Source organism: Podarcis liolepis, assembly GCF_965112155.1.
Source record: "Podarcis liolepis genome assembly, chromosome: 14".
Lineage (NCBI taxonomy): Eukaryota > Metazoa > Chordata > Lepidosauria > Squamata > Lacertidae > Podarcis > Podarcis liolepis.
This window is the reverse complement of record NC_139569.1, coordinates 11,855,314-11,999,492: the sequence shown is the minus strand read 5'-3', so window position 1 is coordinate 11,999,492 and position 144,179 is coordinate 11,855,314. Positions and strand designations below refer to the sequence as shown.

The 144,179-nt window shown below is 44.0% G+C and overlaps 2 protein-coding genes across 4 annotated transcripts; one reads left to right on the top strand and one right to left on the bottom strand.

Moving 5' to 3' along the window:
- Positions 1 to 58,728: 58,728 nt before the first annotated feature.
- Positions 58,729 to 127,342, top strand: BAIAP2L1 (BAR/IMD domain containing adaptor protein 2 like 1). Of its 3 annotated transcripts, XM_083474363.1 has the most exons (17): positions 58,729 to 59,702; positions 77,978 to 78,053; positions 83,961 to 84,047; positions 99,562 to 99,623; positions 99,748 to 99,819; positions 102,937 to 103,074; positions 103,734 to 103,886; positions 104,350 to 104,517; positions 106,771 to 106,921; positions 107,265 to 107,472; positions 108,284 to 108,361; positions 109,100 to 109,277; positions 115,677 to 115,717; positions 117,765 to 119,022; positions 119,794 to 121,316; positions 121,479 to 121,708; positions 127,185 to 127,342. In XM_083474363.1, the coding sequence occupies exons 1-14, from the start codon at positions 59,652 to 59,654 to the stop codon at positions 117,838 to 117,840; spliced, it is 1,539 nt and encodes a 512-aa protein (XP_083330489.1). In that variant the 5' UTR covers positions 58,729 to 59,651; the 3' UTR covers positions 117,841 to 119,022; positions 119,794 to 121,316; positions 121,479 to 121,708; positions 127,185 to 127,342. The 3 variants fall into 3 exon arrangements, with proteins under 3 accessions (XP_083330489.1, XP_083330488.1, XP_083330490.1); XM_083474362.1 differs by having other exon boundaries at positions 117,765 to 121,316; XM_083474364.1 differs by lacking the exon at positions 77,978 to 78,053 and having other exon boundaries at positions 59,275 to 59,702; positions 117,765 to 121,316.
- A 137-nt stretch (positions 127,343 to 127,479) lies between these two features.
- On the bottom strand, positions 127,480 to 143,364 carry BRI3 (brain protein I3). The gene is made up of 3 exons (XM_083474591.1): positions 142,594 to 143,364; positions 134,375 to 134,489; positions 127,480 to 127,885 (listed from the first exon to the last, which is right to left on the bottom strand). The coding sequence occupies exons 1-3, from the start codon at positions 142,757 to 142,759 to the stop codon at positions 127,753 to 127,755; spliced, it is 414 nt and encodes a 137-aa protein (XP_083330717.1). The 5' UTR covers positions 142,760 to 143,364; the 3' UTR covers positions 127,480 to 127,752.
- Positions 143,365 to 144,179: the final 815 nt, after the last annotated feature.

Here is a 144,179-nt window from a genome sequence, read left to right as displayed (position 1 = left end):
GAACACTCAGATGTGGGTTTTTTGTATGAGGGGGGCAGGACTGGGAAATAGACTCTGCCTACACTATGCATTGGCCTGGGTACACAGTTTCAGCAGCAATAGATTCTGATTATATCAACTATGAGCAGTGGCAAAGGTTTTTCCCTACGAGTCAGTCACTTTCTAAACTGCTAAATAGCTCAGTCAGTAGAGCACAAGGCTCTTAATATCAGGGTTGTGGAGTTGAGTCCCACATTGGGCAAAAGGTTCCTGCATTGCAGGGGGTTGGACTAGATGACCGTGGGTGTCCCTTCCAACTCTGCAATTCTATGATTCTATTATTCCATTGTCAGGGTATACTAGTGTGTCCCAAAGAAGTGGGGGGGGGGATACTTGTGGAGGATACTTGTGGTTAGAGAGATTTCCACCTTCCTTTCTCATAATAGAAGAGCTGTCTCACTGAAATGAGCAGACATATCCTCCAAAATGTCTCTGATGGATCCTATTCCAGAATAATAAGTTTATGATTTACACCCTGTCCATCTCACTGAGTTGACCCAGTCACTCTGGGTGGCTTCCAACATATATAAAACATTAAACATTACAAACAAACAAACACCCTTCCCTATACAGCCTTCAGATGGCTCGGGGGTCAGATAACTCTATACCCTCGCAACATTTCTCCAGTGAAAATAGGAACATCCTACCATACCTTCCAACATTTCTCCAGCGAAAATAGGGATGTCCTAAGGAAAAGCGGGACATTCCAGGATGAAATCAGAAACCAGGACAGCTTCTGTAAATCCAGGACTGTCCCTGGAAAATAGGGACACTCGGAGGGTCTAGGCAGACAGTAGGTTCGTGACAGGAAATGGTTGTGGCTCGTGGATAGAGTAGATGTTTTGCACGCAGGAGGTCCTGAGTTCAGTTCCTGCCATCTCTGGGCAGGGTTAGGGAATCTGAGACCCTGGAGAGCCACGGTTGGGCACTGCAGATCTGAGGTGGGGAGCCCTTTCTCAGCTCAAGGGCCACACTCCCATGCGACCACCCTTGGGAGGCGGGCACATGTCTGTGGTGGGTGGAGCCAAAGGCAAAAGTGGGCGGGGCAACGGATGTGACTCTTTCAGTAGACCACATTCCAGCAACACAAATACCAGAGGTTTCTTTCTGCACAGACACCTCTACCCTCCCAAGCAAGAGGCACTATTACAGTTCAAAGACCTCAGAGAGGATATTGTGGAGCTGAAAAGGGTTCAGAAAAGGCAATCAAAAGGTGATCATTGAGAAAGTGGTTAGAGGAAAGTGGTTTTCTCCCTCTCTCAGAACACTAGGACTCATGGACATCCAAGGAGGCTGAATGTTGTAGTGATGGCCACCAACTTGGATGGCTTTAAAAGAGGATTAGACAAATTCATGGGAGATAAAGCTATCAATGGCTACTGTTGTTGTTGTTGTTTAGTTGTTTAGTCGTGTCCGACTCTTCATGACCCCATGGACCAGAGAACACCAGGCACTCCTGTCTTCCACTGCCTCCCGCAGTTTGGTCAAACTCAAGTTCGTACCTTCGGGAACACTGTCCAACCATCTCGTCCTCTGTCATCCCCTTCTCCTTGTGCCCTCAATTATTCCCAACATCAGGGTCTTTTCCATGGAGTCTTCTCTTCTCATGAGGTGGCCACAGTATTGGAGTCTCAGCTTCAGGATCTGTCCTTCCAGGGAGCACTCAGGGCTGATTTCCTTAAGAATGGATAGGTTTGATCTTCTTGCAGTCCATGGGACTTTCAAGAGTCTCCTTCAGCACCATAACTCAAAAGCATCAATTCTTTGGTGATCAGCCTTCTTTATGGTCCAGCTCTCACTTCCATACATCACTACTGGGGAAACCATAGCTTTAACTTCAATGGCTACTAGCCATAATGGTTATGCTCTACTTCCACGGTTAGAGGCAGTCACGCTGCAAACCATGAGCAGGAACAGCACTCTTGTGTTCAGATCCTGCTTCCGGGCTTACTGTAAGCATCTGGTTGGTCAATATGAGAACATGATGCTGGGCAAGATAGGCCATGGGCCTGATCCAGCACCACTCTTCTTAAGTTCCCACCACTTCCAACATTTTTCCACTGCAAATTGCACACTCTTCCTTAAGCTGCTTTTATCCATCACTGCAGAGGCGGGGGATATAGAAACACAAGATCTAAAAATTATAAACCCTTTCCCCATATGGGGGGGGAGCAGGGGGGACTTTGGGTGGAAAAACAGCACGTGGTTGAAAGGATTAAGAGGCCCCTCCCCAGCATTAACCGTCATCTTTTCAAAGCTGCAGCCTTGGCATCCACATTGTGTAAAAACACAAAAGTACTTAAGAAGTAAGAAGTACAGAACTATAAATACTCTGCTGTTCTGCCCTCAAGGTAATCCATTGTAACCCAGAAAAACAGGGTTTGTAAACTATATTTTAAAGAGCTGTCTGTAAGTGAATACAAGTATTCTTCCTAACAACCCATGGGTGAGAGCCAGTGCTACTCAGAGCAGGGCAAATGAAATTAATGGGCACAAGGAACTTAGGTCCATTAATTCCAATGGGTGGGTTTACTCTGAGTAGGAGTTAGTTGGCTACAACTGTCTTCCTGTCAAGGACTGGCAGGACGCTGACAATTGTGCCCTGGGGGAAGGGGGCTGGAGTCTGACTTGGAATGGGGGTGGTCAATGCTTTGTGGGGAACTGTACCAGCCAGGAGGCAAGAGGTAGAGGCAGAGGAAGCTTCAGAGCTTGAGGGTGGAGCACAGGATGGGTCAGAAGAAGAGGAGGAAGAGGCAGGCCAGGCAAGTGAAGGTCCTGGTGCTTCCCCACCCTCTCCTGCATCACTATCTCCCAGAACCAGGAGGGGACTGAAAAGGGATGAGCACAGGGAATTGCCACGCAGGCACAGTCTCCGTCTGTGTGCACACAGCCCATCGGAGAAGCTACATAAACTGGTGGAGGGAGAGTTGGGCCCCTGTTGCTGCAACTGCTCCTTAGAGCATAGACCTAAGAATAGCTGCCTAGAGGCTAGATTGGTGTGCATAGGTATCCAGAGCTGTAGAAGCGACTGTAAATGTTATCTTTGACAAAAAAGAGTTAGCTACCTGCCATGTGCATTCCTTTGGGCTGGGCAGCATCCTTGACACTTCCCCAATTGTGCCTATACCACGTAAAGCAGGGGTGCAGGCAAGGGGTGCAGAACCCTTCCACCTGCCTTTGTTCTCTTCTTCTGCTGGGTGTTTTTTAAGCAGAAACCAAAATAAGGCAGGCTCACTTTCCATTATCAGAGTTGCAGTGACAAAGGCTTCTGGAGGCACACTACAGAGCTGTGACCCTTCATGTCGTGTTAGGGGACTTCAGCTTCCAGCCAGCACAGTCTTTGGGCACGAGTTCTTATTCTTATTCTTACATTTATTTATATCCCGCATATCTCCCTGACAGGGACTCATGATGGGAGCTGCAATGTCTGGAGGGCCGCCGGTTCCCTCTCCTTGCTATAGGGGATCAGCAAAGCCAGGGCAGTCAAAGTGGCTGGCAATTACGCCTTGTTCCATTTTGGCAGGGTTGGGCTAAGTAGTGAGAAAGGAGCTTAATGAACTGAAAAGCCAAGCAGTTTTTTTAAAAAAATGCACCAAGGAAAATATACTCAGTCCTCCTTCATCACCACCACTGCAAAGGTTTGCATATAAAGCAGTGTTTATTGAAATTAGTTGGGTGTTTTCTTTCAAGGCAAAATTTAGCATTCATATTATGTAGGTTTGTTTGTACTGATTGGAACAAGCTGCAATTAAGAATATGCCTCCACTCGCCAATTTTTCACATGAGCTCTCTGTTGCCTGCTACTAATAGTTTTATTGGGGGGTCAGCTCTAGGGGGCAGGGGAAGATAGTGGGAGCCCCCTCCCCCAAAAATAAAACACACCAAGGAGTTCAGGGGGAAATGGAAGAAATGCTCCTCAGGATGAAAACTCTTTCTAGCCAACAGGAGGCACTTGAAGTTTGCCTTACAGCAGATTCAGACAGCAGTTCAGATGACCACCACCATCCAAAATTGACATTATGTCTAAGGATGTCAGAGAATTCCAATGAAGGCAGAAACGGGAGCAGAAATTGGCAATCTTCACTTTTTCTCCTTATGTCCCCAGGCTACAGGCTGGCCACTAAGGGAACAAGATGGTGGACTAGATGAGCCATTGGCTTGATAGGGCTCTTCCTATCATCATCTGTTCCTACAAGGAAAGGCCATAGCTCAGTGGTTGAACATCTGCTTTGCATGCAGACAATCCCAGGTTCAGTTCCCAACAATTCCCACATAGGGCTGTGGGAGACCCCAGTGCTGACAATCCAGGTATAAGGAACCTTTGGCTCTGCCCAGGTGGGGGAACCACAACTCTCCATCATCCCTGGCCATTGTCCATGCTTGCCAGTGTGGTGTAGTGGTTAAGAGCGGTGGACTCATAATCTGGGGAACCGGGTTCGCGTCTCCGCTCCTCCACATGCAGCTGCTGGGTGACCTTGGGCCAGTCATACTTCTTTGAAGTCTCTCAGCCCCACTCACCTCACAGAGTGTTTGTTGTGGGGGAGGAAGGGAAAGGAGAATGTTAGCCGCTTTGAGACTCCTTAAAGGGAGTCAAAGGCAGGATGTCAAATCCAAACCCTTCTTTTTCTGCTGCTGCTAGGGCTGAGGAGAGTTCCCCATCAATACGGAGCTTGGTGGATCCATGGTCTGACTCAGCAATAGATGGCTTCCTATGTTCTTAAGTAAATCAGTTATAGTTCTAAGTCTGAAACCAGTCATAGTTCTGTGTCTGGAACTTTTCCCAAAAGGCAAAGGGAGTTAACCTGCCTGTCCTGGAATAAACAATGAATGCTGTCATCAGAAGGAAATTCTTATTTGTGAATTTACTTGAAATAAAGCCAGCGCAGTTGCAAATGTATCAGGGACCTTCTGCATGCAAAGTGTGTGCCCTAGCATTATGCTATGGCCCTTCACCCAAGTAAAATGGTGTGTAAAAAAAGGTAAAGGTAAAGGACCCCTGACAGTTAAGTCCAGCCGCAAACGACTCTGGGGTTGCGGCACTCATCTTGCTTTACAGACCTAGGGAGCTGGTGTTTGTCTGCAGACAGTTTTTCCAGGTCATGTGGCCAGCATGACTAAGCCACTTTTGGCGAAACCAGACCAGCGCAAGAAGACACCGTTTACCTTCCCGCTGGAGTGCTACCTATTTATCTACTTGTTTTGTTTTTTTTATAAAATATTTATTAGGAATTTTAAACAACATAACACCATACACATACACAGTCCAAAAACAATAAGGAACACCATCACCAAAAAGAAAAAATACACACAAAACAAAAAGAAAAAATCATATAAAAGACATACAACATAATTAAATTTCATAAACCATATTTCCATAGTCTTCCTTTCGGACTCCCTCACATCTCCCTTTCCTGTGTTCCCGATTAAAAAATCATGTTCAGCAGTACTTCATCCTCTCTTTAAATTTGTTTTAATTTGTACCCTTCAATTATTATGTCTCCAATTTACCCCTTTGTTATCAGATATTTAAATATTTAAACTTGACATAATATTATTCAAATTTCATTTTCATTCTTGTAATTCAGTTATTTTCATACTCCTTTCACTATGTTACTAATGCCATATTATCTTTATATCCTGCATCATTCTAACATTCATACAGTTTACAATACTTTTGCAGATAGTCCTTAAATTTTTTCCAGTCCTCTTCCACACTACCTATTTATCTACTTGCACTTGACATGCTTTCGAACTGCTAGGTGGACAGGAGCTGGGACTGAGCAAAGGGAGCAGCTCACTCCATTGTGGGGATTTGAACCACCAACCTTCTTGATCAGCAAGCCCAAGGCTCAGTGGTTTAGACCACAGCACCACCCGCGTCCCTAAAATGGGGCGTAGTGCACACACAAAAAAGTCTGAGGAAAGAAAGCCATTAGGCAAAAGTCAGGCTGCATACACAACAACATTTTCTTCTATAATCAATGGAGACTAAGCCCTTACTCCCCCCCCCCCCGCATAGCCCACACAATCTAGATCTAATGCATTAAAAAGAAAAAGGCCCTGAAAAGTGCTTCTCGGGAAACTGGTTTCATTCCAGAAATAATAGCTCATTGCAGATTGATTCTGCATTAGTCTGTAGTGTGTCCATTTGAAAACCTGTGTAAAGAGATGTAGGTAGTCCTGGAATTGTAGGGGGCGTGAATTCATCCCCACTGGCCCAATGACATGGTGGGTAGGCATACACCAAGATCACAGTCATCACTTCCTTCTTCATTCACCTAGGGAATGTGCAGGGGCGAAAGGGCATGGATAGCCTACTTAAGGAGAGGATTTTCAAATGTGTATCCAATAACCACCCCTGCCCTTGTGGGTGCAAGATCAAAAGCAGCATGTTGAGGATGAGCATGGATGATTTTGGATTGGGAAAAGCAACATTTTTGTGCTACGAAAGGGACAGTGTGTACACAACCTCAGTATTTAAGGACCTGCAGATGTTGCAGGTTAACCGGGTCCCACTGTGGATATTGTTGTGAGTTTGGGGCATTAGTCTGGGTAATATCCTGGTACCCTCTAGGCCTGCTTAGAATCAAGGAAAAGAGGCTGTGTTACCAGTGGAACCAGTTCCTTTGTTACGATAATTGTTTTGGCTGGGTTATTAAGTACGGTGCTTTAACATATCCAAAGAGGTTGCTCTGTTGCCATAGAGACAAATGGGTAGGCCTTTTCCCACCTCACCTGGCTGGATGCCACATCAGCCTATGAACAAGAACAGTAGGTCAAGGGGGGCTGTGCACAGAAAGTGTGTGAGAGAGAGCTTTGGCAGATGCTGGAAGCTGGATACACAGAGGCAGGCCTTGCTCTGTGCTGAACCTAAGCTGTGACTTGGGGGCGGGGGGCAAGATCTGTTGAAGTATTGATTCTGAGAGCCACTCCATGCTATGCTCAGATTGCATAAATGTGTAAATAAAACCATATATCCTAAAGACATCACAGTCTCTGCTGAACTTCATTCTGAGGAAACTGAACCCTGGGTAAACACAGGCACCCCTGGAGCCACAAAGGCGAACAAATGGCAGTCAATGCAGATGGGTAAGGAAGAGAATGGGCTGATAGCTGAGGAGGGAGACATGATTGGTGCAACCCAAGATTCAGTGCCGAAAGGAAGCTTGCTGGCATTCCAGTTTGGTTTAGTGCATCCTGCAGCTAGCACATGATTAGAAAGCTTCTGCTTGTATCTGAAGGTTTAAAATGTAAATGCAACCTTTTTGTTATCTCTCTTCCAAGGCCAGTTGTCTCTCTATCTCTCTTCCAAGGACACTCATTCTTGAGTCAACAGAAGCAGTGAGTTCTCAAAAGTCAGGGCAGGAGGGGAGGGAATATCCTGACAATGGCTGTTCCATTAATTCACCAAAGAGCAGAAACTCCATCTGCAGAGGGTGGGGCGGGGGGAAACACTAAAGAGCTGTAGCTGTAATAAAAATGTTTTTGAAGCATATATATATAATGCTTAGAATCTGAATCAGAGCCTTATCCAGGAGAGTGCTTCCTTTTACCTTATCCTTGATCAGGTTTGTAAGGATCTTCCCAGAATATAAAATATGCACACCACAAATACACACACACACATCCCACACATGCCCCTCCCCAATACACACAAACAGTATTAACTCCAAATTTAGGAACATTGGATGCTGCTTTATACTGAGTCAGACCATCAGTCAATCTAGCTCAGTACTGTCTACACTGACTGGCAGCATCTCTCCAGGGTTACAGGCAGGGAGTCTCTCCCAGCCCTACCTGGAGATGCTAGGGATTGAACCTGGGACTTTCTGCATGCAAGGCAGGAACTCTGCTACTAAGCTGCAGCCATTCTCTAAAGATTTTGAAGGGCATCTTGGACAAGACACCTTGCCCCAGACGCTCTGGGTGGTTTACAACAGAATAAAAACACAGCAAAACATCACACATTAAAAAATTCCCCAAACAGGGCTGCCTTCAGATGTCATTGGGAAATTGTGTAGTTGTTTATCCGTTTGACATCTGACAGGAGGGCAGGCGCCACTACTGAGAAGGCCCTCTGCCTGGTTCCCTGCAGCTTCACAGTTCTCAACAAGGGAACTGCCAGAAGGCCCTTGGAACTGGACCTCAGTGTCCAGGCTGAACGATGAGGGTGGAGACGCTCTTTCAGGTATACAGAGCTGAGACTGTTTAGAGCTTTAAAGGTCACCACCAACACTTTGAATTGTGCTTGGAAATGGGAGTTGGTGTATATACTTTAGGACCAGTGTTATATTTTCCTGGTGGCTGCTCCCAGCCACCCACCTGGCATCCGCATTCTGGATTAGTTGTAGTTTCTGAGTCACGTTCAAAGGTAGTCCCACATAGAGCGCATTGCAGTAATCCAAGCAGAAGATAAACAGTGCATATACCATTCTGGCAAGACACCTGCTTGCATGTCAGGCAGAGCCAATGAGCAAGCAGCCAGAGGTTTCTCCTGTTCCTCCTCCTCACTGGGTGGGTCACCATTGTGGTCTGGACCAGAACAAGAGGCAAGTGAACAAGCAAGAAGGTGACCTATACCCTCCTGTACTACTCCTTCTGTGACTTGAGTAAAACCTTTACTGAACCCTTCTAATTAAATCTGCCAGGATGCTCAGATGTATTTTATATCCATCAACTCCTTTTGGATCAACCTACATCTGTCACTCTCAGTGTGGCCAAGGAGAGCCAGCATGATGTACAGTGGTACCTTGGTTTGCAACCGTTTTGGATTACAACCATGTCAAACCCAGAAGTGCATGTCCCTTTTTTTGGATTTCAACCCATTTTTTTGGATTACAACCAATTTTTTGGGGGGGGAGGCCCCACTGGCGAAAGCGCGCCTTGGGTTACAACCTGTTTTGGTTTACAACTGGACCTCCGGAACGGATTATGGTTGTAAACCAAGGTACCACTGTAGTGGTTAAAGTGTTGGACTAAGAACTTGGAGTCTAGAGTTCAAATCCCCTCTTGGCTATGAAGTTCACTGGGTGACCTTGAGCCAGTCCCTTCCTCCCTCTCTCTCTTTTCTCTTTCTCTCTCTCCCCTACCTCGCAAGGTTGTTGTGAAATATAAACTATGAGGACCACATCTGCCACCTTGAGCTCTGCGGAAGAAAGGATTGATACAAATGAAATAAATAAATAAATAAAACATGCCCCCAGTAATGTGTCGATACACTCATATAATATTCAACTGACATTCTCACTGTTACCATCAGCGTGGGCCTATCTGACAATCAACTGAGTATAATGCTCCATGCATCTGATTGCTTTGGGGGATTTATGCCCCAACACTGCCCTTGAAAATTCATTCCCAGGGTAGCTTATGCAACATGATAAAAAGCAGCAATACGCTAATAAATGCAGTGTAAAAACAGAATCTGAAACCTATGCAGTAATTAAATAACAGCTAAGGCAGCCAAAAAGTATCAGAAATAAAATACACATGATGTTTGTATTAGGCATGCTAATAGAACAAAACACAGGTTCAACTCTCCCTCCACACATGGAATATTATGGAAGGATGATTTAGACTAAACAGCATAATTTCAACAATGACGTCATGATCGACTTGGATTTAATGCTATGTTTTGGGTCTTTGCTTCTCATGGTGTTCTTGATTCAGGAAGGGGTTCACATCAGATTCCTTTCTAAAACATCGGGGGAAACCTTCATGTTAACAGTGCCTTGCAAGGCACTTTGAAGCCCTGACTTTGGGACTTCAAAGCACATTGCACCTAATGTCATTGTGATGTCAGACAACGGGCAGTTGGGTGGCCCATTACCCATCAAATTTGGCCCACAAGGTCCATCCAGAAAATGATCTGACCTGTGAAACCAAAGAGCCCACCCCTGCAATAAGCTATTGTTTGCCATACTTTAAGGTGTAAACTGGCCCAGTGTGTTGTATTTGTGGGTTCCCCCCCCAAAAAAAAGGTAAAAATTAGAGGGTATCAGTCAGTGTCTTTTAGTTTTGCATTTTGTTTCAGGGCAGTAGGGAGACAGAATCTGCCAGAACGTCTTTTGAAAGTTGTCTGAAGCTATTTTATCCCCTTAAATTAAAACAGGTTGCCTTCCCCCCCCCCCCGTTAAGTGAGTGTTAACGCTTTCTGCATCTCAAACCTCCTACATTCATCTGTTTCTCTTGATCGTTACATTTATGACAGAAGTTGTTTCACTCTCTAATTTGTGGGCTGCTGTTTATTAAGGCTGGTGAGTTCGTCAGATCCGTTTTTACTGTAAATCTCTCCCCATAAGGTGCTGCTCCTCTCTGTCATTTTATTGCCGCAGCTATTTCTAGCTGTGAACCCTGGGCTAGAACAATAATCTCATTTAATTGTTAAAATAAATCAATTAAAATCTATTAAAGCCGCAAATCTTCTGCAGACTTAACCCTGGACCTGAAAGACTGCCAAGAGAAACAGACTTCATGCTGCTTCCAAAAGATGCTCAAGGTTGGACCTGAACGTGTTTCCAAAGCGCTGCACCATTGAATTACAGTCATAGGACACCCACCCCATAAGTAATTTTAAAATCAATTCTTCCCAGGAAACTCTGGGCGTTGTAGCTCTGTGTGGGGAATAGGAAGTCTCCTCTAACAACTCACAGCAGCCTTAACAAACTGCAGATCCCAAGAATCTTTGGGGGAAGCCACGACTGTTTAGAGTGGTATGATACTGCTTTAAGTGGAGAATGCAGACAGGACCTTAAACACACTTGAATAGGAAGCAAGAATAATACAGCGGAAATATGTACAGGTTTGCATTTTTTCCATTCTATAATGGATATGTGCCAAATATATTTTGCCCCATACCAAAAAGTCCGCATTCCTATATGCTGTTATCAAAGAAAGATAAAAGAGTAATCTCTTCTTCGGTTTCATTCTACAGTGATCATCATGTCTGTCAGACTTTGCAGTCTGGACGGAGGCAGTCATGGGCCAATCTGGGGAAACCACTTTTGCCACTTTTGCACGAGGTTGGATTAAAATTAAATCCATTCACTTATTCCTACCTGTTGCTAAATTTTCTGTTCTGGATGGTATTACAAAGCTCATGCATATCTTCCTCAACCAGTTTTTCAGCTTTCTGACTTTGTGCCTCATTCAAAAGACTCCACCCACGTCTCCCCCCCCCTTTTTTTTTTTTTGCACAGTCAAGGAATTTATAATCCTTTCCTGGAGCAATTGTTAGAGGGTGCGGAGATGCACTGAATGTGACCTACCACTTGCTACTGGTTCCACCCAAGCAACGAGTCAAAATGATGTTGAACGTGATGGTTATGTCGATTACAAGGCAGCATTTCTCAAAACTTTTTGAGAACAGATTTGTTTCCCCTCCGTACATCAAATAACAGTTTGTGGGACAGAGGTACTGGGAATAGTGCAAAGGAAAGGTTGCTTTTACTGTCTACCACAGTACAGTGGTACCTCGGGTTAAGAACTTAATTCGTTCCAGAGGTCCGTTCTTAACCTGAAACTGTTCTTAACCTGAAGCACCACTGTAGCTAATGGGGCCTCCTGCTGCCGCTGCGCTGCTGCTGCACGATTTCTGTTCTCATCCTGAAGCAAAGCTCTTAACCCGAGGTAATATTTCTGTGTTAGCAGAGTCTGTAACCTGAAGCGTATGTAACCCGAGGTACCACTATACAGTAGTTCAGCCATATTTGCGTAATCTCCCTTTCTCTCTCACACACACACACATACACACCAAACAGAAAACTGCAACTGAACTTTTTAAAAGGACATGAAATTGAATGGTGCCCTAAGAGCTAGGCCTTGGCAAGAAAGCTTCTTGTCTTCACATACATAGCAATCCCTATGAGTCTTATAGATATCTCACACAACTAGGCTGCAATCCTGGACCTACTTACCAATAAGTGAGCCACATTGAACTCAGTGGGAGAGTTGTAGTCCAGCAGCATTGCACTGGGGTGGGGGGGTATCACAGGTTCCCTAATCATGCTCTACTGCAGTGTTTCCCCACCACTGTTCCGCGGCACACTAGTGTGCCGCGAGATGTTGCCTGGTGTGCCGCGGGGAAAATTAAAAAAATTGAAAGATTTTTTTTTAAAAGTCAAATTTTTGATTGGGGCGCCGTCACTAGATGACCCCTGGGGTTCCCTTCCTCCCTCCCGCTCTGCGCCTCCCTCCTCCTCTGGGGAGGCCCTTCCTGGCTCTCGGCCAAGGCTTGGTGGCTGCCACTCACTCACTCGCTCGCCCACCCGTCCCTCCATCCCTACACCCGGCCTCTCCCCCTCCGTCCCCGGCGCGGGGGCTGCCGGGATCCGTAGTCCCCTCGCCCTTGGGCTCCGCGCCCGCGCGGGGTGCGCGAACTACGTTTCCCAGCGTGGCCTGGCGGGCCGGGCGTTTTGTTTGAAGCGCTCTTCTCCCGGCCATGGAATGAGCGCAGCGGCGGCGGCCGGGCGGGCAGGGGCTCTTCCGCGCAGACCCCGCGCAGCCTGCCTGCGCCCCCGCGGAGATCGGGCGGCAGGATGGAGCCCGGGGATCCCCGCGGAGGCGGAGCGGCGGAGGCAGAGGCTGCCCCCCAGGTAGGGCTGCGTCGGGGGGGTTATTTTTGCAATGCTGCATCCGCGCCGGAGGGGACGCATCGGACCGCGGGGAGACCCCTTGGCGGGCGTGCAAGGCAATGCATGCGTGCAGGCGTTGCATGGAGTGCAGTGCAATGCAATGGCAACGCGGCGCCCTGCATGCATGCATGCAACTTCCACCGGCGCTCCGGACTTGGCAGGTGAGGGGGGTCCCCAATGGACGGCAGAGAGAGCCGGGAGGGCGAAGGGGAGCCGGGGGGGAGCAGCGCTGCTCCCCAAGCCAAGCCCGGGGGGAAACTTCGGCGTCGTTGCGCCGGGTGTTGGAAGCGGAGGCTGGCGGGGGCCCCTCACCTGCAAAACCTGGTTGCCTCTCATATATTTCGTGCATTGCATTCATCGCCCGCTTTCTCCTCCAAGGAGCTCCCGGGGGCGCGCGTGGTTCTCCCCGTGTTATCCTCGCAACAACAGCCCTGCGAGGTGGGTCAGGCGAGTGGCCCAAGGGAGCACCCAGGGATTCTCCTGGCCAGGTGGGGTGATTTGAACCCTACTCTCTGCCCGGTCTTCGTCCTCATTTAGCCCCCACATGTGCATGACTGTGCATGACTGAGGTTTTCCCCCCTCGTCTTGGCTATGGTGTGAGTCTGTGCTGTTAATTAATGGGGTTCTGCCTTCGGAGAAGATGAGCCAGCCCTCAAGGAGGTGATTATGTAATTTGCTAGCAATTCATGTCCCTCCCGGCGTGACGCTGCGCGCTGACGTCACGGGGCTGTAATGGTGGTGTGCCTCGAGATTTTTTTCATGAAACAAGTGTGCCTTTGCCCAAAAAAGGTTGGGAAACACTGCTCTACTGGGACTGGAAGTTGGTTAGGGTGTGAAGTAGAGATGTTAAGAAGTCAGCAATTTCTGTTCTGATCAGTATTCACCACGATCAGTATGGTTTCCGTTCCTCTGCAGCTCAGTCTCCACCAAACAGAAGATTGTTCATCTCACTGTCTGCTATTTAAGTTACACAACTATTTATGCAACTTACTTTCATTTCATAACATTTGAAGACTTTATTTAAAAGAAAACACCAATGTGAATGGTGATCACATTCAATTCACTGATTTCCATTCCTTATCACAAACATGTAAAGGGTAAAGGAGACCCCTGACCACTAGGTCCAGTTGCAGACGACTCTGGGGTTGTGGCGCTCATCTCGCTTTATTGGCCAAGGGAGCCGGCGTACAGCTTCAGGGTCATGTGGCCAGCATGACTAAACCGCTTCTGGCGAATCAGAGCAGCGCCGTTTACCTTCCCATTTAGCTTCCTGCCGGAGTGGTACCTATTTATCTACTTGCATTTTGACGTACTTTAGAACTGCTAGGTTGGCAAGAGGAGGGACCGAGCAACAGGAGCTCACCCCGCCGCGGGGATTCGAACCACAGACCTTCTGATCAGCAAGTCCTAGGCTCTGTGGTTTAACCCACAGCGCCACCCATGTCATGTAAACTGCAGCAATTCCCTTTCCCTTTTTCATTTTCGTCAGAACTTTCTGACATCCCTAGGGGTAAGGATTCTTGGATTCTTGGCAAGCAGTTAGGAAGGAAGAGAGATTAGACTACCGGTGGTGGATCCTTGGTTTAGAGGAAGGTTTTCATCCACCTTTCCTCAGAACCATGCCCTCAAATGCTTTAGGTTCCAACTCCCATCAGTTCCAGCCAACATGACATGTGGTTAGATTTGATGGAAGTCTTGGTCCAAATCATCTGGAGGACATTTGGAGGATGAAGAAGGGCTGCTCTGAATGTAATATCAGCAGAGAATGGGGAGTCAGTACCCCTGAGATCTAAGGTAGCCTCCTTCTGACTCCCCACAGAAATCTCATTTGCACGAGCTATTGCATAAGTTAAGGCCAGAATGCACCTCAGCCATTTAACTTTTTATTCATTTGCTCCAATACCTGCTGTTTTGCACTACCACTCTCTATAGCAAATCCCCCCTCCCTTCACTTTCCCCTTTTGGTACTCTACTGTCACACTTTAATTTGTCTTGGTCCTGCTGTCACTTTCCCTTGTCTTTCCCCTGCAGACCCATGTCATCCGCTGATAAATCAGGTCAGCAAGACAGGAAATGAATTTGCCATAGGCAACGATGGCGTGAATCTCAGCGCAGATGCCATCTTCCTATTCTGCTTATAAGCGGAAAATGTGTTTCTCCAGTGGCATTTGCGGGGGAACTGCTTGACAATAAGGCATCAGTGTTTGGACACTGGGCCCATTTCACTACTTCAAAAGCATAGGAAGGTAGAACAAAATGAACCCAAGTTGGCAAGAAACCAAATTGGGTAGCAAGAAACCAAGTTAGAGGCTATGACGTGAAGCCAGATGGAAGAAGATTTTCCTGCGCACTTTGTTGGTGATTTAAGGATGCATTTAACATAATGGATCTCTTGCTGTTCTCTGGCCCATTGACTCTATTTTTTCTGATTTTGTTACACTTGTGAAGCTATAACTCTACTGCAGTTACTTGCTCTCCACTACCCCGTGGTAGCTGGCAGTGGTGTAGTGTGTGGGGTTGGGGGGCCATTACCCTAGGCACATTTTTTGAGAGGGCACAACCAGGCGCCCCAACTACAGTTCCCTCGTCGGGGGAAGTCACGGCTTTTGGGCTGGGGGGTTGGTGACAGTGGCTCCTTCTCCTTAAGGCAGCCCCTGGGCTGACCAAGAGGGAGGGGGAGGGCACAACCGCCAGCCGGGCGCAGGCAGCCCAGTGTGTGGCAACATTTTAAGTCAACATGCAAGCTGCATGCATACAGACATGTATTTCACAGCATCATAGAACTGTAGAGTTGTAAGGGGTCACAAGGGTCATCTAGTCCAACCCCCTGCAATCTAGGAATCTTTTGCCCAGCATGGGGCTCAAACCCATGGTGTTGAGATTAAGAGTCTCATGCTCTACCAACTGAGCTATCCCAACTATTTCATGCAGATGTTGCTAACAACAGTTGTTGCCATCCACATAAGCTAAGCTTGGCCACCCAAATATAAGGGAGGAGAATCTCAGGCATGGGGGCCCTCCAGACCTTTCTATCTGGCCCTTGACATTCTCCCCAGGCTACTCCCCATCTCTCCATGCCTCACTCTTCCTTGGCCCTGCTTCACGCCACAAGTGTTTTTGCCTGGCTGGAATGGCTCCTTGCTTGCTAGAGAGGGTGTGCATAGAAACTAGCCTCCCATACAAAGCAAAATTTACATTCATTGCTCCTCCCACTTTTGCCTCTGTCCCCGTCCATCACTGTCATGCAGCCCTCAGAAGGTTGCCCAGAAGAGACAGCAGCCCTCAGGCTTGGCAAGGTTCCCCTCCCCTGAAATAGCAAAAACTAGTATTTTTAAAGAGACTCGGGAAACGAAATGAATGAAATACCAGGATAATGCCGACAGTGAGTTAGTGTAATCATTGCAGAGCTAAAAAGAAAAGAAAAGCATTACTCCCTTCTAATGCACGCTGCCTCGCATGTGACAGTTATATAAACTCAATCTTGTAATGGCTGTGGTAGGCAATTCATCCTGACGGTATTTATATTTCAAATTAGGTGCATTTTATGGAATGTAAAAGTAGAGGCAAGGAGCAAGCTTTGAGCATTTACATTTCCCATCAACAGCCGTCAAGTGAATAAATGGCTGGCAAGGAACAACCTAGAGAAACCCAGGGCCCCTTCTCGCAACAGCAAACGAGAAATCAAAGGGAATGTGTGAGCAACTGCTTGCTATTTTTATTTATTTATTTTAATGAGCTGGCCCGGCTTCATTATTCATGCTTGCCCATGGTAGATGTTCAGGTTTATCAGCTCCTTCATGGGCATATAAAATACTGAAGGGGAAGTGCGATAGAAAGAATGCTTACAGAGCTGCACAAACATGGAGCGATCCGGGAGCTCCTTATGCTATGATGCACAAACTGCTGCCAGGATCCCCACGAAGGATCCTCATGGGCAGAGGCAAGGATCTAAGTTAGCAAGATGCCAGGGACTGTGTGTGGTCAGCTCTCTGTTCCTTCTCTGGGCACAGAAGTGGGAAAGGGGTGTGCTACTGAGCCTAGGGCTTGCCAATCAGAAGGTCAGCGGTTCGAATCCCTGCGACGGGGTGAGCTCCCGTTGTTCGGTCCCAGCTCCTGCCCACCTAGCAGTTTGAAAGCACATCAAAGTGCAAGTAGATAAGTAGGTACTGCTCCAGTGGGAAGGTAAACAGCATTTCCGTGTACTGCTCTGGTTTTGCTAGAAGCGGCTTGCTGGCCACATGACCCAGAAGCTGTCTGTGGACGAACGCTGGCTCCCTCGGCCTATAGAGCGAGATGAGCACGCAACCCCAGATTCGTCTGCAACTGGACCTAATGGTCAGGGGTACCTTTACCGTTATATCAACCCCAGCTGTGATTGACAGGCAGTGTGATGTTGCAAGTTGCCAGAAAAGGGCAACCAAAATGATCAAGGGGGTGGAGCAAATTCCCCTATGAGGAAAGGTTGCAGAGTTTGGGACTTTTTAGTTTAGCAGGGGAAAGGCAAGTAGCCTATTAATAAACAGAGAATGCTCAGCATGCAGGTAGGTGCATTGCTTTTTAAAAGATGCATATTTTCACAGGCAAAACAACATCGGTTGGGTACAGAACCGAGTGTGTAATTTGTAGTGCTACTGTAGTAAATAAGCAGAAAGGGAGTTGTTATAATCTTCAAGAACATGATTACAATACAGTTCCCCTGTATAATAATTCAATCTAACAACCAATTCGGTTTCTGTGAGTACAGCTGAATTACTTGTATGTCGCCATCGATTTATTTATTTTTTAAATGGAATTTGTTTGACACTGTCGGGGACTGGGTAGATGAGGAAGAATGGTGGAGACCGCCGCTCCAAGCATCACCTAGAGAGGAGGAAGGGGCAGATAGCATAGACCTCCAGAAGTGGTTTGGCACAGGGTATACCGCAGAGGGAGATGAGGGCAAAAGTTGGCAAATAATGGGAGAGGATGGGGAGGAGGAGCAGGAGGAGCAGGAGGGGGAGGAGCAGAGAGAACCAGGCAGAGGGCCTTCTCAGTAGTGGTGCCTGCCCTATGGAACGCCCTCCCATCAGGCATCAAGGAAATAAAGAACTATCTGACTTTCAGAAGACATCTGAAGGCAGCCCTGTTTAGGAAAGCTTTTAATGTTTGATGTTTTATCGTGGATTTTAATATTCTGTTGGGAGCCACCCAAAGCGGCTGGGGAAACTCAGCCAGATGGGCGGGGTAGTAGTAGTAGTAGTAGTATAGCAGTCAGCAGACAGAGCCTCAGCAGCGGCTGAATGAGATGTCGCCACTGGAGAGTAACCCAGAACCCATATCCTCCCCCCAAACCAGGTGTTCGCTGAGAATAGCAGAACAGAGAGCTCAGAGGCAACTGTCATGTACCAGCAACTGTTGGAGGCAGGAGGAAGAGTCAGGTGAATAGGAAAGTAATGGAGAAGGGGGGTGGAGCTTCACTCAAGGCGACGTTAGGCATTACGGTGCATCTTGAATTCATCTCTGTAAATTGTATTAATAAGCAGAACTGGAAAAGCTGGCTGTTTTTCTATCTCACTGCCTTCCTGGGAATCGGCCGCAGCTGCCGACAGCACCCTGACAGACACCTTTGGTGCCTTCCGTCTTCTGGGATGCTTTCCGGTATCCCAGCTGTCACATGGCGCTTGAATAGTTTGTGCGTCTGTGCCTTTATTACAGCAATACGTTAAGTGCCAGCTCCCACATTTATTTGGGCTAATTTAGAACATGCAAAAATGAAGCTGGCTTTGCTTGTGGCAAACTCAGTTGTGCAACTGTTTCCAAGTTGTGAGTCAGTACATCCGCCTGCATCTTCCAAAAGTCTTCTGTGTGATGGCCCACAAGCTTGCAAGTTAGCTGTGCTGAACAAATCCTATCACTAGTAAAGGGCTGTTTAGAACGACCATCTTCAAGGATTGAGCCCTAGCCCAGATCTTTGTGCAGTCACTAGCCATGCTCCATTGGTGTCAGGTGGGTGTCAGGAGCAGGTAGCAATAAATCACACTGCATCAGTGAAGTTAACTCTTTATTCAAGGAAAGCAGGTCGACACAGCAGGCTATGGCTAGTGAGCACAGCAACTCACCCTGGTAGATCTTGTCCCTATGGGGCACTTGTGGGGACTGAAGGTCCCCACCTTCCCACAGTTGCCTGAGTTTCCTTCTCCTCCAGCTCCTTACCAAGCAATCTGAGACTCTGCCACCATGCCTGTATTTGCTTCTCTTTCTTCATATCTCTTCTGGTTCTGGGAGACCTGGGAAGGGGAACTGGTCACAGCAGGAGGGGGAGGCACCCTGGCTTCTTCACCAGCCTGACTCATATCTGCTTCTTGGCCTCCCTCCTCTCCTGCTTCTGGACTTCTCTCTGCCACAGCCTCTCCCAGCTCACTAAACCCTGTTACCTCTTCAGCTTCAGATACTTCCTCCTCCCAATCTTCTCCATCTTCTCCCTCTGACTCCTCATCATTGTCCCACCGCCCATCCCCAGGCTCTGTGCCTTCTTCCCTTGGGGGTTCCCCAGCTAGTTCCTCCCACTTCTTCCAGCCACTTATGACATCTGACAGCTGTGCATTTGGGATTCATGTGGAAGTGTGAACCAGTGTGGAGCAGGGGTTAGGTCAGGAGTAGGGCAACCTTTTCAGCCCGAAGGCCACATTTCATGCTGGGTGACTTTCCAGGGGCCACATGCCGGTTGGGCCAGAGGCAAAAGCGCCCAGAGCAATGAATTTGGCTTTCTACTGTAGGCTGGTTCCAACACAAACCCACACAGCTCTTTCTATGTTCCATCCATGGGAGCAAGAGGCATTATCAGAGTCCAAAATGCAGTCCACTCAAGCAAAAACACTACCGGGGTGGAGAATCTCCAGCCAAGGGGCCAAATGTAGCAATCCAAGCATCTGTATCTGGCCTTCAGGACTTTTCCCAGGTCACAGCCTCTCTCTCCAGGTTACATCCCTGCCTGTCCTTGTCTCACACTCAGCCATGAAGGGTCACTGGTTGAACCTGGGCCAGTCACTGTCTCAGGCTAACCTACTTCACAGGGTTATTGTGCGGGTGAAATAAGAGAAGAACCATGTACACCATCTTGACCTTTCCCTGGAGGGAAGGTAGGCTACTCATATAGTAATTAACTAACTAACTAATTAATTAATTAATTAATGGTGAATATGGTGTCGCGAGTCAGTCCATTGGCATTTAGGGGCACAGCCAGCAGGCAGCCATGACTCTGCTTATCCACACCCCGTGTGTGGGGAAACATCTGAACAGCTCCTATGTGCTAATGTCAACTTGAGTAAGTTTGGCATTTTTTTTAAAAAAAAAATGTGCTAAAGCTAGCAACAGGAAACACCCACAGTCTGTAAGTCTCCATATCAGGATAATTGCTTGGGGCAACGAGTTCTGCTGACACAACAACCAATCTAGTAGATGATTCATGTGCAGCGCTGTGGATTTGCGGAGTTCCTGCTTCTGTCACTAGCAACATCCCCGGATTGCTGAAGATATTGCAAGCATCGAGATTTTTCACACATCCTCAGGCTGTGGTCTAAATCGGACCACCTGTTCACTTGCTTTTCCATTTCAAAGTGCTGGTGCTAACCTTTAAAGCCCTAAACGGCCTCGGTCCTGTATACCTGAAGGAGCATCTCCACCCCCATTGTTCAGCCCGTACACTGAGGTCCAGCTCCAAGGGCCTTCTGGCAGTTCCCTCATTGCAAAAATTGAGGTGACATGGAACCAGGCAGAGGGCCTTCTCGGTAGTGGCACCCACCCTGTGGAACGCCTTCCCATCATATTTCAAGGAGATAAATAATTATATGACTTTCTGTAGACATCTGAAGGCAGCCCTGTACCAGGAAGCTTTTAATGTGCGATGTTCTGTGGGGTTTTTGTATATTCTGCTGGAAGCCGCCCAGAGCAGCTGCGGCAGTCCAGTCAGATGGGTGAGGTACAAAAATAAATTATTATTATTATTATTATTATTATTATTATTATTATTATTATTATTTTCAGGAATATGTTATGTGGTGGAACAAAGCACAGTCATAAGTTTCATTTCTATTCCTCATGCAGAATGTCAGCAGTGACATAGTGGCATTTTCTTCCTCCAAATGATCATGAGGCTCAGAAACAGGCAGGTTGTGGGCTGCCAATTTCACTTTCAATAAATTTAATCAGGACCAGCTGGCTGCGGAGCTGACATTTTATGGGCTCCCCTGCATAGCTCAGGCTATAATGAAACCCCTACTGGATCCCAAGTGGCCGAGGGAGCCCTTTGTGGGAGAAACTTTATGAGGGGGGGGGTGGATCAAAATGTGTCATCCAATCCTCTTTTCTTTCTCATCCAATTAAACTTCAAAAACAAATCTGAAGGTTGAAAGGGCATGAGTTTATTCTACCCTCGTTCCTTTTATTATCCTTATAGGAGCCTTCAGAGGCACCCTTAATGAGTTCCTCAAATCCTTTCTAAAGTGTATAGAAGTAAGAATTGTGAGGCTTCAGCTTTGAACATGGCTGTGACTATTATCCTTTTCCAACAATGACTATAAAGTTGCCTCCCCCCCCCCTTCAGTCTTCTCCCATTATTAACATTGCCGAATGGCAAACGTCGTGATTGCCAGCCCCGGGGGCTCTGCTCGTATTTCTATAGACCATCTCACTCCAGCCTAACCCAGGCAAATGCCATATGATTATGTGGATTATTGCCAGTTGAAATCAACATCTCAAGCACGCCAGCAGCTCTGTTTGATTCAGGCCTTAAATCTTTTGTGAATTGTGGACTTCTCACTCTTCCTCCCTCACTTACGGAATGAACCACATGCCTCTTCTCCAGATATTTGTTCTTTAATCTTCAGCCCAACCCTCCTAATATCTTTTCAGCACTTTACTGAGCGGGATCTAGACGTCATGGTCTTAGAATCCCATGGGGGTGGGTGGTGAGATACACACAAACACACTTTCTCCCTCCTGAATAAATCTTCAAGCCCTGCTATTTAACATAATTTTTTGATAGATTCACCTTGAGTAGACCTTTGACTTTTGCAAGTTCAACAACATGAAAGAGTTCTTTTTGGCCTTATGTAACTTCTGCCTTAAGCTTGGTACTTTAACCTGAATCTAGCTGTTCTTTGAGCAGGAGTGGGGAGCCATTTTTTTCCATTGAGGGGTGCATGGAGGGGAGAGGAATCTGTCAAGGGGTGTGTGCAAGCAGAGATCATGTCAAGAGCCAAAAGCTTCCTTTTCTCTGTGTGTTTCCTCTCCCTTTCTTTCTCCACCTTCCACCTGTTCTCTCTCTCTCTCTCTCTCTCTCTCTCTCTCTCTCTCTCTCGTCTGCCACCTCTTTCCCCCACCTCCCTCTCTTTGCCACCTGTTTTCTCTGTGTGCCTGACACCCCTTTCCCCCCTGCTTTTTTTACCTCTTTTCCACCTGCCTGAAATTAGACCAAGATCTGCATGAAATTACCTATGAATCTGTCTCTTCCACCACTAAGGATGGGTGTTAATCTCAGTTTCCTTCAATTTCTCATTTTTCTAATCTCAAATTCAGTTTTCCAAATTTTCCACAACACTCCATATATATATATATATATAGAGAGAGAGAGAGAGAGAGAGAGTCCTCATGAAAATTCATCAGTGTATACACATTTTTGCAAGCAATTTCCCTAATGCCATGTGTACTGTCACTATATGTTTGCATATAGTTCTGGGAAGTGCAAATTAAGTTGGGTCACCTTAAAATTTGAACCAAGCCAAATTTCTCTTCCCGGCATCAGTATCAGCCATCGCGCAGTTCACTGCTTGCAGGCCTGACCCTGGGCTTTTTCTTATTAATAGTAACTCAGAGCAGGGCTTTTGGTGTGGTTGCCCCCATTCTGTGGAATGGTATTCCTGTTGAGATATGAGAGGCACCCACTATCTGCACTTTCCAGAAACAACTTAACACTTTCCCAGATGGAGAAATGGGACTTTGCCATTCAGGTCTGTTCTGTATGTTTTAATTTTGTTTTAAATGTATCTTCTGGGGGTTTGGTTTTTTTTTAAACAAACAAACCTGTTTGTAGGTGTTTTGATTGTACATCATTTTGATATGGTGCTATAGAAGGGTACTTTTTTAGTGCTGGCAATGATGGAGGAGGTGATGATGATGATGATAAACCTGATTTAGACCAGGGATAAATCTTACCCCAAAGCTTACTGTGCAGTACATTAGGCAGATTTCAGCCTACTCTACCCTGCAGGTAGGATAAAGTTTTCTCCCCATGTTGATCATGTGATATCCCCCATCCCACGCTGCCCGTTACAGTCTGAAGTGAGGATCAGGAACAAGTTTGCTGTGAGCTCTCAGTCTAGAACAGCCGCCTCCCAACTTGGGGCCTTCCAAATACTGTTCAGCTCCAACTGCCATCAGTGGAAAACATGGCGGGAGTCCAAAATATCTGTAGGACCTCAGCTTGGGGGAGGCTGGTCTAAAGAACCTACTTGCCTTGGGGGGGATGCCACGGCCTCTGGGACCATCTTTACTCTTAGCTAGCAAGGTATGAAATTAGCCATCATTTCCTTCGGCACTTCCAAATATTCTACCTCTAGATAACAAGCTGTGCTGTCTTTATGAAAGCACATTAATGAGCCTTCTCATCAGCACTGCAGTTGCAAAGATTATTGGTAAACACTTCAGGTTGGAGGAGCCCCAAGGAGTGCTGCCGCCAGCGAAAATCAGCTATTCATTTGCAGAGCCGTTGAGACCATAAACAAATTACATCCAAGAGGTCGGATACAGTATCTCATCTAAAGGCTCTCAACGTTGGCAGAACTCAAGTATTGGCAAATCAGAGGAGAGTTCTGAGTCACATTATATATGTGTGTGTGTGTGTGTGTGTGTAGGGCCGGCACAACCATGTTGAAGGTGAGGTAACCGCCTCAGGCGGCAGGATCTGCAGGGGCAGCAGACCAGGCCTCCAAAGAATGCATTGCCCAATGCTGCCATGGTGGCAGCAACAGCTGCGGCATGCTCTGTGGGGGCTGGATCTGCTGCTTCCTCAGCAGCAGCACCCCCACCCCATGCTGCCTCTACAGCAGCATCTCAGTGAATAGTCTCCTCCTACCCTGATTGGTTCAAAATTGGGAAAGCAGTACGACAAGGCTGTATATTGTCTCCCTGCTTATTTAACTTACCGTATTTTTCGCTCTATAACACGCACCCGACCATAACAAGCACATAGTTTTTAGGGGAGGAAAATCCGTAGGCATGCCACCCGTAGGCATTTCCTCCATAACATGCACAGACATTTCCCCTTACTTTCTAGGAGGAAAAAAGTGAGTATTATGGTGCAAAAAATACGGTATATGCAGAATTCATCGTGCAAAAGGCTGGATTGGATGAATATAGCCCGAATTAAGATTGCCGGAATAAATATCAACAACCTCAGATATGCAGATGACACAACTTTGATGGCAGAAAGTGAGGAGGAATTAAAGAACCTTTTAATGAGGGTGAAAGAGGAGAGCGCAAAATATGGTCTGAAGCTCAACATCAAAAAAACGAAGATCATGGCCACTGGTCCCATCACCTCCTGGCAAACAGAAGGGGAAGAAATGGAGGCAGTGAGAGATTTTACTTTCTTGGGCTCCATGATCACTGCAGATGGTGACAGCAGTCACGAAATTAAAAGATGCCTGCTTCTTGGGAGAAAAGCAATGACAAACCTAGACAGCATCTTAAAAAGCTATTATTTTCCCACTAGTGATGTATGGAAGTGAGAGCTGGACCATAAAGAAGGCTGATCGCTGAAGAATTGATGCTTTTGAATTATGGTGTTGGAGGAGACTCTTGAGAGTCCCATGGACTGCAAGAAGATCAAACCTACCCATTCTGAAGGAAATCAGCCCTGAGTGCTCACTGGAAGGACAAATCCTGAAGCTGAGGCTCCAATACTTTGGCCACCTCATGAGAAGAGAAGACTCCCTGGAAAAGACCCTGATGTTGGGAAAGATTGAGGGCACAAGGAGAAGGGGGCAACAGAGAACAAGATGGTTGGACAGTGTTCTCGAAGCTACCAACATGAGTTTGACCCAACTGCGGGAGGCAGTGGAAGACAGGAGTGCCTGGCGTGCTCTGGTCCATGGGGTCATGAAGAGTCGGACACAACTAAATCACTAAACAACAACACCCCTAGCAGTGGTCTCCCATCCCTAGGGAGGAAATGGTGAGGGCTGTCAACCAGGGTCGCCTGGGCTCTGCACCTTCCCAGCCTGATTCAGAGCAGGCCCCTCTGTAACAGCCTTTGATTCCCACTTCAACTGTCAAGTATGGTTGATTAGATTTCCTCCACCCTGTTCGCAATGGAGATCTTCACTTTCTCCTTGTTCCTGATACAGGTCTTTATTCCTCCCTTGTCCCAGATGTAGATCTTCACTCACCCCTCCTTTCCAGCAGGTGGAGGCGCTGAGCGCCATTTTGTGGTTTTCCTCAGGTTCCCAAATGTATTTGGCTGACCATGTGTGTGTGTGTGTATGGCTTGTTTCGGTGGCAAACAATTGACAACTTGGGGGGGGGGGTGGAATGGAAAGCTGGAGCTCAAGATAACACAGAAATTAATCCACAGATGAAGGCATTAGTAATCACAGTACATCCTCTTTAACTATGAATTAAAATACTGGGCAATTCTGTTGCTAAGGAAGATTTTACATTCTATATGAACATATAGAAAATTCTCTTAGGCTTAGCCTATAAGGCTGGTTCTTAGGATGTAAGTTTGGAATTTTATGCACATGGTATCTGACTCCAGAATAAGGTTGCCATGTAGTGTGTGAGAGAGAAGGTGGGCAGATACTGGGGTTAGTCACATTTAAAATGGCTTATGTGTGAGATACTGTGGTTAGTCATCTTTAAAATGGCTTATGTGTGACTGGGATCTAGTCACCATTCAATCTTTTTGGAGGCCTTTCTCCAGGTCCCCCCTCTCCAGGAAGTTCAGAGGGTGGTGACAAGGGTGAAGGCCTCTTCAGTTGTGGCTCCCTGTCTGTGGGGTGTTCTCCCCAGTGGGGTCTGTCTGGCACCTTGACGGCCATCTTTTCAGTGTCATATCAATACTTGCCTTTCCCCCAAGGGCTTTGGATAGACTGAGATGATGCTGTTTTGTTACTAGTGTTCTGCCAAAGCTTCCTCTGGCTGTTGGGGAGCTGTTTTATTATTCTGTTATTATTTATTATTTTGGTCACAGACCAGTTCCAGCTCACATACAATATCAGGGAAGTTGTAAAACATGATAGGGATACATTTGAATTTGCAATTGGGTATAACAGGGACAATACAGATATAGCAGCAGTTAAAAATATATGTTAAATCTTAATCACTAAAACATAACCTAAAATTGAGCTGTTTTGTTTTTAATGGTATAATGTATTTATATTGTTTTTAAATATGTTGTAAGTCACTTAGAGACCTTCAGGTGAGAAGCAACTAATAAGTCTAATGAATAATATTATTACTAATAGTAATGATGATCTCAGGCCTTAGTTAGCAGCCATTCCTGCAAGATCAGCCTAAAGGATGATGGGCAGCCCTTTGAAGCACCAAATATGTCCTGTGTTAAAAGCTAACCACACACTCCCCTTGCCTCTGGGTTGGGCATTGAGGGGCAGAGGGTGTCTCCCAGGAAGTTGGATTTGAGCTGATTCATCATCTAAGGACTTGCCAGAACAGACTTCATTAAAATCAAAGAAATAAGGGGCAAGGAATGACTTTATTTTTTTAAGAAAGGGAAAGGTACAATCAGTGCAGTCAGTTCAATTATCTTCCAGTATTTCTGGTCTCACTACCACAAGGCTTTGCAATGGGATGTAAATTTACTCTTATCAATTAGCAATTTACTCTTTGTCCTAAGCACAGGGATGGCCAATGTGGTGCTCGGTGTTGTTGGACTACATATCTCATCATCCTTGGTCATTAGAAATGCTTGCTGGGGCTGATGGGAACTGAAGTCCTACAATATCTGGAGGACAACACAATGGCTATCCCTGTCTCTGCAAGTTAACATGACAGAAATCTCTAAACAAACCTAATTTGGGGGGGGGCGGTCCTCCTAACCTGCGCCATCAGTGGAAACCCTAAGCAAGGACATCTGCTTGGACAATGGGGCTTTCCCCCTCTCCTCCCCCCCCCCAAGTGCCCACCATGTCTCCCAAAATTGGCTCTGGGGCAGTCAGGAGATCCCCCAGAACAGCACATGGGGGGGCATGAGGCTAACCTGGGATGCTTGTGCAGACAGAACAATTGGAAGAGTTTGGTGTTCAATTCCACCCAAAGATCAGGGACACTTCCGGTTGCCATCTTGAAGATCTGTCTTTGATATCACTTCCGAATACCGTAACACCATTTAAGTTGCCTTTTGAATGTGTCAGAAAGGGTCGTGCGTTGTAGCTTTCCATACCACCAAAGGATTTCCCTTGTCTATAGAAAAGTGTATCCTTTTAATAGGCCTTTGCTATCTTATTTTAAAACCTTGCCGTGCTCGTTTGCTTCAATGGGACGGTTACATTCGCACCTCTCTCCGTTTTCAGAAATGCTAATTAACATCAGATTTCTCTAACCCAGAACCCACTGACTGTGTCAAGGTGAGAAATTTGGGGAACGGGGAATGGACAGAATGACGCAGGAGAGGCTTTAAAGACGAACAAAGCTTATTAGTTTCTCACACTTTGTCCTGATCTGCTAAATTGATTCTAGCTGTGAAACTGAAGGAGGGGAGGATCTGTTCAAAATCTCTATTAGACGGAGACGTGCTGCAGAGGGAAGTGTGAATCAACAGTCTGCTGAGACTTAAATCTATTTATCATTTCCTTTTGTGAACGAAGGCGTAAAAATCCAGCTTGTCTGAATGAACATACATAATATTTTATCTCTGCGACATTTGGGGGGGGGGGTTCTGCTACAACCTAACCAGTGGCGGCGCATCCCATTTCGTCACCTCAGGCAAAACGGGACGGTGCTCCTGCCACCCACACCAAAGCCTTGCTTACTGGGGTCATGAAGTGGCAGCTTCCAGTAAGCTCTCGTGAGATCTCATGAAGCTTTTGCAGGATCTCTCAAGAGTTCTGCGAGGTCTCTCAAGATCTTGCCAGAAGCTGCTGCAGCAGCAGCTGCTCAACTCCAGCTGCAGGGGCAGACAGGACGCCAGTGGCGTGTCCTGTCCCATGGGATTCTGCTGCCTTAAGTGGCTGCTTCAGTCTGCCTCATGGGCGGATTGGCCCTGAGCCTATCACACGGTTCCCTATACTTAAGGGCCACCTCCCAGCCCGCCTATCACACCAAGTTCTGATCTGGTGCCAAACATTGACTTTGTGCTTGACTTTGGCTTGCTGAGACCAGGCTGCACCTGGAACCCTGTTCTCTTGGGTACGCGTTTCAGTAAAAAGCCTTTATTCTCCTTTGGCAGAGACCAAAGATGGGGGAATAATAATATTAATTTATATTAGTCAAATGTACCTAGAAACCCATCTATTAAGAGAAATTCACATATAAATTTTCATGAGGACTTAAAAAAAAATCTGGCATAGAGAACTAAATTTAAAATTGGGGGGTGGGAAAGAAGCTGAGAGAAACTGGACTGGGCAAGTCTGTCTATTTCTCCCCCAGAGATTCAGATCTATATCCTGTAACACCATTTTCAGCTCAAGGATGTGACTAAGCCAATTCTGCAGGACTGGGAGTTTTGATCCCCAAAGCACTGAACTCACCAGGATGCTTCAGCCCAGTTTTGAATAGCTTTGCTAGGAGCAAACAGAAAGTAGATTGGGAAGCTACTGGTAATCTCTGCAAATCTGTCAACTTCAGTTTCTCATATTTCTAATCTTAAATTTTATTCTCCCCATTTTCACAACAGTTTGCAAATTATTTAAGTCCTCCTGAAAATTCATCAGCATTTACAATGCAAATATACCAGGTTTGTATGTAGTTGTGTCTAATCTAGGGTTACCAGATGTCCCCGGTTCCCGGGGATAGTCCCCGGATTTGCAAATCTGTCCCCGGACAAATTCCATCCCCAGAATGTCCCCAGATTTTCAAATCTGTCCCCGGGAAACGTGGCAGCGGCAGCCTCAGCAGCCTGGTAGCGCAGTTGACTCTGGCTGGCTTCAGGAGCTGCTTGCTGCTTGCTACCATGGCGCCCGCCATTTTTCCTCACCGGAAGTCCCCATATGATGTGTTGCGCACAAGACACATCATATGGGGACTTTCAGGAGGCAAAGTGGCAGGTGCCACGGCAGCGAGCAGCAAACAGTTCCTGAAGCCAGCCAGAGCCAACTGCCCTACCAGGCTGGCTCTGGGCTGCTGACTGCCGCTGCTGCTGCCACTGCTGAAGGGGAACCGGGAACGTTTGGCGGTACAGATCTCCTGCCCCCTTCCCCCTTCGTTTTGACTAATCGGGGGGGGGCTCAGGAGTTGTGGGCGGGCAACTGTTGCCCAGTTTTTTAAAAAAATTCTGCGCATTTATGTTTCACAGGGTGAAAAAGAAGGGCTTTGCACTTTTATACAATATGCATGTGTGCTTGGGCCCAGAATCTTTTGCCTCACCATCCCCACTACTGATTCCCTGTTGCTACTCAGCTTAAAAAAAAAAAAGTGTCTCTGAATTCATTGAAAAAAATGTGGTAACCATAGACTAATCTACACATTTTCAGAAAATAATTTCCCCTAATGCATTTTTGTATGTTGGGTTTACTAATATGTGCGTTTTTATGCACACATTACTGTGTGAGCACTTTTGTATGCGTTACTTGGCCAGGCAACTCAACTGCAAAATTCAGAGAAGTGCAAAATTTGAAAGATGGCTGTTTTGGTTCTCATATTGCTTCGGAAAGTGTGCATTTGGGTAGATTTGCCTTTAAATGCGAACTAAATTGGATTTCTCCTCCGTACCGATGTATGATAGATTGGCAAGAGTTTTTGTCTGCTGACCAAAGTTCTTCTACATTGGACTTTGGAAATAAAGAAAACTGGGAGAGGTAGGCCAGGAGTTGGTTTTTGTGGGGAAGGACTATGAACTCAGTTCTTGTCCTGAAAACTAAATCCTAGGCTATGCATGTGCTTAGAGCAGGTCTGGAGAAACTTTGGCCTTCCAGATGTTGCTGAACAACTCCCTTCCCTGGCTATTGGCTGTGTTTGCTTAGGCTGCTGGGAGTTGTCATTCAGCAATATCTGCAAGGCCAAAGTTTCCCTGCACTAGAGGAACCCCTTCCTCAAGTTTATGTTTTGCCCCCACAAATCACCATTTTGCACCTGGCTCTAGTCGGTAGCCCTTGGCCTCTTGTTAAAAACAAGGCAGACCTGGTAAAAAGCACTCTGAAGTCTGCCCAGCCCCAATTACAATTTACGCTGCATGGCTAAACTCGCTTTCCCCCAATCTGAACCTAAATCACATAATGTGCTTTACAGGGAAAATATTCAAATACAGGGCCAGGTGGCTAGGCAGTAAATTGTTGCTCTTTATATATTGCAATTGGTTGTAACTGTACTTTTAATAATTGCTGTTTTTTATGATGTAATTCGTTATTTTTATTGTCTATGCCATCCAATTGGGTCATATTTATAGGAAAGGCTGCCTTTAAACAATGCAAGCTAGCAAGATGGAACTGGCTCCTTCGTCACTTGAACATCTCTTAGTCATTCTGATTATCTCACATTACCTAGTCTGGTTCCATTTTCCTTCAGGAATAGGCCATTTGCCCAAACTATAAATGGCAGGGATAACATCAACACTGTATCTAAATCACAGGCGGGGGGCCCTAAATCTAAGGCTCAGTTTCATGCAGCCATTGATGTAATTGCATGTGCATGGCAAGAAGGAGGTAGCAGAAAAGGAGAGGGGGAAAGGGTGGCAGAAAGAGAAAAGGGGTGGCTTCCTCCACTTTTGTTTCTGAGACCTGCCAACTGTGACTCCTGCCCTGCCCATCATCACTATGAAGGCCCTGACAGATTAGCCCCAAGGGAATCAGACCCTTGATGGGGAAAAAGGTTGCCCATCCCTGCTCTAAACATTTTTTACAGTGGTGGAGAACTTCTAGTACTCTTTCCCCAAGTGGTGCCCACCTACCTGATGTCATATGAGATATCAGGTGCAGGACAGGTAAATACATTGCTGCAAAGAAACCATTAGGAACTCTGCAGTGCAGCTGATCACAGCCCAAAGTAGACCCTGGTAAGCACTTAACAAGAAACTCCACTGTGAAAATAATAATAATAATAATAATAATAATAATAATAATAATAATAATAATAATAGATTTATTATTTATACCCTACCCATCTGGCTGGGTTTCCCCAGCCACTTTGGGTGGCTCCCAACAGATTAAAGGTAAAGGGACCCCTGACCATTAGGTAAAGTCGTGACCGACTCTGGGGTTGGGGCGCTCATCTCGCTTTATTGGGCGAGGGAGCCGGCATACAGCTTTTGGGTCATGTGGCCAGCATGAGTAAGCCACTTCTGGCAAACCAGAACAGCGCATGGAAATGCCATTTACCTTCCCGCCGGAGCAGTACCTATTTATCTACTTGCACTTTTGACGTGCTTTCGAACTGCTAGGTTGGCAGGAGCAGGGACCGAGCAATGGGAACTCACCCCATCGTGGGGATTTGAACCGCCGACCTTCTGATCGGCAAGTCCTAGGCTCTGTGGTTTAACCCACAGCACCACCCGTGTCCCCCTCCCAAAAGATTAAAAACAGAATAAAGCATCAAACATTAAAAACTTCCCTAAACAGGGCTGCCTTCAGATGTCTTCTAAAAGTCAGATAGTTGTTTATTTTCTTGACATTTGATGAGAGGGCGTTCCACAGGGCAGGCGCCACTGCCAAGAAGGCCTTTTGCCTGGTTCCCTGTAACCTCACATCTCACAGTGAGGGAACCACCAGAAGGCCATTCGGAGCTGGACCTCAGTGTCCGGGCTGAACAATGGGGGTGGAGGCGTTCCTTCAGGTCTCCACTTTGGAATGGGCCAGTGCAATCCCCACCATCTCTAGTAAGGGCTGGGAGAGACCTCTGTCTGGAATCCTGGTGAGCCATGCCAAAGTAGACAATACTGGACTGGATGGAGCCAATGGTCTGACAATGTAAGGCAGCTTCTAAGTCCCTAACACTTCCTTTCCCAGTGTGACTTGATTTCAAACCCCTCAGGCAAAGGAAGTGTAAAGGGGGAAAGCTCCATGGGTTTTCAAAGATAATACAGGGTTGCTGGAGGGCTGGATGTGGCTGACCAGAGCCAGTTCCCCACCTTTGGTTTATAAGGTGAGGCTTCCTGTTCTTTCCTTTTGCAGTCATTCCTCAGGAAAGTATCCCAGAGCCATCCAGCTGTGAGCTCTAGAAGACCAGACTCTACTACAGTAACTGCACTGCTTTTTTAATATTTGATTTTTTATTATGTTTTCATGTTTGTTGGAAGCTGCCCAGAGTGGCTGGGGCAACACAGCCAGATGGGTAGGGTATAAATATAAATATAAATATAAATATAAATATAAATATAAATATAAATATAAATATAAATATAAATATAAATATAAATATAAATATAAATATAAATATAAATATAAATAATATAAATATAAATAATTCACATGGCACTTTATTCCATTTTCACTGTGTTTTCCTAACTTTTATTTTCCACATTATATTTTAAACTTTACACAATGTAAAAGCCACTTCCAGAATGATAAAATTATTGTTATTGTTACTGTTACTGCTACTGTTAAATATAGTTCATGTTCAGCTCTCCTTTCCATATTATCTGGAAACCACTTTTTTCCCCTGGAAGCAAATAACATGGAAATGAGTACTAAATTTGCACTGTATTTTGTTACAGTTCCAGGCTTTTACATCATGGGAGAGCTCAGCTATAATGTAGAACTTAACCGTTGGGGGAAAGCTGTGAATATAGAATAAACTGCCATGTGAATGCAGCCAGTGTTACTACATGGACAAGTGCTACATCTCATTGCATGATATTAGTAACTTAAGGGAACCTACAGCTTCTCAAATCAAAGCATTAATATTAAACAGAGTCTCTTTGTGAGTTGGAATTCATGCTAATAATGAAATATCCTCAATCTGCATTGCATTGTTGGCTTCCTCTTCTTCTTCTTCTTCTCCCTCTCTGTCACTCACATAGGATCATAGAATCACATGCTGATCTCAATTCCATTGCATCAAGTGGGACTTCTAAATCATTTTAAGACAAACATTTCTTGCAGCGGCTCATTTGATTATTTTCTCCAGAGAACAAGCAAGGCTAAGCCTCACACCTCTGCATGCAGAATTGTAAGAGCGAATGGCTGCCCTCGAAGAAGATGGCTCCGAAAGCAGTGCTCCAGATTTAATTATTGGTAGCAAAAGTAAGTTGGCGGGAAGAGCCTTCGATGCCCCCCTCTCCTCCATTGTGTTTACCGTGGCCACAGATGACTCTGCGCCTCTTATGTTGTTAGCAGGACAAGTTGCAACTCGATTTTCACATGCCTCAAAGAAAAAGACCAGATAATGACAAGCTCTCATTTTAAAGTGGAATGAGTCTATTCTCACATTGCTGTTATTGTCCTCAACTGAGCCTGGACTTCCTGAGGCCCCATTACATTTCTACAAGATCGACGCAGTCCAAGTGGAAAGGTGAGGATGAATCACTCACCCAGGTGGCAATGGCACCCGCTAAAAACTTCACTGAGAATCTTTTTGGTGTAACCATATGAATGTGTCACTGCTTCTGCGCTCAGAACAATGTCCAGCCCCCTCAACCTTAGTATGACTATGGCCCCTATACATTTCAAGGAGTAGCATGCCATTTTAAATAGCCGTGGCTTTCCCCCAGGCCTGTGCAGAGCTTTGTCTGAGGTCTAGGGCAGGAGTCCCTGGTCAGCTGGGAGGCACAAGGCATTATTGACATGACAGTGTAAGTCTGGCAAGTCCCTGGCCAGCTTGAGCCCCGGGGCAAGTACATGCCCACAAGCGTTCCGGAAGAAGAAGAGTCTGGATTTGATATCCTGCTTTATCACTACTCTAAGGAGTCTCAAAGCAGCTAACAATCTCCTTTCCCTTCCTCCCCCACAACAAACACCCTGTGAGGTGAGTGGGGCTGAGAGACTTCAGAGAAGTGTGACTGGCCCAAGGTCACCCAGCAGCTGCATGTGGAGGAGCAGGGATGCGAACCCGGTTCACCAGCTTACGAGTCCACCGCTCTTAACCACTACACCACGCTGGCTCATCTGGGACATCCCTTTTTTTCTCCTCTGAGAGCACAGCGGCCATTTGGGGTGTGCGAACTAACGCGATTTCAGCTGATATCTTGCCCCACACAACAGTGTTTTTTTGATGGGCTGCAATCTCACGCAGTGCCCCAAAACACATGCATTTGGACACTGTGCTGTCGTGCGAGGGCACAGCCCTAAAAATAGCACATCTTTTGGGCTCTGCGATCTCACATGGTCCCGGTTTTGGGACTCTACAAGTTGGAAGGTATGCAATTGTGACCAGCTGCCTTCCCCTCTGCATGTTCCTGCTTCCTGCAAAGAATCCTGCAAATTTTTAAATTTGTTAAGAGCGCTGAGAGTTGTTTGGAGACACCAATTCCCCTCACAGGGCTACAGATCACAGAGTTTCCCGGGAAGAAGAGGGATTGACTGTTATACCCAAAGTAGTTTCCTGGCTCTGTGAGAGAAGATAGGGGACTCCTAGCAACTCTCAGCACCCTTAACAGCCTACAGTTCCTGTGATTCTAATTTCAGTAGTCTTGTTTTAGGGTGGGAGCCTATATATATATATATATATATGCTTTCGTAGATTTTCACGGGTACAGGAATGCAGGTTTTGGTGTCTTCGGGTGTCTTCCCGTGTAAGAGTTGGGGTGTCTAGGCGACGTTTCGACGAGGTCTCACTCGTCATCTTCAGGCTGGTGCTTTCGGCTTCTTGTTACTGGAACAGAGCAGGATCTCAGTGTTTGAGTTCCTATAAATACTGTTGAGGGGGTGTGGTGTATAGCCTCCAACGTTCTGGGCAGAGGGGAAGTTCCCAGGTTAGTGTGCCTTTTCTTCTTTTGTTCCTTAATTACTTGAGGGATATCTTGAGTGATTTCTTGAGTGATATTCTGAGTACCACTTAGGTGGGTCATTAAGTGTGGATTAGTTGCTAAAGCTTTCGTGTCTTGACCTCTTGAGCTTGTGAAGAGCTTTTCTGAGAAGATGGCTGTACTGCACTTAGTTGTGCTCTGGCTTGGCTTCGTGTATAGGGGCGAGCTGTGGTTTTGTGCCCTGTGCCAGCCAGATCTGTGTAGGGATTGCAGGGGGGTGCAGCATCCGGAGGTGCCACTATGGTTTGGCTACTGGATGGTGTCTGTAATTTATCTGTGGAGAGGGTCTGGGTTTGGGTCTGGTGTGGTTGATTGGTGATGGCGTTCTGTGTGCCTCTGGTTCTGGTGTCGGTTTTTGTGGGGAGGGCTAATTTCCAGATGTCTGGCAGGCGGGACGTGTCGTCACGCTTGTTCATGTTGTGAGGGTGTTTCTCTATCTCGATGGCTTCCATGATTATTCTCTTGTGGTGATGTTCCATGTTAAAGAGCAATTTGGAATCTGCAAAATTAATTTCGTGTCCTGTTTCTTTCATGTGTTGGAAAAGAGAGGAAGTTTTTTCTTCTTTTTTGACGGCATTCTTGTGTTCTGCGATACGTGCATTTATTCGTCTGTTTGTTTGTCCAATGTACGTGGCTGGGCAGACTTTGCAGGGTATTTCATAGACCCCTTGGTTTTCCAACTGGATTTTATCTTTGGGGTTTCTGAGGATATTGGCTATTTTTTGGTTGGTGCAAAAGGCTGTTTTGATATTGTGTTTATGGAGGATTTTGCTAATTTTATCTGTAGTGCCCTTGATATAAGGAAGGAGGGCCATGCCATTGTTTTCTTCTGTGTCTTGGTTTTTGGGGGGTGTTTCTTTTTGGATTAGCTTCGTAACCCTGTTTTGCTGGTATCCATTGGCGATTAACACATTTGAGAGATTCTGTAACTCAGTTGTCAAGTGGTACATTGGACAAACAAACAGACGAATAAATGCACGTATCGCAGAACACAAGAATGCCGTCAAAAAAGAAGAAAAAACTTCCTCTCTTTTCCAACACATGAAAGAAACAGGACACGAAATTAATTTTGCAGATTCCAAATTGCTCTTTAACATGGAACATCACCACAAGAGAATAATCATGGAAGCCATCGAGATAGAGAAACACCCTCACAACATGAACAAGCGTGACGACACGTCCCGCCTGCCAGACATCTGGAAATTAGCCCTCCCCACAAAAACCGACACCAGAACCAGAGGCACACAGAACGCCATCACCAATCAACCACACCAGACCCAAACCCAGACCCTCTCCACAGATAAATTACAGACACCATCCAGTAGCCAAACCATAGTGGCACCTCCGGATGCTGCACCCCCCTGCAATCCCTACACAGATCTGGCTGGCACAGGGCACAAAACCACAGCTCGCCCCTATACACGAAGCCAAGCCAGAGCACAACTAAGTGCAGTACAGCCATCTTCTCAGAAAAACTCTTCACAAGCTCAAGAGGTCAAGACACGAAAGCTTTAGCAACTAATCCACACTTAATGACCCACCTAAGTGGTACTCAGAATATCACTCAAGAAATCACTCAAGATATCCCTCAAGTAATTAAGGAACAAAAGAAGAAAAGGCACACTAACCTGGGAACTTCCCCTCTGCCCAGAACGTTGGAGGCTATACACCACACCCCTCAACAGTATTTATAGGAACTCAAACACTGAGATCCTGCTCTGTTCCAGTAACAAGAAGCCGAAAGCACCAGCCTGAAGATGACGAGTGAGACCTCGTCGAAACGTCGCCTAGACACCCCAACTCTTACACGGGAAGACACCCGAAGACACCAAAACCTGCATATATATATATATATATATATATATATATATATATATATATATAGTGTGTGTGTGTGTGCGCGCGCGCGCGCACGTGCGTTGCAAGTTTACTACCACCCAGTCCTATACTAAACACGCTTCCCAGGAAAAAAACAAGGGTCTCAAGTTCTTCGTATCAGAGCTGCTTTGCAAATGGTAGCTTTCCAGATGGAGCGTTCCTCTAATCTATGGCCAGCTGCCCATCACCTTCATGGTTCATCTGCCGCATCTGGAATTGGCCAGAAATCAAAGACTGCAGCTGAGCTGAGGCTCCGCCAAGGAACAGCCTGTATGTTAGAAGCTGTGGAACATGAAACTTGGGTTTGCATGAAGCTGGCAGTCGATCACAAGAAGGCCCTTAAAAAAGATTAATTCAGAATCAGGCACAGCAAGCTGATCTTCCAGTTGTTGTTGTTGTTTTCATGTACTGCTGGAATAAGGGGTCAGAATTTGCCCCAAGGTAGGAAACTGAGCAAGCAAACAGAGTAATAGGCTGCTCAGAGCCTCTCTGCTGGCAAAGTCTAGTTAGCTAAAAGTTTTAGGGGGGAGTTAAGATGCTGGATTATTGCCAAAATATGAGAGAGTGTATTGGGAGGAGGATATTTCCTAAAGGCAAGGCCAGTAGTGGCCAATTTCAATTCTTGGCAAGCCATTCCTCAGTCGTTGCTCTCTTGGCAGTAGCCAGGAGCCATTGATCTTGAGATAGAAAAAGGAAATGCTCTTGCTGTGCTCTCTCTTAACCTGCATTTATTGTTCTCTCTCTTCTCTTCATCTGCTACTCTTTGTACTTGGATTCCACATGACTGTAACTGTTGGGAACCCAAGGTGACATACTCACGTAGTGGAAATTGCCCACAGTTCCAGTCACCACACAGAGACCAAAACAGTGTCCAAAATAGTTCTGCTGCTGCTGCAGAAGATAGGACTTCAGTAATAAAGTATATATGTACAGCTTGTAGGCTTTTCAGATACAGATATATACACATAGAAAGTACTTCTGTTGCTTCGGCAATTCAAGACATCATAAAGACTCCGACTTACTTTCCAAGACTGACCCTAACAGCACAAGATACTGAACTGATGAGCGGCATGCCTTAATCACTTGTATAGTCAGCACTGGGCTGTTGCCATAGCAACTGGCTGAACTTGCACCTGTTGTCTTATCCCAAACTATGGGGTAATTTGCATTTATGAAGGAAATTAACCCCTTCCTCCATGTCCAGTTCCACCAACAATAGCTGCTCCTTGTTCAACTGCCCGCTTTCCTTTCTCCCTCCCACCTTTCATTGTCTCACTTATAAATCTAGTCTGCCTCCACACCATAAAGCACATGGCTTCCCCCAAAGAATCCTGGGAACTGTAGTTTACCCCCTCATGGTGCTACAGTTTCCAGGAGCCTTAAATTACACTGGGCAACAATTTTTTACTTTTTGAATGTTGTCTAGATTACTACAACTGATTTAGGGTATTTTTGCACTGCTGAATCAGGAAATGGCATCCGTTTCTCTCCATCAGGTCAGGTTTTCTGTAAACTGAATGGTGGGCATTGATAAAGGTAAGTACACATAAATTGCATGTTGCTTCACCATTTTTCAAACTTCAGGGCTTGAACTTCTGTTTCTTGGAACTCCTGGAATGCTCAGCAGCACGGAGGTCTCTCTTCAGAGTCCAACAGTAGTCAGCCATCATGACTGCGTCCCAGCGACCCTGATACCTGGTCTCCATCTCTTTCATGTCCTGATGGAATCTCTCCCCCTGCTCGTCACTCATTGAACCCAGGTTCTCAGGAAACCGGTCCATATGTGAAAATAGGTAGTGCATCTTGACGCTCATGTTGCAGCCCATGTTTCTGAAAGCAGTCAGCATGTTGTTGACAAGTTCTGCGTAGTTTCTGGCCTTATTGTTGCCAAGAAAGTTCTTCACTACCAGAACAAATTCCTTCCACACTTCCAGTTCCACTTGAGTTTCCGAACTCTGGATCTCTGATGAGCTGACAGATCTGAGGACCGTCAAAGATGCCAGTTTTCAACTTCTCCATGGTCAATCCTGGAAAAGCCTGGCACAAGTAAATGAAGCAGTCACCATCCTTATCCAGAGCCTTAGTGAACTGCTTGATTAAGCTGAGCTTGATGTGCAGCGGTGGGAAGAGTATTCTGTCTCTGTCCACCAGACGGTCATTGATGACGTTCCTTTCTTTGCAAGGCACCAATTCCTCCCGCACAGGCCAGTCCTTCTTCGTGTAATGCTGAGCACGGTCCCTACTATCCCACATGCACAGAAAAATGGGTACGTGGTGAAGCCAGACTGTTGTCCCAACAAAAAGTTCACCATCTTCAGGTCAACACAAATAAACCACTTATGCTGATCATAACCAATTTTCTCCAGCACATACTTCACCGCTTCATAGTTCTCCTTCAGTGTACTCAAGTGAGCCAGGGGTATAGAGGCAAACTGGTTGCCGTTGTGTAGCAGAGCACATTTCAGTGATCGCTTGCTGCTGTCAATGAAGAGTCTCCAATCTTTGGGTTCGTACTGTGGCACTCCAAGCTTGAGCAGAAGCTGCACAATATCTGCACAGTACACCAAGTCCTTCTCTTCCGAGAAAAAACGGAGGTACTCTTGATGCCTGTTGTGCAAGAAGCTGATGCGAGCACTGTCAGAGAGGAGGTTTTTTTCCCTTCAATCTGGATGCCAACACTTCGGCAGAGTCCTTTGACAAGCTGAGGTCACGAACTAGATCATTCAACTCCTTTTGGGAAAATGGATGTGGAGCATCATCTTCAAGAACCACTTCTTCATGTCCTTCAACACTGGAGGCATCTTCATCACTAATGTCAGGAAGTTTTCCGAAGATAGGCACTGGAATTTCATCACAATGAGCTACAGGACGACGTGCTGATTGAAGATCAGGATACTTCGTGCGGCGGCTGCCCCATTAACTTAGTTTTGATCCCCCAGCTTTATGCTTTGCTGGACCAATTTATGGAAGATTTCGAGGTTTTATGACTTCAAACTGATCCCTTTTCGACATAATCACCCAGAACTATCGGACCTGAATACTTCTTGTCATTAAAATAATCATTTCCAATCAAAACAATTATTTGACAAGGCATTTTACCCCCACCAACTTCTTCTAAAATGCTCCACACAAGCGTACATGTGAACAAAAACGTAAAAAAGACATGTGGCCATAGCTCAAAAACTTGACCTGGTTGAGCAAAACCAATGTGATTTTTGGATTCAGCGCATCAGATTCATCCTAAATCAGCTGAAAAAACGCAAACAACAAATTTGTTGTTGACCAGTGTTATCAACCCCAGATTTATTTGGGGGAAGTCACATGCTTTAAATGTATGATGTGTTTACAGCTCGAATAGGAGACGAAACACATTTTGAGAATTAAGGAACATTAAATAGATTAAATGCACTCCCAAATCACCTTGTGCCCATCTGCTGCCATTACTGTAAAGTTTTCCAGGTGGTAAAGGGCCATATGTAAGGGGTGGAAGTCCTTAAACTAGAGATATGTGTGTCCTAAGCCAGTTCTCAGAGTTATGAGCTGCTGTGTCGTGCCTAGCCCTGACCTTGTACCAGGCACAGAGTCCTCAGAGGACAAACCTGATACCCCACAGGTCAAGGACCTTAAGGAGCAGACAGAGTCTCTTGAAACCGGTGTTGAGAATCCTCTTGAAGGGCTTTCCAGGCTGAGACCTACTGAAGAACCTCTGGAACTGTAAGGAGGAGGAGATGCCATCACCACCACCCAGTCACCAAGAACACTAGCACCAAAAGGTTCAGGCTGCAGGGTGAAGACCAAAGATGGACAAGCTACCCCAGAAGGAGTACAACGTGTCCCCCATCAGAGGTACTACCCCTCCCCTAACATCCCACACACCCCTTTGAAAGACTTCTCCTCCATGAATTCATTGTATCCCCCATTTAAATCAGTGGCCCTCTCAAGGACTGTGAGTTCCCTAAGTTAACTGTGGTGGACGTGCACATCTGTACCCGTCTCAACTTCTACGAAATTGGGTGATGAGAAATCAAACAATATTTTATTTATGTGCATGCATGTATGAGGCTGCCTACCCCAAATGCACTTTTTAAAATTGTGTTTGCAAGTTATTTTATTGTGTTTGCAAGTATTCCTTTATAACATGAATCCTGCGCAGACACTCTCGAGTATTGTTATTTATTCCCTTTGTAAGAGCACATGAAAGTGGACCAAAATAAATATTGGATTCCAAGAGCCCTGAACTCTCTTTAAAAAACAAAATAAAAAGAACAAAAAAGTTCAGGTCCGGGTTGAAATTTACATTTCAGGGCCATCCATCTTTGTTTTGTGGGAATTAAAAATAAAACCCTTTTAGTTGCTAGGAAACATTATAGCAGCAATGATGCAGGCAGAGAACAATTCCTGTGCCTCTACATGATCTAAGCTGGGTGGGGGGAAATATGTACCATGTTCTACACTAATGGGAAATGACTTTTTGAAGGCATTCCATCTAAAAAGGAATAATCAAGCTATTGCTGTTCAATAGCTGATGGAAACACAGAGTGCCTGCCCACTACCTGCCTGTTGACATTTCAGAGAAGGAGGGGTGGGTGGGAAATACACAATTAATGTCCCCTGTACAGTTTTTCCATTAGTGTACCAGAGAGCTTTTTTCGAAGATGTTTCCTGTTAATGTAGCTGCCAAGGCAACTTTAAGGCTGAAGCAGACTACGATAATCTGAAGGGCTCGTCCCCTAGTTCCATGCCTAGAAAACATGGGTTCAGATCAACCCATAAACTTTATTTAGAGGGGAATCAATAGGCATATCACATAATTTTTAGTGGATGTAACAAGATGTAACAACCCATTTTTACTTACAATCTAATTTTTATCCCATCCTTCCTCCAAGGAGTTCAGCGGAGTGTACATGATTCTTCCCTCCCCGTATTCACAACAGAAGCCTGGCATGTTCATACCACACATTTAAAGCACTGCAATGCCACGCAAAACAGCCACGGTTTGCTCCACAGAATCAAGGAAACACTGGTTTGTTAAGCGTGCTGAGAGTTGTTAGGAAGCTCCTAGGGCCAGAGCTCCAGTTCCCAGAGTGGTTTGACAATCTATCCCTCTCCACAGGTACCGTAACTCTGCGAATTGGAGATCTGTGAGGAGGTTAGAGGTCTCCTAACAACTCTAAGCACCCTTAACAAGCTACAGAACTCTTTGGGGAAGACATCTGTTTAAAGGAGTATCATGGTACTTTAAATGTATGGTGTGGATGTCGCTAATGTTCATAGGCGCCGACTCCATGGGGCTTGAGGGGGCCCGAGCCCCCTCAAAAATTTGTTTGGGGGGGCTCCGCCCCCCCAATAATCTCCGGCGCCCCTCCAGCAGAGCGCCGGAGATTATTGAAGGCTTGTAAACTCTTCAATAGAGTCCCGAAACCCCTCAATGAAACATCAGGATTTCTCAAAGAACCATCGCTGACCAATGGGCATCGTCCAAGGTGAGAGGCAGCCAATCCGAAGTCAGGAAGCAGCAGCCCCGTGTCTGGAGCGCGCGATCCGCCAGGAGAGCGCAAGAAACCGAGAGCAGAAAGCGGGGAAGAAGCGCGCTACAAAATGTAGCAACAGCGGATACAATGTTTCCTCCTGTTTCCTTGTTTCTTGCAAGACAGAAACAGAGGGCGATCCAGGGCTCCCCTCCCTCCCTCCCTACCTCCCTAGCAGAAGGTCCTTGGAGCTGATTAATAGGCGCAGCACGCTCTCCCCTATTCGCTCACGAGGAGGAGGCGCCACTTTATTTGCATATTCATGAGCTTATTTATTATTCATGAGCTTTCCCGGGCCCCCCCAATATTTTTTATAAGTCCGCGTCCCTGCTAATGTTACACTAAGAGACAATGCAAGCATACCCCGAAACAGTCCTGTTTAAGTGGGACATCACAGACGCCAATCCTGTTTTCTGCTTGGATCCTGAAAAGTTCCTTTCTTTGCTCCTCGGACCAGAGTGCCGGACCAAAAGACGCCCATTCTGGCTTGAGTCAGCTGACTTGCGCCAGAGCACCAGAATGATAGCCGCTCATTTTTTGGTCTTGCTATAACAAAAAATAGGATGTATTTTGGTATCCTTGGGACCCCAAATGGAGGTGCTGAAAATGTTGGAGGGTATGTGAAAGGCCCATGGTCATCCAATGAGCATTGTAGCTTAGTGCGGCTTTGAACCAGATCTCCCATTCCCTAGTCAAACGCTCTTAAGCACTACGCTCATATACAAGGGTTCCGAATATGAGGAGAGAGCCTTCTATACATGAGTACATGGGAGCTTTTTCAGACCTTACAATGAATGTCCATGAGATGGAGCCTGCCCCACCCAGCATACTTTGCACATCTTCATGCACACATTGTGTGTGCTATCATGTCTAAGAAGGGATGTGGAATGAAGATGGAAGAGAGGCTTTTGTGAATTAGCCCTCTCACTAATATAGATCTGACATCTGCAATACAAACCTATTGATGCAAGAAATGATTGAAGCTCTTGAGTGTAACAATCCCCACCCCACCCCGCTTTCTGTAAACGATTCCCCTGATTACCGTTTTTTAAAAGGCAAGTGTCAAAATTTCACTTCCAGTGAACAGAGTTCTTACATGGGGATGCTGGTTTCCCACTTTTTACATACAAAAAGAGAAAAGATGTCTGTTTGTTAATACATTCGCTGATTAGCATAATGGCTGTTTTTAATTAAAAAAATAAATAAAACAAAATTCTTCCTTACTATAGCAAGACATTCTGTTCAGCCACTTCCGAAGGAGCCATCTGCTATTTAAAAGAGTTTGGTTTATACTGAAATATATGTCTAAATCACATGCACACACATATTCCATGGTGTGGGAGCTTTTTGTGGGGGAGGGCGTTCCCACATTGCCAATGAGTGTGTATGAATTAAATAGCCCTATGGGCAGGACAACTGCAAAGATCTTTCTCACTGTGTTCCGTGTTTGTTCCACACACATTCCCCAGCAGTACTAACATTCCCAGGTCAGCATTCTGAACTGTATGCAGGGCCAAACTAGACATGCTACCAGAGATGGGCAAATTGGTCCATTTTGGTTTCTCCTATTTCCCGATCAGATTCAGTTCTCCACATTTCCACCTCAGTTTGTGCTTTTGTTATCTTAAACTCATGAAAATTCATCAGCATTTTAGTGCAAATTTATCCCAGTATACACATATTTGTATGCTGTTGTATGTCTAACACAGTGTTTCCCAACCTTTTTTGGGCAAAGGCACACTTGTTTCATGAAAAAAATCTCGAGGCACACCACCATTAGAGCCCCGTGACGTCAGCGCGCAGCGTCACGCCGGGAGGGACATGAATTGCTAGCAAATTACATAATCACCTCCTTGAGGGCTGGCTCATCTTCTCCGAAGGCAGAACCCCATTAATTAACAGCACAGACTCACACCATAGCCAAGATGAGGGGGGAAAGCCTCAGTCATGCACAGTCATGCACATGTGGGGGCTAAATGAGGACGAAGACCGGGCAGAGAGCAGGGTTCAAATCACCCCACCTGGCCAGGACAATCCCTGGGTGCTCCCTTGGGCCACTCGCCTGACCCACCTCGCAGGGCTGTTGTTGCGAGGATAACACGGGGAGAACCACGCGCGCCCCTGGGAGCTCCTTGGAGGAGAAAGCGGGCGATGAATGCAATGCACGAAATATATGAGAGGCGACCAGGTTTTGCAGGTGAGGGGCCCCCGCCAGCCTCCGCTTCCAACACCCGGCGCAACGACGCCGAAGTTTCCCCCCGGGCTCGGCTCGGGGAGCAGCACTGCTCCCCCCCCAGCTCCCCTTTGCCCTCCCGGCTCTCTCTGCCGCCCACTGGGGACCCCCCCCTCACCTGCCAAGTCCGGAGCGCCGGTGGAAGTTGCATGCATGCATGCATGCAGGGCGTCGCGTTGCCATTGCATTGCACTGCACTCCATGCAACGCCTGCACGCATGCATTGCCTTGCACGCCCGCCAAGGGGTCTCCCCGCGGTCCAATGCGTCCCCTCCGGCGCGGATGCAGCATTGCAAAAATAAAAAAACCCCGATGCAGCCCTACCTGGGGGGCAGCCTCCGCCTCCCCGCCTCCGCGGGGATCCCCGGGCTCCATCCTGCCGCCCGATCTCCGTGGGGGCACAGGCAGGCTGCGCGGGGTCTGCGCGGAAGAGCCCCTGCCCGCCCAGCCGCCGCCGCCGCGCTCATTCCATGGCCGGGAGAAGAGCGCTTCAAACAAAACGCCCGGCCCGCCAGGCCACGCTGGGAAACGTAGTTCGCGCACCCCGCGCGGGTGCGGAGCCCAAGGGCGAGGGGACTACGGATCCCGGCAGCCCCCGCGCCGGGGACAGAGGGGGAGAGGCCGGGTGCAGGGATGGAGGGACGGGTGGGCGAGCGAGTGAGTGGCAGCCGCCAAGCCTTGGCCGAGAGCCAGGAAGGGCCTCCCCGGAGGAGGAGGAGGAGGAGGAGGAGGGAGGCGCAGAGCGGGAGGGAGGGAGGGAACCCCAGGGGTCATCTAGTGACGGCGCCCCAATCGAAAATTTGACTTTTTAAAAAAAAATCTTTCGAATTTTTTAATTTTTCCCGCGGCACACCAGGCAACATCTCGCGGCACACTAGTGTGCCACGGAACAGTGGTTGGGAAACACTGGTCTAACATACACAACTTTTCCAGAGCCGTTTTCTCTAACGCAATGCATTGGAAAGGGCAAGTTGCCTTTACATGCAAATGGAAATGGAATTCTCCCCCAGGTGATAAGCTTTTGTTTTATTTACACCCATTCTCCAGCAATGCTAACATTCCCAAGTTCCCTTTTAAAATTACAGTGGTACCTTGGGTTAAGTACTTAATTCATTCTGGAGATCCATTCTTAACCTGAAACTGTTCTTAACCTGAAGCACCACTTTAGCTAATGGGGCCTCCTGCTGCTGCCGCACCGCCGGAGCACAATTTCTGTTCTCATCCTGAAGCAAAGTTCTTAACCCGAGGTACTATTTCTGGGTTAGCGGGGTCTGTAACCTGAAGCGTCTGTAACCTGAAGCATCTGTAACCCGAGGTACCACTGTATAACTAAGACAGTGCTGAGGAATCCTCATAATCCTTTTACTTCCTGAAAATCTCAGATTTGGATGTAGTGGCAGAACCGGATCTCCTCATTATGTTTGACCCCAATTCCTAACAACTCCCCACCCCCTTAACAAACTACAGTTCCCAAGATTTGTTGGTGGTGATGGGGAAACCATGACTGCTTAAAGTGGTAAAACAGGGCTCTGAATTATGATGTGGATATGAGATCATAGACTCATAGAAAGCATGCAGGTCTATTTCAGGATATTTATTGCAACAATTTCCATTCAGCTGTGTAGAAGATGTAATTCATTTTTTTCTGCAGAAAAGTATTTATAATGTAAAGGATTTATCAGGCCTTTGTCAACTCTGCCCACAGAAAATGTTAGAATGCCATCTAAGCTATAAATAATCCATACAGTTTTTAAAGCAATTAAAGATCAGCCAAGCTAGAATATAGGGTGATGAGTCCCTCTGGAGAAGAGCACTTTTTCATTATGTATGTGGACACAGCGCCTACCACAGTAGGGGATCTTCATAGCTGACGGGCACCTCTAAGTACTATCATGATACAAATAATTTATCATCATTATCCCTTGTAATGGGAGCAGCAGCATTTTTTATTCTAACCTCAATGAAGAAAGAATCGTTAAAGCAATGAAGTGTATGCTTTTTACACTGACCGTGCAAACCTTACATTCATCCTCAGTAACAGCCAGCAAGAGTTTCAGCTTCTGAAAATGAACATATTTAGACAGATAAGCAAATAACTACGAGTTTAAAACTGCAATGTTTTATTAATTCTCACCTGCTTGATTAACAGATTTAAAACCTGCTATTTATTTGTACTCGTGTTATGCATTTATTGCATGTATATCCCACCTTTCCTCCAAGGAGCTGGTGGGCAAGTTCCTTCTCCTCAATCAATCCCCAGAACAACCCTGCGAGGTGGGTTAGGTTGAGAGGCAGTGACTGGCCCGAGGTCACCCAGTGAGTTTCATGGCTGAGTGGGGATTGGAACCCTGATCTGTCAGATACTAGTCTAACACTCTAATCACTGCACCATACTGGCTTTCAAAGTTTAGCTAGCTTATCAAGAAGAAGAATCTATGTAAAACATTGATTGTTTAAAAAGGTGTCCCTGCTTAATTGGGCTTTGATTTTGAGTAGAAATGGCAGAGAATTATGACCAAAACAGAAAAGCAAGCAGAAATTGCTGGTGTTCACTTTTTGTTCCATGCCCGGGAGGAATATCAGTCCAGCGAATATGATTGGTATCCCCTATTGCAGTGATGTTCACTGCACAAATGAGAGGTAGCTGATTAGGCCCACCCATTTTCACTGTGTTTCCTTTGCACTGAAATGATTGGGGTGAAATAACATAATGGCAGTATAACTTATGTATGTAAGTTATGTAATTAATTACTGAAGTTACAGAATGTAGTTTGAGGTGGAAAATGAACTGCAGCAGAATGGAAACAGCACTGTATGTGACGAATACAGGGTGGAACTTACATTCCTTATTTTTGAGCATACATGCGTAGGATGGTGCTGTTAGGTATTTCCTTTAACAGCTTTCTGAGAACATAGTTAAAACCTTTACAAACGCTTCTCTAAAAATTAATAAATTATGCCACAGCTCCATATCTGGATACCCTTTATTGGATGAAAAAGCAATCGTGGATGCTGTTGCAGCAACATCCTTGAGCAGGTTGCCATGGGATGCAAATGTCCCTGCTCCCTTTGTTCCTGTTGCATCTTCCATGCATCCTCTTCTCCTACATGCCTACATCACACTGTTCACATGACTAACAGCAGCCATGTGTTTTTTATATTGTAATTTTATGTTGTGAATCACCCTGAGATCTACGAACGATGGGTGGTATACAAATTAAATTTAATAATAATAATATTTATACACCACCCACCTGGCTGGGTTTCCCCAGCCACTCTGGACGGCTTCCAACAAAATATTAAAATACAATAGTCCATCAAACCTTAAAAGCTTCCCTAAACATATAAAATGGAAGCTGTAATGTGCAAAATCAGGACCAATCCTCAGTGCTAACCTCTAACTACCCCCAATGCCACCCTTTAATGATACCCGGTGCATCTTGCTGCAAGCCAAAGGTATGCCATAAGGAGTCATAAGTGACGTAACATTAAGTTAATGGCCACTGCTTCTATGCTTGTACTATGTAAGCACTGCAAACAGATTTGAATAAGCCACCCTTTGCATCAAGGGTGTTCAAACCAATACCGACTGCTTCTCTTCTGCATAGCTTGCTTGCCATCTAGTGGTCCTTGCAGAGAACAGCGTTCTAGTCCAACGCTGTCTGCCAAAGCTCCTCTTAACAATCAAAGGGTTAGGCATGAGAAGAAATGATAAATGACAATTTCTGGTCTATATCAATTTCGCATTTGTTCATTCATAAGTCAGTTCTGTCCTGTTTCAGCATTTATCTGCAAAAGAAATCTGCACAAAAAGTATATAAATTCATATTTTATTTTAAAGGCATACTTATTATTTAAATTACATATATATATATATATATATATATATATATATATATATGGTAGAGTGGTGGCAGTGGTAGTTGCTTCTTTTTACTTCTCCAGCGGCAGTGGCAGGGGTGGGCAGAGCACCTTCCCCTGGGATTCTGCCACCAGAGGTGGCCATCCTAGTCTCAGAATGTTCTTCTGACTCAGCCATTTCACCAGAGGTTTTTTTTTTCTGAAGAGGAAGAGAATCCTAACCTGTTTCCCCACATACTCATTATTTTGGGTAGTAACCTCAGAAGAGCCAAGTCACTCTGCTTTTGCCAGTATATCATTAATCCACCTTCCACCCACCCAATGTAAACAGAGTCAAGCACTAGATTATCCAGGTCCTTTTAACCCTCTTCAACTCAGATTGACCCCTTGGGCCTGTTGAAAGCTAATAGTTACTGCATGAGGATAATTGCATGCACGAGTTTTCGGAGTTAATAAGTCTATTTTGCTGCAACTGCTGCCGGTTTGATGTGATCTGGAATAGTACATTTACATGAACAGTTTGACACGTGTGTGTGCATGCGTGTGCATGTGTGCAGTCTAATGATCACAATGCAGCTATTCATACTTTAAAGAGTTCAAGTGGAAGCTCAAGGACATTCACAAATGCTTACATTGATTTGTGAGTTTATGAGTTGTCTCAGGTGACGTAATTTCGGGTTGTGAACGCGGCATGTACAGAAGTGCTCTATTGCGCCGTGCGCATGCGCAGACGCAGCACCTCTGGATACGGACTTTTTGGGGTAAGTACGGACCCCCAGGATGAATTAAGTTTGTATCTGGTCCACTGTATTCAAATAAGCTGGGGTGGGGGTGGGGAGGCTATAGTACCAATTATACCACTCTATTCCCATGAACTCTCACAGCCTATGTAAAGGTAAAAGGTAAAGGACCCCTGGATGGTTAGGTCCAGTCAAAGGCGACTATGGAGTTGCGGCGCTCATCTCACTTTCAAGCCAAGGGAGCTGGTGTTTGTCCACAGACAGCTTTCCGGGTCATGTGGCCAGCATGACTAAACCGCTTCTGGAGCAACGGGACACCATGACGGAAATCAGAGTGCATGGAGACGCTTTTTACCTTCCCGCCACAGCGGTACCTATTTATCTACTTGAACTGGCATGCTTTCGAACTGCTACAGGAGCTCACCCCATCGCAGGGATTTGAACTGCCGACCTTCTGATTGGCAAGCCCAAGAGGCTCAGTGGTTTAGACCACAGCTCCACCTGCATGTACAACCTATGTACACAGACCCAGTTTATGTCCTACCCTGGTCCACATCCAGCATTCATATGCTTGGGCTGCAATTCTATACTCACTGGTTTGGGAGTAAGCCCCACTGAACTCACTCATAATTTTAGTGTCAGGGAAGATGATAATTATTTTGACTATTGACAATGTGTTTTTGCTGCGGTTTTGCTGGGTTTGCTTTACAGGTTACAATGCAAAATAACCCTGCATTGTTATTTTTCTTTAAAATCTTCCCCTTTTCCCTTATGGGGCATCCAAGAGCCCGTATAGAGTCCTTAAGTGGGTTCCCTATCGGTAGGAGAAAATAACAGAGGCCAACCAGTGAATATTGAGAAGCAAAGCAGCTAGTAAGCCTGATCTTTCTTAAATTGTTGCAGCAGGCTCCTCACTCACCACAAGCAGGAGGGAGGAGGAACCCAGAACAATGGGACACAAGCCCTTATACAGACTTTTGAAATTGCCTGCCCTGCAGCTCAAGACCCACCCCCAAAAACATCATACATACATCACAGAAGGACGTGGTCTACAGAAGAAATCCTGTCTGCCAGGATACCTGACAATGGCCACTGATAGCTTACTTGGGCAGCCCAACCATTCTTTTGTGATGGTAAATACTTTAATTCCTGAAACCAGCTCACAGGCTCACCCTATTCATACACAAAAATGCCCTAAAGACAGGTAAGCAAAAGACAATGGAGAGGCTTTCCCATGTCCTTCCTCCTTACAGAGAAACATTTGAAGTCAATGGTTTCAGGATTGTTCTCCTGTGCTATTTCAGACACATGGTTTACATACTTATGTATGTGTTTGCCTTGTAAATTTATGAACATTTTACAGTAGTACCTCGGGTTACATACGCTTCAGGTTACATACGCTTCAGGTTACACACTCCGCTAATCCAGAAATAGTGCTTCAGCTTAAGAACTTTGCTTCAGGATAAGAACAGAAATTGGGCTCCGGCAGCGCGGCGGCAGCAGGAGGCCCCATTAGCTAAAGTGGTGCTTAACCCGAGGTACCACTATATATATATATATATATATATATATATATATATATATATATATATGGCCTTACATTCTTATAACACCACCCTTTATGCTTTCGAACTATGTAAGATGCTTGGAGGCATGTTATGTGTCAAGCAACTAATAGAACAAGAACTACTATTGCTGTTTATTTATTAGTATTATTGACATGTATAGGATTAAACCGTCAATCTAACAATTTGCTAGAGGGCTGCCTCAACCTCCTCTGTAACACTTTCCACCAGCTGCTCCATCCAGTTCCTTGGCTTTGTGTGCAATATTTTTTTATTTAAAAAATAGTAATTCTGATCAGTTGGAATGTTCATAAATTTCCATACCACTTCAACAGATGAGACCATGACTCGGGAATATCTAGCTATAGGTTTAAGTGAAATCATTTGTAGCCAATAGCAACAAAGGCTGAAGCTTTCATTTACATCCATATTGTTTTCCTTTCTCAAGTTTATCTGATTTTGGTAGCAATTAAGCAAACACACTGTTTTCCCACAAGCCTATGATTTTGTACTTTACTTTTAACTGTCATCTCTCTGTGATCATAGCAGGGGAGTGCCCTGCAGATTACCCAGCACTGCCTTTGACTTCACTGATAGATGGATACATAACCAAACACTTGTGTTTTGCTTCTTGCATCTTTTGTGTGAATTTGGGTTGTTCTCATGTTCAACAAAGCGTTGGACATTTTAAAACAAAATTAAAAGCTAAACTTTATTACTGCAGAAGCCATTAAACATAATCTGAGCAATACTATAAATGATGAGGAAAAAGAGCCCTCAAATAATAAAAGTATGGTTATAAATTGTTTCCATACTGCTCTACATAAAAGTATTCCTAGATTTAACTTTAATAGTCAACACTGCACACCCACACACGAAGCCACAAAATAAACATATTTTTTCCCTCTCGTGTCCAGACTGTATTTCAGCATATGAACACAAGCAATAAAACTCTTTTAACAGAACAACAGATTGTTTCGGTAAATTACTTCTGTGCCTTTAGCAAAGATTCCAAGACATGGGAGTAAACATTCCTTGGTGTTTCCATTTCTGAACTGAAGCCACTTGAAAGTAAACTCATTCTTAGTATTTTGTCAGTGTCTTGAGGGGAGTTTAACTTGGTACAATGGATTTATATTAATGTTGTTTACTCCCTTGCGACATGGATTTTCCACTGCCAGCTACCCTTCTTGCAATGTTCTCACCGAGTTAAATTTATGTTAATGAAGAACCGGTCTGGTCATTTCTCAGATATGAGTATTTACACTCTGCCTACCAAACATAGACATTTCATTTTTTTCCTGATGAAAACTAACGGCCCTGTCTGTTCGGTAACTATGAGACCTGACTTCTCCCTATTCATCATGGCCACTTCATTCTTGCTTGCTGCTTCGCTTTTTGTGAGGATGGGCCAGCCCAGCGGTTCTCAACCTGTGGGTCCCCAGATGTTGTTGGACTACAACTCCATCATCCGTGAGCTCTGGCCTTGCTAGCTAGGAGTGATGGGAGTTGTAGCTCAACAACATCTGAGGACCCACAGGTTGAGAAAGGCTGGGCCACGCCAAGGCAGAGTGAAGCAGAAAACAGCAACATTGGAAAGGAAGCAAAATTGTCCAGTGTACTGGTCCCTATGGGTTGTATGCAACTAAGCCCTACTCAGAGTAGACCTTTTGAAATAAGTGATCCTAAGTTACCCTTCCAAGTTGGCACAATGGGTCCGTGTGTCTGGCTGTTAACCAGGAGGTTAGTGGTTCGAGCCCACCCAGGGACAGTTGCGGGCAGGATTTCTGCATTGCAGGGAGTTGAACCAGATGACTCTGGAGGTCCTTTCCAACTCTACAATTCTATGATCCTATGCATTTTACCTGGGAGAAAGCACCAGTGAATTCAATGCTTTCTTTGGCGATCACTTGTAACCGAGTAAGATTGTCTTCCATAAACACGGTTTTAACAATGAGTCCGTAAGTGACTGTGGAGGCCAATTCTGGATCCACACGTCCTTCCACAGTGGAGACATTGGTTTCCAGGTGGGAGATGATCACAGTGTGGATTTGCCAAGCATGCCTTCCTCTTAGAATGTTTCTCCCTTGTGTCCTTAGTCTGAGTGTCTTCAAAGCCCATGACACCTTTGGTAAAGGCTGTTCTCCAACTGGAGCGCTCGCAGGCCAGTGTTTCCCAGTTGTCAGTATCTATACTCCCAAATGGATATGAATATGATCACAGCCTCGGTTTTTAAAACTAGACACGAAAAATCAAATCTGCGGGAAAGTGCATACCTAACAACCCACCACCACTTTTCTATTTAGCCATGGGACTCATTTGTGTGAAGTAAAAGATGCAACTGTTCCAATTGGAGTGGCATTCATCCAGAACCAAGACCAGATTAATTGCATTCACAGAACATGTCTTACTGTCAGCCCCCACTGTTTATTGGGGAAAACGTGCTCTCTGTCCTAGCAGTCCCAACCACTAATCCCAGAGGGTGATAAAGGGTTAGTCGCAGTTACTTAGTAATCTGCTATTAAGGACCTGCTTGCTTAGGGCGTGTGAGCACATGCATGTGATGTCCTGTCCTGCCATCCCTCCTCATTTCCTTCAACTGTCTCCTTTTCCACCTCTTCCCTGAAAGTGATGGCTACCAACCTACCCTGTTGTCTGAACAAGGCCCTTGAGCTACTTTGTCCAGAAAAGGCAATGAGTAGTTTGTAATACGGCATAGCAATCTGCTTGCCAAAGTGAAAACATCAAAAATCCCCCAGAGCGTGTCTAAATACCTGAGCATGCTGAATGTAGCTCTTTGGAGCCTGGCCAGTTCATTAACTAATTTACTGTTTTGCTTGCATTGTCTCACTTGCCTTGTTGTTCTCTATTGCATTGCCTTATTTGCTAAAGGTTGTTCCATCTATTTGGACCTTTTATTAATGGGGAAACTAGTTAATAAATACACCCGTTTTTTAAGTGTTACTTTTTCTAAAAAGTACCATTAATCTCCACCAAGAAAAGCTGCATTTTGAAGTAGTACAGTGATACCTCAGGTTAAGAACTTAATTCGTTCCGGAGGTCCGTTCTTAACCTGAATTCTGGAGTTCTGTTCTTAACCTGAAACTGTTCTTAACCTGAAGCACCACTTTAGCTAATGGGGCCTCCTGCTGCCAACACGCCACTGCTGTGCAATTTCTGTTTTCATCCTGAAGCAAAGTTCTTAACCCGAGGTACTATTTCTGGGTTAGTGGAGTCTGTAACCTGAAGCGTCTGTAACCCGAGGTACCACTGTATTGGAAAAGTAGCAAGAGCCTCATTGGTGGAAGAGAAGAATATATAAAAAGGCCCCAAAGATGAGGAAAAGGGTTATTTGCATTGTTTCATTACCTGTGCCTCCTGGACCACCCATAGTGGATCAGCTGGCAATAATCAAACAGCCGTTTGCCTAAAGTGTTTTGCTTTTACCATAGTAATCTGTTCAGTTCTATGAAGTTATACTTGTGGGGCTTTCAGCGGTAGAGATTTCTTTCAAGTGTTGATTATTTTGCTTCATTCTGAATACAAATTGTGCTCCGATCGACCAGAGAACTTTGTAAGGGGGTCCAGTTTTCAAGCAAACAATGAAAAAGCAGATGGTTGTCACTTGTCCCAAAAGGAGGAACATGATACAGATCTAGTGCGGATGCCGGGCAAGTCTGGTTTTAAAAAGCATCCACATAGAAAACTACCTGAGAACCATACTTAAACTGCTCTTAGCCCTTCAAAGGAAATACTGAATACAAATTCAATTTTTAAAAGTTTGTAGAGTCCATGTGGTCTTACCTATACCAGATGCTGTGCTCTATTTATCAATTGTGGTGGCCTTGAGCTACAAGCTATAAAATGCATACACCCACACCATATCATGTTGTGTACGATCAGGAGAATGCTCACATAGCAAGATATAAACACCTTCAAATCTACTGAAACAATCAAGTTTTACAGTTCCTGAAACCTGATATCAACCTGAGCCTCCTCCCTGGTGTGAAAGTCTTAAGTCCACTTCTTGTTTGTGCCTTATGACTCACTGCAGGAACCAGGGAAACAAAAAAGCATTTTAGAAGGTGAAGACGGAAGTTATTTTATTAGTGTCTCGAAGCCAAACCATGCATAAATGGGTGCTGGTCACTTCCGCCCGTGAATATTCCTGTTCTTCCACGTGTGGGACAGTGAGCAAAAGGCCAATGTGCTGCTACCACGCTCCCCTAATGCTTCTCATGCTCTCAAGCGCATTGGTAAACAACATGGTTTTATATATTATGTTGTTAGCTGCCCTGAGAGTTCCTCGGACTCATCTTTGGTGGCTTTTAAATGTTAAATTAAAATGAATAATAGTAACCTTGCATATAGTGCACAGGTCATAGTCACCTGCAGCCACATGAGTACAGGCATTATGGCAGTAACCACACAAGAACATATATTACAACAAGGCATCTAGCTACTCCTGCACACAGGTCATTGAGCACCAGCGTGCTACTTTTTCTTACAACTCAGTGAGCCAGAAAGCGAAAGGAATGAGCTTCAGGACAGGAGCTGTAATGTGAGCACCTTTCGGGCTTGTTCCAGCCTAGTAAAACATTCATCAATTATCTTCAGTGTGAAGATAGGCGGAATCAGCAGAATTCCTCCATCCATGACAAGGACTTAGTGGAACATTTCCCCTTGCATAGAAAGGAGGAGGGTTGAGGGAAAGAGTGACAGAACTTGAAAGCCACAGCTCCTGGAAGACCCATGGCAATGTTGTTGTACAAGGATCAGATGGCTGCTGTGCTGCAACCCCAGCATTAAGGTCTCATACATTTGCTCAATCAATCAATCAATCAATCAATCAATCAATGTGTATTATGGCAAACAGCCAACGTACTGCTTAATCAGAATGCTGGAGAAATGGAGTGATTGGGTCAGTCCCTTTACTGGTGTAATGCAGCAACACTATTTATTTTTTACGTCAGCTGCACACATTGACCACAGAGTGTACCGTAAGTTATAAGGAAGTACTATTATTCTACACATTCACCCTCTGCCTGTGTTAGATCACTAGCACAGCTAGGTCATTTTAGACTCTGGACTGAATAGCCTGATGGAAAGATTCTTCAGATAGTCACTTACATCATTTTGTTTGCTTCAGAAATTTGATAAGCCAGTCTCTCCTACCACCGTAGCCCATTCTGCTGAGTGGGGCCCTGAATGTCTGACCCTGAGGGCACCACTATGTTAGACTACAAACCTATAAAACTTTTGACCAGCTTTGGAGCCGAACTAGGGAACATGCATTCATTCCCATGCCCACCTTTACAGAAGAAACAGGAATATAAAGGCACTTACAGTGGATGAATAATTGGAGAGTTCTGTCCTTTACTGTATAATATCATGCCCATCTAATTTCTCTAGAGGCTTGTTTTTGAGTGCTTAAAAAAATTAAGATAAAAGTATATAGAGAAAATAAAATACTTGCACATCATGGGTGGGTGTTTCCCGCTACCCCACCCTTTGCCACTGGAAGCCTTATAAACTGCTGCAGGAGACGGGCTGTGAGCAACATCATGGGAGGATGTTTCTACTAAAATGAAACTGTGATGGCCCCTTGTTATTCTTGCTCTTGGATACGGCACAATGTTTAAGTAATCTTGTTATATTTATAGTATTGGGACGTGGGTCTTTTTTGGTATATTATATTCACTATTGTTTTGCTATGTTATAAATTTTCTATTGTTATCGTTTTGCTATGTTATTATGAAATTGTTTTTTGTAGTGCTTGTTTGAAATGCATCCCCATTTCTTTGTTGTAAACCGCTTTGAGCACAATTTCGTGTGTGTGGAAAAGCAGCATACTGATAAAATGAATGAATCTCTGAAACTCTGTTAGAAAGAAAAACACCAGAATGCCATAACTTGCTCTCTCTCCAGATCTATACATTTTACCTTGTTAGTAGAGTTTCAGTGTCCAACGTAAGCAAGCTGAGACTTAAAATTGATCTGGATTCCTCTACGCTCCACGTTTCTGGCCCTCCTGCTGCTGGTATGTTGGTGACAGAGCACAGGTGAAGATAGAGTCACAACTATGGTAAACCATAGCTTAATATAACACAAATGAGTTTGGGTAAGCCTTGGGCTGACTTGTTCCCTTTCCTACACAGCCAGGAGAAGTTTTGTTTCCACTTTTGCTTAGCTGCAGCTTGTAATGACTTAACTCAAAGACATGGGTTTTGGAACTGGTTTGTATAAACAAACCGTAAGTCAACATTCATCATAGTTTAGGGTTCAGGCAAAATGCTGAACTGTAGTTAAATAAAAGCAGAAGTATCACAGTCCGGGTTCAACAGTGACTAGGACGCCAAGTCAGAGGTTACAAGGGCATTGAAGGGCTCGATGAGCTTGGCCCCGAACCTGATACTGGTGATCAAGGGCTCACTGAGCTTGAGGCTAATAGAAAGCAATATAATCCACATGAGATACAGGTGAGCAGGGATCAGGACCAGTTAGTAGTGCAGCTTGAGGAGGGGGAGGGGTTTGGACAGAGTCCTGAGGGCCAGATAGAGATGACAGGAGGGCTACATTCAGCCCCCAGGCCTGAAATTCTCACTCAGGCTGTAATGGCTCATCCATACCTATGACCCACCCATTGACTGGTGATATTCCTAAACAAGGAGCATAAACAAGTAAAGCAACCACCCATTTTCCCATTTGCAACCTAGAGGCAAATTCAAGTTGCCATGTAGAGTACAACATGAATCTGCCTTTAGCAGCAGTAATCGTTGCTTTCCCCCTCACTTTTGGCAGCAAACCATAAAGCAAGTCTGAGCAGGACCCAAGATTCTGCAAGCACCTTTTCTGAGGGATGCTTTCAGTTCATAAGATTACCTCAAACAAACACGAGAAGTGTATTATGGCATTTTGAAGACTTTCAGCAGAACCCTATGCACACTGACTATGAAGTAGGTTACACAGCATATTCAAGGGGGCTTACTCCCAAGGAAAGTGTGCATTACTGCAGTGCTGAATATGTTTACCCAGAAATAAGCTCCATTGAACTTAGTGGGATTAACTTCTGAGCAAATGAGTACAGAATTGCACTGCAACTGATTTGTCGTGGCATAAATTCCCAGGGAACTTTTAAAGCAAGCTCTGGCCCCTAAAAACTTCTGCAGCCACAAAATTGTTGTCCTTTAATGTGCTTTTTGTGTTTGCTGTTACAAACTTTTGCAGTGGTCACCACTCTGGAATCTGTAAACATTTGAGCTTTGTATAGAAATGTCAACAGACTTGATGCCTTTTGCACCATGATCGACCATGCTATAAATTAAGTGCTAATAGTACTTTATGTACCTGCATAACTGAGCTCTAACCGATGAAAGCACCTGCCAAAATAAATCTGTTACAGCTAATCTGATGCTTGTTGACTCACCCATCATACATTTAAAGAACTCGAATGGTTGTGGCTCCTCCCACCCCAAGAATCCTGGAAACTGTAGTTTGTTAAGGGTGCTGAATTTCACAAAAGCTACAATTTCCCAGGATTGCGTGTGACTGTTCAGGTGGCATAAGAGTGCTTTAAATGCAACTTGTGTATACTGCAGCCTTAACAGAGGAAGCCATACGTGTTTACTCAGAAGTAAGTCCTACTGAGTTCAATAGGGCTTACTCCCAGGTAAGTGTACACAGGATTGCAGAATGCAGGTGGCAAACAGGGCAGGGGGAGGAAAAGGCTGGCTAATGGTGAATCATGCAGTCTGTATCTGGTTCATCTTCAGCCAACTTATTCCCTCCCTCCCCTTTCCCACCCAACTTGATAAAGAGTTCAGCAAAAGCCAGTCAACTGTTTTGCGACATTTTTGTTTGGTCTAATAAAGGTATTCGGATGTATTTGTTTTCACAGGCCAACTCCGCTACCTTTATTTTCCTGTACCTTGGGAAATAAGTTGCCATGCCACTTTTATAATTTTAAAAGCAAAAGTTGTACAAAGTGATTTATATGGGGGGGGGGTAGTGTAGAGTAGGATTTCAACCAAATCATAACATAATGAAATCCAAACAATTACATGTATACCCCCCATAAGAAGTGTCATGAGACAAGAAAAATATTAAAAAAGAATATAAAAGGGGAGGGGAGCCAGAAAAAGTGGTGGTGGGGAGACTGGAGAAGAAAACAATAAACAGACAAACAAGTTTGAAATCCTATATAATCAGTGGTAAAAAATAAATAAATCCACAAACCACCACTTTTTTTCCTGCAACAGACTAACAGAATCGCGCTGTAGGGGCTGCTATTACAACCCCGTCAGGGACTTTTACCTGAGAGTAAGCGCAACGGAACGCAGTGGGGTTTAATTCTAAGTAGACCTTACTAAGCCCTCCTTTATCTCTCTTCTTTCTTTTTGGCGGTGCGCGTGTTGCGGCAGAATAAAACGGCCGCCCTTCTCCCTCTTCACATCAAAACTTTTAATATTAATAATAACGAAGATTTTCTCGGTGAGAGGAAGGAGGCGGAGGCGGCCTGAAGCAGCTTATAGGCCTCCTGCTCCCCCCGCAGCTCAGGTAAAGAGGCGGCGGAGCTAGAAGCGGCCGGGCAACCTCGGCGACCTTCCTCCGCCTCGCCGCTCGGCCGGGCCCGCCTTGCGGCTGCCGCGTCAGGCCGAGAGGGCCCCACCTCGCCCGACTCCGCCCCGCCGCCGCCGCCGCCGGGGCCGCCTCTCGAAAGGGCTGAGCCGCTGAGCTGGCCGGTTCCACGAGTTTGACAGTTTGAGAAAGAGGAGGAGGAGGAGAAGGAGGACGAGGGCGCCACGGCAGCCAGCGCCGCCGTCCCCGCCGGTTCACCTCAGCTGCGTGGAAGGGGAAGGCGGCTCCGAGGGGAGTTTTGTTTCTCTCTTTCTATCTCCGAGGGAGTTCTTGTCCTTTCCCGGTTGGAAAAAAAGGCGCCTCAGGGGAAGGGAAAAAGCCGTCGTCGTCCTGAGGGAAAGTTGTCTCGGCCGCCTCAGCCGCAGTTGCCCCTTCTTGCCTCTTCTTCCTTCCCGCTCCAAGCAGCAGCAGCAGCAGCAGCAGCACCTCCATCATGTCTCGGGACCCAGAAGAGGTGAATAAGTTGACGGAAAGCACCTATAAAGTAAGTTGAGGCGAGGGAAAGTCGAGCGGCTTCTGGGAGGGCGGCAGACCCAGACACATGGGAAGAAAAAGGGGGAGAGAAATACTCATTATCATGAGGGGAAATAAATACTCGTGATCATTAGTCGAACTTCTTCGTCGTATTTGCTTATGGCATGTTTCTGCCCCATCCAAGGAGCTCAAGGTGGGGCGCAATGGTTCCCCTTCTCCCCTTGTTATCCCCACAACAACCCTGCGAGGTAGGTAAGGCTGACAGGCTGTGACTGCCACCCTCCCCCAGGACGCCCCTGTGAGCTGAGGGGATTTGAACCCAGGTCTCCCAGGTCTTGGTCTGACACCCTTAACCACGAATGCCACACTGTCTCTTCTTGAATTATTATTTCCTTCAGTGTTCAGGGCTATTCCTCCTCACAAGAACCCTGTGAGGTAGACCAACCTGACAACGAGAGAGTGTGTGTTTGTGACCGGCCCAGGGTTACTCAGGTAGCTTTCGCAGTGGGAATTTGGAGACAGATTCGGTCCTGTGCAAACTTAACCAGGGAGTAAAGCCCAGCGAACACGGTGGGGCCCGTCTTCTGAGTGTCATTGCACAGCTATGCGCTGTTGTAATGGGGCGGCTGTGGGGGGGGGGTTGATGTTTCAGGGTGGGAGCGGATGTGAGGTTTGCCTTGGCTGCTACGCAGGTGAGGAGTTAAGGTTTGCCTTGGCAGCTACGCAGGTGAGGTTTGCCACTCCTTTATGAGTGTGCCACACCTGCCCTATTGCCTATAAACACACAAGAGAGCACACAGAGCCTTTCATGGTGCCTTTCTGGTTCTCCAAGGTCAGGTACATACTCCTGAGTGCTTAATAGAGGGAGGGGGTGCTCCCTAGCAACACCCTTGGAGGGCTAGAATACATGTAATTTCCATACCCATCTGAGCTTTCCATGTGTACAAATGCAGGTACAAGGTGGACGTTTGGTGTCTTAGTCTGACTGGCAGCAGCTCTTCCAGGGTTTCAGTCAGGCATCTCCCCATCCTTGCTGGGAGATGCCAGGGATTGAACCAGGGGCAAAGCAGATGTGACGCCACTGAGCTAAGGCCCTCCTTCCCCATGCTTTTTCCTAACACCTATCAGATTCATTTAAATGGAGATTCCACTGACTGGACCCTGGACCATTCCCTTGCAAAACACTACAACCTGAAAAAAGAGACAAGGCGTGTGCTTTTGTAAACCAATAAAATCTTTAATAAATAATAATAGTAATAGTAATATAAACACTACGGTTCCACTCCCAAAGGCATTGCCCTTCTTTTTCCATGATAGCAGCTTGCTTGAGAATTGAAGCCACTCATTCAGAGTGAAGAGCAAGCCTTATATGAACTATTCCTTTCTGTCTAGTCTGACTGACCTTGGCTGTCTGAGGTCTCAGACAGTGACTCTAGCCCTAGGATCTTTTCAGGTAGTTACGCCAAGGATTGAACTTCAGCCCCTCCTGTGCTATGCAAGTTGATTCCTTTCAAATACATTGCTTAACATGTTTTCATGTAGAAAGGGCTGGCAAGGGATGGCAGGTGTGCTTATATGTAACAGGGCTTGTGTGGGCTGTGGAAGTGCTTTCCCTGTGGCTACTGAATCAAATGTCTGTTATGATCCTGAAACCCAGTAACAAGCTTGTAAAAAGGTGGATTTGATGTATGTTTGTAGATAGGGGTGGGGTTTTTCTAATCCATGGTAGTGATTATATGTAGACCTTCAAGAGTGGAAATTATTGCAGATTCAGGCTGAGTAGAAAGGCATATACTCAAGATCACATAATGCAAGTTAGGTACTCATTAATGTAATCCAGGAGTAGCCCAGTGGCCCCTAGATACTGTATTGTTGGACAGCACAGCAGCTCCCATCAACCCTAGCTAGTAGCATAGCCATTTGTTACTGATGATAATAGTTGTAGTCCAACAACATCTGGCACCATATTGGCTAGCCCTTGTGTATAGTAAGGATCAAATGCTTGGTGTTAATGCTGCCTTTGGGGTGAAGGTGGCTTCCAATCCATTTTTTGATTGCTGGGTGCCCAATAAGGTTTGGCAGTTTTACTGGATTGTTTAAAGAAGGATACAAAGAATTTCCCCTGTGGGTTTCAAAGCATCCATATTCCCAATCTGTTCAGAATAGGTAACAAAGTTGAGGTACTTTCTGGAGTAATGTATTTGAGAGGGCAAAGACTAATGTGCCCTCACTGACAAGTTCACCTCAATATAGCAGAGGTAAAGGGGGGAATTCTGACAGATGTTCCTGTTAGATGTATCAGTATGGGCCTGCAGCTCTTAGAATGCAGTTGACCATCTGTAGGTAACTTTCCACATTAGAGTACCTTCCAATAAAATGGGTGCTATTCTGTCAGGTACCTGTTTGGTGTAAGGCATTGCTGGTGCTTACAATTCAAGGCCCGGTGAGAGTATTGCCCAAAAAAGAAGCTGGGCTTTTTGGGGTTTTACAGAGAGGATTCCAGGGTCGATAATGGTAGGAGTGCTTGGGCCAATCTCAGGAGGATCCTAGTACAAGGTTGTGTGGATATTGTACCTTCAAGTTCAAATTGCAGTGTTGTAGGTAGATTCTTGATGCAATTCTGTGGAGGACCCTGGCTCAGATATATTTGTTTGGGAATCCAAGCTGTCCAGCAGACTGAATAAGGCTTAAATGAGGAAAACATGAATGCAGGTACAGTGGTACCAGTTTAAGAACGATTTGGTTTACAAACTCCACAAAACCGGAAATAGTGTCTTGGTTGGGAACTTTACCTTGGTCTAAGAACGGAATCCGAATGGTGGAAGGGCATCGGCAGCGGGAGGCCTCATTAGGGAAAGTGCACCTTGGTTTAAGAATGGTTTTGGTTTAAGAACGGACTTCTGGAACGGATTAAGCTTGTAAACTGAGGTACCACTGTATATTAGAGTGATAACCCTGCCATTTAGTATGGACCCCTTTGTGGACTTGGAAGGTTTATCCAGTTTTTAAATAAAAGGTGCTGATGCTTCACATGCAGAACTGCCTCTTGAATTAATAATGATGATGATGATTCCAACATTGTGTGAAACAGACATCCTGATTGGATAGTATATGCAGGATAATAAATACAGCCTTTTCTATTGAACTTTTCAGAACATTTCTTTTCTTTTCTCAGAAATACATTAGGTAGGGATCACCCACCTCTGCATTCCCTCAATATAAAGAACATTGAAACAGCCCTGAAAAATGCTGTTTGAAAGCTCTTGAAATGAGTAATCTATTTATTATACAAATTTTCTGTATGATTTTAAAGTGTCTGATCAATTTGGAAAGTTAGTTGCATGCATTAGTTGTATACCTCATACATTTGTAAAATACTTTAACCACCCAATGATTTCTAATTCTGTCCTGGTTTAGCAAAAATCCAAAATATTTTGGTATGTGCTATTTTAAACCTATAGTTGGGGTTTTTGCATATCTGCCATTGTAAAGTCATTTCTTTTTCCATGATAAAAGCTTTTAATAATGCTGAGGTATGTCTGAATTGTTAACCTACTATGGAATGCATGCTTATGTGAGCATATGGCCACATCAAAAAATTGTAGGGTAATCCACAAGTAGGTAATGCAAAAAGAAATCTTTTAATTTTATTTCAGCAGATGCAATTGTTTTATATAACCAGATTTCATGCACCTTGTTCCAGCACTGGATTATTTCATCGCTGGTTTTAATAAACTTCAGCATTCTTTTAAAGTCTATGCTGCACCTTCTAGCTTGTTCCCAAAATAAACTTGAATGACTGATTCTGCTAAATATTATTTTTAAGGTTTTGAGTTACAGCATACATTTCAGTGTGAATCTTGTGGCTACTCTAGTCCCAGCAACTTCCTTTCCTTGTGTTTTGTGCACCCCAGTTATTCCTTCTTACTGTTCTAATTAAAACTTCATCACCTCCTCACTGTCATAATCACAGTTAGAAACCTCCTAACTCCTCCATCCATCCTGCCTGCCTGCTTCTCCTCACCAAGTGGATGGGCTGGCTCTGTATATAAGAATTTTTTTATAGATGCCTTCTTAGGCTCCATGATCACTGCAGATGTTGACAGCAGTCACGAAATTAAAAGACGCCTGCTTCTTGGGAGAAAAGCAATGACAAACCTAGATAGCATCTTAAAAGCAGAGACATCACCTTGCCGACAAAGGTCCGTTTAGTTAAAGCTATGGTTTTCCCAGTATGGAAGTGAGAGCTGGACCATAAAGAAGGCTGATCGCCAAAGAATTGATGCTTTTGAATTATGGTGCTGGAGGAGACTCTTGAGAGTCCCATGGACTGCAAGAAGATCAGACCTCTCCATTCGGAAGGAAATCAGCCCTGAGTGCTCACTGGAAGGACAGATCCTGAAGCTGAGGCTCCAATACTTTGGCCACCTCATGAGAAGAGAAGACTCCCTGGAAAAGACCCTGATGCTGGGAAAGATGGAGGGCACAAGGAGAAGGGGACGACAGAGGATGAGATGGTTGGACAATGTTCTCGAAGCTACTAACATGAGTTTGACCAAACTGCGGGAGGGAGCGGAAGACAGGAGTGCCAGATGTGCTCTGGTCCATAGGGTCACGAAGAGTCGACTAAACGACAACAAAAATCAGCTACCATACCTAATCCTTTCTGCAAAGTTTTCATATCTTGCATCTGCCATTTGAGAAGAAGATTCTTTAATATCCACCCACACTTATTGTATAGTAGTATTTGCAGAAAATAACTTCTAGGAAGCACAGTTCTGATTTCATTCATTGACTAAAAACACTGATAGGTAGGAGAAGCTAGACCTATTCATTTAACAGAAATCACTTAGGAAGGGACCCACACATTTTGCTTCATACATTTCTTTCTAGGAGGGCCTTCCATGGTGCCTACAGGCATCAGACTGGCAATCCCCATTTTGGCTGTTTCTTAGTGTAGATCCAGGTTAACAAGCCTGACCATGAGCTAGAGAATGCTGTTGCAGACTTCACTTGTGCATTTGGTTATCCACTGTGAGACCATATACTGGACTAAATAAGCCATTGGTCTGATCCAGCAAATGGTCCTTATGTAAAATTAGCCTAAGCTATTAAGCAACCCCCAAGTTGCTTAATAAGACTCACATTTCTTGAGTGCACATAACAATCCTAGATATTGCAGTAGTCAGAAATTGTGTTGTTTCTGAGGCAAGTACATCTTGGACTATGCATTTTACTTAACTAATCCAGGCTTCAGACCTCCTGTGATATATTTACATAAGATTACAACTTCCCTTGGACAACATGCTAAAATTCTGAGAAGATAAATAGTTTTAGATGGATTTTGAGGCTCATAGAACACCACAAATATCTGACACAGACTATACTTTGCCCAAAATATCTGAGTGGCAATATATCCAATGTATTAAGCCCTTTGCAAATGTGCAGAGAAGTAAAACTTATCATCAAGGCCATCTATTTGTGCTGAAGTCAAAATTCCACACCCAGACCATTTCCGCCCCCCCCCCCATATCTTCCACTATAGGTTATGCAAATTCCCGTTTTTCCACAAAGTTAGATCCGAATGCAAATACGAGCTGAGTGGAAAGATGAGATGCAGTAACCCAGGCCTTTCTAGTTGTTATTATAATAGGACTGTACAAATCTAGAAAAGTCAAGTAGCATGAAACTAAAGCCACCTACTGAAAGAATGGGGAAATTACTGTACAGTGGTACCTCAGGTTACATACACTTCAGGTTGCAGACTCCGCTAACCCAGAAATAGTGCTTCCGCTAACCCAGAAATAGACAGCAGCAGGAGGCCCCATTAGCTAAAGTGGTACTTCAGGTTAAGAACAGTTTCAGGTTAAGTACGGACCTCCGGAACGAATTAAGTACTTAACCCGAGGTACCACTGTAGTTCCAAGTCTATCCACTGAGGAGAATAAGAACAGCGCAACAGCCCACACTGTACGTTGTGTGCATTCATTGGCCACAAGTCAGTGAGGTTTTCAAACTGGGATAAAATATCCTGGGATAAAAGAGTGGAATAATAAATGCCTTCTGTAATATTAAATAAAATGTAGCTTTTCAGTTTCTTTGCACGTAGAGCTTCTCACCATATATCCATGGATCTTTTAGTCTTGTGATGGGGGCAGGGCACCCAAAACCCCTACAGAAAAAGCTCCTACAGAAAAGAAGTTTTAGAGGACAGAATTATTTGGCACAGTGTTTATTTCATGGCAATAAAGCATGCAAGATGATACCATCTATTGGACCAACTTCTGTTGATTCAGTGTTTGTTACATTAGCTACTATGCACGTCTACTTCTCTAGCATCAGCATAAAACCAGCTCTCTAAAAACTAAATATAGTGTGGCTAAATGGGAAGGCAAAGAGTTGTAAGGGGCAACTAAGAAGTTAAAGTTAACAGTGGGTTAATAGAGCAATTGATTTGGCAAAAATGTATATGCCATGTGACATGTAAAGTAAATTATGTATCTCAAATACATATACATGTAGTCTACCTACTGTGTATGCCATTATCAAACATTTGAATCACTTTTCCAAGGAGGAAATGTTCTTTTTTTTAAAAAAAAGGTTCATAAGGGAGGACATGACAGAACATGATAACATAGGTTTCCCCCCTCAAATTACTATTACCCAACTATTTCTTGAAATGCCTGTTTTGGCATCATCATACCAAGAGGCCATTTTGGTATTGACATTTCCAGTGGAATTGGCATTTAATATTCTCATTACTAGAAAGACATAGCCCTTGTCTTCACTTTAGCTCCCAGATTATATAAGGAAATTAGCATACTGGTGAAACTTGCCAAGGTTCATGAGTCTTGTCAACAGCACCTGCTAGAACTGATGCCTTTCCTGTGCCCGCAGTGCCAGCCTTACACTTGCAGGCAGGCATCCCTGGAGACTGTGCTGTAATGGGTACAGTGTTCTGGTGCTGTGTATGCTGGCAGTGCTACCAGTGGGGTGATGGCAGTGTGCACTGAGGGGCAGTTGGGGTTAAGAGGGGCAATCTGCACTCCAGTCCTTGAGCTGGACCTGATAATAAGTCATGGACAAAAACAGCATTGAATTATTTTCTGCAGAAGACTTACTATCTTACCTTGGACAAGTTATTTTCCATTAGTATGGGGGGTGCCGGATGGAAGCAGCTGTTGTGGGTGAGGCATAGGTCAGAGCAAAGATGGAGCTATACACTCTTGCATTTGTTCGGGGCGCTAATCATGTGGCTTGCAAAATCAATAAATAAGCCCCTTAAATCCCAGGTATAAAATGGATTTGGAATAACTCTAAAAGAAAGTAAGCTATGTTTGTTCTAGACCTCATGATTCCTTTTCCACATACAGCACACGGCCTGTTTGGCTAACGTGGTATCCATTTATTGGATTCCCATCAAAATATATTTATACAAATTGCATAACACCCTTAAATATACTTTACACAAAGCTCAGAACACCCGATGGAAGAGTTTAAATCCTACCAGCAGAGTTTCTTGAGGTGTCATGGGCACGTTTTTAAAATATTATGAAATGAACACCCCAGGTATTTTCAAGTGATTCCATTATTATAAGAATAAGACACAAATTTATGCAGGAAAAACAACAACTTGAAAATGATATTTAAAGCTAGTTTTCAAAGCTAGCTTTATAAGTTAGTTATTAACATAATTTTGTATATGGGCTTATATTAATGTACCAGGTAAACCACATACAGTTAACATACATGGTATTACAGCTTGCATGTGTTGTAGAATGTATATTTTTCCCATGGATGATGTACCACATACAACTAGTGTCTCTTCTGGAACAGTTATGGGCCATTGTCATTCCACACCCCCATTTAGGGCTATAGTAATGCAAGTGATCCATGAATGCTGCTTTCTGGTAATCATATAGTTAGCCATGTCAGCAAATAAGTGTTTAAATGGTGTATATTGAAGTACATCAGCATAAAGGAATGATAAAGCATAATTGTATGCAGCTTCTTCAGGCAGATACTCCACCACATATGTTTATGGTTTGACTGCTAGTTGGATATTATGATATTACCAAGATGGAGATTTCATATGATTAAATACCTTTTATATAAAAAAATACCTAATGACATTGCTGTGAATTTCTTTGCAGACCAATGATTGGCAAGTTTGTTTAAGGTGTCATTGTTAGCTTGAGGATCTGACTATATCGGCAGGATATAAGCCTCAACTTTGTAAACTGCTGGGTCTTTATGCATTGTTGATCTGTGTCAATACATGCTGAGCTTTTGTGTTCTTGGAAGGTGTGTCCTGCATAAGAGCAAAGCTGAACATGTATAGGAAATTACAAAAGCTTTCATTTGATTGGAAAGTGAAAACGTTTTTGTAGTACTTATAGAGGATAGCGTATCTAGCATATAACTACACTTTGACATTCTTTTCACATGTGTGTATATAAAATCCACAGCAGGAATGAAAGCACAAGGTCGGTTTCTATCAGCCTGGTTTTTGCACAGTACTTGCTACTTGTGCTTCTGATTAGGAGTACAAGGTGCTTGATAAGATAAATCTTTTCAAGTGGTTCTCTTGTGTCTGCCATGAGTCTTACTCTTAGTCTTAAAAAGACTACAGTAGTGGAGAATGTCCAGTGCTGCCCAGGAATTTTTAGAAACTAAAAAATACTGTGATTTTTAAAATGCATAATGTAATTTGTGAGTTTGGACCCATCACTCCCAAAATCAGGTGAAGTCACACCAAAGTTTCATTTTGGTCTGCCAACAAAATGGCACCCAGCAACCAAACAATGACCAAGTCTGTCATTCTCACCTCGAGAGGCCTCATGCTGAGTTTTGAAGCAATATCTTTAGAGGTGGCCAAACCTATGCCCAAAAAGTGTGAAGTCATGCTAGCTTCACATTTCCAAATGTCAACCAAGACTGCCAGTCACACTTCAGGAAGCCTCCTAGCAAGGTTGGTGACCGTATCTCAAGCGGTGGCCAAACCTATGCCAAATAATAGATGCAGTCATTTCAAAGTCATGTTTTGGCCTGTCTTCTTGGTTCAAAGTGGCAGCTGACACCCAAATATTAAGATCTTCGCCTCAGGAAACCTTGTACCAAGTTTGACTCTGTTGCTTTGTGCAGTGCAGGGGTTGGACTAGATGACCCTCATGGTTCCTTTCAATTCTACAATTCTATGATCTCAAGAGGCAGCCAAACCTATACAGAACAGACTGACAGGCAGGCAAAGCACTTTCCAAAATATATAGTAGATGAGGGTCTTATTTATTACATTTTTATTTCACTCTTTACAAATGCAGTATCCATTGTCATTTCTTCACCCCAGTGTACCCTGACAACAGCCCTGTGAAATATATTTGGCTGAGAGGGGATAACTATCCCAAGCACCATTTAAGCATTATGCTTAAGTGGGGATTTGAATCTACATCTTCCCATTGCCCAACATTCTAATACTGTAATTACACCGCATCAGACTCCAGCTTTCAATCGTGGCTTATAAGGCAAGCAAAAACTGTAGTTTGCTTGTTTGAGTCAAACAGTGCTGTGGTTTGCTACAAATTAGGGAGAGAGGCGCTCATGGTGCATGAGGGAGGACATAGGTGGAACAGAATACGCACAACCCCAGCACTATTCTCACAATGTCAAAAACCAAGGCTTGGTTCAACATACAGTATGGCTTGAGCCATTAAATCTATATGACCATGTCTCTACTTATTTATGTCTCTAGTTTCTTAAAAACATCTACTGTATTTAGCTTCCTTATTGATTGTGTTGCTATTGTGTAAGATATCAGTTACCTTTTTAAACAGATCAGTGAGCGATCACAAATGTTTGTTTGCTGTTGTTTCAGTTCTTTCAATTTAAGGAAGGAAATCTGAAATGATGTGATTGTTTTAAAAAGGAATGCACTGAGTGTTTTTCTTTTGGTGCTGTCTGGGAGTATTTATTCTGCAGAAGGCTATAAAAAGCAGTTATTAATCTGAAATCTTGGCAATGCAACTTCCAACTGATGGAAAATATTCTAATAATATTCGTATTGGGCTGGTGCAGGCATAATGTTGACTTCCTGCTAACTGTGGTTAGCAAGTTGGGAGCAAGCCTGGGGAACGCTTGCTCACCAGCTCACTCCTCCCTCCCTCTTTGTGGTCTTTCTTTTGCCTAATGTAAATACAGTATTCCCAATTGCTGTTAACCAGTTTGTCAGCACCAGTGTTAACTGTGGTGTACACTTGCTAGGGTAAGCCTCAGCTAAAGTTAATACAGACAAATTGCATAACATGAAATTATATATATGGGTAGGGGATCTGTTTCAGGAAAAGGGTTGCGGAAAAGCAGCATAATGTTATATAAGATAAATCATTCATTCTTATGATTATTTTGTATTGCTTTATGGTATCTTATGTTTGGCTATATTGTTGTTAGGGGTGTTAAGGGAGAGGTAGTACTTCTGGTGAGGGACACTTCCTTCTCTTTCCATCCTGCACTCAACTCTCCCCTGTGTCAGCATGTGACAGTGGCCACAGCCCGGGAAATGGCTTCAACTGGCTGGTTAAACCAGGTGAGGTGTAGCTGATGGGTCTCAAACTCTTGGTGAGTTAGGGACCTCCCCTGCATATGAAGACAAGCTCTGGTGGGTTGAGCAGATGAGACCAATAGTGGGTCTGAAGGTAATGAAGGGGGTTACTACATGTGCTGTAGAGGCAAGTGAGGGGTAGATGGGGCTCGTCAACCTGGGAAGGCAGCCCATCTAGGAGAAAGAAAATAATCTTAAACCTTTGCTGCCTTGTGGCTATGCGCATTTGTGAGAAAGGCTTTGGGAGTAAACCCTGAGGAAAAATCCATATCTACAGCCTTGCAGGACATCTTCAGGAGAAGAAAAGACTAAGTAGTAAGCTGTACACAAATCTGGAGTCCCTAATGTGGTTGGATGGTATCTTGTACATCTCCTTCTGGCAATGTCTGCAGCCAATCTGATGCCAAAGGTATTGCTCTGCTTTCCTTTGGACCACATCAGTGAGGCCGAGAGGGGAGTCTTGTCATCTGGGCAGCCCAGGACCTCCATACACACTGCCCAGGCTTGCACTAGTGAGGCCACTTTGGTGCAGCTAACACAGCAAAAACAGTGCGGGAGGCAGCAGTTGCATGTTACCAGTCTCTGTGCATGCTGTAATTCCTCAGCAATTTGGCTTCACCCCAGAAAGTGCACTCCATTGTCTCTTGAGACAGACAGATGCCAACAAAAAAAATGTACACCACCTTGATATTTTATACGAGTGGGTGCTATATAAATAAATGATGGTAAATATCTGCATTGGATTGTTGTTCAAACTTCATGGTGTGAGTCACATAAGAATTATTTTTAAAGAAAACAGTCTAAAAATAATATTTCTTACATGCCATGCATTCTAACACTGTAACAAACAGTGGCCTAGTGAGTTCTTAGAACTATCTGGGATGAAGCACTGATCTGGTAATAAAAGAAATTGCACAAAGTGATTTGACACCTTTGATTCACCTTAGTCACAGAGATAAAACTTATATCTAAACATTCCTCCAGAAGAGGAGGATTGGATTATACTTCTGTTGCTTTTCAAACTGAGCACCATAGCATTTCACCATCCTAACTTGTCTGCGCTTGTTATAAATGACTGAGATGCTATTAAAGCACCGTAATCACGGAAAACCAATGCTGGCTAAAGAATCAACATGAAAGGCGGAAGGTCAGAAGTATGTGACCATTCAAAATCACTACATAGCGAAGATAAGTAAATGTGGAACATTCTAGAGACAAATATTGTCTCTACTTATTTTGCCTTTCCCCACAGGAAATCTTTAAATAACACAGCAGAACAAATTGCAGCAAATTAGATTAGTTGAAGATGCCCATGGGTGTATATCTGAAAGATGTTTGGGATCTGTTGAAGAAGTGGGTCAGGACAAGAAACTTAGAACAGTAGTTGACAGCAGTACGGTAAATTTATTTAAATTATCAGAAAATCAATTGTTGTAGGTAAGAGTTCAGCATACTGATAACGTATAAAAAAAGGTATCAGAAGATATATCCCAGTCAAGGGTAATACAACCAGAGTCTTCCAACCACATACATTCTAAAAACCCAGTGAGTCATAAGGGGGAAACTCTTTTCTAATGTGAGCTATGATAAACAATCAGTTGGAAAGCGTGTGTGATGAGCTTTATGTATTGTATTTCTATCACGTGCATCTAGCCAACTTAAACAATTTAAAAGAGATGCAACTCATTTCAATTTATGCAACAATATAACCTAAATTTATAGAAATTGTCCAAGCAAAAGAAAACACAAAATTATTCAAGCAAAGGAAAAGCACATCTTCATAAGTAGAAAGTAGTGTAAAACAATTTCAAGCTATTTTCAGTGAAAAGGTTACTTTGTTTTTGGCAGTGTAAGCCTTCCTAGACAGGCACTGAAACCCAACAGGGAAGATCATTCACCACCTAGAACTGCTACTTCTGCCACCACTGCATAGTTACTCAGATAAGATCAGTGTCATGATGCATCAGATTTGGCATAAATTGACTGATTATTATTATGCTGGCCTCAGAACTTGATGCATTCAAAAGTAGGTACCTGCAAAAGATAAAACCTATTGAGGTAGGCAATTTTCACAATCATCATTCCTAGTTTAATGTTAGTCCCAGTCAAATTTAGTCCTCACCATCACATAGTCAGGTCTCCCAGGTACAAACGAGGTTGGCTGTGTTGTATGGAATTAAATTACAGATTGTGGGTATTTTTATTAGAAGTTCTACTGCAACATTTAATACATGGAGTCAGCCGAATTTACTCAGAGTAGGCCCACTGAAATGAATGAACACGATTAAGTTAAGTCTATTAATTTCAATAGATGTACTTTGAGTAAAACTTAGTAGAATATCGCACATGGATTTTAGCATTCAGAGTTCTTGGATGAATTCCTGTGCCATTTGTGTTAGTTGGTCAGTTGATGTTCCAGCCAATCATTTAAGAACATAAGAAGGACCTGCTAGATCAGTCCAAATGCTCATCTAGACAAATATCCTGTTCTCACAGTGGTCAGCCAGATGCCTGTGGGAAATCTGCCAGCAGCACCCAAGCACAAGAGCTCTCTCCTCCTCCCATGGCTTCTGGCAACTGGTATTCTGAAGTATCAATGCCTACAACCATTGGAAGCTATCCAGGTTGGTGGTCATCACTGCCTCCTGTGGGAGTGAGATGCATTTGATCTCAGTTCACGTCTGTATAACGATCATTTAAATAGTTATTGCCCTGCTCTTTAGTAAGAAAGAGGCTCCCAGAGCACCTTACAAATATAAATAATAACAATATGCTATAACAAAAACACTATTCCATCTCGTAGAGTTATGTGGGAGGGACCATAAGAAAGGAATAAAAAAAAATATTATTCCAGTTCAAGTACATACAGTAATACCTCAGGTTGAAGTAGCTTCAGGTTGAGCGTTTTCAGGTTGCGCTCTGCTGCGACCCGGAAGTAACGGAACGTGTTACTTCCAGGTTTCAGCGCTCGCGCATTCACAGACGCTCAAAATGACGTCATGCGCGGAAGCGGCGAATCATGACACACGCAGATGCGGGTTGCGTTCACTTCAGGATGCGAACAGGGCTCTGGAACGGATCCCGTTTGCATCCAGAGGTACCACTTGTATTCATTATTTTCCAAATATTGGTCACCTTACATAAAGATCTGAGCTCATATGACAGTAAATGTACAGTATGTACTGATTCTGAGGTTCTTACTGTATTCTATGGAGAAGGTATATAGAAGAAAGCAGTTTTGAGTCATTTTGTTTTTAATGTGATGATCAAAGTCCTGATTCCTAAAATAATACATCCAAATGTTTGTGTGACCATGAAGAAAAGTTGAAGGGAAAGATCAAGTGCACTGCAAGATAGCTGTGAGATACTGGAAAACCTCAGCTGTTCTTTCCCTCTGACAGACTTAAGGTTGTAAACTATTATGTAGTGAGGGAGAGCTATGACAGGGCAAAGGCATTGTCTGGACATTATTATCTTGTATCAACAAGGCGTGTGTGGTATGAAGCAGTATTCCCAGAATAGTTAACTATTTCAAATGTAGACAAAAGGTCAGTTTACAACCTGCACTTACTGTAAATAGGTTTTACCTATTGTGATGTGAACTGCTCAGGTAATCTAACTAAATACATTTATTTTATATCATTCTATGTGTATTGTCATTGGGTATTTTTAAACATGCATACATAATTTTATTTTTCCCATAGTTAAAACCATGCTCAAGGCGGCTTACTACAGGAAAAAAATACATAATTATAAACAACAAAAGCAGTCATAAACAATAAATAAAATATCAAATAGTACATGACCAAATTGAAACAATTTCCACACAAATCATAATAAGATGTAAAATAAAGATACAGAAAAATAATATCAATAACAACAACAACTCTGTCCCACCGCCCCAAGCAGTGGCATAGCTAGCCACTCAGGCACCCGGAGTGGCACACATGCTGTGCACCCAGAGGTGAGGTGAGCCGCCCATGGAGGCAGGCGGGGCAGCGATCCCCACCCAGGGGAGCGATCAGCGCAGCAATCCCCGCCCAGGGGGATTTTGTCACCCCCCTCAGAGATGACACACGGGGTGGACTGCACCCACCACCACCCCTTTCTACGCCCCTGACGCCAAGACCCCCTAAACAATAGCCCAGCTCCAAAGTCTGTCCAGCAGCTTCAGCTGAAGTCATCATGGTCCTGTCCTCCCAGGGTAGATGGAAAAGGAGCAGGTCTTCCAGGACTCACAGCCTTGATGGTCTCATTTTTAATGTTTTTATCAATTGTTCAGATAATAGGAACAACCTATAGTATATTGCCATTGTTAATGTTTCTCCTGCCTAATTTGACCAAACTGCTGGAGGAAGTGGAAGACAGGAGTGCCTGGCGTGCTCTGGTCCATGGGGTCACGAAGAGTTGGACACAACTAAACGACTAAACAACAACAACAATAGTATATTGCCATTGTTAATGTTTCTCCTGCCTAATTAGTTTCAGATTTTTGGCCTTTGACATAGGTGAAGAAAAGCTACCGTATTTTTCGCCCTATAGGACGCACCGGCCCATAGGACGCACCTAGATTTGGGGGGGGGGAATAAAGGGAAAAAAATTATCCCCCCCCCCAGGTGCGGGGCTGGGGAAGCTCGGGCTTTGGCAGCTTTGGCATCGCTCTGGGAGCTTGCGGGGCTGGAGGAGGGGAATGCGGAGCTTCCCCCTCCCCCAGCCCCCAGAACGGGACCCAGAGCCATGTGGAAGCTGCGTGCAGCTTTGGCATCGCTCTGGGAGCTTGCGGGGCTGGAGGAGGGGAAAGCCCTCCGCCAGCCTTCTAGCCAAGTCAGGGGACAGCGGGAAAGGCGCGCTGCACCTCTCCTGCTGTCCCCCGAGTTTGCGGGGCTGGCGACGGGGAGGAGCAGGCTTCTCCCCCCCGCCAGCCTTCTAGCCAAGTCGGGGGACAGCGGGAAAGGTGCGCTGCGCCTCTCCCGCTGTCCCCCAAGTTTGCGGGGTTGGCGACGGGGAGGAGCAGGCTTCTCCCCCCCGCCAGCCTTCTAGCCAAGTCGGGGGGACAGCGGGAAAGGCGGACTGCGCCTCCCGCTGTCCCCCGAGTTTGCAGGGCTGGCGACGGGGCTCTCCTGAAGCCTGGAGAGCAAGAGGGGTCGGTGCGCACCGACCCCTCTCGCTCTCCAGGCTTCAGCGAAAGCCTGTATTCGCCCCATAGGACGCACACACATTTCCCCTTCATTTTTGGAGGGGGAAAAGTGCGTCCTATAGGGCGAAAAATACAGTATGTTTAGAACATGAACTTTTAATAACAGCCTTTTCCATAACTTGGGCAAGTTTAATATTTGAATTTAAAAGTTGGATTCAAGTAAGTTGGGTCCAGTTAATGTTATTAATATTTCATTAGGGCCATAAAATCACACACACACAAAAATAGTATTTGAAATCTACTGTTGCCTTCATTCATTCTTTCTAAAGTGAGTGCTTTAGACTTTATCCCAGTGTTCCAGTCTGATACAATGGTTAGTTTTTCAGAACACAAATATTTCATATTTGGAAGAAGTGAATTGTTTCAGTCAAAGACTGAGTAGATAAAAAGAATACTTCAAAATTCTGGTCAGGATCCAAAGAACTGTGAAACTATTTCTGTAAGCTGTACTTTTCTCAGAGCAGTCCTGCCCCCATCCTGCAAGGCAAACTGCTTTTCAGTCTGAGGAAAGATATTGCATAGCGAGGTTGGCTGTTAGAGGGGAAAGCCAAGTTACATTCTACCACTGCATACCCCTTGCATAAGATTGAGCTGGCTTTTCAGATGCTGTTTTTTAAACCTTATTTTGGTGTTATTAAGGGTTTCAATTTCTCTGTGTAAGCTTTTTAGTTCAGGAAGAGAAATCTTTTCCATGCATAGTATATTAGGAAATTGTATGGTCAAAATAGGATAGATTTTCCTTCTTAGGAACAGAATGCCTTTTGCACCAATGAAACATGTACAGTGGTACCTCGGGTTACATATGCTTCAGGTTACATACGCTTCAGGTTACAGACTCCGCTAACCCAGAAATAGTGCCTCAGGTTAAGAACTTTGCTTCAGGATGAGAACAGAAATCGTGCAGCGGCAGCAGGAGGCCCCATTAGCTAAAATGGTGCTTCAGGTTAAGAACAGTTTCAGGTTAAGAACAAAACTCCAGAATGAATTAAGTTCTTAACCTGAGGTACCACTGTACTTACTATCTTATTAAAATACAGTGGTGCCTCGCAAGATGAAAATAATCCGTTCCGTGAGTCTCTTCGTCTAGCGGTTTTTTCGTCTTGCGAAGCAACCCTATTAGCGGCTTAGCGGATTAGCGCTATTAGTGGTTTAGTGGATTAGCGGCTATTAAAGGCTTAGCGGCTTAGCAGCTAAAAGGCTGTTAGCGGCTTAGCGGTTTAGAAAAGGGGGGGAAGCGGGGGGAAATCGGAACACTCGCAAGACGTTTTCGTCTTGCGAAGCAAGCCCATAGGGAAATTCGTCTTGCGAAGCAGCTCAAAAACGGAAAACCCTTTCGTCTAGCGGGTTTTCCATCTTGCGAGGCATTCGTCTTGCGGGGCACCACTGTAAAATAAATGACATTGGGTGACACTTAACAGCTTCAGTGTATTTTCACTACATAAGCCAAAACTCAGCATTGAAAATCAATTTGGCTTTTACTCAGGTGATCAAGGTTAAGGTCAACATCTCAGAGCTCCAGAGAGGGTGGGAAGTATGAAATACCTGGTGTTATATAGTTTTCATGAGAAAATTCATCATTAAGATGATGGTGCTATTGAGTACACTGTACACTGCACAGACCTGGCCACAACACCCTACAACATGCTTGAGACAAGGTCTGTTAGATCTTTGTTTCAGATAAGAAACAGCACTGGCTTCCTTTATTTTTCTTTATTTGCTCATTGCAGGTCACTGGTCACTTCTGAAAAGTGTGGTTTACAGAAACTGGCTTTGGTTTCATTTGCTGATGCCTGGAAGGTTGGATTTTTGTGATCAAACATATCATGGTAGACCACAGTTTAATTCCGTTTGTGATCAGTCCCATTTTCTGTCTTGCAACATTGGTTTCAAAAACCATGAAAACTTGAAATAGGTTTTTACTCTAGGTACTGGCACCAGAGTTCTAGCATCAAACTTGCAGAGGCCAGAAGAAATGAGGCACAAATATCAACACAAATAATCGGGAATGTGGGTATAAGATATATGTCCCCTATTTGTTTATGGGTGTTTGTTACTTCTGTCATTGTTTTTCTTGTAAGAAGATATTTGAGGAAATGATGCTTTCATTTTGGCTTATAAATATGTGAAGCCTTGCAGAATCAGTGAACATTGCACTGCTCTGATCTTAGGTCAGACCTTCTCTCAGACATACTGAAACACATGTTCAAGGGGTGAAGCAGTCCCCCCCCCCAATCTGAAGTCCTTATTGTAAATTGCTTAGAAATTTATTGTAACCAAGCAGGATATACATTTTGTTAAATAAATAAAAATGTCAGGCCACTTCAAAGGCCTGTAGATGGAAAAGCAGTGTATATTTTAAAATGATTTCCATGCAGTTGAGCTAGAAATGTGACTCAATTTAAGTGACATGCATTGCTTAAAAATGTTCTAGACACTTTAAACTACATTTTTATGCCAGTTTAATGATATCTCTGATTTTGTTGTTGTTCACCAGAATGTTATGGAACAGTTCAATCCAGGGCTGCGGAATTTAATAAACCTGGGGAAAAACTATGAAAAAGCTGTTAATGGTAAGCCTCCTGACTTTTAAATCAATGCACTAATTTAACATAATATCCGGTGTTTTAATTCTACAGTATTAAAGTCTAATGAATGTCTCACAACAAAGTCCTCTCCAAAAGTTATTAGCCCTTACACAGATTACTTGCAAGAAAGCAAGATCAAGGCTATAATCCTGTGTAGTCTTAAAAGAGCTCAAACCCACTAATTTCAAAGGGGCTAAGCACACCATTTACTGTTTTTGGGTTGTTGTAAATCAAAACTTCCTGCCTAGTTTATCCCAATTATTTAGGTAAGAGAAAAACATTCTGATTTTGTTTTTCACTGTCTGTCCTGACCCTTCATCTCATTTCCCTAAGTATCTGTCATGAACCTGGGATTGGATCAAGCAGATGGAAGCCTGAAGGGGACTTGCACACATGACCAGAAGCACATCCACAAGATGAGCACATGGTGTTAGTGGCCCTTCAGCCTCAGGATGCCATATTGCTATCCTCTGACTCAGAGGACCTCGTCACAGAAGCCCTGATACAATCAGCATTTTCCTCCACTTTGTCAGAGTAGAAGACTTGCTGGAACAGGCTGAGTGAAGGCATCTTTCAGGAAAGGTGGAACTTGCAATTGGGACAGAATGGTGCTCATATAGGAGGTTCAGTCTAAGGCTGACTTTTACTGAAACAACTTCAGAGAACTGTTTTCTTATAGCATTTATTCTGAGTCATCCACAAGGCCTTGTCTCTGCTAAGATCAGCACTTTCATCATAACAGTATCTCAGGTCATAGCTTAAGTTGGAACAGTTCCCTGGCTGATGAATTTCTAACCCAGGAATTTCTAACCCATGGGTCTGACAGAAAATCAGACTGAAGTGAGCCTTTGACTGATGGTGACTGGGAATTAACATTATTTCACCCAAGGATTTCTCCTTCCCAGTTTTCCTCCCAAAGTATGTAATGGTGGTGATAACACATTTAAAGTGAAGATCAGATTAGGCAAGAACAATCAAGGAAAGAAAGTCTAAATCTTCCACAATTTTCCATTTTGTTTTATGGTATGAAAAATATTATAGCATTGATCCTAATAACCTTGCGTTCCATAGGAGTTTAGGTCAGAAGGACCTTGTTTCTGTGACTCTTATTTAGAATGGCGATCTTGTACATGTTTTAAAGAGCTCTTAAAGATAATAATCTTCTGAGTACTTTTTCTGACTAAGTATTGCACAATATTTATCTGCATGTGAATTGTTTTTGTTTTAAACTGAGTCCGGTTGAGATTTGGGGATTAAGCTTTGCAGTCCTTGCAGGTACTTCTTCATCTGCACTACCTTTTTTTACCATAACCTTTGCCCTGACATATTAGCCTATAGTGCCACAATAGCATCCTGCCATGCTGATAAACAACTTTAGGATGCTGTAGAAGCTAAATCAGGTTTGTAAGTAAACGCTCAATGACTCACCTGTGATAACTTTCTCTAGGTGACTAGGCCTGAAAGCTTTGCAAAACCTAGTTCCTTAGTATTTTTTTATTTAAAATAAATAATATAAGTATGTGCAGGCAGCTACTTAAATACTTGATGGATTATTAAAGTATGCCCTTATTTACAAGCCTGGATAAACCCATTCTCAAGAGTGGTTTGCTGGTGCAGCAAGTGTTGGGATGTATCAGTGCTGATTTTAGTGAAACTAAATATGAAATATTTTTGGAAGATGAAATGGTGCATTGGAGATTTTATCAGAAGGTCTTAGACTCATACCACAACTAACACAAACTACACTTCAGTAGGACTGGTGCTAGAGTGATAACTTTGATTAAGCCATTCACTTCCCTTTGACTTGCCTCAGTACCATATTTCCGCTTCATTTATGCAAATCAATTTGGCACCATCTCAAGGGGATGTTCCTCCTTAGAGATGATTTCCTTGTTTGGTGTATCTGTGACCTTGGATCACATTTCTTTTCCCATGGTTACAATCCAGAGTGTTGAGAAGACTTGTCAGAAGTAATACATGTGGCTTTCTTCCAGTAAGCCTGTGGAACATATTTTTCTGCTAAAACTGCTTTTTGGAAACTAATAAATTAAAACATGATGGAAACAGAGGAGAGAACCCTGTTTGTCTGAGAAATGTCCATTTATATTCCATTAGCTTCAAATTGTTGTGTTTGTTTTTTAAATGAAAGCTATGCTCTTTAAAAATGACAAAACTATACTGAGAGACATCTTTAAAATCTTTTCAGTAAACATGGTATGGACCATTTTTGTGCTGTCCTTTAATGGGTTGCTTAGTATGAGATGCCCTCTGTAAGTTTAGCATAGTCATCCATACTTTAACTGGTTTGTGTGTAGCACTAAGTCTGCATAGCTCTAAGCCAAATAATGGCTTCATGTGCATTAGCAAACGTGGGTTCATGGAGTGAGGGGACATGGGTGGCGCTGTGGTCTAAACCTCAGGATTGTATCTAACTAAACTTTACTCAGAATAGATCCAATGCATTGCATCCAGCTAAGTTTTACTCAGAGATGACCCATTGAAATTAATGAAACTAAGATAGTCATGCCCATTCATTTCAATGGGTTTACTTGTGAGTAGGACTAGCATTGGATACAACCCACTGTGTACAATTTTCTCAGTACACATTACAGCTGACTAAGTGAAACCACTGTTTGCTCTGCTACCCACCCACTGTTCATCATTTGAGATGAGTAATACTTTTCCATGTGCCACCTTTCCTTGTGCTTTCTTTCAGCATAAAGGAAAACCCAACATTTCACCATGAGACCATGAGCATACCTTGGATTTCCATGACATTACTACAATCTGAGGGCCGATATTTGGTCACATGAACCAGACACTAGCTTCTTGCTTACTTGTTCAGACTTTGAAGGTGTATCCCCTCAAAGCACTGCAAAATCTACATGCCCCCAAGCAAGCTAATTAGAAGGCATCTAAGATATGCATACGTTCCTAGATATGGTGACTCAGAAGTAAGTTCCACTGTGATCAGTGGAACTTATAGGTAATCATACATACAGCCTTAAGCTTTTTAGAACATACTGATTTTTTTCCATTTTGCCTGGGTCATAGGCTATTTTCTATACTGGTTTCCTTAAAGCAAAATTGAATTTAGATTTTCTGACTCAATAGTAGTGGCAAGCATTTGATCCTCTCACTGAGGCTGGTTTGCTGAACCTGTAAACAGAGTTCAAAGCTATTGTGTTGGTATAGACTGGATCTCGTCTGGATTGTTTCAGTGCATATCAGTGACTTCATGACAAACATTGTTCAGAAACATATTACCATGAAATAAGAGACATGAAAATGACAGTGGTGGCTTTTCTTGACTTGGTACAAAGCTACTTATATTCTAAGGTGGTTGTTAATAAAACAAGGAGTGACATTACCAATGGCACTTAAGAGCTGTAGTAATTACAGGTTTGTAGGCTTAATCTTGTTGCCTTTTATAATAATCTTCCTTCTAAAGCTTGCTACATTGCTTGTCTCTGATTTGTTCTTTTTCTCCTCCCCCAATGCCACTTTGCTTGAACTTATACTGTGCAGCACCTTAAAGTGATTCCCTCTTAAAATTGTCTGAAATAACTTATCCAAGCTCATTAACAAAATATATACACCGTATTTTTCGCCCCATAAGACGCACCGGCCCTTAAGACGCACCTAGATTTTTGGGGGGGAAATAAAGGAAAAACATTTTATTTCCCCCCCAGGTGCGCTGCGCTACACCAGGAGCTTGGGGCGTGCGGAGCTCAGCGCGCCCCAAGCTTCTGCGTGCCGGCAAGGTCTCCGCTAGCGTGGGAGAGCCGGGCGCCTCTCCCAGGTCTAGCGGACCCCTGTGCTAATCCAGAAGCTTGGGGCAAGCTGAGGTCAGCGCGCCCCAAGCTTCTGCGTGCCGGCAAGCAGTCCACTAGCCCTGGGAGAGCCGCGGGGCTCTCCCAGGGCTAGCGGATCACTGCGCTATACCAGGAGCTTGGGGCGTGCTGAGCTCAGCGCGCCCCAAGCTTCTAGGTGCGCGAAAGCAGTCCGCTGCCGCCCTAAGCCTCGCGCACCCGGCAGGAGGTCCCACCGGGTGCGCCAGGCTTGGGGCGGCAGCGGACTGCTTGCGCGCGCCTAGAAGCTTGGGGCGTGCTGAGCTCAGCGCGCCCCAAGCTTCTAGGTGCGCGAAAGCAGTCCGCTGCCGCCCCAAGCCTCGCGCACCCGGTGGGACCTCCTGCCGGGTGCGCGAGGCTTGCAGACACTCACCCGAAGCAGGGGGAGCCCTCCCGAGGGCTCCCCGTGCTTCGGGCGACAGGCTGCCGCCCCAAGCCTCGCGCACCCGGTGGGACCTCCTGCCGGGCGCGCGAGGCTTGCAGGCATTCGCCCCATAAGACGCACCCCGATTTCCTCTTCATTTTTGGAGGGGAAAAAGTGCGTCTTATGGGGCGAAAAATACGGTAATCATCTTAATGAACCAGTTAACATTTGTAACATTTCCTTCTTTGCATTCCCTTCATTACAAAGATCACTGGTGTAGAACAAGCACCAGTTTATATAATAGTATTTGTTATGCAACCAGTACTTTCATGATTTAAAAGGAGAAACTCTCCTAGTTCAGAAACTTCCTGTTCTCATAGAACCAGGCAGGGAGAGGAAGGCAAATTCATTTTTTACTTCCATAACAATGTGGTCCACCAAATTAGTTCATCTTTCCTAAATGAAACAATAGCATACAACAGGTATCATGGGCTTGATTATTCTCTGCTAATGATTTTCATGTTATTTATATATCTATAATTTGAATAACAAGGCCTGTTCTGCCGGATGGGTCACAGAAGCAACATTCATGCTAGAGAGCAGCCAGCAGTCAGAAGGCGATTACACATGTTAAAGTAGCTTTATATATATGAAAATCTGGTTTCCCAGATCTTCAGAGCACTTGGAACAGATACATGTATCATGAGCATGAAGAGCAACTGCAAGATGTAGCAAGTTACTTTGCAAGGAACAAAATAGGTAGTTGCCTCATGTTACTTTTTCAAGATAAGGGTGATCCAAGGCACATGCATTTGAAGATGTATGAACTCTGTCTTTGGAAAAGTAATACATACTTGTGTTTTTTATTGTTTTTATGTATTTAGCTGCTTCATATATGTTTTTGTAAATCACTTTGTGATGGGAGGTGATTCATAAGTGAAATTATTTATTTAGTTATTTTCTTACATTTATGTCCCACTTTCCTTCTGCCACTGAACTCTAGACAGTGTAGCCTCTGGCCGCGCTGCACCCTCCATTTGGTGTGGGCCTTGCCTGTCAGGCCAATCGGGGGCAGTGGCAGGGGGGCTCTGCCCTGCCTGCCCCTGACATATTTGAGGTGCAGCCAGGTGCAGGCCGCCCTCTTTGCTCACCCCTGTTCAGTTCTTACACATAACTGAAGATATTTTACTATTCAAAGGCTTCCTCCGACTTCTGAAGCAGCTATGTGAGTTTATTGACAACAAGCTTCCTATTATATAAAAAGTGAAAGACTCTTTAGCCTCATAATTGATTTATTTGTAATTGTTATAGTATAGCTGCAACTTGAAACACAGATTCCTCATGCTTGGGGAAAGAGTTTTTAAGTTTTTTGCCTTGCATGCCTTTAATTTGTATGAGTGCAGCTGACCAGCCGTCCAGAATATAAAGCTGTAATTGTGCAAGTTAAATGTGTGCAAGTTGTGAGTTGACTGTATACACTTTGTACCACTGTTATTAACACTCTCTTTCCCCTCCTTGGGGCGGCAGAGAATGAGACCGTAAGACACAGAATCATAGAATTAGAGAGTTGGAAGGCATCCTGAGGGTCATCTGGTCCAACATATATAGCTGATCAATAAATTGCTCATTTAGATTACAACTCATAATATATTTGCTTTACTCCTTTTGTCTTTTTAGGTATGATTCTTGCTGGAAGAGCCTACTATGATGGTGTTGCTAAGATAGGAGACATTGCAGTTGCATCACCTGTTTCTAAAGAATTGGGTAAGTATACTAGATTATTCAGATGCATATTCTTCTTGATACACAGAACTAATGTGGGAGCTTATAAGTTTTTTTGGGGGGGCAAACCTAGGTTCTCAGTTGATTATTGAGCCTATGAGAGTATTTGTGAATGCCTTTACATTCCATATATGGTTCTCCTTCTACATTCTGTGAGGGCTGGATTGAATGGTGCTCCCTTCCCACCATCCTGGGCCATCCAGCCCCATTAGGTGGAGGGGAATGGGAGCACACCTATCTGCCCTGGCTGCCTAGTGCATATGCCCTGCCTAAGATTCCCACATTTTTTTTCTTGGGAACCAGCCCCACTGTTTTGGCATATGTGCGTTGATTTTTACACACATTTTTAAGTGTCCCATTTAGACGTGCAGGGGTGTCTAAGAGTTGGGGAAGACGTGTTGAGTGGGTGAGAAGAGCAGTCATCTCCATGTGAGATCCATGTCCAGATCTCGGAAATTGTCTAATCCCTCCCTCAGCTAAGTAATTCAAACAATGAATTCTCTAATGTACTTTAAGACTGAAATGTGTGCTTCTTGTCAGTTAGACCAAATAGTGCTGCAGTATTGGGTACATCCTGTATTTTCTTTCTTGTGAAGTTTGAAATGAATCATGCAACTTGTTGGCAGAAAAATTAGCAGAAAAACAACATTTGCTTTTCATCATGCCTTTCCTGCCATCTTTTCTATTGATTGTTCTTTAAATGGGATAATTCAAGATCATGTTCTTCATATTCTTTCTTCCCCTGGTCGACCAACTAATCTGTTCAAAATTCCTTGCACAGAATAAATTTGAGGAGGAGAGATTTGCCTAATGTAAAAGAGAAAAACAACAGCTCATGTAGAATACAGAGAGCTGTTGAAAAGGGGATTGCAGCTGTATAGTCTATGGATTTTTTCTAATTTACAAAAGAAACCAGGGCTTAGGGACTCCTCATATTCTCTTCCCATCCTTTGATTATCAAAGGTGAGTTCAAGAATATATTGATATCATCTTCAACTGGCTAGATTAAAGTTTGCTCCTGAATAATGCTGACTCCTTTGCAATTGCTTATCTTTTTTGGTTTCCTTCTGAAAGCCATCATTGTGTGATTTGACATTCTGAATTCAGTCAAAGGGAGTGGCAGAACAGCAAACAGTAAAAGGCAAATAATTCATAATGTAGTCACCTTATTTGCTTTACAAGTTAATTTAGCAAGACCTGGATAAATATGACTATAGGGAAAAAACCCAGGTACTTGAATACACTTATGTGTCTGAGATGTATCAAGCTTTCTAAGTTACAAGAATAACAATGCAATGAATGACAACTATTTATTATCAATATACATGGGGTTTTGCATAACCACATAAGCAGGAAAAGGAACCTGCAGTCTAAATTTGACAACTGGCAAAGCAACAAAAGTAGATGAAGGGTTGACAAGGGAAGGAGGAGAATAACTAAAGTTATTTCTCTTCTGTTCTTTCCACAAAGACTTTGTTTGTGGGCATAGAAATCTTGCTTCCATGGCATACTGTGGGACCAGAAGATTCAGACAAATGATTACGTGAGATGTGTAATGTCTAGCTAGCTACCTATATTACCTATATTTTTGTTGGTGATTGTACTTCTTTTGTAGGTAATAAGTACAAAAAAAGGTCTTCAGTATGAATATTGAACAGCTTTTAACTGAATCTCATGAGGCCCATCGCTGGGCATGTGTACTGTGAAACAAATGGCACTGTGTTCAGTGGGATATGCTCCTAAGTAAGTGTGCACAGGACTGTAACCTTACATTAAATTTGCACATGCCTTCAACATGCTAAGGTCCTGCCACTTTAAAAATGCATACTGTCCCCAATAAAGATGAACAGAAGAAATTTCCGTATTTTTGAGTAACATAGTTGTGGAGGTGGGTGGGATAATGGTGTGGTATATCTGTCCATGTTGCGAAAAGGTTATTTTGCTTATGCACTTGTATTTTGGAAAAGGAGGGGAACCATGCATATGAAATCCTGTAAACTATAGCATGTTAAGCACGAGTCATTTACAATTTTAATGTGCCACTTGAAGAGCAGTTAATAATACTAGCATGGCTGAGTATTGTTCATGCCTTCTGCCCTTGCATGGCTGATAATTTATTTACTTCTATAAGTGGTTGGGGGAGCAAGGTGGAATGAGACCTTGGCAGGAGGGAAGGACTGTAATTCTTCATCCCCTCTGTTTTCTACCTGAGTTGCAGGGTATTGGGGGAGACACACGCATCAGCAATGGAAGGAAAGCTCTCATTGATGTCAACGGGAATTTTCTCCTATTAAAAATAGCAGATATGTGACTCTCTATTTAGAATAGGACTGTCACAGGGCTAAAGAATTAAAGCCCACCCCCCTCACTCATACCATATTCCTGATCCAGTTTCCACTCCAACTATTTATAAAGGAAGAGGGTTGAACGGCTACACAAGGGCTACACAAGGGCTATATATATTTTTGCACGCCACCCCAGTCTCCCAAGTGGTGCAATATTCCAAAGGTTTCAGGTGCTTACCCAGAGTTTGATTTCCTTGGAATGAGGAACAGTGGAGATGACCGGTGTCTTTAGGATATATTGTTTATTTGCACATATATACCACCTGAGACTACGATGGGGCCGGGGCTCACAGCATTAGCACTCAAGAAGATCTTGATTCTCTCACAGCCACAGCCTTGGGTTCAAACAAAAATCTAGCATGTCTCTCCCTTTCAGGCTTCTGCCGGTTCCTAGGCCAGCTCTCTCTCTCACCCAACTCTGGCTTTTTCCTTCTCACTACCAGCCAGGTGAAGGAGGAGGGTCCACATCATTGCCCTCTGGCATACAGAGAAGGTTCTTTTCTTATTCTCAGGGCTGTTACCAAGAAGCTGTTGGCTATTCCAACAACTGAATCCTACATTAGATTTTAACCCTTGCTGGATTGAGGAATTAGAAGGGACTCAGGCATACAGCCTAACACCCCGCCCCGCCCTCCCAAAAAGCTCACAACACTATAAATTATCCTTCATCTAAGTTTGGCTCTCATCCACACCAGTCTCCACTACTTTCCTAAAAATATACAACTTATATTTTGGATGCTCATGTATGATTTTCTAACTGAGAACTTAAACTATCCCATAGGAGATCCTGTGCACCATTTTTATGTTAGTTGAAAATATGGTTTTGGACTACCTCCAGTTTCATCTCAAATAAAGTGCTTACTGTAGAAATACAAAAGGTCAGAGAACTCTGGACAAAGCACTGTAATATTTTTAGGCATGTGTAAGTAAGCCCTTGAAACACCAGTGATGCAGTAATCAAAATTCAGCACTTCCAAAGCAAGGAATAGATTCAATATTTAAAGTAGAGATGCTTGAAGAATTTGCCCTCTGCAAATTCCTGTAGAAAATGACCTGATCCAAACCTCTCAAATGACCATAGCTGTCCAACAGATTTTCCACTTTTATGAGTGTTGTGCTGCAATTTAAAAGTGTAAAAATACATATTGTGATATATGTTTTGAGGTTGTTGTTTTTTAATCACTGCTTAATGTGGAAACAATGGAATTATGGGTAAAACATATGACAGCGACACAAACCAGAAATAGAAAGGTTCTTCCATCTCTATTTTAAAACAGTCTTGAAAGGGATGGAGTGCTCTATTCCTCTGCACACAGCATAGAAATTTGGTTCTCAGTCGTTGCTCTGCCAGCACCCAGCATATAATTTCTTTTCTTTTCTTTTGCAGGCTACTAATTTTGGGGGCTGTATTAGCCTTATTTTTTATCTCTAAACTAAGTCACTGCCAGATATGCTGCAATAAGGGAGACTTTTCTATGTAAATGACGGATATGATAATTTCTCAGAAATGAATATTTGCACTTCCGCCTACCCAAAATAAACTGTCCTAGTCAAACCAGTAGCAATCAACCCTGCTTTGCCCTAACAGTCACGAGCCCCTCATTTTTGTTTTCCCCTCTCTTTTTTGGAAAGGTTAATCAAAGGAAGCAAAAAAAAGCAGCACGGGATTGGAAGACAAAATTGTGCAGTGCATAGTTTTCTGTATTCTCCTACTTAGGCAGCAATCTTATACCCACTTCCTTGGTAGAACGCCACATTAAATCCAGAAGGGTTTCCTTCTGAGTTGATAAGGTTGTTCTGTTCACCTTGCAAGCTGCTATGGATTCTGGTCTAATTAAAGGCCCTATGTGGGAATATTTTAAAGATATTCCCTATATATTTAAAAAGGGAAAAGATGTGAAATGTGTACAGTGCAACTAAGAAATGCAAGGCTTAATTGTAAGAATGAAGCAAAGTTTAGTTGTAAACGAACATAAGAGGTTTGATTTAAATCAATGATCGAAACCTGCCTTTTTTCTTGCTGAATTAAAGGACTTATTTAAACCAGGTATGAGGAACCTCAGGCCAGGGGGCTGAATGTGGCCCTGCAGGTATCTCTTACTGGCCCTGCTCCCTGAGTGCTTTTGTCTGGATAGGGAGGGGTATGGGTGGGTAGAATCTTCTGACTTTTGCATGGATGGAATGTAGCCTACTCTGCGAAGTTGAGTCACACCTGATGCTGTACTTGCTTTTGCCTCTTGCCCGTACCACTTCTGGCATGCGGCCCCTGGAAGATTTTCTATGAGGCATAGCGGCCCTTGGACTGAAAAAGTTCCACACCCCTGAATTAAACCCTGACTTGAAGAGTCAGGATAAATTTCTACTTGATTCATAGTACATGTTTTCTTTCTGACCAGGCTGAACTCCTCCCTTGAGATCCCTAGAAATGGAAAAAAACATTCTCTGCTAATTATATGGAAGCTGTGTCATGTGCACACTGTCCGCTTAGGAATCTCAGAATTTGTTACAAATGGGATCAAAGGTCAATTGTCGTGTACTGAAAACCTTAAAAACGAAGGAAAAACTTGGACCTGACCGTATGGGAAACTAAATTGATTGTTTGTCATTTAAACGCTGATCCAAATGGAAACTTCTTTTATGTGATTAGCTCAGTAGATGGTGGTAGCTTGAAATGAAAGGTCAAAAGATTGAAGTGAATGTTACATTTGCTATGGAGTGCTGCTTGGTACTGGATGATTCAGAGCTGAAACTGCACTGCAATTTACTTGCAGTCATATAGCAAATCTCTAGTCTGCCATTTGTGTCCTATGGCTTGTCTATACATCTGACCATAGCCAATGCTTAGTCTACCAGTGGTGCATTAAAGGCTGAATCAACTAATGGTTCAGTTTAGACTTGGAGTCCTGGGGACTTGTGCCAGGAGGGACATGCCACAGTTAAATAGGAATTGTATACTGTACTACCAAACAGGTGTGGCAGCATTTTCCACACTCAAATGAGTATGGGACATGAGTGAGGAGGCAAACTCAGTTTTTGATGATGTTTTTGGTAATAAGCCTATGAATAGGCAAGGCCTAGGTTTTTCTGAGAAGAATGGAATTAAAGTCTCTGACTGCTGCACCCCAAGTTTATCTCAGTAAAGCTGCAAAGATGGAAGAAAGGGTGAGGTATGGGAAGTTGGATGTAGGAGTTGCTTTGTGGAGGCAGGGGATATAAAAAAAATGGAGAAGACATAAGATGCCAGGTTGGTATACCCAGTGGGCAAGTGAAGTACCTAATTTTTTTAGAAGTGGAGAGCACTTAGTAAAGGTTGAGAATTACTGAATTATAAGATGACAGCACATAATTACTTACCTTCAAACAAAAAGCATACTACTAGTTTGTACTGGATTTAGTCAAGCATTCATAGAATGTTGATGTGTAGGATAGGCCTGAAAAGAAAATGGGTATCCCAGAAAGGGAAGCATTAAATAAACTCAGTTACAAAATAGGAAGCTAAACTTAAGACAGAGTATTAGTGAAAAGGGAGAATGGAATGTATTTTGTATGGAACTATGGTTTCTGAACTGAATATTAGCATTTTTTCAAATAGAGAAAATAACTGAGGGCGTGACCAGTTTATTTGAGCAAGCAACACCCTGCTTTAGTCTATTGCATGCGTACAATGAAGCTTACCTAAGGGGTGGACTTTGGTTATCTTCCTTATCTTACTATATTCACCACTTAATATTTATTTATTTAAAAGCATTTATAAACCACTTAATATTTCAAAAACCATTAAGCAGTGGTGAATATGGTAGCCAACAATAGCACAAGATGTATTTTAATGTAACACAACAGATTAATATTTCAAGCTTCCTCTTCCTAAAGTAACGATCCAGTCTCCATTCTCCCAGTGGCTTATATAGTATTTCTTGTTTAACCAGTTGACAGACTTAAGATTTCAGTTTCAATCCTGTAGCATTTTGAAAAATAATATGTATAGCCCTGAGCATATGTACTCGGTGTGTGTGATACTGCTCTTGAAAAACTAAAATTGTGTGTAAGTGGTTGGCAACATCCAGTAAGAATGCAGTACCTTAAACTTGCTGTCCCAGTACATTTGCACTGAATGCCTACTCTGAATAAATATTTTCTAAACAACATGAGCTGTTTCCCTTCCAGGTATGAAATATGATAAAAACTTCCTGGTTGCTTGTCCTCTGAGTACTGTGAGAAAGCTAACACTTCTAGTACATTAATACCAAGTTGCATAATTGTTTGCATTTGCATTTTAAATAAAGTTCCTCATAGTCTTTTGGGATGGTAGATTATGCTTTTGGCCACAACATTATGCTGGTTATACTAATCAGTAAAAATCTGAGGTCTATAAAACATGATTGCCAAGACATGGAGCTTTTCTGCTCAGGACTTGTCTACAGAGTTGTTTTGCTTTGTTTTCCTTTGTTTGTATACTTTTGATGGAACTTATGCAGGCCATCCATGTGGGAGCCAGTGTGGTGTAGTGGTTAAGAGCGGTAGTCACGTAATCTGGGTAACCGGGTTCGCGTCTCCGCTCCTCCACATGCAGCTGCTGGGTGACCTTGGGCCAGTCACACTTCTTTGAAGTCTCTCAGCCCCACTCACCTCACAGAGTGTTTGTTGTGGGGGAGGAAGGGAAAGGAGAATGTTAGCCGCTTTGAGACTCCTGAAGGGGAGTGAAAGGCGGGATATCAAATCCAAACTCTTCTTCTTCTTCTACTCTGTCCATAGATTTCGCATGATCGGAACAGCTGATATTCTTCATATGAATTAATTTTGCAGCAAGGATTTATTTACACATACAAACAATCTGTATCTTTATCAAGGGGCAGCACTACAGGAAAGAGAAATATTTGAAATTATATTGGAGAACATGGCCATTTGCTTTTCAAAATAACTTTGGAAAAGGCTTTCTCCATATTTCTCTATTAATTCCCCCATATATAGTGTGAAATGTAAACTCCCCGTGACACACAATAACCCTGAGCTAAAAATCTTACTATGTGTGTTGGTCAAGTACATATGTATACAAGGCATATTGGCATGCATGTGTGATCAAAATCCAAAATCATGGAGTTAAATAACCATGGGGCAAATATTGCAGAACTATTTAAATTATTCAGACATCTTCATTTCCTCTGTAACAAGGATGGGGAACCTGTGTTATCTTCAAACTAGGGCCAGCCTCCCATGAGACACAGTGTGGCACTGAGGAAGTCACTCCAGGCAGCAAATTTGGGCCTAAGGAGCATGCCTCCACCACCTCTTCCACTGCCAGCACCATGCTAGGGCTTCCCTGGGCTACTGCCAAACAGCTGGAGGAGGGAGGGGCAGGGTGGCAGGGGTTTGCCTCAAACAGCAAAATGTATTACGACTACCCTGCCTGAAGCCCTTCTAAGTGTACAGTGGTACCTCGGGTTAAGTACTTAATTCGTTCTGGAGGTCTGTTCTTAACCTGAAACTGTTCTTAATCTGATGCACCACTTTAGCTAATGGGGCCTCCTGCTGCCGCCGCGCCGCCAGACCACAATTTCTGTTCTCATCCTGAAGCAAGGTTCTTAACCTGAAGCACTATTTCTGGGTTAGCGGAGTCTGTAACCTGAAGCGTATATAACCTGAAGTGTATGTAACCCGAGGTACCACTGTACAGGCAAGCTTTGAGAAACAGTTGAGAGAGACGGTGTCCTACATAGCACTTTGGTGTACTGTCCTCTTGACTTTCCAAGCACAGGAAGAACAGTCTTGTCATAGAATTCACATTCTGAGGCCTGGATCCATTTCAAGGACCTGACACCTGTGAGCCTCTGGTCCAATTGAGCATTATATCTGATTTCTTCCATCACCCTTCTAAAACAGATTAGGACTTTAAATCTAAAATAGTTTCCCCCCAGGGCTGTTTATGAGCTTTCAGAATAATCTGCATCTGAAAGAAGACATTTAACTTCTGTCAAAAAGAATAAGCAGTGTGAGTTTATCAGTTTTCCATTAAGCCAGAATTAAGGTTAATTTTAAAAAATACTACTTTTTATCACTTTTTAATCAATCCACAGTATTGATGTTTTTGGATAATACACACCAGCATTACAAGGGAATCCTATTTGCAGATCATACAATATTTTGCAATGGCCACTTTAGGACTACCATGAAGGCAGTTTGGAAGCTGCAGCTGGTACAAAATGTACCACTCAGTTATTTGGTGGGGGGCAATAAAGAAAACGTCCTCATTTTGTATTGGTTGTACTCACTATAGGTGTATTTCTGGGTCCAATGCAAAGTGCTGGTTAATACTTTTAAAGCCCTGAACAGCTTGGGGCCAAGTTACTTAATGGACAGCCTACGCCCAATATCTTAAGAACTGGCTCAGCCCTGCTTCACTACTTAGATTGACAAATGTGTGCAATAGGGCCTTATCAAAGGTAGATCTGCAATTATGGAATACAATTCCTGCAGAGATTAAGAAGGCCAAATTTCTTGAGCTCTTCAAGATGCCTCGAAAAACCTTTTTCCCCTTCAAAAGTTTTTGATGCTGGAGATGTGAGTGAATGTAGCTAACTGCGATGTGACTAAGTTATAATTGTGCTATGCTTGTGATTGCAATATTATTTTGTTGCTGACTGTGTTTTCAGACTTCATGAAATTTGTATTTTAAAATATAGTAAGCCATTTTATGGAGGATTTCCTCAAAGCAGAATATAAATCTCTTAAAGCGAGCAACTGTGCTCAGCACTGAATGATCAAAAAATGATGACTCTCATGAGGGAGATGCCTACCCATTGCAACCCATCCTTAGAACTGCAGTTGCGATGGGCTCTGCGGAGTTCATCCCCTGACATTGTGTTGGATGCCTTGGTGGCAGAGGATGAGAATGCTGTTCTGTTTCTTTTATACTTGGAAAGGATGCACCTCTGATTTATTACCTATGCTCCTATTCTGATCATTACCTTCTCTTGACAAGTCCATTGTGTGTGACAGGAACAAAATAATATTTTTAGACCCTGCATTTTAGAGCTTTGTCATTGGGGGCCCTAGTGAAAGAAGGAATGTGGCAGAACAACCTACTGGAGACCCAGGAGACATGTTCCTCCCTTCTCACCACTGCCTGTGGGAATTATTCTATAGGGCTCACTTTCATGGGGCTCAATTTCACCACCAAGATTCAGAGCTTATCTTAAGTTTCTTATCATGATGTTCACGAACAAGGAATTCCAAGTTTCCAACCACATCCTGTTGCTGATTATCTCTGATCATTGAAACGTCACTGTCTTTTTAGGATTTAGAATTCTACTAACAACCATCCTTGCATCTTCTATCTTGTTTCTTAAGAAACAACCAACACTTCTGGAAAAGTGGTGCACTGGTTCTTTCAACTCACTCCAAAATCATATTCACTTCTTAAACATATATATAAACTAGAACGATGTCTTCGAGAATAAAGAGGAAGTTTTCCTGTATTAATAGATCTTTTAGATAATATAGTAAATAATGCACATTAATACTGTATATCTTTGCTTGGGGATCTGTATTCCAGTCCAACCTCGAATTAGTGCTTAATCTAGGGTCAAAGTGGGTGCACATGACATTAAATTCTCCTTTGTATCCCGCACTTGAAACTGACCTCATTTTTGGAAGAAGAAAAATAGCAGACATTGTGAACAGTGTCCCTGCACTAGCTTTTCTCCACCCACCCACCCCTGTCTTGTAATATGTAGACGTCAAAGGCACCACATTAATATGGGGTGGAGTCCTTGCTGAATGCAAGCCTAAATATGATATCCATGAAGCTATATTAGGAAGACAACAGAGCTGAAATGTCTCAAGCAAAATGAGAAATGGTTATAGCATAGCTGTGTATTGACATTAAAAATTGCACATGTTTGGCAGAAGGGCGGAGGCATTGTGCAAAGTAATGTTGGCAATACGCAAATTCAAGCATTACTGGCAAATACACTCTGACCGTTCTGGTTTGCTTTCTGCAGCCACACCCACACACCCGGCACTGGCAGCTGCTTATAAACACAAAACACACACACCACTGTAGAATGCATTTGCAGTCATATATGCAATGATGCACCCTCTGGGGACAAAGAGTTGACATTATCTGCCATAGGTGTGTTCTAACTTAATATTTACATGCCATGTATCTCTTCACCTCGTAGGTGTTTCCTCTCGTTGACATTTCTGTTGAGTGCTAGTGTGGCCCTGTTGAGTAAAATACGTAGTTTGACAACTATTTCAGCTCTTTATTTTTACCTGGCATTTCTTACTTCTTCTTCTTCCTCAGGGGAGGGTTTATATATTCTTAAAGGTTTATGAAAACATTGTCTTTCTATGAGTTTTTATATTTGAATGTGCCGAACCACCATCTGAATAGTGGTTGAATTTAATGTAAAGGGGTCAGGTGTGTTTTGCCTGTACTGACTATTATTGCACAAACAGAGACCTGTCTACTCTGGAGATCCTCTCTTACCTACTTGCTTAAACAATGTCAGACTCTTGGGCATGTTCAGACCTGTGATTGAGCAGTATTAGATTTTCTTTTGTACTTACAGTCCTTGCAGTTTTGAAGTCCACACAAGCAGTCTATTCATTCAGGCTTTGAAAAGATAAGACTGCCCTCTGTAGTTGGGTAGTAGATGCTATTCTATATGGTGGTTTGGTGAAATGTCACAAGAGTGAGCAAAAGACACTTTCTCATTAAGATGGGAGTTATCATCAATTTCTCCCCCCCCCTTCGCCCCATACCCCCCCCCCAGCTGCAGTCCCCTGTGTAACATGCCATGTTGTTCCATAGGATGATCTCAGGATTTGCTGTGGGAAGGCTCAAAGAGTTGCAGTGTATATGCAGTTCTTTGGATCATAGCTTATATATCACAGTTTTTTAATTAGAAATATGCATCAATTAGTATAAAACCATGCCTTGAACAAAAACGGCCCAGAGAACAGATATTGTAACTACCTTGCCAAGTAGAAAAACAAATGCTGTGTTTTATTCATACATTATTAACAATGCACCTGCTTGGTTTTTATTGTTTTTTAATACCAAAATTACTCACAGTAATGTGCCCATCAATTTTAAATGAGGCAAGAGGGATAAGTTATTTATATTTACTTGTATTTTGCACCAATCATAAGCTTTTACTATCCATGGATTAAAATATATATAAATATGTTAAATCCTGGGGGAAATATTAAGTGAATAGGTTTATATGAAATTATCTGAATTTTTTTTGCTGATAGATGTGCAAATGATAATGGGCTTTATAAGCTGCATATCTGGCATGCACATATGACTGATATTAAAGTCCGATTTTCAGAGAGGACTGGGTTGTTGTTGTTTAAAAAAGTATATTCTGACATACATAAAGAAAGGGGGTATGTTTTCTGTTGTCTATTGTGGTGTGGATTTTTTTTAAAAAAAAACATTAATTCTCCTTACCCTAGTATGAAGGGCAGTCTGAATCTGGAATGAATTTTTGGTCATGCTAATGAAATGTGGAAAGGATATTAAGAAAGAAAGCTTTCCACCAGATGCACTACATTCAGAAGACACAACCTAACTTAACCAGTACTTTTATATTTTCCCGTCTGCCATACTTGAGACAGATTTCCTGCCTGCAGTTCTGCACACCTGTTATAAACAGACTTAACATGCTTCACAATGCTTTGTTGTGTCACATTATAAAGCACAGCTGAGGCTTAATAATATGACTTTAAAATTATCTGAAGCTGCTAACTGTGGGCATTTACATAAAGGAGCACAACTTGTCCTACCATTTGCGCTTTACTAAGCTCTCTGACATTACTATGGTTTCACTGTAAAAATATTGACTCATGACACAAGAGGAAATAGGTTAGCCAGTGCATACGTCTGCATGGTGACAATGAGGCTCTTAGAAGGATGTTGTAGATTAGAAGAAAAAATGAGGCAGGTGTCTAAAATGACAGTCTTAAACACTTGCTTTAATTTCCCAATTATATTAGTCTTTCAAATTGTTTTGAAGTGTAAAAAAAAAAAGTTTTCAGGAATAGCACCGTAACACACTGTTTCTCTGAGATGTTCAGTCAGGCTGAGTGCTACTGAGACTAGAATAACAACATCTGAAAGTCAGGTTTTCCAGTCTTGACCTGCCAGGTAAATGAGTTGTTTTATTGAACATTTACACGGTGGTGTCAGGAAAAGCCAAAGGAAGGGAGTGTACAGGGGTGGGGAGGGTTGAGCCAGCACACAACCTTGTTGGATTACTGTCAGTACTTTGAGTTCCAGGTTCTACTGCATTAATCTTTGCAAAAGTGCCAGCCTTTGGTCAGCTGTGTTGCTGTGGCAGCAAATTCTCAAAAGCATGTACTGTATGAGCGAAGCTGAAAAAAGCAGGCCCGGAACTTTATTCATTAAATGTAGTTGAAATTGACCAGTCTGTTTTACATTGTAAATTAGATTCCTTTATTATTTCATTATGTCTACAAATATGCATTCTTAAGGCCAAGTAGTCTAATGTCCTCCTCTGCAGTCCTGCCTATAGTACTTAAGTCCCATTTAAGTAGGTGGGACTTGCCCATGCATAGCTAAGGACAGGATTATGCTCAGCCTTATCCCTAACGTCATTTGCAAAACAGGTTATAAGTATTCTTGTTTTTTCAGGTGGAGGAGCTAAGGCAGAGACAGAGTGCTACTAATATGGCAGAAGAGGAAGGGCATGTATAAATTAGCCCTCCCAACCGTTTGCTGTTGTAATAGTTAATGTGGAAGGAGGACACATAAGGATGAGGGTTCAATAACCTGCTGAACCCTTATTCCTGTTGTCATAAGCAGAAGGAAGTGGTTTTGACAGACTGTGTTGCTCTTTAGTCATAGTTGCACTGCCAACCAGCTGTGGTCCATTTAGAATCTCTGTGGCACGATGCAAGAAAACGACAAAGATCGCAAGTAGAGGTTGGGCAGCAGAATGCTAGCAGGGGGACAGGTTAATAGTAATCCATCAAGAGCCACGTACCAGTGGTTGATGGGATCAGAGTCAAAGGTGGGTGGGCCACCTCTTTTCTCTGTCACCGCATTTTCTCTTTCCACCTCTGCAATTCCTTTCTTTCTCTTTTTCTGTTATTCCCTTATCTCCATTTCCCCCCTTCCTGCCACTTGCATGAAGGGCCACATGAGACCCACTCCTGACCAACTCCCACAGAAGTGTAGACTATGTTTGTTCTAAGCCAAATGGTGCACTGAAGTTGTGGACAGGGACAGCAGGCATGGTCCCACTTGCCTCTGAGTATGTTCAGATAGAGCATATAAAATCATAGAAATGTAGAGTTGGAATGGATCCCAAGGGCTATCTAGTCCAACCCGCTGCAATGCAGGAATCTCAACTAAAGATGGCCATCCAGCCTCCACTTAAAAACCTCCAAGGGAGGAGAGTCCACCACCTTCCAAGGGAGTCTGTTCCACTGTCAAACAGCTTTTACCGTCAGAAAGTTCTTTCTGTTGTTTAGTCAAAATCTCCTTTCTTGTAACTTGAAGCCATTGGTTTAGGTCCTAGCCTCCTGAGCAGGAGAAAACAAGCTTGCTCCATCCCTCAAACGTTCCTCTTAAGGCTTGATTTCCAGACCCCTAATCATCTTGGTTGCCCTCCTCCACACATTTCATCTTGTCAATATCCTTCATAAATTGTGGCACCCAGAACTGGATAAAGTACTCCAAGTGTGGTCTGACCAAGGCAGACTAGTGCAGTACTATTACATCCCTTGATCTGTGCACTATACTTCTGTACAGATTTTCTTCTTCTTCTTCTTTGCTGCTGTGTCACACTGTTGACTCATTTTAAGCTTGTGGTCTACTAAGACTCCTAGATCTTTTTCACATGTACTACTGGCAAACCAGATGCAACCCATTTTATACTTGTGCAGCTGGTTATTCTTGCCTAAGTGTAGAAGCTTGTCCCTGTTGAAATTTATTTTGTTAGTTTTGGCCCAATTCACCAATCTATTAAGGTAATATTGAATCCCGATTCTGTCTTCTGCAGCATTAGCTAGCCCTCCCAGTTTCATGTCATCTGCAAATTTGATGAGCACCCCCTCAATTCCTTCATCCATGAACAAGATGAACAACAATGAGCCCAGGACAGAACCCTTCAGCACCCCACTTGTCCTTTTTTCCAGGATGATGAGCAACCATTAGTGAGCACTCTTTGGGTTCGGTCAGAAAACCAGCTACAAATCCACCCAAGTTACCTTGTTCAACCCACATTTTACCAACTTCTCTGTAAGAATATCATAGGGGACTTTGTCAAAAGCCTTACTGAAATCAAGATACACTACGTCCATAACATTACCCTGATCCACCAAGCTTATAGCTCTATAAAAGAAAGAAATGCAATGTAATGTTTATAAGGTAGTATTGTAAAATATATTGATGTCAATTAGCAATTGTGAGTAGCTGTGGCCATGTATAATTTTACTCTAAAATTTGTTTTGCCTTTTGTGGCAAGGGCTCGAAAAAGAATATCCAGATATACTATGTACTGTTGAATGCTTCTATTTACTGTCTTTCATCATAAAAGTTACCAGAACAGGGGGGGGGGGGGAGTTAACTGCACTCCCCTTGAAGGAGCAGTGTGTAGTCTGGGCTAGTTCTTGATCCAGCTAAGTGGATGCTCAGAAGGTACCTTTTTCCAGCTATGGCTGCTGCTCCAACTTTCACCATATCTAGATCAAGATAGCCTTGCCAAAGTAACCCATGCACTAGCAACCTCCTGATTAGATTATTATAATGCATTCTACATGGGCCTGATTATGTAGCAGAAGCTGCAACAACTACAGAACACAGCCACCAATGTTGAGCAGAGCAGTTAATTGAAATATTGTAATACTGACTTTACAAGCACTGGTTGCCAATACTCCACTGAGTCCACTTCAGCTGAACACCTATCTCTTCACCTGGTATTTTGGGGGTGGCTGGTTTGTTTTGGCCAACTGTAATTGAGGAATCACTGTCTGTTGTATGTTTTGATGTGATTTGATTCAGTTTTATCTGGTTTAATTTGTCATACCATGCTTTAATCTATAAGTAGCCACGTTGGTAACATAGGGATCACAAATGATGAAGAACAGTATAAAAATTAATTAATTGTGTTTGTCAACAGGGCATGTTCTCATAGAAATTTCTATTGCACAGAAGAAACTGAATGACAGCTTAGAAGAAAGTGTAAGTAAAGACCCATGCAATATTTTAACTTCTTTTTTAATTTAAAAAAAAACCTATTTAGGAAAAAAAACCTTTGTGTGTAAACTAACCCTTTGACTACACGGTTATCCATTTACTCTTGCAGTTCAAGAAATTCCATAAAGAGATTATATCTGAGCTGGAAAAGAAGACTGAACTAGATGTAAAATACATGAATGTAAGTATATTGTTTTTCAGTGCCAGAGAAGATTAATAATTTATATGATTATCTTATCGTATGTGCTACATAGTGTTGGCAAATAGCACAAGAAATGACTTTCCCGAAGCAGATTGGGAAGGTTTTACATGTGGAGCAGAGCCCCTGTGCTTACAGCAGTTTTTATGATTTAGGGCACTAAGTTCAGTCCTTAATATCTCTGTTGATGTTTGTAGTATATCAACTTTGCCCATCTACATGTGTTGTCTTCAAGGCTGAAACGTTAAGAATTCCAAAAATACTAAATTACATTAATCCTGATTTGTACATGTAGCTATAACTAAGGTGTTTTGGGTTCCTAGATGTTATATATTCAGATTTTACCTATTTTTATATCTGATGGAGATATTAATCATTGGCAAAAATGTCTTAAAAATTAAAGAAAGGATTAAAGCTAAGATATTAACTAGTCAAAGGAAGGCTGATAATGGCATATTTATTGTTATATTATGCAATGGCTCAGTTATTAAATTTTTGTAGTGGAGAATAACTGACAGTCAGACACTATGAGTTAAAGTCAAAAAGTCAAGGGCCTGATCATGCATCTCAAGCAGCAGATTTGTGGACCTATATGAAAGTGATGCAATATTCAGAATCCTGACGTTAAGCTTTCATCTTATGAATACTTTCACATTGGTAATTGTCTTACCAAAACTATCTTGATCAAAATAAAATGAATCCCACCTTCACAGAAATAGTCTTGGATATCCTGCGGACCTATGGAAGGCATTTCAAATGTCTCCCTAGATACATTTAAGATGCAAAAATACATGAGAACAAATCCTTGATCGGCCAATTTTATTTATTTTATTAATCTGATCTGTCCTTCACTTAAAGGTCCCAGGATGGAATTACATACAGTGGTGCCTCGCAAGACGAAATTAATTCGTTCTGCGAGTTTTTTTTGTCTTGCGAATTTTTCGTCTTGTGAAGCACGGTCAAGTCGCAACTGCACCTCTTCAAGCGGTTTTAAGAAAAAGGAAACAAACTTGCAAGACGTTTTCGTCTTGCGAAGCAAGCCCATAGGGAAAATCCTTCTTGCGAAGCAACTCAAAAAACGAAAAACTCTTTCGTCTTGCGAGTTTTTCGTCTTCTGAGGCATTCGTCTTGCGAGGTACCACTGTACACTTAAAACCAAAAGATTAAACAAAAGCATTAAAGCACATAAAACCAAATGCAAATATCCAGTTACAAGTTAAAACAGCAACAAAAATCCAATTAGCGCATATATCCCTATCCCAAATCTTGGCAAAGAGGTGCTTCTTCACCTGACAGTGAAAAGGCAGCAATGTCATAGTGAGACACACCACAAAGGGGAGGTTGTTCCAAAGGCATGGAGCCACTGCAGGGGGGGAAACCGACCCATGGGTCTCCACCCTGCAAATCTCATTAGGCATGAGGAACACAAGCAAGGTTCCCCCTGCAGATCTCAAAGCCCAGGCTTCTCAGTATGGGAATATAATCTCTCAATTATTTGAATACATACACCAGCCAGTTCCTATGTGTTTTTTAAAATAACTAATTAAAATAGTAGCACCTGGACATCTGCTGGGATAAAAACAGTGGTGTTAGAAAGGGTTTCATAAATCAGGAACTTAACTACATTTGTCTTGTCTGAAAGTTCAGCAGGTGTGGGCACAGATACTGGGTAGAACAAAACTAAATCACTGGCTATCAACTTAATTTGCATGTTCTTAATAGTTTTGCTTGTACTTATCAAACAAAGATAGAATTACAAGTATGAAACATTCTTATAGCTGGATTACCTTAGCATATTGCTAGAAAAATATAAATCTGCCACAAACTGAGGACTGAATGTATAAACTGTGTGATATCTTGATGAATTTTCACAAGAAACCCATACTGAGTATGGCAGATAAGGTATTTTTGTGGCAAATGGTGGCCGGTTACAGAACTCTTGTGAATTGGCTTAAGGGCTGGATATGAGTCTCTGACTTAAACAGAATATTCTAGGATAATATTCAACTTTTATGACACAGCTGAATGACACAGGAAATTAGGTAGAGAGAAGTTTCTATTAGGAAAACCTGTTGGAGAGGATTTCATGTATTTGTATTTGGAATATAAACATTTTTAATGAACCATGTCAACAGGCATGTATCATGTGTAACATGTGAAATTATTAGATACCTGCTTTAAATGTCATTTTGAGGAAGACGTTCCATGCCAGTCAGTCAGATATTCCATTGTGTCAACCCAAGGTCACCAGAGTTCCTGAGAGCACAGGGAGATATTTGCATATATAATCAAGAGGCATTTTTAAAAGACCAGGATTATATACATTTTACTCCAAAGCAAGAAACATCAATCTCCCTCTTTTTATTTCTAAGATCCTTGGCAGGTTTAGCAACGGTTCCATGTGTTGTCTACAAGAAGATGACAGCAATACATACAGAATCTTGAACAAATACAACTCAAATTGTTTTCATTCTCAAGTTTCTTTTGAAAAACCATTTATTTATGTTTGGCTGCTGTAATGTTTTCCACGTGGAAGTTGCTGATACTAGATTGAGGAAACAAACTCCAGCACATTCTTATTCTTATTTATTTAATTTGCATACCACCCTTCATCCGTAGATCTCACGGCATAAAATACAATATAAAAACACAAAATCCATGATAAGAACAAAAAGCAAACGAACCAATAAACCTCCCTTCCCCCTCCCACAAACACACTTAAAAGGGGTATAAGATGCTAAATCAGCCAAAGGTCTGGTTGAAGAGGAACGTTTTTGCCTGGTACCCAAAGGTATATAATGAAGGCACCAGCTGAACCTCCTTGGGAAGAACATTTCACAAACAGGGAGCCACTGCAGAAACGGCCCATTCTCATGTTGCCACCCTCCAGACCTCTTGTGAGAGAGGCACACAGTCATTGTACTGCTAATTTTTCTTTTGCTACTATAGCAGAATGATACTTGTTTTATATTATTATGCTGGCATTGGTTGCATATGTATATCCTAAAGAATTTGCTTGCTGTAACAGGAGCTGAGCTTCCAACGTCATCAGCTAATTATTATATTCTAATATAAGATTTCTGAATGCTTTGATTGCAGGCTACTTTGAAGAGATACCAGAATGAACACAGAAGCAAATTGGATTCTTTGGAAAAATCTCAGGCTGAACTGAAGAAAATCCGAAGGAAAAGTCAAGGAGGAAGGAATGCAACAAAATATGAGCATAAAGAAACCGAGGTTAGTGCACTCCCCTGGTGCCTTCCCATTTCAACCTCTTGTACCACATCTAACTGTGATGAGAAGGAGGAGAATGGGAAAACCCGCCGAGTGAGTGGCTTCAGCTCATGAAATTCTAGATCCAAGCCGTTCCATTTCCAATTCAAAAACAGTCATACCTCAGAAGTCGAACGGAATCCATTCCAGAAGTCTGTTTCACTTCCAAAACATTCAGAAACCAAAGTGCAGCTTTGGATTGGCTGCAGGAAGCTCCTGCAGCCAATCAGAAGCTGTGGAAGCCCTGTCAAATGTTAGGCTTCCAAAAATAGATCGCAAATTTGGAACACTCACTTCCGGGTTTGCGGCGTTCGGGAGCCAAAACATTCGAGAACTAAGCTGTTAGAAAACCAAGGTACAACTGTATCTTAGACTTGATTAAGTTCAAAGGGTGTGATGTTCCATGTATATCTTGGAAGTATTGTGTTGATTTGCAGATGTAGCATTTAGATAAATGCATTTATAGGTGATTAATTTATTGCGAGATCAGAGAACGGCAACCACACTGTTTATTTCTGTTTGAGATTGGATTAAGACATTAAGGTTGCTTTTGGATCCGAGTTGTGTAAGAAGAATGTGTCAAGTTTTCTCTGTTGTGATCTATTATTTATTATTTTATGTAGTATTTGGAAACAGTGACTTCTCGACAGAGTGATATTCAAAGATTTATTGCTGAAGGTTGCAGAGAAGCTCTACTTGAAGAGAAAAAAAGATTCTGTTTTCTGGTTGACAAGCACTGCAGTTTTGCTCAACACATGCAGTATTACCATGTAGAGGTTAGTATGAGAGGAGATGCTAAGTTGTCAGAAAAACTTGGTTTTGTGGGGATGCTGAGGTTTCCCACAAAACAGAGTACACTCTAAAGGCATTTGTTTCTTTGATTGTGACACAAGACATTTAAATTGTTGGAAAAACTAGACCCGTAAATGAAAATTCAAGCCACAACACAGAGCCCGTGGTGGTTTATTGTTTGTGACTACATCCCTATAAAGTAAGCATGTTTCCTACAGAATTTTATTTTTATTTTCTATAGGAGATCATACATAAAGCGCTACATTTCTGTGATGGGGAAGTATATTTTTTCCAAACAAGCTATATGCAGGTGCTACAGTATGTTACAGTTCACATTGCCAATAGAATTTGGCAAGAACCTTGAACTAAAGATATCTGTACACACAGATAAGATTTTAATCTGAAAATCATATAATCTTATTTTTAACTCACTCATATTTTTTGTAGTGCTCAGAGTTACTTAACGCCAAGTTGCCTAATTGGTTAGAAACTTGCAGTGATGCTACCAAAGTGCCGGAGAAAATCATGACCATGATAGAAGAGATAAAGACCCCTGGCTCCACTCCAATATCAGGAACTCCTTTGCCTTCGCCAATGATAGAAAGAAGCAGTATGGTGAGGAATTCTCTGTTGATTACAGGCTCCTTCCTGAGAGCAACAGCTGGGTAGGGAAAAGGAGAAATGTGTTAAAATGATTCCAGGTTCCAGACATGGGGCGGTATTAAACTAAATACCGTACTTTTCGCACCATAACACTCAGTTTTTCCCCCCTAAAAGGTAAAGGGAAATGTGTGTGCGCGTTATGGAGCGAATGCAGGCAGGAGGAGCTGCTCTTGCTGGCTGTTCGGCAGCTTCTCTTCCTCTGCTTGGCTCACTGAGAAGCCGGCAACAGCTGAGCAACAGCTGAGTGTCAGGAGACAGCCTCTCTTCCTCCTGTCTGCCTGCTCTATGGCTTTTTGGCGAGGTGGGAGAAGGGAGGCAGCTCGGAAGCCAGCAAGAGCTGCACGCAGCGTGTAAAAGCCAAGGTGGGGAAAGGGAGACAGCCTCTCTTTCTCAGTGTCTGCCTGCTCTATGGCTCTCCCTTACACAAATGTAAGCGGGTCTTACTCTGCTTTCTTTACAATGAGCCGGAAGGAGGGACAAAGAGGGCATCCCCTTCCGTCCCTCCCCCAGCACCTCACCGGTAAATTCAAACAAAGCGGCTTACAAGGCTCGTGTCCCTGAGTCTCCTCCTCCTCTTTTTGCTCTGGTTCGAGGCAAGGCAGCTGCACAAATGTGAGTTCCCCCTCTCTCTCTCTTCCTTCCCTCCCTCCCTCCCTCCCTCCCTCCCTCCCTCTTCCAACTTCAAAAAATATTGGGGGGACAGCCAGGTAAGCCCCACTCACATACCACAATGGGGGGTGGGGGATGACTCCCTCAAATATTTAATGGGGGGTGAAGGCACCTAGGCCCATAGGAGTTGGCTGCTTTGCCTAGGACAAATGTGAGCTCTCCATCTCTCTTCCCTCCCTCCCTCCCTCCCTCCCTCCCTTCCTCTTCCAACTTCAATAAAATATTGGGGGGGCAGGTACAGGTAAGCCGCATCTCACAGACTGCAATGATTTCAAGACAAAGTGCATGCACACTGGTACCTTATATGAATGGCACTGCCCATCAGCATGGGGGAGGATGACTCCCTCAAATATTTAATGGGGGGTGAAGGAACCTAGGCCTATAGGAGTTGGCTGCTTTGCCTAGGACAAGTGTGAGCTCCCCCCCCTTCTTTCATCACTGTATTGGAGATACCATACATTACTGACAGTTCCTTCATTCACGTGGTTACAAAACACGGATTCACATGGATCCTCAGGATTTTTGCACTGGGTCACCCCAAATTCACCATCAGATCACATAGCATGTCCATGGCTACAGCTTGCACCCAAAAAATCACGCACCCACTGTTGCCTGGGGCCGCAGTGGTGCAAAAATGTGGTTACAAAGCACGGATCCACATGGATCCTCAGGATTTTTGCATTGGGCTACCCCAAACTCACCGTCAGATCACATGTCTGTGGCCACAGGATGAACCACAAAAATCATACATCCACTGTTTCGTTTAGAATATTTTTTTTCTTGTTTTTCTCCTCTAAAAACTATGTGCATGTTATGGTTGGGAGAGTGTTATAGAGCGAAAAATACGGTAGTTGCGAGAACCACAGAACAGATTTAGGACTCAGCTATACACCAAATGTTTTAAGTGTGTTTTAAGTGCAATATACAGTGTGACACTAGATGGCGGCGGTGAGCCTTATGGAAAATTCAATGCATTTTTAAAAATACTTAAAAACAAAGCATTTTCAGAACGGTTTTTATATGTGTGTAGATTCCACCCTAGTGGATGCAGAGGGAGAAACAAGAGAGATTTCTCCTTGCACAACAAAACAATCAGTTAGTTGAATGCTGTGTTGAATACAGCCTATGACTTCTAAAGCAGCAACTAAGTCACATTCTCAGAGCTTTATGTTCCTGCTGATGGGGGTAAATGGTATTAGAGCTCTGGTCTTCAACTGGTGGCCATATGGAAGGGTAGAGATCTAGATCTCCCCCCTCCACATGCTTTTTATCATGCCTTATACTGGATGCTATAAAGTTTTTAAACCCAGCTGCTGAAATATTGAAAGAAAAATGACAGGTTGTCTCCAACAGAGTTCTGTTCAGAATAGACCCATAGATCTATATTAGTTGTGCCAATTAATTTCAATGGATCTGCACTGAGTTGATATCCAGTGTTTTTCAACCTTCTACTCCTGTTTGCATGTGTGGACAAAATTGTTGATATATGACATTATATCATTGTACTGATGCTTAATGTTAATTTTGTGTCACTAGCTTGGAAACAATTATGATTCGCTTCATAGAAGTTCCCCCAGAGTACCCCCTGCACCCACAGGGAGAGCCTATACTAGTCCTTTAGTTGACATGTTTAACAACCCGTCAATGGCCCCAAAGGCACCTTCAGAGAGATTAAATCATTCAACAGGTAAGCATTTTGTGTGTGTGTAGGTGTGTTGAAAAGGCATATTCTTGTGAAAATGACTATTTTAGTTAATGTATTTGTTTCATAAAATGTATACACCACTTGATTGCAAAAAAACCTCCGCAAAGCAGTTTACGAAAGGTAAAACAATAAAATAATTAAAATAAATACAACCATACTTAAAAACATACAAAAGTTAAAATACAAAAACTTAACTTAATTATTACACTTAACCCCATAGTTAATTGGAAGTGAGGATAGGAAAAGTGTTCATTGTTGTTATTCAATTCCATTTTAACTTGTTTTTGTTTGATCCAGTTCTATGTTGCTGTTTTTTGTTAATCAGATCACGCAGATGATTCCAGTTTATCACGATCAACCTCTGTTGCCACAGGACTAAATATAATGAAACGGCCAAAAGTTAAAACAATATTTCCTCACACCGCTGAGAGTAACAAGACTCTACTTAGTTTTGCACAGGGAGATATCATCACACTACTTATATCTGAAGAAAGGGATGGCTGGCTGTACGGAGAACATGATGTGACTAAAGCGTAAGTTAATCCACATGTCTCCTGATTCCAAGATGAGAAGAGAGTTTTAAAGCAGTGGAGCTCCCCATCCCCCACCCTCGTTATATTGTTAATGATGCTTAAATGTTCTGGATGCTGTCAGCTGTAGGAATGCCAGACGGACCTACAGAGAAATTTTGATGCAGGAGCAGTTTTGTAATTTTAAAATCAGAATTAAGAACCCCAAGCATATTTGAAGGATCACCTGTCTCTATACATACCTGCCCTGATTTTAATATCTTCAATAGAAGGTGTACTGTAGGTCTTCAGAGTATCTGAGATGAAGACAGTAAGAGATACCAGAGAGAGGCCTAATTGGTGGTGGGAGCCCAGTTACGTATTTCTGTCCCCATGCAGGTTTGCCTGCCACTTACAGTATTGCCCTTTTGGCACCAGGCAAAGTGCATTTTTTATTTTCCAGAGCTTTTTAGCTACAGCTTCAATCCCATTGACTGCATTATGCTGCTTTTTATGCCCTTTTCATTTAAGTTTTTGCATTTACGTTTTAATGTCATTGCCCTTTTTAAATAAACCATCCTGGGAATATGATGGAAGCATCCTGCATCTCACAGTGGCACAGTAGATGCTTCCAGAAAGCCCACAATCAGGACAGGAGCTCCCTTCCCCTGCTGTTCTCCAGCAACTGGAACTCAACTGTATCCTGCCTCTGATCCTAGAGGGAGCATGGAGCGATCCTGGCGCATCTACTGCTATTGCATACAGTGCAGTTGCTTTAAAGGATACAAATTGGAGCTTCCATAAGGTGGTAATTTATTATTATGTTCCATTCTAGAAAAGGATGGTTCCCATCATCATACACAAAGCCTCTGGAAGAACCAGTGGAGGAGGCGATTCGTGTGCCAGTGCCAAGGTAATACTATTTCCCCTAGGATTTATATAGCACATTTTAACACTTTCAAGGGATGTGCTTTTAAAACAAAAGATAAGAGCAGTCTCCCTAAATATAACTATAGACTCAGCTGTACAGCTGCAAATAAAACGTTTTAAATGTATTGTAAGGTACAATATACAAATGTGACACTAGGTGGTGACAGTGAGCTATGCCAAATGCAATGTATTTTTCAAAACGTTTTTTAAAAAAGCATTTTCACAGTGTTTTTTTATATGTGAGTAGATTCCATCTATGATCTTGCTTAAACGTTATTGCTTACTTTTATACCTTTATTTATGTCCCATCTTGTCATATTTAGACCACTCTAACCAACCCTAAATAAGTAGCCCCATTGAAATTAATGGAACTACCCCATGCTACATTAGTTATTATATCTTTATCCATTGCAATTTTCTGAGCATAAACAAAGTTTTAAGGAGCACAGATGCGCAGTAGTTTTGACCCTTCAACACATTCTTCTGCCTATCATTCTTCTTGAGTTGGCTATATGTGTTGCTAGATTAGCTATACTTCACATTCCTAATTCCAAACAGAAAGACAGGGTTTCTGCCCCTCAGAAAAATATAATATACGAAGGCTCTATCTATAAAAATCATCTGCTCTAACCACAAGGAGCAAAAAGGAGATTCACAGTGAGCTGGAACTGCCCTGCTCATTGTTTCTATTAATTTTAATGGTTGGTTTTCTTCCCTTTAGCCCTGCACATATCCGAAGCATCAGCTCAGTAAACTTAGCAGAGAGAGGTACGGTTATCCTTCCCCCACCAGATTACTTGGTACCTGGACAAACAAGAGCAACTTCAGAAGCAAGGCTGGAATCTTCTAAAAGTTCTACTCTGAAAGCACCAGTAGCCAAACCAGAAAGTACCTCTCTTGTGAGTATACCTGTGAATTTGCATGCTGCCTTCTGAAGCATTGTTTAGTTTTGTGCAAATCTCAATGAACATGGAAATATGAGATTATATCCACCTCTCTTTCATATATTTGACTTCATAATAGCAACCAGTTAGTAGCATTTCTCTGGAACATGGTCTTCAAAAATATTTGGGGGAAATGCATATTGCATATTTATTTTTAATCTTCCTTGAAAGGTTTCATGTGCTTTCCTATAACAGGTTTGTTTAGAGCTAAAGCACACACAATGGGACAGATTACTTACAAGTCCTAAATGTATGTAATTCCATAGCAAATTTTCTCTTGATTCCAGATGTACATCTTTCCATCAAATTAATTGCTAGACAGGGTTCTCAGCTAGTTACTGTACCTGAATTAAATGACGAACCAGTAGGACAGAATTAAATATTCAATAGCTACAGTAACTTTAATTAGCATTTCAGGTGTCAGGTGTTTGAACTGGATAAGAGATCAAGTGGAATGCATCCTACCTTCTTGTTGATCAAATCGCATGCCACAAAAATCCTGGTATAAAATTGGAATCTGCAACATAGTCTGAGTACTCTTGTCAATATGTAGCTTTTTAAAATTAGTGACAAAAGTGTGCAATCAAAAATGTGGAAGGTATTTAAAGGCAAATGCATAGATAGGCATTTTCAAGTCACTTTTCAAAATAGATTAATCATCTATAAAACATTATTAGATTATATTCCATATTAGTCCTACGCTGAGAAGACCCACTAAAATTAATGTAAATGGCTGACTTAGATCTGTTAATTTAAATGGGTTTACTCTGAGTAAAGCTTTGTTAGATGCAACCTATTATTAATTTCATTTTTGTATCCCTCCTTTTCTCCTGAAGGAGCCCAAGAAAGCTAAGAATAACCATACAGAGTAAATCAATACAAACAATGGTTAAAACCAAAATCAGCAACTAAAGCAAAATGTAGCAGGCAGCATTTTTTTTAACTGCACTCCAGCTATGCACCAAAGGCATGAGGGAACCAATATGTTTTCAGTTGTCATCTGAAAGATGGCAATATGAGGGAGTACTGAATCTCCGCCAAGAAGAGTTCCACAAATGGGGTACTGCCACTGAGCAGGTCCTTCTTCACCATTCCTTCTGGCTTACAGCATCCAAAAACCTGATAATTATATAATGCTTTTCTCTCCGTCTTATATGCTGCTTTCCCTGCACACCCCCCCCCAAAGTGCTAGGTTGCTACCAAATCATAAATACACAGAAAATGCAGAAGACATCAAATGTACCGGTATCTGCATTCCAGTTACAAGCATAATGACTTGTGACTAGAAACAGTTCAAATAAGTACCCCAAAAACATCAGCAAATCTCTAAAGGCTTTCTTAAAAGAGGGAGACCTTGCAGGCTGAAGAAAGTTATTCTGGACCATCAAATTCCAGACTTTCGTAGTTCTCAAAACTGGGTGATCACTTTTTGTATACAGAGAGTCACACTTGCGGGGAGAAATACAAACAGCTTGAGTTGTTTCATTCCAGTTGTTGGGCATTATGTGAAAGCACATTCTCCAGAGCACATCCCATTGGGAGCAATGAGAGCCGTGCAGATCCGGAGCAGTGCTCTTACTGATACCCCATTTACTCCAGAAAGCTTGTTCAAGAGAACATCCTTGTGGATTGTGCCTACTGTTTTGTTTAACCCAGGAGGAAAAAGAGGCTGACTTTTTTCATCCTAATCAGTGCGGCTAAAGTACTTAACATTGGCTTAGTCTCTGATACAGTATAAAATAGTGGTCGTTCACCTTTTTTTGGATCACATTCTCCCGTGGTCAACCCTCCAGGGGGCAAACTGTAAATGTGGGTGTTACTAATTTAAAAAAAAGATTGTTTTATTTTATTTGGGGGGTTCTTGGAAGGGTCATATTAACCCTTTCACATTACAGAATCACAGCAGGGAACCCACAGGAATGGTCAGTAATAAGAATATATTTTTTAATGACATATGGGTGAGTGAGGGGCTTGGGTGGCCACAAAAAGACCTTTTGGCAACACAGTTTCTAACTGAGGTGCCTATAGGAGTATCAATAAACTTTTTTAAAAAAATTTTAAAAAGATAAATTTGAATTATAAGGTGTTTGAAGGGTCACAAAAAACCTTTGGCAGCAGTGAGACAATGACGTGATTCCTACTCTTACCCAGTCAGCAAGAGTTTTCACATGGCAGAAGAACAGTTAAATGTCCACTTATACTATGCTTTAGTATTACAAGAATAAGCCTCACAGTGTCTAAGGCATGTATGTTCCATACACAGTCTTTCCTCTCTGGTGCAGCAGCAAAATCAAAGCTTCTGTCTTAGTTAAACCACAGTTTGGCATGAACCCTAAACCATCACCATTCTTAATTCTGCTTAGTTGAAACAATACATTTTTGAACCAAAGTTCATGAAGCTTGTTTATTTCAATTAGCCACCATTAAGATTAATCACACTTTTTTCCAGACTTGGATGATACAGCAAGCTTCAGTTAATGTAAAACAGAAGCAAACACTTCCAAACTCCTCCTTGTGGCCATGTTGGAAGGGGTGGGGACTGTCTGAGGCTCACTGCAGCTCATTCTCCTAACACTAAACTATGGGATACTGTTAAATCTAAGCTGGCCCATATTTTGTCATGCTTTGCAGTCTTAGCTTCTTTTGAATAAAAGAAAAAGTCTTAACCATCGTGCAGTGTCAGAATTCTATATTGACTCACTTAGGTCTGCGGTCAGCTAGTGAGACTAATTTGATCAGCAAATAATCCTTTAACAGCAATTATGAGAGCAAGAGTTTTACAGATTTATTAGACTGGAGAAAGTTGCTAAGCAAGCAGTACAGGGAGTTCTTTGTGATTTGTTTGACAAGCAAAGAGGTGACTAGAGCCCAGCTAAAATACTGTATGAATTGAGCATCATTGGACTGTATTTCTTGCCATTAATTTACCCCAGTATATTCTGGAGGGACTCATCTTTGGAAAGGCATTTTATGAGGACATAGAAAAATTAACAGGCCATTCTAAGCTGTGTAACTTGAATATGGAACCAAATGCTATTGTGCAAATTAAGAGTACTGGTGGCAGGAGAGGTGGTCAGGCAGTCCCCTTGATTTTTAAAATTATATCCGCTGATTAATAAAACAACATCCATTAAATTAAAGGAACACTGAAGTAAAACAATAGAACATCATTCATTAAAACTACAGTCAAGCAACACAAGAGTTCAATTAAAATGAGCCTGTAGGAGCTGGCCCTACTACTGTCATGTGACATCAGTGGGCCTAGTTTGGGCCTGATCCGCTTGCCACACCTTCAGTTTGTAAGCTGCCTTTTATGAAAGGGCTGCAAGTGGGATCATGCCTTGCCATTCTGTTCAGCTGCTTCCCTGCCTTTCCCCCCTCTGGGGACTCAAGGTGAGTTACAGATAAGCTATGTCGATGTATATCAACATAGTCGAGTGAGTGCTGGCAGTAATTCATGTTTCATTAAATATGTCGCTTTTAGACTGCTCTCAGGTATTTTAACACTCAGAAATAATGGGATTGCTTGCAGGGAAACATATCGACATCTTCTCTTTTTTTGCATTGATTTATAGAGTTAATTTATTCTCTCTCTTTGTGTACCATAGGTTATAATAAAATGAAACCTATATTAGCATATGTTTGTGTGAGAGGATGATACATTCTGTTGAAATGGCAGGATTACTCTTCCATTGTCCTTGCTGTGACTACATTTGTAGCCTTGTGAGAGAACTGCAGTGCCACCTTCTGGGTACAGAGGGTTGTTGCACCTTAAAAGGTAAAGGAACCCCTGACCATTAAGTCCAGTTGTGGATGACTCTGGGTTTGCAGCGCTCATCTCGCTTTACTGGCCGAGGGAGCCGGCGTTTGTCCGCAGACAGCATGACTAAGCCGCTTCTGGCAAACCAGAGCAGCGCACGGAAACGCCATTTACCTTCCTGCCGGAGCGGAACCTATTTATTTACTTCCACTTTGACGTGCTTTCGAACTGCTCAGTTGGCAGGAGCAGGGACCGGGTATCAACGGGAGCTCAGTCCGTCGCAGGGATTCGAACCGCCAGCCTTCCGATCAGCAAGCCCTAGGCTCAGTGGTTTAGACCACAGTGCCTCCCGCATCCCTTATGCACATACAAAAATGGAAGTATGAAATTGGCAAGTTGAAGTCAAAAAATGTTCATGTTTTCTTAATATAGGGAGTTCATAACTGGGTAGAATGGTGTGGTAGCTGATTCATATTCAACTATTTATTGGTCTTTATATAAATTATAACTAGCCTGTTTATAAATAAAGGCCTTTAAACTCCCCTCTCCAATTTAAACAATTTATTTAATGGATTTCTTCTAACCCACCCTTTTAAGGTGTGTGCCCTAAGTTTGGGAGCCTCTCCAGAGCAGCACTCCATAACATAGAAGGGGCTACTTTTGGAAGGAATCTTCTTCCCAGGGGCAAAAAGGAACACACTTTCTGCTTGTACAAGGGAATGGTTGTCACTTGTGATTACTCAATAAGCTCACAATGATCCCTTCCCTCTCTGTGTCCAGTACTGTTATGCTGCATCTTTTGTCCTTGAGAAAAAGTGGCAAAAGGCATCCAGCCTAAACTCTGAAGAGAAGTAAAGCATAAAAAGATCTTAACAAATACATGAGTCTGAAATCTTGCTTGCTTAAGTGGTTGCTTATGCAATGCCCTGGGCAGATCAAAGCACCATAGGTCTTACACATGCCTTCATGGGAAAAGAAGGGCTGATGCAATTTGGCACCTAAAACAATGTCAAAAATATTGACACACAAGCTCCCCCTCAACACATTTCATGTATAGTCATACCTCCGTGAACGTCCAGCCCCTCGATCGTCCACTTTGGCGGACATCCGCAACAAACCCAGAAGTACCAGAACGGGTTACTTCTGGGTTTGCCGCTATGCGCAGAAGCACAAAACCACTCCACATGCATGCATAGAGCGACACTCTATTCAGCATCTCTTTCGTCGAGCATCCGAGGCTCCAGAACGGATCCTGGACGCTCGACAAGGTACCACTGTATTTCATGGAATCGTAGAGTTGGAAGGGACCGCGTGGGTCATCTAGTCCAACCCCCTGCAATGCAGGAATCTTTCGCCCAACGTGGGGCTCAAACCCACGATCCTAAGATTAAGAGGCTCATGCTCCACCAACTGTTAAGAAGCTTTTGTGCAAATATTTATTTATTAAATTTATACCCTGCCCTTCCTCCCAAGGGAGCCCGGGGCCGCAAACATATCAGTGTTGAAAACAATACCATTAAAAACAAATTATCAACGTATTTAAAACACCTGGAAACTATCACCTGCTTTCACAGCAATAATTCCAAGGTTGCCAGGAACAGCAGCTGTCAGCCGCCTAACGCCTCGGTAAACAGGAGTGTTTTAAAACTCTTCCTGAAAGGTAACAAAGAGGAAAACAAACACACCTCACCAAATATGTCATTCCAGGCACCCTAAAGCAGGCCTGCACAACAGTGTGTGGCCACACATCCTCCCAGAGGACTTGGTAAACTTGATAAATTATTTTGCAAAGATCCGCCCAGCACCCCCAAATTAAGTTTAGTCACCCCCAAATTAACTTTTATTTGGGAGGGGGAGGCCAAAGTTGTTGACCTTTTTTAAGGGGGGGCGAACTCAAAGTTGTTGAGCTTTTATTTATAGGGAAATCACTCACCTATAACAACGACCCAGCGGAAAAAAATGCTTTTGTTTCCTGACTTGTCGGGAATATTTGACGCTAGGGAGTAACAGAGCAACAAGGGTGGGGGTGCGGACTTTCGCTCCATTGCTTTTCACTGCCGCCGATGGAGAGGGACCGGTATACAGTAGGTATACATTTGGCACGCCCCCAGAATTTGGCGTGGGTGCCCTGCACCCCTTGCACCCCCGGGTAGAGATGGCCCTGCTTGTGGGCTGCTTTCAACTGGGGAAGTTGCAGGTCATACAGCTCTGCCCCAGGGAACCCACAGAACACTTGGCTTCTGACAAGTGTGTTGCTTGTTAAGGTGCTGGTCCTATTTTATGTTGTTTGGCTTCAGCAGCTAATAAGCAAATCTTCCCCAGTGAAACTGTGGTTTTAACCACAATGGCTATGGTTGAAAGATCCAGATGAAAGCCTGGTGAAATATTTACTGTGAATGTGTTTCTGCCATCCGCTTTCGCACCAATGTCAATGCAGCTTTCTTGAAAGCCTTGATCTACTGCTAACAGTCACATTGAAATGGCAGCAACAGGAGGAAGTAGTAAATAATACCCACAAACCTATCTCCTTACCTGAATAGCATATAATTCCTGGTATTAAGTGCTTCATATTATGACTTTCTTTCCATTTTCAGAAACCTGACATGAATGGCATTATAAAACCACCTTTCCTAAGGTAGGAGTTTTATTTATTTTTTTAACATAATTAAGAGCATGAACCAATGTATAAGTCTTGAAAGGGGGGAATTGGATGGCTTGGGGATGGCTCCCCCCCCCCCGCCATAGACTCTTGCGAATGATTCAGATTACCCTATTGGCTTTTCAGGAAATGAGTTGAAATTATCTAAGTTGCCGTATTGCTTCTGGAAGAGCAAACAACGACAGGTGAATTGATTCAGCAGCAAACCTCAGTCCTATAGTGCAGGCAAATGCAGTGCTAGATCTGATTCTCATGTTGTCTGCTCAGATTTTTCCTGGGTAGTATTTTATGCTGAAAGTAGAGTGGGGGCTGAAAACAGGGTAAGATTAAATAAGCAGCAGTGAGAGCTGTTATGCAGAACAATATGGGGAACTTGCTTTCTTGTTCTATGTAAATGAGCCCTCCCTGTTGACCTGTTATCAGTTCCATTTTAAGCTAAAACAAATTATAATTGAGATTCTACAATCTCAATTTATACTTCAGACAAGCAGTTATGAAAGAGAAGTGCGTGGCCAGTAATGATTTTTAAAAGTTTAACTGGGTCATCCTATTTTATTTTTACTTTATGTATTTAAGAAACTCTGTAAAGCCAGCTAGAAAGTTGCTTTGAGAACAAAGCACCAGGCTGTGGCTCAAGGTCAGCAGTGCCAGTGTGGCTAACCAGATTCCTGAACCATACATGCAATGATGCTGGTACCATGGAGCCAGTGTGGTAGTGTAGTTAGCATGTTAAACTGTGGTCAAGGAGCCCCATGTTCTAATCCCTGTTGGCTCATGAAGCTTCCTGCATTATCTTGGGAATCATTCCCTCTCAACACACTGGAGAGCCAGTGCAGTGTAGTGGTTAAGAGCGGTAGACTCCTAATCTGGTGGACTGGGTTCGCTTCCCCCCTCCTCCACATGCAGCTGCTGGGTGACCTTGGGCCAGTCACACTTCTTTGAAGTCTCTCAGCCCCACTCACCTCACAGAGTGTTTGTTGTGGGGGAGGAAGGGAAAGGAGAATGTTAGCCGCTTTGAGACTCCTTCGGGTAGTGATAAAGCGGGATATCAAATTCAAACTACTACTCCTCCTCCTCTTCTTCTTCTTCTTCTTCTCCTCCTCCTCCTCCTCCTCCTCAACCTAACCTACCCCACAGAGCTTACTTGTTGTAAGCGGGAGAGAAGGAAAGAACCAAGCCCATTGCCTTATGCTCCCCTAGCTCCTTGGAGGGGGGGCATTTGGTATAATAAACACAAATACTCAAGTGGTTTTATCACCTAGTATACATTTATGGGAGGAGAATGAAAGTTGGCCCTTAGATCATTCCTCCTTGATAAGTACCTTGTTGAGTTCCACAATAAAGCGTTACAATATACTTTCAGCATGTTTATACTGCCTTTCAGGCAAGCCTCATAAAGTGGTTTACATAAAATTATTAAGGCATCAGTGAACTGTGTTGTTCGCTTCCTTCCCAGGCTTCTCTAAATAAAATGATCACGTCGCCTCTGGCATTCTACTCCACTACCCTCAATAACTACCACCACCCTGCAATGGTCACCTGGAGAACCTTAGAATCATATCATTGCAGAGCTGGAAGCGGCCACAAGGGTCATTTAGTCCAAACGCCTGCAAAGCAGGAACCTTTTGTCCAGCGTGGGGCTGGAACCCACAATCCCGAGATTAAGTGTCTCATGCTACACTGGCTGAGCTATCCTTTCTCCCTGATGAAAAGTGGAGAGAGACAGGGCTTCTCCTTTTCTGGGTCGCAACTGAATGTGTGGTCCCCAGCTGCCATCTCTTCTTCCCAGCAGCAGGTCCAAGTGGAAAGGGCAGGGGGATTGGGCATTAGACGGCTATAATCCTCAGTCAAACCCAGGAGTTTTGACTTCTGCTGTTAAGTTTTTTAAAGCTGCAACAGGTCTTTTCTAAATGCCTGCCCCCTCACCCCCCAATTTTGTCAAAATTATAAGCTTCCCAACTACATATTTTGTATGGTTCCAAATATTGTAGTTAAAATTCTTGTGGGTTTTTTTTTATTACAGTGGAGAAAATCCGTTTGCTACCGTGAAACTCCGACCAACAGTAACAAATGACCGATCCGCGCCAATACTTCGATGAACAACAGTAACCCTTTTTTACCCTTCCTTGTTAAACACTGTCTTAAGCAATATGATTTTCAAATGCTATCTGAAGTTGTTGTTTTTAAACATTATTTAAATGTAATTAATGTGTACAGTAGCACTGGAATGCTGACTTTTAAAAAATATTTTTGCTTCCTGTATCAGCTAATTATTGATGGGTTAAGATGCTTGAAAAATATCTCCATATTACAGTGTGCCTTGTTTAGGAAGACAGAATTGTCAAAATAGGGAAGAGGTTTGAGTAAAATGTAATTACCAGCATAATTGATCATTTATTGCTCTGTGCAAGTTGTATTGATAGTCCTATGGGTAAGTTCCAATTATTATTTAAGTTTGCTTGTACTGTTTACTTAGATACATGAATACGCTTAGCCGATTTTTAAATAGACAAGCCATTTTAAGGATTGCCTTAACATACGATAGAATACTATGTAAAGCAATAGTCTTTGTTTCTGCTGGGTAAGATAAATGTCTTAGATTAAAGTAAGAATAAATATTGATCTTCTGAATGTTCAGAGAAGTGTAATATCCTTAACATGGTTTGCAGTATGCCAAAGCACAATATTATACTGTCTTCTTTTAGCAAGATTCTATTGAATAGGACTGATTGATACAAATTCTTTCAGTGATAAATAACTACAATTAGAAATCCTGGCTATTCCTTTGCAGTCTTGTCCCTTTTTCAGGAGCTGTATAAAGAATAATACTTCCAACACTACATATAAAAAGCACATGGATATATTTACATTTTACCTTTTTGATTATTACAGAATAACCAGGTAGCTTCAAGCCAATGTCTTAAAAAGTGGCTAAGGGAATTTTACAGAAAACGAATGTAGATTGACATTCCTCCACCATTTTCAGATGAACATAGAGACATTCTTGTGTGTACATACAAGTATTTAAGTGAGGTTGGGAGCATGGCCTGAGAGGCTGTTGTGGGTCAGGGAGTTGAACACACAGGGCCCAAGAGATTCAGTCAACAATTTTGGCAAGTGTTTGGCATGGTAAAAAAATGAGGGTTATCAAGCCACAAGGTGATCTTAAGTACTTAGCAGATACGTCTACCCTCTCTCTGCTTCCAGGTCATCTTGTATATTTACATTTCATCCCAGATTGTTGATAATGCAGGGCAAACCACTATTTTCAAAAGTGCAAGGTAGAAAATGCATTTGTATATAATTGGATCCGTTCTTGCACATTCAGCATTATAGGTGATTCTGAGCTTTACACAGAACTCTTCATGCCATGATTCTGATGAACAGTTCTGAAGACTGCATGTTGTTTTGCCTATAAAAGTTGCTCAGTTAAATACCTTGCCTGTTACATATAAACTATGGAACAAATGCAGTTTTTAAGAAGGGGGCTCTTTTTTTTTAGCTCAAACCTATGTTTAATTTTTAATCAAAACTTAAATCAAAATCTCTGACCATTTGTTTAAAAGCTGGGAGGGGACACACACTAGAAGTCATTGTTTTTTTATAAAGTTTCATCTTTGAAATTAGCACACCTATAAGAAGTGGAATGCGGTGCTGAACACCTCTAAGTGTATGCACATAACGTGTGGGACTTTAGATGCAACATGCTTAACTTTCCATCAATCTGCAAAGTCTGCTACTCTAAGATACCATTTCTTTGCTTCTCTATTTGTGGAGGTATTTGGTTACTTACTGGCCTCTTCTACAAGCTTTTAGCAACCACAACAGACAGGGAATGTGCCAAAACAACTGACCTGAACAATAAAGGGAAAGAGAGTTAATGGCTATAACAAAACATGACTTGAGATTTCAAACTGGTCTATTCCACTCTTCAGCTCTGCAAGATTCAGTTTATGACTGTTTTGGGGTGACTGGTAAAAGGAGGGTGGAAAACAATCTCTCTTATCTCAACATAAATGTTACATGCCAGCTATTTTGCTTCCTAAAGTCAGAAGTTATGTGATCAGTTAATTTTTGGCGTTGTCATTTGTATCACATACACAGAGTTTTATAGGCAACTTTGGTAGTCAGCTGTTCTCAGGGTTTCAGCTTTAAATATTTTGGACAGGGCAGGGCTCTAAAAGTGTGGCTGACAATTTAAATCAGACCAGCTGGAGGCTAAGTGGGGATGGGTGAGTGATGTAAAACATCTGAGCGGCACTAGGGTTGGGAAAACAGTTAAAATAGGACTCTGATGTAGAATCAACTCTCTCTATAGCCATAAAGCTCACTGTGTGACTCTGAAACAGTAACTATCTCTTGGTGTAACCTACCTCACAGAACTGTTGTAAAGAGAAATGGGAGTGGGGTAGAATCATATGCTGCTATGAACTTTGGAAGACAGGATGTAAATGTAACTACCAATGACAACTACGTAGAAAAAGTACTATGAAAATATACTCTGTCACATCAAAGATTGGGGAACTTGTGGCCTCCAGATTTTTATCCACAAAATATAGTGAGTTTGGTTTTTGGGTACCCGAAGGGGGGGTTAATAACTATTTCTTAAAACAGCAGCAACACACAAATAGCTTTTGTATCTTTCAGAAGGAATTTTAGATGGGGTAGGTGAAGTCTGATTTCAGTGTTCAATAAGACTAGGTATGTGCAGCCCCTTTGTGTATAAGCAAGTAGTTGTTTGGACTCATGTCTTGTGAAAACATTTAAAAATTACTTTGGTGCACAAGTAGTTACCTAAGCGAATGGTCTTTTTTGCTAAACCAAATGCAGATGATTAAGGTTGCTTGGGAGCAATCATGTATTTGACCTTAAATACTAGCAGAAGCATCCCAGCAGGTACTGGAAGCCTTCTGTTCATAGTTGTGGCATAACTTCCAGCTGTAGTTCATGTCCAGTTTTGCTCCTGGTACGGGGGTAGCCATTCAGAGCAGGGCTAGCCAACAAGGTGCTTTCCAGAAGTTGTTAGCCAACCATCAGGGTTTGTAAGAGTTGTAGTTTATGCTGGCTGAGGCCGATAGGCTCTGGAAAGCATCACATTGGCTGCTTGATTGAGGGCAAGCAGCTTTTAGATCTGCAAGGACTAACTAAATCTCTCAGTTTTAGATCAGAACCAGCAGTCCACAAGCATTAATGTGCGTGCATGTATTTTTCACTGCCCTGAGCTTCCATGCTTAAGTCTACAACCTTCATTGGCACAGACATTAGGGTTTTTATTAAATATTAAGAGTGCAAAACACACACTCCCGGTCCCCTTTCCAGAAGCCAAGCTCTGAGCTGGCAGATCTTAACCTAGATTTAGAAAGGGGATGTGTGTCCTCTGGAATATGTTTAGCACTGATAACATCACAAGCAATGGGGTACATATAAGGCTGGACATCTAAGAAGCAGTGTTTGGAGCAATGCAGTTGCTTAAGATAATGTGCTGGTCAAATAAATGTAACTAGTGGTACCTTGTGACATGTTCTGTCAAGTATATCCAAAGATGTGGCACATGTCAAGCATTGTGTTAGAACTTGTAATACAGTGGTACCTCGGGATGCGAACGGAACGCGTTTCGCCGCTTCCGAGCCTGCGCGTGACGTCATTTTGAGCGTCTGTGCATGTGCGAGCGGCAAAACCTGGAAGTAACGCGCTCTGTTACTCGAACGCATTCAACCCGAAGCACATTCAACTCAAGGTATGACTGTACTATCCATGAGATGTGTGCATTTCACATGTGAATTAAGGGCAAACCAGCTGACTCCTAGTTCACAGCATTCCTGACACACTTCACGTTAAACCAGTTTGCGGGATTTGGAGGCTGTTGGTTCATAGAGGGGCAGAGCCTAATCAATATGCAGGCAGAGTACTTGCACCCCTGTATTCCCAGAAGTAGCTTTTTAGGTATGATGATGCTGAGACACAAATGTATGTGTGAGGGTTTGATTAGCTGCTTGTGCGTGAAAACGTGCTCCCTCAGAGTTTGTGCGACCCCACAAACCTCCGTGTGTGACGGAGCTCCTCAGACATGTCTGCTCTAGTCACTAGTAGAGTCCGACAGTGGCTGTCTGCGGAAGCGTTTCCAGCAAAGAAGTTCCTTAACGGAAACGCGTCTCCTGGACTCACGGCGTGACAGTTTCCTGCGAGGTGTGGGTCTCCCTATGGGAGACTCCGATACCTCCCCACTGTTCTCGCTGGAAGCCTCCCTGAGCCCTCCCTCCTGCTCGCATTCCCTCAGAGACCCACTCCTCCCCCTGCTGGTCCCTGCTTCAGCAGTTGAGTCTCTTTCATCCTGCCTGAGTCCCTCCACCACCTGATGCTCTGATGGCAGTTCCCTGACATCCACCTCCCCTCCAGGGCCCCCCTCACCCCCTCCCAATTCCTCCCCCCTGGGAGGTGAAGGGCTAAAACCCCGAAACGAATCTTCCTCATCTTCTGACGTCTCGAACAATTCTCTCCATCGATCGTCGTCCTGGCCAGCTGAATCCTCCTCCTCTTCAGAATCTGGGAACCCCTCCAACTCCTCTTCCTCGTCGGTGGTGGCAAAGTATTCCCTTCGGAACCTCGCTACAGGCTGAGGTTTACGTGGGAACCTCTGATGAAAAGTCTCTATTAAAACCTCGTCATTGACATCCTCTGCCCTAACCCAGGTGTTTTCCGACTCCGGTTCCCCTTCCCACATTACCAAATACTCTACTTGATCTCCCTTCCACCTGGAATCGAGGATCTCCGCTACATGGTAGCTGTGTTCCTTCTCCTCCATTGCTGGTCCCCTAGTGACCCTCCCCTCACTGTCTCCTCTATACGGTGACAGCAACGACCTGTGAAAAACTGGGTGCAGCTTCATGTGGTTCGGTAACCGGAGCCTGAAAGCCACTGGATTGACCTGCTGTATGACTTCAAACGGACCCAGCCTTTTGGGTCTTAATTTCTTACAACCTCCTTTGAATGGCAACCCTTGGGTTGACAGCCACACCTGGTCCCCCACCCTGATGCTTTCACCTTCCCTTCTGTTTTTGTCTGCCTGCCTCTTATATTCCTCCTTAGCCCTGTTTAAATTGAGTTGGAGCTGGCGATGGATCGCTTCCATTTCTTCCACGAACTGTTCTGCAGCTGGAACGCTCCAGTTCTCCCCCTCCCCCCCTGGGAAGGCTCTGGGATGGCACCCGTGATTAGCCAAAAAGGGGCTCATCCCCGTGGACACGTTCTCTGCATTGTTGTAGGCAAATTCTGCCAACGCCAACTTCTCCACCCAATCATTCTCTCTGTCATTAACATAACACCTCAAATATTGTTGGAGAACCCCATTTGCTCTTTCCGCCTGCCCGTTGGTTTCAGGATGACGGGCCGTCGAGAAATTAACCTCTACATGCAGTAAGCTCATGAGCTTCCTCCAGAACCTGGAAGTAAATTGTTTCCCTCGGTCTGAAACCACCCTCAAGGGGGCGCCATGCAACCTAAACACATTCTCTACAAACAATTTGGCGGTTTCTTCTGCTGTAACCGCATGTGAGCAGGCTATGAAGTGGGCCATTTTAGTTAACAGGTCTACTACAACCATGATGGCTGTTTTCCCTCTAGACCTTGGCAGATCAGTCATGAAATCTATTGCCACTGCTTCCCACGGTCTCTCAGGTGTGGGCAGTGGTTCTAATAAACCAGCCGGCGCCTGCCTCTCCCCCTTGGCTCTTTGGCATTGTTCACACCCTCTCACATACTCCCGCACATCTTCCCTGACCTTGGGCCACCAAAATTCCCTGGTAACCAGCCACATGGTTTTGTGTTGCCCAAAGTGCCCTGCTGTGGGGCTATCGTGCAGCTGCTTGAGTACCTTCTCCCTCAATTCCCCTTCAGGTATATATAACGCTCCCTTATAATACAATGCCCCATTTCTCTCCTCAAAACCACCGGATTTGTCTTCCTCCCCTCTGAGATCCCTGAGTTTCCCCTGGGCGTATGCATCCTGCACCGTACCCTCTACCAATTCCCTTTGCCCCACCAAAGTCGCCCCACACACCCAGCGGTCCTCTGGAATGATATGGGTTTCTTCGGGTGCTCCCTCCCCCTCCAAATATTCAGGTTTGCGTGAGAGAGCGTCCGCCCTAACATTCTCTGGGCCTGGCACATAACAAATCTCAAAGTTAAATTTGGAGAACTCTTGGGCCCATCTCAACTGCCTTTGGTTGAGCACTCGCGCCGTTCTCCAGTACTCTAGATTTTTATGGTCCGTGCACACTTGCACTTTATGTTGTGCACCAACTAGCAGATGCCTCCATCTCCGGAACGCCTCATGAATAGCAAGCAGTTCTCGGTCGTACACCGTGTAGTTCCTCTCGGATTTGTTCAGCTTCCGCGAGAAGAAGGCACACGGACGCCACTCTGACTCCTCCTTCCCCGGCTGCAGAAGAAGCACCGCCCCTATGGCTCTGTCAGATGCGTCTGTTTCAACCCTTAGCTTCTTTCGTAAATCCACATGCAGAAGTTGTTCTTCAGAGGCGAAGGCCCTTTTCAGTTCCTCAAATGCTCGCTCCGCCTCCGCCGTCCATACAAACTTCTTTTTACTGCTGAGACAGTCAGTGATGGGCGCCGTCAGATGGGCGAAGTTGCGGATGAACTTACGATAAAAGTTTCCAAACCCTAGGAACCTCTGCACATCCTTCTTGGTTTTGGGTGTTTTCCATTCCAGCACTGCCTGTACCTTGCCGGGATCCATGGCCAATCCCTTGTCTGACAGGCGGTACCCCAGGAATTCCACCTCCTTGGTATGGAACCGACACTTCTCCAGTTTGACCCACAGCCTGTTGGCTTGCAGTCTGCTCAACACTTCTCTGACGTCTCTCACATGTTGCTCCTCATTCTCAGAATACACCAACACATCATCTAGAAAGGCAACGCAATTCTTGTAGAGCAAAGGACCCAGCACGTGGTTCATAAAAGATTGAAAACACGCGGAGCCTGCTTGTAATCCAAATGGCATAACGAGGTATTCAAACGCCCCCAAAGGGGTAAACATGGTGGTTTTCCATTCATCCCCTTTCCTTATGCGTATCAGGTTGTACGCCCCCCTTAGATCCAGCTTTGTGAAAATCTTTCCCTTCCTCACCCTGGTCAAAATATCATCAATTCTGGGCATAGGGAACGCCACCGGTTCAGTCACTGCATTCAGCCGCCTAAAATCACATACAAGTCTCGGCTTGTCCGCATTTTTTTTGTCCACAAAGAACACTGGGCTCCCCCCTGCTGCTTTGGACTCTCTGATGAAGGCTCTCTTCAGGTTCTTGTCAATGAACCCTCGCAACTCCTGCATTTCCCTGTCTGACATGGCATACAACTTGCCCACGGGAAGCTGTGCTCCTGGGAGTAAATTGATCTGACAATCAAAGGGTCTATGAGGTGGTAGTTGGTCAGCTTCCTTCTCGCTGAACACGTCGCTGAGATCTGCATACTGTGGTGGTACCTTCACCTTCCCCATTACTTCAGTCCCTGCTAGGGTGGCTTGGGCCCCTGCTGAACCCTTCTCCCCTTTGCAGTGTTCTAGGCAATGTGCTGAACCAAAGGACACCACTCTTTGATGCCAGCCAACCAGCGGATCATGTAGAGCTAGCCAGCTCATTCCCAAAATAATGGGAGCGCCTCCCAGGGTGGCCACATTAAACGCTATCAGTTCTGTGTGCCTTGCCACCCTCATTATCATTGGGACAGTCTGCAAGCGGACTCCTCCTCCCAACAACTCCCTGCCATCAATCGTGGTCACCTGCAGGGGGTTGCTTAAAGGGATGGTCTGTATCTGGTGTTCAGCAGCAAACTCCTTGCTCATAAAATTGCAGGAGCTGCCTGAGTCCAATAGCGCCTTTATTTTTAGGGGGTGCCCATTCTGCAGCTCTAGCGACACTTCAATCACTAGAGCAGGTCGAGGAGCTTCTGGCACGGGCACTTTCACTGCTCTTTGGCCTGGCTGCAGTGCCCCAATTGTGGCAACCAGGCGTTGGCTTTTACCTGCTCCGCTCCCCCTTCTTCTCCCCCCTCAACAGCTCCCACCATCCCTTGCCATTCCTTCCTCTGGGGGCAGACTCTGGCAAAGTGGCCTGGCTGTTGGCAGAGATAGCATTTCCGGGGGCCCTTTCCCTCCTTCTTAGCTCCCTCGCTGGTTTTTGAAAATGCGCGCGCGCGCGCTGTTCCGATTTCCATCGGCTCTGCCGGCGGGAAAGCTGGCTCAGGAATGTCTGGAATGCGGAACTCCTTCCAACGTTCCCCTCTCCCTTCCCGCCTCTCCAAGGCTCTTGCCTCCTGCCGCGCTCCTATGGTCAGCGCAGATTTGGTCAGCTGATCCATAGACTCCGCCCTGGGGCTCCGTGCCAGCTCGTCTTTCACCCCCGAAGAAAGACCTTCTTCAAATAGCATTTGAACGGGTGCCGCCGATAAATCCCAACTCAGTCTGTGAATCAGCATGGTAAACTCAGTCCAATATTCACGGACAGATCGACTTCCCTGCTTACAAGCCATTAGCTGTCTGCGCACCACCCCTTCCTCAATATCGCTGGAAAACATGATATCCATTGCACGAAAGAACTTCATTGTGTCCTTTAGTATGTCATTGTGCGTTGCCATTAGGGGTCGAACCCAGTCTCTAGCCCCTTTCTCAAGATGCCCAATTACAAAAGCAACTCGCGATTCCTCATCAGGGAACTCATCGAACTGCACATTAAGGGCATATTGCATCTCTGTCCTAAAAGCATGGTAGTCCTTGGGGTCCCCCCCAAATTTCTGCACCAATCCTGGTACCTTTCTGGGGAATTGCGTGGCTCTCCCCTTCTTGTCTGCATCCTGAGCCCTTCTCTCCTCCAACCTCGCCGTCTGCAGGGCCAGTTGAACCTCCAACGCTCGGTATCTATCTTCCAAGCTTGGACCAGCTCCAGCCCCTGCTCCTCCGGTTCCGGTTGGTTCGCTCATGATGCCTTCTCTTGCACAGGCAGCGTACAAAGACTGTCGGACTGCTGTGAGGGTTTGATTAGCTGCTTGTGCGTGAAAACGTGCTCCCTCAGAGTTTGTGCGACCCCACAAACCTCCGTGTGTGACGGAGCTCCTCAGACATGTCTGCTCTAGTCACTAGTAGAGTCCGACAGTGGCTGTCTGCGGAAGCGTTTCCAGCAAAGAAGTTCCTTAACGGAAACGCGTCTCCTGGACTCACGGCGTGACAGTTTCCTGCGAGGTGTGGGTCTCCCTATGGGAGACTCCGATACCTCCCCACTGTTCTCGCTGGAAGCCTCCCTGAGCCCTCCCTCCTGCTCGCATTCCCTCAGAGACCCACTCCTCCCCCTGCTGGTCCCTGCTTCAGCAGTTGAGTCTCTTTCATCCTGCCTGAGTCCCTCCACCACCTGATGCTCTGATGGCAGTTCCCTGACAGTATGTGTGTAATGCATAAACTGTGTGTTGTATTCATGCTATATTTTTCATAAAAAAAACAAGTTGCAGGAAACAAATTTGTGTTTTAATTGTAACCTGCTTTGGGAACAACTGAAGAGCCAACTATAAATTTCAAATTAAATAAAGGTGGAGATGAAATTGGTGGCTTGGTGGTGAGTTCAGACTGCATTTATTAGGCAAAGATGGCTAATACAACAAGCCTACCTTAGCTTGTGGTGGTTTGCACTGGCGTTACTAAATTTTAATTCTCTTTAGAAGAAAGAGCTGGGCCCCAGTGAAGTTGCAAAAACCCACTTTTATTTAAATTTCCAAAAGGTGCATTTTAAACAGAAATCGGGGGGTGGGGTGGATTTGTGTCTTACACACACACACATACATATGCTCATAGATCAGTTTCGCATGCAAGAGAAGAGAAAGAGACAGACTAATTTCATCACACTTTTACAAAATCATCTCTGAAGCATAAACTTGATTGTACATGACATTTACATTAGAAAAAAGGTACTACAATAGTTACAGCTTCCAAAAAGCCTATTTGTGTTGATCCCTTAACCAAACGTTGCACCGCAGTTAGGACATCTTCGTTGCCTCAATGCAAGACAGAAGAGAATTCCAATAGGAAAGAATACGATGGCACAAAAGACACCGAGACAGGTGAATGTGTCTTCCAATACACCAACTCTGCAAGAGAGGAAAAAGTAAGTTGCTATAATTGCGCTTTAAAAAGAAAATGTATAAAATGAGCACCAAGCTTGACAGAATGACAAACTTTCTGAAGATTGGTCTCTTGCAGCAATACAGTCTATAAAGCTTCCATGCACTTTTTTAATGTCTCTTAGATGATAGAAATATGTTTTCGAATAAACTATCCCTAACAAGTTGCTTTCCACACACTCATCTTCAAAGCTAGCTCACAACTTATTTTTGAATTTTTAGCTACACAAAGACCTTTGCTTAACAAATACATTCGAGAGCCAAGGTACGATGGTAATCCATTCCGGAGGTCCATTCAACTTTCAAAAACCAAAGTGCGGCTTCCAAGTGGCTGCAGGAGTTTCTTGCACTCAATCAGAAGCAGCTTCGGACATTCGGCTTCCAAAAAATGTTCGCAAACTGGAACACTTCCAGTTTTGCGCTGTTCAGGAGCCAAAATGTACAAGTACCAAGGCGTTTGAGAACCAAGGTACAATTCTAACTTAAAACAGCGCTACTCAAATTGGTGGTCCCCAAACAACCACTAGCTGCTAGTCCCTGACAACTCCACCACAGCCCAGGTTGGCTGGGATGCTTCAGAGCCCAAATATGGTACCAGTCCATGGGACATTGGAGGGGTGGGGAATTTGCCAGTCCACCACACTGGCTAGCTTTGAAAAGCACTGACTTACAGCACATTTTAAAACAGATAAAACCTTCAATACAAATCAAAATAAAACCTAAAGAATCAAGTTTTAAAAAATATGCGTTTAAACCCTTTGGTTTAAAATTTTATTTTTTGAAGTCAGAAACGTTAATGGACTACAGTAATGCAGCACTTTTTAAAAATTGCTTTTGAATTCCCATTCTCCCTCCCCTTACGAAACAACACTGTATTTTAGCCAAGAGGCCCTGTGATGACTTAGCATTCAATAGCTTTCGAAACTGAGATAAAAGGTCTCCCTTGTTTTGGTCGAGAGGCGGGCGCTTCTGCTGCCAGACCAGATGCTTTGAAGAAACGCCCTTCCAGACATGACTAGAAGCAATTCATGGACAGTCAGACATTACCAAGGCTTACTCTGCATGTTTAACGTTAGGATGGGAGACAGAGAAGAAAAGAGATGTGGCAATTGTCCCCAAATAGCCCATTACGTAATATGTGCGACAAACGTGGAGAAAGGCTTCTCATCTGCACCAACAAATGAGCTTATTTCCTTTGGCAACTTCTTTGTTTGCTTCCCAGTCCAACGGAGGTCACCTCTCCTAGAGAGTGTTTTTCCAAAGCCGTTCTTAAGAGCCGTGTGAGATTCCTTCAATCACACAGAAAGCTCACCCTTCACTGATGTCTCAGGAGAAACAGATCCCTTGGGGGGGGAGGGTTGCTGGATTTTCATAGTGGGGGGCAAGGGAGAGTTCTAGGCACTCAGAATCCGCTCAGATGGGGAAAGAGATAGCCTCAGCATTTTTACTCTGGGTAAAAGTCACAAGTTTTCTGCCAAGTTTTCTCAAGAGCAGAAGTGGAGCAGTGTTGATTTCACGAAAACAGTGGGCGTCCTTTGGCAATCACATGTGCAAGAAAAGCCAAAAAGAAAAAGAAAGGGAACTGGAGTGACCTTGAAATGCAGATGCAAATGTGTTTCAGCAGGGGCCGGTTGCCAGCAATGGACTCTTGCCATTTCTCCAGTGATGAAAAGAGCAAGCTACACAGAACAATGGCACACAGTTTACAAAAGAGACACGGGGGGGGGGGAGCGCTGGGAGAACGAGCGGCAGGTGGAAGGTCTATGGTGTCCAAACCTTTTTCAAAGAGGGCCAGATGTGATGAAGTGAAGGGCCGACCAAAGTTGTTATCTTTTTTTAGGATTAAAGTTGTGAGCCTGTTTTAGGATTTTAATCCCAGGTTAGGATTCGGAAAAGGGAATGTTTATCTGCTCTACCCACTTTTGTCTCAAGCTCTGCCTACCATAGGGTCGTGGCCCCCCAGAAGACTACCTAGAAGGGAATGTGGCCCTCGGGCTGAAAAGGGATCCCTGCCCTTGTCCTAGACCCTAACAGGCTGCATTGCTCCTTTGCTGCTAAAGTAGGGCAGCCATTTATGCATCACACCAAAAAAAGGGGGGCACAGATTCATATAAAATCTGCCCATGCTAATTTTAGGTGTAGCTCACCAACGTGGTACCTGTGGGTGCAGATGTGCCCAGAGAGGCCTTCCCTGGTGCCCATGAGGTCCCCTTCCCCTCACTGACTTAAAGTATGTACTGGAAACCAGGCTTTTAGTGTTGCAGCGCCAGCTCTCTGGAATCAACTGCAAGCCAAAAATGAGACAGAAGCCTAGTGTGATTATGTTTCGGTGCCTACTGGATACATTTTTGTTTAGGAAAGCTTTTCTTGCGGTGTAACCCAGTCATTTTGTGGTTTTTCAGAGTTTCAAGTATGGGTATTTTAGACCAAGTATGGGTATATTCACTTTGTGAAACCAATAGAATTATTCTTGCAATTCCCACCAGCCGCAACCCAACAGCTCCAGCATCCCACAACCAGGCTAGCCAGGGCTCGCTGGATTTGCAGACCAAATATCTGGAGCTCATCTGGTTGCCAAGGGCTAGACATGAAGCCTAAGGGTGCTGCCCAATGAACACTGTGTTTGGTAGTTGTTTGCAGCGTTCCCACTGCTTAATTGCAGGCTGAACATTTCCTCCCCACACCTTGTCCTGCCTGTCTTGAGTCTCAAGGTGTCACCCGTAGAGAAGCGGACTGAGACGGGCAAGGAGAGGATACAGGAGGAAGCATAAAGGAGGGGGCTGAGTCCCAAGAACAGAGGCTGGAGAATGTGGGTACCTCCCCCTTCCAGGATGTGGCTCTGCCAGCTGGGGAAACAGAACTCCCATCTCCCTGTTGCACAGCAACAGGATCCAGGAAAGGCATCGGCCCATCATTTGAGGTGGAGGGGCCACAGTCCGAAGAGAAGGACACTGACAACTCACCCAGGACCGCTGGGAACAGTTGCATTCTCCCCAATGCAATGAGCATCTGCACACTGCAGGAGTAAACACACTTTTCTCATCTTCAAAAGCTGGGTGTGTGGGTGTGCCAACCCATTGGGACTGCTCTGCTCCTTCCATGCAGTTCTGACCTCCTTGCCCTGATCTTGGACTCTTTCAACTCAAGACCACTGCTTCCAATCCAGCTAGCTCCCGTTTCCTGCCATCTAGCCTGAACACAGCAGCGGCCGTGACTCATTACCTCTTGCTGAGCGTGCATCTTTTCTCTGCCTCAATGGAGATTTCTGTCTTGTGCAAGAAGAGCCCTGCTGGATCTAGTCCAGCATCCTGTTCTCATTGGCCAACAAGACGTCCCTCAAGCAGGATCTGAGCACAAGAACCCTCCCTCCTCCGACTGTGGAGGCAGAGCCTATAGCCAACATGGCTAGTAGCCCTTGATAGCCTTATCCTCCAAGTTAGTGCCTGTCTCCATGGGCAGGGCAGGAGTCAGGATACTGCCTTAGCTCACTGCTACCCATATAGAGTTTTGGAAACACAAATAACACACTGTTTCCTTCATGGGAGTTGCCTCTTAAGATCAGATAATGAAGGAAAGGGAAGCCAGGAAGGGGACAGTAACAGGCTTCATTTAAAGACAGGCTAATCTTAGCTATAAAGTAAGAGTTTGCCTGGAGAACTTAAGCAGCTTTCCTGTGGCTTAAAGCCACGCCACTCCCAGAGGCTCTAAAAATAGGCAGCATTTATTTATACCACAAGCAGGGGCCCTCACTTGAGCTGCCTGGCTGCTGCTGCTTGGTGAACTATTAGGATTTATTAAATAGTTGTCCGCAACACCTTTGGTCAAATGTCATTGCCCCTTTGCCAAGCCAGTGACAAAGTTTTCAGAGTTAGCATCTCCCACACCGAAAAGAGGGGAATCTTTTCTATCAAGGACTGCATTCCAGGGAGGATGGGGGGGGATATCCATCAGGGGCCACATGCTGGCGGCCAGGGAGGATGATGCCCATAGAGGCTGGCAGGACAGAAGGCAAGGAGCCCAAGCAAAGCCAATAGCAGGCAGAGGCAACTAATTCTAGTTCTGTCCCCTCCCTTGCTGAATTCCACAAAAGCAACACTAAGGAGGAGTGCCACTTCTTGGACAGGAAGTAGGCAAGGCAGCAGACAGGTGAGGGTTGGCAGCGCCCCACTTGCCCCAATGGGCCAGCTTCCTCTGGCTGGCAGTGGGTGGGGGCCTACTCCCTTTCCCCTCTTTCTTCAATCCATCTGTTTCAGGTTTCCCTCCTCCTGCTGTCCCTGTGGGCTGGGGAGCAGCTGTGGCTCTGAGGCAGAACATCAGCTTTGCATTTAGAAAGTCCTAGGTTCAGTTCTGAGCATCTCCAGGGAGCACCTGGGACAGAACCTTGTCTGAAATCTTGCAGAGCCGCGCCACCTGTCCGTGTTGACAGTGCTGAGCTAGATGGACCAATAGCCTGACTCTGTATAAAGCAGCTTCCAATGGCCTATCTGGTTAGTCTAGCATCCTGTTCTCAGCCATCATGGCTAGTGCTCACCAACAGCCCTCTCCTCTTCACCTCTTTACTCCTTACAGCCACAAGGGAAAAAGAGATGCCTTCTCTCTACAACAGGGGTGAGAAATCTGTTTCCCAGCCTGTGCTGTTGGAAGCCAACTCCCATCATCAGGCCCAGCCAGCATGTCCAAAAACCCCAGATGATGGGAGTTTGAGTCCAGCAATATCTGAGGGGTAAACAAGTTTCCCACCCTCTGGCTCCACAAAGCTCATCTCATGACACTTGTGAACCCTCTTGATACTTCCTGACACTTGATACTTCCTGATCATTCAACATTTTGTGTTCCTCTCCAAATTCCCTTTTAATTTGATCTGAATAATTATAAAACAATGTCAGCTGCGAGTCTGTCCCCCCAGAATATTTCACGGCCAGCCAGGCATTTTGCACCTGTGGCGCATTCAGACATAGAGATATACTGTATTTGTTTTCCTGATTATAATGCTAGCACCTCTGTCCTGTTTTCTAATGTTCTTTTCACACCACACTACCTGTTGTGTTATGGGACTGTGGCTTTCTGGCCAAGACACTGGCATTTCATTCACGCCAGTGGGCATGGTGTGAAAGAACAACAAACTTCACTGGGCAACGTTGGGCATCCATTTCCACACATGCCTGCTTCTGCTCCCCCCAAAAAATAACATGGAAAAACTTCAGTCCAGGATGCTGCCTTGAATTTTGTCATGTTACTCCTGCCATTTTCTGGGTTAAGGGGGATGCAAAAGATTTTTTCCAACCTGGAAACTAATAACACATCCTTCAGTGGACAACATAAAGTCAGAAAGTAGGTTTGAAAAAAAGTAATACTACAATAAAAAACAAAGTGGTCAGTTTATCACTAGGCTGGATACTCCAGGCATGCTTGGCCTTTTGCCTCTGGTCTCGAAAAACACCCTGACCTTGCTTTTCAACGCTGCTAACGAATAAGCCAATTAAAGTCATGATCTTTGCAACGTGGAATCCGTTGGCTAAGGACTTGACTGGTGCAAGCTGCTCCTTGCTCGGCAGCTTCGACATCTTGGTCCAGGCAAGGGTGGGGGGGCTTGTGGGTGCTGGGATAAAACTCCCAGTCAATTTGGCCAATGGTTGGGGAACCATCAAAGTCTAGTGATGTACTTGCCTGGTCTGAGACATTTCGCTCCCCTGAGAGAAAGGATTATTTGCTGTCTGGAGCAAAACGAAATACTGTTATAATAACACAACATCACTATTGCACTTAGCACCTGTATTTATTAAAAGAGTTATGATCACAACTGGAGTGGGTCCAAAAAATATACAGCTCAGGTCCCAAAGGCCAGCATAAAGAGGCACATCTTCAGCTGTATAGTGAGAGTGCCAGGCACACCTCGGGGTGAGGAAGAGAAATTCAAGAACTGGGAGCTGCTGCAGAGAATGCCTTCTCTCAGGTCACCACCTACCAAACTTCTGAGGGAGGTAAGAACTACCAAGAGGGTCCGCTTGGCTGATCTTAACTCCCAAAAGGGTCTCTGCAGGAGGAGGTCTTTCAGAAACCTGGGACCTATGGCATGTATAGAAGCAGATTGGGTGGGCTGTTGAATCTTATATCAACACTGGTGAAAGGCAAAAATCTTCCACTGCCACCGGAGGGCAGGAGGCTAGTTACTGGAAAACAGGACAAGCCACACGGCATACACAAGTCTGTTGTCCAATAGAAGGATCTGTCCAAGGAACCCTGGGAGCAGCCATTTTGTGTTCTGCCACACCCACACAGCAGCCATTTCCTGACAAGAAGAATGCTACTTTTTTCATTTTAAAAAAAATGAAGGGGGGGAAGAGACTCTAATCTCTCTTGCTGCAAATCTCCCCACTCCAGCTTCACATGGATTTTTAAGAGGCCGGACTTAAAAAGAGAGAAGAGGTGTAACAGAATTGAGAACGGTCATTATACCTGCAAGCTGGGCAGCCGCCAACGACAACGACGGACGTGGTGGGAGGTTGCTGGATTATCGTGTACGTGGTGTTGGGGTAGTTATGCGCCGGTGGACCCGAAGGCACAACATATCCTGGTGGGGGAAGAAGCAAAAAAGGAGCACGTTAAGTTGCTTTAAAAACATTTTGGAAATTAAGAGGCGAGGCCATAGTTGTCAATATCCGTCTGCCTTGAGAGACAATGGAGTGTGTCTCCGGGGGTGAAGTCAAACCGCTGTGTTAGCCACACCAAAGTGACCTCTCTGGGGTGCAAACTTGGGCAGTATGTATAGAGGTCCTGGGCTGTCCAGATGACAAGACCCACCCACCCCTCTGAGCCTCGCTGATGTGGTCCAAAGGGAAGCAGACCAAGACGTTTGGCACCGGAATGGCTGCAGGAGTTGCCAGGAGGAGGCACACAAGGTACCATCCAACCATCTTAGAGACCCCACTCTGGCTTTGTGTAGGGTTTACACTCCCTAGTTTAATGGAAAGCGTTAATGCTGGTGGTCAACAAAAGAGGTTTAAAGACTGTCTCAAGGCAAATCTTAAAAATGTAGTATAAACACAATTGGGAAACACTTGCCTGCAAGCGCTCCGACTGGAGACCAGCCTTTACCAAAGATATATGGCCTTTGAAGACACTCAAACTCAGGACGCAAGGGTGAAACATACTAAGAGGAAGGCATGCTTGGCAAATCCACACTGTGATCAACTCCCACCCGGAAACCAATGTCCCCACTGTGGAAGGACGTGTGGATCCAGAATTGGCCTCCACAGTCACTTACAGACTCATTGTTAAAACCATGTTTATGGAAGACAATCTTACTCGGCTATGGGTGATCGCCAAAGAAGAAGACACTCCCTAGCCTTTTCTTCTCCTGAAGATACTCCACCAAGACAGTGGAGATTTAGGATCAGAGTTTTCCTTCTCCTAGATGGGCTCCTTCCCAGGTAGACAAGTTCCATCTTCCCCTCTACACAGAATGTGCGGAAACTGCCTTCTTGACCATTGGACCCACTATTGGTCTCATCTGCTCAATCCACCAGCGCATGTCTTCGCATGCAGGCGACGTCCCTAACTCACCCATAAGGTTTGGGACCCATAAGATGGCTACCCTCACTATAGTGTTGCCAGACACAGGGAACACTAGTGCTGTGGTTGCAAAAGTTAAAGGAGAATCCTCTTTTTTTCTTGGGAACATTACTCTTCCAGAGTCTGGATTCGGGTCAGGTCACATTTTTGTTTGCTCAGGGGAGAAGTCAGTCAGCTGATTTTTTTAATGGGGGGGGGGGAGAGCATGCAAAAAGAGACTGTAGAGAGACTTTAAGCAAACAGAAATTGTTTGCATGTAGAGACATACCTCTCCTGAATTCTCTTATCTATTAGTTACAGAAATTGCTAAGCATTTTCTGAATGCTGCTCTACAGTTCGCCCCATGCCTTCCGAATGCCAACACTTTCTTTTTTAAAAAAATATATTTTATTAAATTTCCAAAAATTTCACATAAAATTCCAATACATACTGATTTCTGGTGGTAGTTTTTTTTAAAAAAAAAAAAATTCATCCCGTTGCTGCACCCAATCTTCACTCTTTTATTTCATAACCATAATTAATCTCCCCGTGTTCTCACTATCCAATAAAATGAAAATGAAATAAAAATATTTATATAAACCGACGCTGTATATTACATAAATTAAATAAGGTAACTTATAACATGTGAGAAGTACTGCACATTGTGTTTAATTACTACTAGTAATATTAAATATTACTGTCAAAAAATAAACTATGGTTCGGTGTGATGTCTGAATGCAGAGTGTTTTTATTATTGAAAAAAGTGAGCTTTCCAAAATGATTAAATGAGCCAAGGGTGGGGAAAGTGAAGGACAGATCTGTGTTAACACAGGCAATAAATAGGACAGTGGGGCCCTCCCCCCGCCTTGCTTCCAAGTGACCACATAGCTGATAAATCTTTATGGATTGGTATTTTTGTGGATTCAATCTTTCTCCCTCTTTCTCTCTCACGTGCTTCCTGGCACTCACTCACGCTCTCATGCACTCATCAAGATGGAACTGGGACAAAGTATTCCAGATAAGACTTAATATTCACCATATGCAATAGCAAACTGTTCCTAGGTTTCAGTTCTCCTCCGTTTTCAGGCCTACGGACGTACACTCGGCTAATTATTAACTTCAAAGAGCATACTTTAGCACCACAGAAATGGCAAAAGAAAACCTACAGTTTGAGAACTCAGCCAAGGGTCCCAGTTCCCAGCCAAGAAAATGGATAAGTGCTTTATAACAATTAAAGAAACAGCCCACCTCCTCCTGCTTAAAAAACATCACGCAGCCAGGATATCACAGGCAAGATGGCTGTGCCACAGGTGTCACTATTCACTACTCACACACCCAGCCCTGGGGCTTTTCACGTGGCCATCAGACATTGCCATCAACATGTGGGGCTACCTGGAATTAAACTCGTTTACCCACTGTGATCCCCAAATAACCCCCCCAATGGAGGTTAATTATCAGCATCGCTCTACATTGGGAGCCGAGATCTGTGGCCCTCCAGATGTTTGCTGGACTACAACTCCCATCTTGTTTGACCACCAGCCATGCCGGGTGGGGTGGATTGGAATTTGGAGCCCAACAACATCCAGAGGGCACCGGGTTGGGGAAGCCTGCTCTGCCCTCCATAGGCATGGCACACGTTCAGTCCTTACTGTGGTGTTAATGGAGTGTTTATTAAATTCATATACCGCCCTTCATGCCCTCTTTGGAATAACTTTTTAAAAGTTAGGTTTTTGAAAGCCTCAGGATTCCCTCACGCCTCTTTGCCAGCTCCCCTCAGTTTTGACTACCACACCACCCAAGTTCACTATTAGAAAGATTTATTTTATTTAAAGGAGGGGTGAGGAACCTTCAATCCACAGGCCTAACTAGGCCCACCAGGGAGATCCATTTGGCCAGTGAGGCTGTTTTGGCCCCGCCTGCCTGTCAAATATGGCAGAGTGGCAATACAGTGGTATCTTGGTGTTCAAACAGCTTAGTTCTCGAACAACTTGGAACCCAAACGCTGCAAACTTGCAAGTGACTGTTCTGGTTTGTGAACTTTTTTTCGGAAGCCGAACATACTCGGTTTTTAGTCCTCCGCTTCTGATCAGAGTGTTTCTCTTCCTGTTTGAGTTTTCCGTTTCTGATTTGAGTACCCTGCTTCCGATTAGATATTTGGAGCTTATATTTGGTGCTTTTGTTTTTGCCTTTTTTTGCGTTTTTGTTTGTGTGGCTTTTTCCGTTAATTTTGTTTTTGTGACTGCATAGAACGCAGTTCAGCTACTGATTAATTGATTGTGTGACTGCAGAAATGGATAAAAGCTGCAAAGCCAAGAGAAGTATTAACAGAACAACCATAGAGGTAGTAAAATTCATGTTAAATTTCTGTTTTAGGGGTTAAAGTCTGGAACGGATTAATCCCTTTTGCATTACTTTCTATGGGAAAGCGCACCTTGGTTTTAGTACGCTTTGGTTTTAGAACGGACTTCTGGAACAGATTAAGTGCTCTGTACTCTCTACTCTGAATGGTTTAACAGTCGCTCTCTCTCTCTCTGCAGAGATCGCTCCAAGCCATTCAGGTCACTTTGCCTGACTGGACCGTGCCCCCTGTACTCTGCTAACGCCTCTTCCTTGCCTGTACAAAGGTAGACATTCGTTGCTCAACCCACTCTTGCCTCTGACCCCACCCACAGTAGCATGCGGCCCCCCAGAAGGGAGTGGGCGGCCCTCAGTTCTCAGGTCACTCGGGTTCCAGAACGTTTTTCCCATCCATCCATCCTCCTTAACCGCAAGCTGAACTCCCCATAGGGTTACTAAAGAAGTATGAGCTCATCACCCTTTGAACTCAAATTGGAATTTTTGTCCCAAATCACCCTTTCCTGGGCTATTTTTTACTGTGGCTATGACTTGTTGCAAGGGAACAAGATAACCTTTCCTTGAAGCTGATATTTCCATCAAGGAAAAAATGCTTCTTACAGGCACGCAAGCCTCAGATATGTTGTGCTTTGGGGAGAGAGGTTGGGGCTGAATACATTCCCCACTCCCCCAGCGAGTACAGTAGAATCTCGGCTTACGCTCGGGTAACGTAAACTTTGGGTTGCGAAACCGGCAATGCACAGAAGCGCTCTACGCACCACGCGCATGCGCAGAAGCGGCACCTCCAGTTGCGGAAACCTCGGGATCCAGCCGGAGCTCTGGAATGGATCCTCTCTGCAATCGCAAGTTTCACAAGAACCTACTAGGCGATGCCTGTGACATCACCTTTCTGGGGTCACGTCCCCAACTCCAAGAAACACTTCAGCATCAAAGTGCTTCCTCATTTTACCGCTTTGAAGAATGTTGTAGTTCGTAAGAAATGCAAGCCAGCTCAAGGGGAAAAGCCAAGAATAAAATATAAAATATTGATAGATGCAAAAGAGAGAGGAGCTTTTTCCCTCCTGGATATGAGATTATATTATGAAGCATCTTGTCTGTGCTGGTTGAAGGAATGGTTGACATTGAAAAATACACATATTTTAGACTTAGAAGGTCATAATATTTTTGGTTGGCATGCTTATTTGTGGTATGAAAAGATGAACGTACATAAAGGATTTATAAACCATATAATTAGGGAAAATTCATACAGTGGTACCTCGCAAGACGAATGCCTCGCAAGACAAAAAACTCGCTAGACGAAAGGTTTTTCCATTTTCGATTTGCCTCGCAAGACGAATTTCCCTATGGGCTTGCTTCGCAAGACAAAAACGTCTTGCGACTTTGTTAAACCGTTAAAACCGTGCTTCGCAAGACGAAAAATTCGCTAGACGGCAAAACTTGCGGAACGAATTAATTTCGTCTTGCGAGGCACCACTGTATAGACTATGGGATAAATATAAAAATTTATTGGAGACAAAAACACCACTTTGGCTCTCACCATTGGAAGCCATAGCAGTAAAGAAAAAGATTATGATTAAGAAAGACAGGAAACGAGGGTTTGGTGAACAAATGTCACAATTGGAGAGAGACCTGTTAGAATGTAATGTTAAAGTGATGTCTTAAATGTGTAAGGTATTATTGGAATGGGAGACAAAGGATGAGCAAATAAAATCTTCAATGATACACTGGGCAATAAATATTGGTTATAATATAAATATGGAAGCATGGGATCAATTGTGGAATATGGATATAAAATTTACAGCATGTTATGGTATAAGAGAAAATTACATGAAAGTGTTATATAGATGGTATCTAACACCTAGCAGATTGGCAAAAATGTAAAAATAGAAGTCGAATAAGTGTTGGAAATGCAAAGAGAAAGGTACTTTTTATCATATGTGGTTGTCTTGTTAAAGCTTACTGGGAAATGATATATAATGAATTGAAAAAGATGTTTAAGCTAGCATTTGTTTTTAAAAAAACCAGAAGCTTTTCTGTTGAGAATTATAGATGTAAAGGTAAAAGGCAGGTAAAGGACCCCTGGACGATTAAGTCCAGTCAAAGGCAACTATGGGGTTGTGGCACACATCTTGCTCTCAGGCCAAGGGAGCCGGCATTTGTCCGCAGACAGCTTTCCGGGTCATGTGGCCAACATGACTAAATTTATTTATGTATGCAACTACAGCTGCAAGAATGCTACATGCCCCAAAATGGAAAGAAGTCCTAATGAGAGAAGAATGGATACAAAAACTTATGGACTATGTGGAAATGGCGAAACTTACCGGAAGAATAAAAAATCAAGATAATCAACGTTTTGTAAAAGAATGAAAATGGTTTATTGAATATTTACAAACAAGTTGTAAACAGATAAAGACATTGGCAGGATTCCGGTAATAACCTGCAGTTTCAAAAGAACATATAATTAAAATAGATGAATAAAACAGTAAGTTAATTTAGAATGTGCAGAAAATGATAAAAATAAATTTAAGGAACTGCAGAAAGAGGAGGAAGTCGAGGTTTGAAATGTTACAACTATTGTTAAACTATTGAAATGTATATAAACAGAAACTATAAATAAAAGTATAAAAAGAAAAAGAAATGCAAGCCAGCTAAATAGCCCGCTCCACACCAAACTGTATTATCTCTGCCATTTTAGGGACTTTTAAAAACCAGTGGCCCTCCGGACATTGTAGACTACAACTCCCATCAACCCTATCATCTCCCTCTTCTCCCTCTGACCACTCATTGCTGTCCCACCACCACCACTGCCTTATTGTTCCCTAGTTGGTTCCTCCCACCATTCCTTTGCGTCCAACCCAGTCTGCGACAGGCTGGGAAGGCCGCATTTGGCCCCTGGACCTGAGGTTCCTCATCCCTGCTAAAAATAATAAATATGCTGCCTCTGAACCCAGAGTTTCAGTACAGCCATCATGACCAGGAACCAATGGTAAGGGGGATCAGAGGTAGTGGAAACCCGTGAGCCTGTTAAAACTCCCACTCCCGTCAACCTCAACCAGTATGGCCAATGGACAGGGCTGGTGGGAGTTCTAGTCCAGCGGAATCTGGACCCCCAGAGGATTCTAGAATTCGAAGAGTTCTCTAGAATTGTTGGACGAATAAACCATAACAAGGCCTTGCTGAGAGAGGGTGAGTGGAATTCTACCACCATAGAAAAGGCAATCGTAATTCGGAACCTGACCTAAACAACGCAGTTTCTTAGGAAGACTCAAGACTCAATTCTGGGAGACTCCAAGTTCAATTCACAACCTTCCAACTCTGGTTCCTTTTGTTTAACAAGTCTCAGCAACTCACAAGGCTCTGGCATATGTGCAATGTAAAGAGCTACAAACAAAACATATCTAACGTACGGGGTGGGGGTGTATCTAAATTACATATATTTTGTACCTACTATTCCCCCAGACAGTATTAAGCTTTTTATTTTAAAAAAAATCATATTAAATGTTTAAACTGTTTTGGAAGCCTTTTCAATCAGCGTAGCCGGGCTGGCTGGATTTTTGCACTGTCCAATTTTTAAGAGGGAAAACAGAAAGGGAAAGCAGACAAGCCTTTCTGAGCTGCCTTTTTAAGGCAGGAAATACAGCTTGTTGTTTTTTTTAATATAAAAACAACCCTTGGAATGTTTAGCTTGGGAGCTCTAACAGTAACTGGAAGAAATCCTACTTCTCGTGCAACAGCTTCTGGACTGTTTAAAATCTTAAATTTGAAGCCTTAAAATTATTATCTAGAAAAGTATGTTGTGAAATAACTGGCACTTTTTACTGTATTGTTTTAAGGTTGATGTGTTTGCCACACTGGGCTCCTTTGGGAGGGAAGGCGGAATATTACTTTAATAAATAAATCTTTCTACAGAAAACTACCATTCCTGAGAACCAGTATACGAGTCCCCACGCTTACACACAGTGGTACCTCAGGTTACATACGCTTCAGGTTACAGACGCTTCAGGTTGCAGATGCTGCTAACCCAGAAATAGTACCTCGGGTTAAGAACTTTGCTTCAGGATGAAACCAGAAATCGCATGGCGGCGGCACAGCGGCAGCAGGAGGGCCCTTTAGCTAAAGTGGTGCTTCAGGTTAAGAACAGTTTCAGGTTAAGAACGGACCTCCAGAATGAATTAAGTACTTAACCTGAGGTACCACTGTACTTTTATTTTTAAATAAGGTGCAACTGATTCAAGAATAAGAAAAATGTTTCCTAACCCAAACTTTTTTTTTTTTTAAGGCAGGAAACTTCCTCAAGTGTAGGGCAAAGAGGGTGATTTGCATAACCCTGAAATCCCGTTTCCCCTTCTCGACATTTCAAAAGTTCTCCTGCTTGACAGCTGACAACACGCAACAAGAGGAGCGTTTCCTATCGCAAGAACTACCCACTTAGCCTGACTTGGGCGCCCAGTATCTGGGACTCACTCCTTTCCCAACATCCAGGGGCCGGGAGGGTCAAGCCAGTCTCCTGCCCTGACCACGTGACCCGCCTTCACCCACACCCCTCCCACCCCAAACCTCTGTCTGCTGCGGCCGCCAGCACGCAGTGTGGATGGAGACAGGCGAGCCCCCCGGTGCCTTTGTGGGGCTGCAGCCCCCCATCTCCCAGTGCTCTGAAACCTGCCTCACTCCTACAGGTTCAAGAGAGGGGGTGATCCTCTCCATTCAACGCCCCTCCCGCAGAATCCACACCCAGATCCTCCTTGCCCGCCCCCTTTCTCCCGGCTTACCAGCTCCAGGACCGGTGGGGTAGGTGTAGGGCGGCGGCGGCTGGAAGCCGGGCTGGGGCGCCGGGATGGCCCCGTAGCTGTTCGGCCCGTACTCGTAGCCGGCGCCCGCTTGGCTAGCAGGGCTGTAAGCCGGGGGTCTATCCTGGAGGAGGGGCTTGCTGTCCATGATCCTCGAAGGGGAGGGCGGCGGAGGAGGAGGAGGCTGCTCCTGGCCGCCCCCGCCGGGGGATCAGCCGCGAGGAGAAGCCCGCAAGGCAGGCGGGAGAGCGCGGAGGGGCGCGCAACTCTCCGAGTAGAGGCGGAGAGCGCACGGCAGGCTCGGTGCCCGGAGGGTGGAGAGGGAAGGCGGGAAGGGAAGGCAGCCTCGCCCCGCTAAGCCGGCAGCTCCAGCAGCAGCAGCAACAGCAAGCCACCTTGGCCCCCTGGGCATGGACGGATCCTGCCCACCCACGCCAGGAACGCACCCGCGCAACTCCGGAGCTGCACGGCGCGCCCGCCGCGGCAATGTGCTTCGCTCCTCGCAGGCCAGTCACAAGACTCGGGCTCACGTGACGCCGAGGAAGAAGAGGAGGAGGAGGAGGAGGAGGGAAGAGGAGGCTCCCCCGGCGGAGACACGGCGGAGACTCCGGCAGGCGCAGGGAAACCCCCTCTTAAAGGAGACGCCCCGGCGCGCATGCATGTGTGCGCGCGCGCACTCTCTCTCTCTCTCTCTTTACGCAGCTGGCCGAGGGGGTTCCAGGGTCGGGTGAGAGCCTGGCGGGGGCCGCCCCGCTCAGGGGCAGGAGGAGGGCGGAGGTGGGGCAAGGGCTGGCAGGCCGCCACGTTTTGAAATAAGCGAAAGGAGGCGTATTCTCCCTCGCCTGTCTAACGAGCTCAGAGGTTAAGGCCTATTGGATGCAGTGGGACTCATGGGCGTAGTAGTAGTAGTAGTAGTAGTAATAATAATAATTTATTATTTATATCCCGCCCATCTGGCTGGGCTTCCCCAGCCACTCTGTGCGGCTTCCAAAAAATATTAAAATACTGTAATACGTCAAACATTAAAAGCTTCCCTAAACAGGGCTGCCTGGGGCTCGGAAACGTACTGGGAGCCAATGTAGATCTTTCAAGACCAGTGTTATATGGTCTCGGCAGCCACTCCCAGTCACCGGTCTAGCTGCCGCGTTCTGGATTAGTTGTAGTTTCCAGGTCACCTTCAAAGGTAGCCCCACATAGAGCGCATTACAGTAGTCCAAGCGAGAGATAACCAGAGCACGCACTACTCTGGCAAGACAGTCTGCGGACAAGTAGGGTCTCAGCCTGAGTAGCCTGCCCCCACCCCGTAATGTCCTCTTTATGGGGTGGTTTCATTAAAAAAAACAAAACCTCAACAACTATGATTCCCTAAAAAAAAAAGCAAAAGCTGGTCGTCGTCCCCCAGCAAAATTCCTGGCTATGCCCATGGTGGGACTGCTTACTCCTAGCATAGGCTGGATTTATGGGGGGGGGGGCACAGACACCCACCCGTCCAGGCGTGCCAACTTGACTAAAGTATGAGGGGAGCTCAGGTAAGCCCCGCCCTGCGTAATCAATCACATGACATGGTG

Excerpts from the sequence above, each read along its gene's own strand:
- BAIAP2L1 (XM_083474363.1), top strand. The coding sequence starts at position 59,652 with ATGTCTCGGGACCCAGAAGAGGTGAATAAGTTGACGGAAAGCACCTAT. Across the intron at positions 103,075-103,733 it reads ATGAGCATAAAGAAACCGAG|TATTTGGAAACAGTGACTTC; the intron begins GTTAGTGCACTC and ends TATTTTATGTAG. Across the intron at positions 106,922-107,264 it reads GAGATTAAATCATTCAACAG|ATCACGCAGATGATTCCAGT; the intron begins GTAAGCATTTTG and ends TTTGTTAATCAG.
- BRI3 (XM_083474591.1), bottom strand. The coding sequence starts at position 142,759 with ATGGACAGCAAGCCCCTCCTCCAGGATAGACCCCCGGCTTACAGCCCT. Across the intron at positions 134,490-142,593 it reads CCCCACCGGTCCTGGAGCTG|GATATGTTGTGCCTTCGGGT; the intron begins GTAAGCCGGGAG and ends TTCCCCCACCAG. Across the intron at positions 127,886-134,374 it reads GGCGGCTGCCCAGCTTGCAG|AGTTGGTGTATTGGAAGACA; the intron begins GTATAATGACCG and ends CCTCTCTTGCAG.